Consider the following 144179-nt stretch of genomic DNA (forward strand, 5'->3'; position numbering starts at 1 on the left):
AAAATGCACGATTTTTGATGAAAGAGATAACCACCCCCCTTACGACATGCTTCAGAAACTAAAAAAACGGTCCGTTTTCAAATGTTGCCTCTTTGAACTACAATTCACATTTGTACGTGGAAAATCACTTTTATAGATAAAATGAGATGTTTAAAGTGATTTTCAAGCTTCCAGGGGCCCTAAAGACAAGATTTGAGAAATGGGTAAATGTGAATAAAAATGGCCAATTTATTCACTCTGAGGCCTTAAAAAGTTTTTCTGCTCCACGGGAAGTGAATAAAATACCATTTGTAGGCCTTTATTGTTCAATCAAAAACGCCAGTTTTTTGGTGAAAGAGATAACCACCCCCCCTTACGACATGCTTCAGAAACGAAAAAAATGGTCCATTTTCAAATGTTGCCTCTTTGAACTACAATTCACATTGTAAGTGGAAAATCACTTTTAGAGATAAAATGAGATGTTTAAAGTGATTTTCAAGCTTCCAGGGGCCCTAAACACAAGATTTGAGAAATGGGTAAACGTGAATGAAAATGGCCGATTTACTCACTCTGCGGCCTTAAAAAGTGTTTCTCCTCCACGGGAAGTGAATAAAATAACATTTGGAGGCCTTTATTGTTCAATCAAAAACGCCTGTTTTTTGGTGAAAGAGGTAACCACCCCCCCTTACGACATGCTTCAGAAACGAAAAAATTGTTCCATTTTCAAATGTTGCATCTTTGAACTACAATTCACATTTGTACGTGGATAATCACTTTTAGAGATAAAGTTAGATGTTTAAAGTGATTTTCAAGCTTCCAGGGGCCGTAAACACAAGATTTGAGGAATGGGTAAATGTGAATGAAAATGGCCAATTTATTCACTCTGAGGCCTTAAAAAGTTTTTCTCCACCCCAGCAAGTGAATAAAATAACATTTGGAGGCCTTTATTGTTCAATCAAAAACGCCTGTTTTTTGTTGAAAGAGATAACCACCCCCCCTTACGACATGCTTCAGAAATGAAAAAAATGGTCCATTTTCAAATGTTGCGTCTTTGAACGACAATTCACATTTGTACGTGGATAATCACTTTTAGAGATAAAATTAGATGTTTAAAGTGATTTTCAAGCTTCCAGGGGCCCTAAACCCAAGATGTGAGAAATGGGTAAAAGTGATTGAAAATGGCCAATTTACTCTCTCTGAGGCCTTAAAAAGTGTTTCTCCTCCACGGGAAGTGAATAAAATAAGATTTGGAGGCCTTTATTGTTCAATAAAAAAACGCCCGTTTTTTGGTGAAAGAGATAACCACCCCCCCTTACGACATGCTTCAGAAACGAAAAAAATGGTCCATTTTCAAATGTTGCCTCTTTGAACTACAATTAACATTGTACGTGGATAATCACTTTTAGAGATAAAATGAGATGTTTAAAGTGATTTTCAAGCTTACAGGGGCCCTAAACACAAGATTTGAGAAATGGGTAAACGTGAATGAAAATGGCCAATTTACTCACTCTGCGGCCTTAAAAAGTGTTTCTCCTCCACGGGAAGTGAATAAAATAACATTTGGAGGCCTTTATTTTTCAATCAAAAACGCCCGTTTTTTGGTGAAAGAGATAACCACCCCCTTACGACATTCTTCAGAAATGAAAAAAATGGTCCATTTTCAAATGTTGCGTCTTTGAACTACAATTCACATTTGTACGTGGATAATCACTTTTAGAGATAAAATTAGATGTTTAAAGTGATTTTCAAGCTTCCAGGGGCCCTAAATACAAGATTTGAGGAATGGGTAAATGTGAATGAAAATGGCGAATTTATTCACTCTGAGGCCTTAAAAAGTTTTTCTCCACCCCAGAAAGTGAATTAAATAACATTTGTAGGCCTTTATTGTTCAAGCAAAAACGCCCGATTTTTGACGAAAGAGATAACCACGCCCCCTTACGACATGCTTCAGAAACAAAAAAAATGGTCCGTTTTCAAATGTTGCGTCTTTGAACTACAATTCACATTTGTACGTGGAAAATCACTTTTAAAGATAAAATGAGATGTTTAAAGTGATTTTCATGCTTCCAGGGGCCTTAAACACGAGATTTGAGGACTGGGTAAAAGTGAATGAAAATGGCCAATTTACTCACTCTGCGGCCTTAAAAAGTGTTTCTCCTCCACGGGAAGTGAATAAAATACCATTTGGAGGCATTTATAGTTCAATCAAAAACGCCTGTATTTTGGTGAAAGAGATAACCACCCCCCCTTACGACATGCTTCAGAAACGAAAAAAATGGTCCATTTTCAAATGTTGCGCCTTTGAACTACAATTAACATTGTACGTGGATAATCACTTTTAGAGAGAAAATGAGATGTTTAAAGTGATTTTCAAGATTCAAGGGGCCCTAAACACAAGATTTGAGAAATGGGTAAACGTGAATGAAAATGGCCAATTTACTCACTCTGCGGCCTTAAAAAGTGTTTCTCCTCCCGGGAAGTGAATAAAATAACATTTGTAGGCCTTTATTGTTCAATCAAAAACACCAGTTTTTTGGTGAAAGAGATAACCACCCCCCCTTACGACATGCTTCAGAAACGAAAAAAATGATCCATTTTCAAATGTTGCGTCTTTGTACTACAATTAACATTGTACGTGGATTATCAATTTTAGAGATAAAATGAGATGTTTAACGTGATTTTCAAGCTTCCAGGGGCCCTAAACACAAGATTTGAGAAATGGGTAAACGTGAATGAAAATGGCCAATTTATTCACTCTGAGGCCTTTAAAAGTGTTTCTCCTCCACGGGAAGTGAATAAAATAAGATTTGGAGGCCTTTATTGTTCAATCAAAAACGCCCGTTTTTTGGTGAAAGAGATAACCACCCCCCCTTACGACATGCTTCAGAAACGAAAAAAATTGTCCATTTTCAAATGTTGCGTCTTTGAACTACAATTCACATTTGTACGTGGATAATCACTTTTAGAGATAAAATTAGATGTTTAAAGTGATTTTCAGCTTCCAGGGGCCCTAAATACAAGATTTGAGGAATGGGTAAATGTGAATGAAAATGGCCAATTTATTCACTCTGAGGCCTTAAAAAGTTTTTCTGCTCCACGGGAAGTGAATAAAATACCATTTGTAGGCCTTTATTGTTCAATCAAAAACGCCTGTTTTTTGGTGAAAGAGATAACCACCCCCCCTTACGACATGCTTCAGAAACGAAAAAAATGGTCCGTTTTCAAATGTTGCGTCTTTGAACTACAATTCACATTTGTACGTGGAAAATCACTTTTATAGATAAAATGAGATGTTTAAAGTGATTTTCAAGCTTCCAGGGGCCCTAAAGACAAGATTTGAGAAATGGGTAAATGTGAATAAAAATGGCCAATTTATTCACTCTGAGGCCTTAAATGTTTTTCTGCTCCACGGGAAGTGAATAAAATACCATTTGTAGGCCTTTATTGTTCAATCAAAAACGCCAGTTTTTTGGTGAAAGAGATAACCACCCCCCCTTACGACATGCTTCAGAAACTAAAAAAATTGTCCATTTTCAAATGTTGCCTCTTTGAACTACAATTCACATTGTAAGTGGAAAATCACTTTTAGAGATAAAATGAGATGTTTAAAGTGATTTTCAAGCTTCCAGGGGCCCTAAACACAAGATTTGAGAAATGGGTAAACGTGAATGAAAATGGCCAATTTACTCACTCTGCGGCCTTAAAAAGTTTTTCTCCTCCACGGGAAGTGAATAAAATAACATTTGGAGGCCTTTATTGTTCAATCAAAAACGCCTGTTTTTTGGTGAAAGAGATAACCACACCCCCTTACGACATGCTTCAGAAACGAAAAAAATGGTCCATTTTCAAATGTTGCATCTTTGAACTACAATTCACATTTGTACGTGGATAATCACTTTTAGAGATAAAGTTAGATGTTTAAAGTGATTTTCAAGCTTCCAGGGGCCGTAAACACAAGATTTGAGGAAGAGGTAAATGTGAATGAAAATGGCCAATTTATTCACTCTGAGGCCTTAAAAAGTTTTTCTCCACCCCAGCAAGTGAATTAAATAACATTTGTAGGCCTTTATTGTTCAATCAAAAACACCCGTTTTTTGGTGAAAGAGAACCCCACCCCCCCTTACGCCATGCTTCAGAAACGAAAAAAATGGTCCATTTTCAAATGTTGCGCCTTTGAATTACAATTAACATTGTACGTGGATAATCACTTTTAGAGATAAAATTAGATGTTTAAAGTGATTTTCAAGCTTCCAGGGGCCGTAAACACAAGATTTGAGGAATGGGTAAATGTGAATGAAAATGGCCAATTTATTCACTCTGAGGCCTTAAAAAGTTTTTCTCCACCCCAGCAAGTGAATAAAATAACATTTGGAGGCCTTTATTGTTCAATCAAAAACGCCTGTTTTTTGTTGAAAGAGATAACCACCCCCCCTTACGACATGCTTCAGAAATGAAAAAAATGGTCCATTTTCAAATGTTGCGTCTTTGAACGACAATTCACATTTGTACGTGGATAATCACTTTTAGAGATAAAATTAGATGTTTAAAGTGATTTTCAAGCTTCCAGGGGCCCTAAACCCAAGATTTGAGAAATGGGTAAAAGTGATTAAAAATGGCCAATTTACTCTCTCTGAGGCCTTAAAAAGTGTTTCTCCTCCACGGGAAGTGAATAAAATAAGATTTGGAGGCCTTTATTGTTCAATCAAAAACGCCCGTTTTTTGGTGAAAGAGATAACCACCCCCCCTTACGACATGCTTCAGAAACGAAAAAAATTGTCCATTTTCAAATGTTGCGTCTTTGAACTACAATTCACATTTGTACGTGGATAATCACTTTTAGAGATAAAATTAGATGTTTAAAGTGATTTTCAGCTTCCAGGGGCCCTAAATACAAGATTTGAGGAATGGGTAAATGTGAATGAAAATGGCCAATTTATTCACTCTGAGGCCTTAAAAAGTTTTTCTCCACCCCAGCAAGTGAATTAAATAACATTTGTAGGCCTTTATTGTTCATTCAAAAAACGCCTGTTTTTTGGTGAAAGAGATAACCACCCCCCCTTACGACATGCTTCAGAAACGAAACAAATGGTCCATTTTCAAATGTTGCCTCTTTGAACTACAATTCACATTTGTACGTGGAAAATCACTTTTAAAGATAAAATGAGATGTTTAAAGTGATTTTCATGCTTCCAGGGGCCTTAAACACGAGATTTGAGGACTGGGTAAAAGTGAATGAAAATGGCAAATTTACTCACTCTGCGGCCTTAAAAAGTGTTTCTCCTCCACGGGAAGTGAATAAAATACCATTTGGAGGCATTTATAGTTCAATCAAAAACGCCTGTATTTTGGTGAAAGAGATAACCACCCCCCCTTACGACATACTTCAGAAACAAAAAAAATGGTCCATTTTCAAATGTTGCGCCTTTGAACTACAATTAACATTGTACGTGGATAAACACTTTTAGAGATAAAATGAGATGTTTAAAGTGATTTTCAAGATTCCAGGGGCCCTAAACACAAGATTTGAGAAATGGGTAAACGTGAATGAAAATGGCCAATTTACTCACTCTGCGGCCTTAAAAAGTGTTTCTCCTCCCGGAAAGTGAATAAAATAACATTTGTAGGCCTTTATTGTTCAATCAAAAACGCCAGTTTTTTGGTGAAAGAGATAACCACCCCCCCTTACGACATGCTTCAGAAACGAAAAAAATGATCCATTTTCAAATGTTGCGTCTTTGTACTACAATTAACATTGTACGTGGATTATCAATTTTAGAGATAAAATGAGATGTTTAACGTGATTTTCAAGCTTCCAGGGGCCCTAAACACAAGATTTGAGAAATGGGTAAACGTGAATGAAAATGGCCAATTTATTCACTCTGAGGCCTTTAAAAGTGTTTCTCCTCCACGGGAAGTGAATTAAATTACATTTGTAGGCCTTTATTGTTCAATCAAAAATGCCCGATTTTTGATGAAAGAGATAACCACCCCCCTTACGACATGCTTCAGAAACTAAAAAAACGGTCCGTTTTCAAATGTTGCCTCTTTGAACTACAATTCACATTTGTACGTGGAAAATCACTTTTATAGATAAAATGAGATGTTTAAAGTGATTTTCAAGCTTCCAGGGGCCCTAAAGACAAGATTTGAGAAATGGGTAAATGTGAATAAAAATGGCCAATTTATTCACTCTGAGGCCTTAAAAAGTTTTTCTGCTCCACGGGAAGTGAATAAAATACCATTTGTAGGCCTTTATTGTTCAATCAAAAACGCCAGTTTTTTGGTGAAAGAGATAACCACCCCCCCTTACGACATGCTTCAGAAACTAAAAAAATGGTCCATTTTCAAATGTTGCCTCTTTGAACTACAATTCACATTGTAAGTGGAAAATCACTTTTAGAGATAAAATGAGATGTTTAAAGTGATTTTCAAGCTTCCAGGGGCCCTAAACACAAGATTTGAGAAATGGGTAAACGTGAATGAAAATGGCCAATTTACTCACTCTGCGGCCTTAAAAAGTTTTTCTCCTCCACGGGAAGTGAATAAAATAACATTTGGAGGCCTTTATTGTTCAATCAAAAACGCCTGTTTTTTGGTGAAAGAGATAACCACACCCCCTTACGACATGCTTCAGAAACGAAAAAAATGGTCCATTTTCAAATGTTGCATCTTTGAACTACAATTCACATTTGTACGTGGATAATCACTTTTAGAGATAAAGTTAGATGTTTAAAGTGATTTTCAAGCTTCCAGGGGCCGTAAACACAAGATTTGAGGAAGAGGTAAATGTGAATGAAAATGGCCAATTTATTCACTCTGAGGCCTTAAAAAGTTTTTCTCCACCCCAGCAAGTGAATTAAATAACATTTGTAGGCCTTTATTGTTCAATCAAAAACACCCGTTTTTTGGTGAAAGAGAACCCCACCCCCCCTTACGCCATGCTTCAGAAACGAAAAAAATGGTCCATTTTCAAATGTTGCGCCTTTGAATTACAATTAACATTGTACGTGGATAATCACTTTTAGAGATAAAATTAGATGTTTAAAGTGATTTTCAAGCTTCCAGGGGCCGTAAACACAAGATTTGAGGAATGGGTAAATGTGAATGAAAATGGCCAATTTATTCACTCTGAGGCCTTAAAAAGTTTTTCTCCACCCCAGCAAGTGAATAAAATAACATTTGGAGGCCTTTATTGTTCAATCAAAAACGCCTGTTTTTTGTTGAAAGAGATAACCACCCCCCCTTACGACATGCTTCAGAAATGAAAAAAATGGTCCATTTTCAAATGTTGCGTCTTTGAACGACAATTCACATTTGTACGTGGATAATCACTTTTAGAGATAAAATTAGATGTTTAAAGTGATTTTCAAGCTTCCAGGGGCCCTAAACCCAAGATTTGAGAAATGGGTAAAAGTGATTAAAAATGGCCAATTTACTCTCTCTGAGGCCTTAAAAAGTGTTTCTCCTCCACGGGAAGTGAATAAAATAAGATTTGGAGGCCTTTATTGTTCAATCAAAAACGCCCGTTTTTTGGTGAAAGAGATAACCACCCCCCCTTACGACATGCTTCAGAAACGAAAAAAATTGTCCATTTTCAAATGTTGCGTCTTTGAACTACAATTCACATTTGTACGTGGATAATCACTTTTAGAGATAAAATTAGATGTTTAAAGTGATTTTCAGCTTCCAGGGGCCCTAAATACAAGATTTGAGGAATGGGTAAATGTGAATGAAAATGGCCAATTTATTCACTCTGAGGCCTTAAAAAGTTTTTCTCCACCCCAGCAAGTGAATTAAATAACATTTGTAGGCCTTTATTGTTCATTCAAAAAACGCCTGTTTTTTGGTGAAAGAGATAACCACCCCCCCTTACGACATGCTTCAGAAACGAAACAAATGGTCCATTTTCAAATGTTGCCTCTTTGAACTACAATTCACATTTGTACGTGGAAAATCACTTTTAAAGATAAAATGAGATGTTTAAAGTGATTTTCATGCTTCCAGGGGCCTTAAACACGAGATTTGAGGACTGGGTAAAAGTGAATGAAAATGGCAAATTTACTCACTCTGCGGCCTTAAAAAGTGTTTCTCCTCCACGGGAAGTGAATAAAATACCATTTGGAGGCATTTATAGTTCAATCAAAAACGCCTGTATTTTGGTGAAAGAGATAACCACCCCCCCTTACGACATACTTCAGAAACAAAAAAAATGGTCCATTTTCAAATGTTGCGCCTTTGAACTACAATTAACATTGTACGTGGATAAACACTTTTAGAGATAAAATGAGATGTTTAAAGTGATTTTCAAGATTCCAGTGGCCCTAAACACAAGATTTGAGAAATGGGTAAACGTGAATGAAAATGGCCAATTTACTCACTCTGCGGCCTTAAAAAGTGTTTCTCCTCCCGGAAAGTGAATAAAATAACATTTGTAGGCCTTTATTGTTCAATCAAAAACGCCAGTTTTTTGGTGAAAGAGATAACCACCCCCCCTTACGACATGCTTCAGAAACGAAAAAAATGATCCATTTTCAAATGTTGCGTCTTTGTACTACAATTAACATTGTACGTGGATTATCAATTTTAGAGATAAAATGAGATGTTTAACGTGATTTTCAAGCTTCCAGGGGCCCTAAACACAAGATTTGAGAAATGGGTAAACGTGAATGAAAATGGCCAATTTATTCACTCTGAGGCCTTTAAAAGTGTTTCTCCTCCACGGGAAGTGAATTAAATTACATTTGTAGGCCTTTATTGTTCAATCAAAAATGCCCGATTTTTGATGAAAGAGATAACCACCCCCCTTACGACATGCTTCAGAAACTAAAAAAACGGTCCGTTTTCAAATGTTGCCTCTTTGAACTACAATTCACATTTGTACGTGGAAAATCACTTTTATAGATAAAATGAGATGTTTAAAGTGATTTTCAAGCTTCCAGGGGCCCTAAAGACAAGATTTGAGAAATGGGTAAATGTGAATAAAAATGGCCAATTTATTCACTCTGAGGCCTTAAAAAGTTTTTCTGCTCCACGGGAAGTGAATAAAATACCATTTGTAGGCCTTTATTGTTCAATCAAAAACGCCAGTTTTTTGGTGAAACAGATAACCACCCCCCCTTACGACATGCTTCAGAAACGAAAAAAATGGTCCATTTTCAAATGTTGCCTCTTTGAACTACAATTCACATTGTAAGTGGAAAATCACTTTTAGAGATAAAATGAGATGTTTAAAGTGATTTTCAAGCTTCCAGGGGCCCTAAACACAAGATTTGAGAAATGGGTAAACGTGAATGAAAATGGCCAATTTACTCACTCTGCGGCCTTAAAAAGTGTTTCTCCTCCACGGGAAGTGAATAAAATAACATTTGGAGGCCTTTATTGTTCAATCAAAAACGCCTGTTTTTTGGTGAAAGAGGTAACCACCCCCCCTTACGACATGCTTCAGAAACGAAAAAAATGGTCCATTTTCAAATGTTGCATCTTTGAACTACAATTCACATTTGTACGTGGATAATCACTTTTAGAGATAAAGTTAGATGTTTAAAGTGATTTTCAAGCTTCCAGGGGCCGTAAACACAAGATTTGAGGAATGGGTAAATGTGAATGAAAATGGCCAATTTATTCACTCTGAGGCCTTAAAAAGTTTTTCTCCACCCCAGCAAGTGAATTAAATAACATTTGTAGGCCTTTATTGTTCAATCAAAAACGCCCGTTTTTTGGTGAAAGAGAACCCCACCCCCCCTTACGACATGCTTCAGAAACGAAAAAAATGGTCCATTTTCAAATGTTGCGCCTTTGAATTACAATTAACATTGTACGTGGATAATCACTTTTAGAGATAAAATGAGATATTTAAAGTGATTTTCAAGCTTCCAGGGGCCGTAAACACAAGATTTGAGGAATGGGTAAATGTGAATGAAAATGGCCAATTTATTCACTCTGAGGCCTTAAAAAGTTTTTCTCCACCCCAGCAAGTGAATAAAATAACATTTGGAGGCCTTTATTGTTCAATCAAAAACGCCTGTTTTTTGTTGAAAGAGATAACCACCCCCCCCTTACGACATGCTTCAGAAATGAAAAAAATGGTCCATTTTCAAATGTTGCGTCTTTGAACGACAATTCACATTTGTACGTGGATAATCACTTTTAGAGATAAAATTAGATGTTTAAAGTGATTTTCAAGCTTCCAGGGGCCCTAAACCCAAGATGTGAGAAATGGGTAAAAGTGATTGAAAATGGCCAATTTACTCTCTCTGAGGCCTTAAAAAGTGTTTCTCCTCCACGGGAAGTGAATAAAATAAGATTTGGAGGCCTTTATTGTTCAATAAAAAAACGCCCGTTTTTTGGTGAAAGAGATAACCACCCCCCCTTACGACATGCTTCAGAAACGAAAAAAATGGTCCATTTTCAAATGTTGCCTCTTTGAACTACAATTAACATTGTACGTGGATAATCACTTTTAGAGATAAAATGAGATGTTTAAAGTGATTTTCAAGCTTCCAGGGACCCTAAATACATGATTTGAGGAATGGGTAAATGTGAATGAAAATGGCGAATTTATTCACTCTGAGGCCTTAAAAAGTTTTTCTCCACCCCAGAAAGTGAATTAAATAACATTTGTAGGCCTTTATTGTTCAAGCAAAAACGCCCGATTTTTGACGAAAGAGATAACCACGCCCCCTTACGACATGCTTCAGAAACAAAAAAAATGGTCCGTTTTCAAATGTTGCGTCTTTGAACTACAATTCACATTTGTACGTGGAAAATCACTTTTAAAGATAAAATGAGATGTTTAAAGTGATTTTCATGCTTCCAGGGGCCTTAAACACGAGATTTGAGGACTGGGTAAAAGTGAATGAAAATGGCCAATTTACTCACTCTGCGGCCTTAAAAAGTGTTTCTCCTCCACGGGAAGTGAATAAAATACCATTTGGAGGCATTTATAGGTCAATCAAAAACGCCTGTTTTTTGGTGAAAGACATAACCACCCCCCCTTACGACATGCTTCAGAAACGAAAAAAATGGTCCATTTTCAAATGTTGCGCCTTTGAACTACAATTAACATTGTACGTGGATAATCACTTTTAGAGATAAAATGAGATGTTTAAAGTGATTTTCAAGATTCAAGGGGCCCTAAACACAAGATTTGAGAAATGGGTAAACGTGAATGAAAATGGCCAATTTACTCACTCTGCGGCCTTAAAAAGTGTTTCTCCTCCCGGGAAGTGAATAAAATAACATTTGTAGGCCTTTATTGTTCAATCAAAAACACCAGTTTTTTGGTGAAAGAGATAACCACCCCCCCTTACAACATGCTTCAGAAACGAAAAAAATGATCCATTTTCAAATGTTGCGTCTTTGTACTACAATTAACATTGTACGTGGATTATCAATTTTAGAGATAAAATGAGATGTTTAACGTGATTTTCAAGCTTCCAGGGGCCCTAAACACAAGATTTGAGAAATGGGTAAACGTGAATGAAAATGGCCAATTTATTCACTCTGAGGCCTTTAAAAGTGTTTCTCCTCCACGGGAAGTGAATAAAATACCATTTGGAGGCATTTATTGTTCAATCAAAAACGCCAGTTTTTTGGTGAAAGAGAACCCCACCCCCCCTTACGACATGCTTCAGAAACGAAAAAAATGGTCCATTTTCAAATGTTGCGCCTTTGAATTACAATTAACATTGTACGTGGATAATCACTTTTAGAGATAAAATGAGATGTTTAAAGTGATTTTCAAGCTTCCAGGGGCCCTAAACCCAAGATTTGAGAAATGGGTAAAAGTGATTGAAAATGGCCAATTTACTCTCTCTGAGGCCTTAAAAAGTGTTTCTCCTCCACGGGAAGTGAATAAAATAAGATTTGGAGGCCTTTATTGTTCAATCAAAAACACCCGTTTTTTGGTGAAAGAGATAACCACCCCCCCTTACGACATGCTTCAGAAACGAAAAAAATTGTCCATTTTCAAATGTTGCGTCTTTGAACTACAATTCACATTTGTACGTGGATAATCACTTTTAGAGATAAAATTAGATGTTTAAAGTGATTTTCAGCTTCCAGGGGCCCTAAATACAAGATTTGAGGACTGGGTAAAAGTGAATGAAAATGGCCAATTTACTCACTCTGCGGCCTTAAAAAGTGTTTCTCCTCCCGGAAAGTGAATAAAATAACATTTGTAGGCCTTTATTGTTCAATCAAAAATGCCAGTTTTTTGGTGAAAGAGATACCCACCCCCCCTTACGACATGCTTCAGAAACGAAAAAAATGATCCATTTTCAAATGTTGCGTCTTTGTACTACAATTAACATTGTACGTGGATTATCAATTTTAGAGATAAAATGAGATGTTTAACGTGATTTTCAAGCTTCCAGGGGCCCTAAACACAAGATTTGAGAAATGGGTAAACGTGAATGAAAATGGCCAATTTATTCACTCTGAGGCCTTTAAAAGTGTTTCTCCTCCACGGGAAGTGAATTAAATTACATTTGTAGGCCTTTATTGTTCAATCAAAAATGCCCGATTTTTGATGAAAGAGATAACCACCCCCCTTACGACATGCTTCAGAAACTAAAAAAACGGTCCGTTTTCAAATGTTGCCTCTTTGAACTACAATTCACATTTGTACGTGGAAAATCACTTTTATAGATAAAATGAGATGTTTAAAGTGATTTTCAAGCTTCCATGGGCCCTAAAGACAAGATTTGAGAAATGGGTAAATGTGAATAAAAATGGCCAATTTATTCACTCTGAGGCCTTAAAAAGTTTTTCTGCTCCACGGGAAGTGAATAAAATACCATTTGTAGGCCTTTATTGTTCAATCAAAAACGCCAGTTTTTTGGTGAAAGAGATAACCACCCCCCCTTACGACATGCTTCAGAAACGAAAAAAATGGTCCATTTTCAAATGTTGCCTCTTTGAACTACAATTCACATTGTAAGTGGAAAATCACTTTTAGAGATAAAGTTAGATGTTTAAAGTGATTTTCAAGCTTCCAGGGGCCGTAAACACAAGATTTGAGGAATGGGTAAATGTGAATGAAAATGGCCAATTTATTCACTCTGAGGCCTTAAAAAGTTTTTCTCCACCCCAGCAAGTGAATTAAATAACATTTGTAGGCCTTTATTGTTCAATCAAAAACGCCCGTTTTTTGGTGAAAGAGAACCCCACCCCCCCTTACGACATGCTTCAGAAACGAAAAAAATGGTCCATTTTCAAATGTTGCGCCTTTGAATTACAATTAACATTGTACGTGGATAATCACTTTTAGAGATAAAATGAGATATTTAAAGTGATTTTCAAGCTTCCAGGGGCCGTAAACACAAGATTTGAGGAATGGGTAAATGTGAATGAAAATGGCGAATTTATTCACTCTGAGGCCTTAAAAAGTTTTTCTCCACCCCAGAAAGTGAATTAAATAACATTTGTAGGCCTTTATTGTTCAAGCAAAAACGCCTGATTTTTGACGAAAGAGATAACCACGCCCCCTTACGACATGCTTCAGAAACAAAAAAAATGGTCCGTTTTCAAATGTTGCGTCTTTGAACTACAATTCACATTTGTACGTGGAAAATCACTTTTAAAGATAAAATGAGATGTTTAAAGTGATTTTCATGCTTCCAGGGGCCTTAAACACGAGATTTGAGGACTGGGTAAAAGTGAATGAAAATGGCCAATTTACTCACTCTGCGGCCTTAAAAAGTGTTTCTCCTCCACGGGAAGTGAATAAAATACCATTTGGAGGCATTTATAGTTCAATCAAAAACGCCTGTATTTTGGTGAAAGAGATAACCACCCCCCCTTACGACATGCTTCAGAAACGAAAAAAATGGTCCATTTTCAAATGTTGCGCCTTTGAACTACAATTAACATTGTACGTGGATAATCACTTTTAGAGATAAAATGAGATGTTTAAAGTGATTTTCAAGATTCAAGGGGCCCTAAACACAAGATTTGAGAAATGGGTAAACGTGAATGAAAATGGCCAATTTACTCACTCTGCGGCCTTAAAAAGTGTTTCTCCTCCCGGGAAGTGAATAAAATAACATTTGTAGGCCTTTATTGTTCAATCAAAAACACCAGTTTTTTGGTGAAAGAGATAACCACCCCCCCTTACGACATGCTTCAGAAAAGAAAAAAATGATCCATTTTCAAATGTTGCGTCTTTGTACTACAATTAACATTGTACGTGGAGTATCAATTTTAGAGATAAAATGAGATGTTTAACGTGATTTTCAAGCTTCCAGGGGCCCTAAACACAAGATTTGAGAAATGGGTAAACGTGAATGAAAATGGCCAATTTATTCACTCTGAGGCCTTTAAAAGTGTTTCTCCTCCACGGGAAGTGAATTAAATTACATTTGTAGGCCTTTATTGTTCAATCAAAAATGCCCGATTTTTGATGAAAGAGATAACCACCCCCCCTTACGACATGCTTCAGAAACTAAAAAAACGGTCCGTTTTCAAATGTTGCCTCTTTGAACTACAATTCACATTTGTACGTGGAAAATCATTTTTATAGATAAAATGAGATGTTTAAAGTGATTTTCAAGCTTCCAGGGGCCCTAAAGACAAGATTTGAGAAATGGGTAAATGTGAATGAAAATGGCCAATTTACTCACTCTGCGGCCTTAAAAAGTGTTTCTCCTCCCGGAAAGTGAATAAAATAACATTTGTAGGCCTTTATTGTTCAATCAAAAACGCCAGTTTTTTGGTGAAAGAGATAACCACCCCCCCTTACGACATGCTTCAGAAACGAAAAAAATGATCCATTTTCAAATGTTGCGTCTTTGTACTACAATTAACATTGTACGTGGATTATCAATTTTAGAGATAAAATGAGATGTTTAACGTGATTTTCAAGCTTCCAGGGGCCCTAAACACAAGATTTGAGAAATGGGTAAACGTGAATGAAAATGGCCAATTTATTCACTCTGAGGCCTTTAAAAGTGTTTCTCCTCCACGGGAAGTGAATTAAATTACATTTGTAGGCCTTTATTGTTCAATCAAAAATGCCCTATTTTTGATGAAAGAGATAACCACCCCCCTTACGACATGCTTCAGAAACTAAAAAAACGGTCCGTTTTCAAATGTTGCCTCTTTGAACTACAATTCACATTTGTACGTGGAAAATCACTTTTATAGATAAAATGAGATGTTTAAAGTGATTTTCAAGCTTCCAGGGGCCCTAAAGACAAGATTTGAGAAATGGGTAAATGTGAATGAAAATGGCCAATTTACTCACTCTGCGGCCTTAAAAAGTGTTTCTCCTCCCGGAAAGTGAATAAAATAACATTTGTAGGCCTTTATTGTTCAATCAAAAACGCCAGTTTTTTGGTGAAAGAGATAACCACCCCCCCTTACGACATGCTTCAGAAACGAAAAAAATGATCCATTTTCAAATGTTGCGTCTTTGTACTACAATTAACATTGTACGTGGATTATCAATTTTAGAGATAAAATGAGATGTTTAACGTGATTTTCAAGCTTCCAGGGGCCCTAAACACAAGATTTGAGAAATGGGTAAACGTGAATGAAAATGGCCAATTTATTCACTCTGAGGCCTTTAAAAGTGTTTCTCCTCCACGGGAAGTGAATTAAATTACATTTGTAGGCCTTTATTGTTCAATCAAAAATGCCCGATTTTTGATGAAAGAGATAACCACCCCCCTTACGACATGCTTCAGAAACTAAAAAAACGGTCCGTTTTCAAATGTTGCCTCTTTGAACTACAATTCACATTTGTACGTGGAAAATCACTTTTATAGATAAAATGAGATGTTTAAAGTGATTTTCAAGCTTCCAGGGGCCCTAAAGACAAGATTTGAGAAATGGGTAAATGTGAATAAAAATGGCCAATTTATTCACTCTGAGGCCTTAAAAAGTTTTTCTGCTCCACGGGAAGTGAATAAAATACCATTTGTAGGCCTTTATTGTTCAATCAAAAACGCCAGTTTTTTGGTGAAAGAGATAACCACCCCCCCTTACGACATGCTTCAGAAACGAAAAAAATGGTCCATTTTCAAATGTTGCCTCTTTGAACTACAATTCACATTGTAAGTGGAAAATCACTTTTAGAGATAAAATGAGATGTTTAAAGTGATTTTCAAGCTTCCAGGGGCCCTAAACACAAGATTTGAGAAATGGGTAAACGTGAATGAAAATGGCCGATTTACTCCCTCTGCGGCCTTAAAAAGTGTTTCTCCTCCACGGGAAGTGAATAAAATAACATTTGGAGGCCTTCATTGTTCAATCAAAAACGCCTGTTTTTTGGTGAAATAGGTAACCACCCCCCCTTACGACATGCTTCAGAAACGAAAAAAATGGTCCATTTTCAAATGTTGCATCTTTGAACTACAATTCACATTTGTACGTGGATAATCACTTTTAGAGATAAAGTTAGATGTTTAAAGTGATTTTCAAGCTTCCAGGGGCCGTAAACACAAGATTTGAGGAATGGGTAAATGTGAATGAAAATGGCCAATTTATTCACTCTGAGGCCTTAAAAAGTTTTTCTCCACCCCAGCAAGTGAATTAAATAACATTTGTAGGCCTTTATTGTTCAATCAAAAACGCTCGTTTTTTGGTCAAAGAGAACCCCACCCCCCCTTACGACATGCTTCAGAAACGAAAAAAATGGTCCATTTTCAAATGTTGCGCCTTTGAATTACAATTAACATTGTACGTGGATAATCACTTTTAGAGATAAAATGAGATATTTAAAGTGATTTTCAAGCTTCCAGGGGCCGTAAACACAAGATTTGAGGAATGGGTAAATGTGAATGAAAATGGCCAATTTATTCACTCTGAGGCCTTAAAAAGTTTTTCTCCACCCCAGCAAGTGAATAAAATAACATTTGGAGGCCTTTATTGTTCAATCAAAAACGCCTGTTTTTTGTTGAGAGAGATAACCACCCCCCCTTACGACATGCTTCAGAAATGAAAAAAATGGTCCATTTTCAAATGTTGCGTCTTTGAACGACAATTCACATTTGTACGTGGATAATCACTTTTAGAGATAAAATTAGATGTTTAAAGTGATTTTCAAGCTTCCAGGGGCCCTAAACCCAAGATGTGAGAAATGGGTAAAAGTGATTGAAAATGGCCAATGTACTCTCTCTGAGGCCTTAAAAAGTGTTTCTCCTCCACGGGAAGTGAATAAAATAAGATTTGGAGGCCTTTATTGTTCAATAAAAAAACGCCCGTTTTTTGGTGAAAGAGATACCCACCCCCCCTTACGACATGCTTCAGAAACGAAAAAAATGGTCCATTTTCAAATGTTGCCTCTTTGAACTACAATTAACATTGTACGTGGATAATCACTTTTAGAGATAAAATGAGATGTTTAACGTGATTTTCAAGCTTCCAGGGGCCCTAAACACAAGATTTGAGAAATGGGTAAACGTGAATGAAAATGGCCAATTTATTCACTCTGAGGCCTTTAAAAGTGTTTCTCCTCCACGGGAAGTGAATTAAATTACATTTGTAGGCCTTTATTGTTCAATCAAAAATGCCCGATTTTTGATGAAAGAGATAACCACCCCCCTTACGACATGCTTCAGAAACTAAAAAAACGGTCCGTTTTCAAATGTTGCCTCTTTGAACTACAATTCACATTTGTACGTGGAAAATCACTTTTATAGATAAAATGAGATGTTTAAAGTGATTTTCAAGCTTCCATGGGCCCTAAAGACAAGATTTGAGAAATGGGTAAATGTGAATAAAAATGGCCAATTTATTCACTCTGAGGCCTTAAAAAGTTTTTCTGCTCCACGGGAAGTGAATAAAATACCATTTGTAGGCCTTTATTGTTCAATCAAAAACGCCAGTTTTTTGGTGAAAGAGATAACCACCCCCCCTTACGACATGCTTCAGAAACGAAAAAAATGGTCCATTTTCAAATGTTGCCTCTTTGAACTACAATTCACATTGTAAGTGGAAAATCACTTTTAGAGATAAAGTTAGATGTTTAAAGTGATTTTCAAGCTTCCAGGGGCCGTAAACACAAGATTTGAGGAATGGGTAAATGTGAATGAAAATGGCCAATTTATTCACTCTGAGGCCTTAAAAAGTTTTTCTCCACCCCAGCAAGTGAATTAAATAACATTTGTAGGCCTTTATTGTTCAATCAAAAACGCCCGTTTTTTGGTGAAAGAGAACCCCACCCCCCCTTACGACATGCTTCAGAAACGAAAAAAATGGTCCATTTTCAAATGTTGCGCCTTTGAATTACAATTAACATTGTACGTGGATAATCACTTTTAGAGATAAAATGAGATATTTAAAGTGATTTTCAAGCTTCCAGGGGCCGTAAACACAAGATTTGAGGAATGGGTAAATGTGAATGAAAATGGCGAATTTATTCACTCTGAGGCCTTAAAAAGTTTTTCTCCACCCCAGAAAGTGAATTAAATAACATTTGTAGGCCTTTATTGTTCAAGCAAAAACGCCTGATTTTTGACGAAAGAGATAACCACGCCCCCTTACGACATGCTTCAGAAACAAAAAAAATGGTCCGTTTTCAAATGTTGCGTCTTTGAACTACAATTCACATTTGTACGTGGAAAATCACTTTTAAAGATAAAATGAGATGTTTAAAGTGATTTTCATGCTTCCAGGGGCCTTAAACACGAGATTTGAGGACTGGGTAAAAGTGAATGAAAATGGCCAATTTACTCACTCTGCGGCCTTAAAAAGTGTTTCTCCTCCACGGGAAGTGAATAAAATACCATTTGGAGGCATTTATAGTTCAATCAAAAACGCCTGTATTTTGGTGAAAGAGATAACCACCCCCCCTTACGACATGCTTCAGAAACGAAAAAAATGGTCCATTTTCAAATGTTGCGCCTTTGAACTACAATTAACATTGTACGTGGATAATCACTTTTAGAGATAAAATGAGATGTTTAAAGTGATTTTCAAGATTCAAGGGGCCCTAAACACAAGATTTGAGAAATGGGTAAACGTGAATGAAAATGGCCAATTTACTCACTCTGCGGCCTTAAAAAGTGTTTCTCCTCCCGGGAAGTGAATAAAATAACATTTGTAGGCCTTTATTGTTCAATCAAAAACACCAGTTTTTTGGTGAAAGAGATAACCACCCCCCCTTACGACATGCTTCAGAAAAGAAAAAAATGATCCATTTTCAAATGTTGCGTCTTTGTACTACAATTAACATTGTACGTGGAGTATCAATTTTAGAGATAAAATGAGATGTTTAACGTGATTTTCAAGCTTCCAGGGGCCCTAAACACAAGATTTGAGAAATGGGTAAACGTGAATGAAAATGGCCAATTTATTCACTCTGAGGCCTTTAAAAGTGTTTCTCCTCCACGGGAAGTGAATTAAATTACATTTGTAGGCCTTTATTGTTCAATCAAAAATGCCCGATTTTTGATGAAAGAGATAACCACCCCCCCTTACGACATGCTTCAGAAACTAAAAAAACGGTCCGTTTTCAAATGTTGCCTCTTTGAACTACAATTCACATTTGTACGTGGAAAATCATTTTTATAGATAAAATGAGATGTTTAAAGTGATTTTCAAGCTTCCAGGGGCCCTAAAGACAAGATTTGAGAAATGGGTAAATGTGAATGAAAATGGCCAATTTACTCACTCTGCGGCCTTAAAAAGTGTTTCTCCTCCCGGAAAGTGAATAAAATAACATTTGTAGGCCTTTATTGTTCAATCAAAAACGCCAGTTTTTTGGTGAAAGAGATAACCACCCCCCCTTACGACATGCTTCAGAAACGAAAAAAATGATCCATTTTCAAATGTTGCGTCTTTGTACTACAATTAACATTGTACGTGGATTATCAATTTTAGAGATAAAATGAGATGTTTAACGTGATTTTCAAGCTTCCAGGGGCCCTAAACACAAGATTTGAGAAATGGGTAAACGTGAATGAAAATGGCCAATTTATTCACTCTGAGGCCTTTAAAAGTGTTTCTCCTCCACGGGAAGTGAATTAAATTACATTTGTAGGCCTTTATTGTTCAATCAAAAATGCCCTATTTTTGATGAAAGAGATAACCACCCCCCTTACGACATGCTTCAGAAACTAAAAAAACGGTCCGTTTTCAAATGTTGCCTCTTTGAACTACAATTCACATTTGTACGTGGAAAATCACTTTTATAGATAAAATGAGATGTTTAAAGTGATTTTCAAGCTTCCAGGGGCCCTAAAGACAAGATTTGAGAAATGGGTAAATGTGAATGAAAATGGCCAATTTACTCACTCTGCGGCCTTAAAAAGTGTTTCTCCTCCCGGAAAGTGAATAAAATAACATTTGTAGGCCTTTATTGTTCAATCAAAAACGCCAGTTTTTTGGTGAAAGAGATAACCACCCCCCCTTACGACATGCTTCAGAAACGAAAAAAATGATCCATTTTCAAATGTTGCGTCTTTGTACTACAATTAACATTGTACGTGGATTATCAATTTTAGAGATAAAATGAGATGTTTAACGTGATTTTCAAGCTTCCAGGGGCCCTAAACACAAGATTTGAGAAATGGGTAAACGTGAATGAAAATGGCCAATTTATTCACTCTGAGGCCTTTAAAAGTGTTTCTCCTCCACGGGAAGTGAATTAAATTACATTTGTAGGCCTTTATTGTTCAATCAAAAATGCCCGATTTTTGATGAAAGAGATAACCACCCCCCTTACGACATGCTTCAGAAACTAAAAAAACGGTCCGTTTTCAAATGTTGCCTCTTTGAACTACAATTCACATTTGTACGTGGAAAATCACTTTTATAGATAAAATGAGATGTTTAAAGTGATTTTCAAGCTTCCAGGGGCCCTAAAGACAAGATTTGAGAAATGGGTAAATGTGAATAAAAATGGCCAATTTATTCACTCTGAGGCCTTAAAAAGTTTTTCTGCTCCACGGGAAGTGAATAAAATACCATTTGTAGGCCTTTATTGTTCAATCAAAAACGCCAGTTTTTTGGTGAAAGAGATAACCACCCCCCCTTACGACATGCTTCAGAAACGAAAAAAATGGTCCATTTTCAAATGTTGCCTCTTTGAACTACAATTCACATTGTAAGTGGAAAATCACTTTTAGAGATAAAATGAGATGTTTAAAGTGATTTTCAAGCTTCCAGGGGCCCTAAACACAAGATTTGAGAAATGGGTAAACGTGAATGAAAATGGCCGATTTACTCACTCTGCGGCCTTAAAAAGTGTTTCTCCTCCACGGGAAGTGAATAAAATAACATTTGGAGGCCTTCATTGTTCAATCAAAAACGCCTGTTTTTTGGTGAAATAGGTAACCACCCCCCCTTACGACATGCTTCAGAAACGAAAAAAATGGTCCATTTTCAAATGTTGCATCTTTGAACTACAATTCACATTTGTACGTGGATAATCACTTTTAGAGATAAAGTTAGATGTTTAAAGTGATTTTCAAGCTTCCAGGGGCCGTAAACACAAGATTTGAGGAATGGGTAAATGTGAATGAAAATGGCCAATTTATTCACTCTGAGGCCTTAAAAAGTTTTTCTCCACCCCAGCAAGTGAATTAAATAACATTTGTAGGCCTTTATTGTTCAATCAAAAACGCTCGTTTTTTGGTCAAAGAGAACCCCACCCCCCCTTACGACATGCTTCAGAAACGAAAAAAATGGTCCATTTTCAAATGTTGCGCCTTTGAATTACAATTAACATTGTACGTGGATAATCACTTTTAGAGATAAAATGAGATATTTAAAGTGATTTTCAAGCTTCCAGGGGCCGTAAACACAAGATTTGAGGAATGGGTAAATGTGAATGAAAATGGCCAATTTATTCACTCTGAGGCCTTAAAAAGTTTTTCTCCACCCCAGCAAGTGAATAAAATAACATTTGGAGGCCTTTATTGTTCAATCAAAAACGCCTGTTTTTTGTTGAGAGAGATAACCACCCCCCCTTACGACATGCTTCAGAAATGAAAAAAATGGTCCATTTTCAAATGTTGCGTCTTTGAACGACAATTCACATTTGTACGTGGATAATCACTTTTAGAGATAAAATTAGATGTTTAAAGTGATTTTCAAGCTTCCAGGGGCCCTAAACCCAAGATGTGAGAAATGGGTAAAAGTGATTGAAAATGGCCAATGTACTCTCTCTGAGGCCTTAAAAAGTGTTTCTCCTCCACGGGAAGTGAATAAAATAAGATTTGGAGGCCTTTATTGTTCAATAAAAAAACGCCCGTTTTTTGGTGAAAGAGATAACCACCCCCCCTTACGACATGCTTCAGAAACGAAAAAAATGGTCCATTTTCAAATGTTGCCTCTTTGAACTACAATTAACATTGTACGTGGATAATCACTTTTAGAGATAAAATGAGATGTTTAAAGTGATTTTCAAGCTTACAGGGGCCCTAAACACAAGATTTGAGAAATGGGTAAACGTGAATGAAAATGGCCAATTTACTCACTCTGCGGCCTTAAAAAGTGTTTCTCCTCCACGGGAAGTGAATAAAATAACATTTGGAGGCCTTTATTGTTCAATCAAAAACGCCCGTTTTTTGGTGAAAGAGATAACCACCCCCTTACGACATTCTTCAGAAATGAAAAAAATGGTCCATTTTCAAATGTTGCGTCTTTGAACTACAATTCACATTTGTACGTGGATAATCACTTTTAGAGATAAAATTAGATGTTTAAAGTGATTTTCAAGCTTCCAGGGGCCCTAAATACAAGATTTGAGGAAATGGTAAATGTGAATGAAAATGGCGAATTTATTCACTCTGAGGCCTTAAAAAGTTTTTCTCCACCCCAGAAAGTGAATTAAATAACATTTGTAGGCCTTTATTGTTCAAGCAAAAACGCCCGATTTTTGACAAAAGAGATAACCACGCCCCCTTACGACATGCTTCAGAAACAAAAAAAATGGTCCGTTTTCAAATGTTGCGTCTTTGAACTACAATTCACATTTGTACGTGGAAAATCACTTTTAAAGATAAAATGAGATGTTTAAAGTGATTTTCATGCTTCCAGGGGCCTTAAACACGAGATTTGAGGACTGGGTAAAAGTGAATGAAAATGGCCAATTTACTCACTCTGCGGCCTTAAAAAGTGTTTCTCCTCCACGGGAAGTGAATAAAATACCATTTGGAGGCATTTATAGTTCAATCAAAAACGCCTGTATTTTGGTGAAAAAGATAACCACCCCCCCTTACGACATGCTTCAGAAACGAAAAAAATGGTCCATTTTCAAATGTTGCGCCTTTGAACTACAATTAACATTGTACGTGGATAATCACTTTTAGAGATAAAATGAGATGTTTAAAGTGATTTTCAAGATTCAAGGGGCCCTAAACACAAGATTTGAGAAATGGGTAAACGTGAATGAAAATGGCCAATTTACTCACTCTGCGGCCTTAAAAAGTGTTTCTCCTCCCGGGAAGTGAATAAAATAACATTTGTAGGCCTTTATTGTTCAATCAAAAACACCAGTTTTTTGGTGAAAGAGATAACCACCCCCCCTTACGACATGCTTCAGAAACGAAAAAAATGGTCCATTTTCAAATGTTGCCTCTTTGAACTACAATTAACATTGTACGTGGATAATCACTTTTAGAGATAAAATGAGATGTTTAAAGTGATTTTCAAGCTTACAGGGGCCCTAAACACAAGATTTGAGAAATGGGTAAACGTGAATGAAAATGGCCAATTTACTCACTCTGCGGCCTTAAAAAGTGTTTCTCCTCCACGGGAAGTGAATAAAATAACATTTGGAGGCCTTTATTGTTCAATCAAAAACGCCCGTTTTTTGGTGAAAGAGATAACCACCCCCTTACGACATTCTTCAGAAATGAAAAAAATGGTCCATTTTCAAATGTTGCGTCTTTGAACTACAATTCACATTTGTACGTGGATAATCACTTTTAGAGATAAAATTAGATGTTTAAAGTGATTTTCAAGCTTCCAGGGGCCCTAAATACAAGATTTGAGGAAATGGTAAATGTGAATGAAAATGGCGAATTTATTCACTCTGAGGCCTTAAAAAGTTTTTCTCCACCCCAGAAAGTGAATTAAATAACATTTGTAGGCCTTTATTGTTCAAGCAAAAACGCCCGATTTTTGACAAAAGAGATAACCACGCCCCCTTACGACATGCTTCAGAAACAAAAAAAATGGTCCGTTTTCAAATGTTGCGTCTTTGAACTACAATTCACATTTGTACGTGGAAAATCACTTTTAAAGATAAAATGAGATGTTTAAAGTGATTTTCATGCTTCCAGGGGCCTTAAACACGAGATTTGAGGACTGGGTAAAAGTGAATGAAAATGGCCAATTTACTCACTCTGCGGCCTTAAAAAGTGTTTCTCCTCCACGGGAAGTGAATAAAATACCATTTGGAGGCATTTATAGTTCAATCAAAAACGCCTGTATTTTGGTGAAAAAGATAACCACCCCCCCTTACGACATGCTTCAGAAACGAAAAAAATGGTCCATTTTCAAATGTTGCGCCTTTGAACTACAATTAACATTGTACGTGGATAATCACTTTTAGAGATAAAATGAGATGTTTAAAGTGATTTTCAAGATTCAAGGGGCCCTAAACACAAGATTTGAGAAATGGGTAAACGTGAATGAAAATGGCCAATTTACTCACTCTGCGGCCTTAAAAAGTGTTTCTCCTCCCGGGAAGTGAATAAAATAACATTTGTAGGCCTTTATTGTTCAATCAAAAACACCAGTTTTTTGGTGAAAGAGATAACCACCCCCCCTTACGACATGCTTCAGAAACGAAAAAAATGATCCATTTTCAAATGTTGCGTCTTTGTACTACAATTAACATTGTACGTGGATTATCAATTTTAGAGATAAAATTAGATGTTTAACGTGATTTTCAAGCTTCCAGGGGCCCTAAACACAAGATTTGAGAAATGGGTAAACGTGAATGAAAATGGCCAATTTATTCACTCTGAGGCCTTTAAAAGTGTTTCTCCTCCACGGGAAGTGAATTAAATTACATTTGTAGGCCTTTATTGTTCAATCAAAAATGCCCGATTTTTGATGAAAGAGATAACCACCCCCCCTTACGACATGCTTCAGAAACTAAAAAAACGGTCCGTTTTCAAATGTTGCCTCTTTGAACTACAATTCACATTTGTACGTGGAAAATCACTTTTATAGATAAAATGAGATGTTTAAAGTGATTTTCAAGCTTCCAGGGGCCCTAAAGACAAGATTTGAGAAATGGGTAAATGTGAATAAAAATGGCCAATTTATTCACTCTGAGGCCTTAAAAAGTTTTTCTGCTCCATGGGAAGTGAATAAAATACCATTTGTAGGCCTTTATTGTTCAATCAAAAACGCCAGTTTTTTGGTGAAAGAGATAACCACCCCCCCTTACGACATGCTTCAGAAACGAAAAAAATGGTCCATTTTCAAATGTTGCCTCTTTGAACTACAATTCACATTGTAAGTGGAAAATCACTTTTAGAGATAAAATGAGATGTTTAAAGTGATTTTCAAGCTTCCAGGGGCCCTAAACACAAGATTTGAGAAATGGGTAAACGTGAATGAAAATGGCCAATTTACTCACTCTGCGGCCTTAAAAAGTGTTTCTCCTCCACGGGAAGTGAATAAAATAACATTTGGAGGCCTTTATTGTTCAATCAAAAACGCCTGTTTTTTGGTGAAAGAGATAACCACCCCCCCTTACGACATGCTTCAGAAACGAAAAAAATGGTCCATTTTCAAATGTTGCATCTTTGAACTACAATTCACATTGGTACGTGGATAATCACTTTTAGAGATAAAGTTAGATGTTTAAAGTGATTTTCAAGCTTCCAGGGGCCGTAAACACAAGATTTGAGGAAGAGGTAAATGTGAATGAAAATGGCCAATTTATTCACTCTGAGGCCTTAAAAAGTTTTTCTCCACCCCAGCAAGTGAATTAAATAACATTTGTAGGCCTTTATTGTTCAATCAAAAATGCCCGTTTTTTGGTGAAAGAGAACCCCACCCCCCCTTACGACATGCTTCAGAAACGAAAAAAATGGTCCATTTTCAAATGTTGCGCCTTTGAATTACAATTAACATTGTACGTGGATAATCACTTTTAGAGATAAAATTAGATGTTTAAAGTGATTTTCAAGCTTCCAGGGGCCGTAAACACAAGATTTGAGGAATGGGTAAATGTGAATGAAAATGGCCAATTTATTCACTCTGAGGCCTTAAAAAGTTTTTCTCCACCCCAGCAAGTGAATAAAATAACATTTGGAGGCCTTTATTGTTCAATCAAAAACGCCTGTTTTTTGTTGAAAGAGATAACCACCCCCCCTTACGACATGCTTCAGAAATGAAAAAAATGGTCCATTTTCAAATGTTGCGTCTTTGAACGACAATTCACATTTGTACGTGGATAATCACTTTTAGAGATAAAATTAGATGTTTAAAGTGATTTTCAAGCTTCCAGGGGCCCTAAACCCAAGATTTGAGAAATGGGTAAAAGTGATTGAAAATGGCCAATTTACTCTCTCTGAGGCCTTAAAAAGTGTTTCTCCTCCACGGGAAGTGAATAAAATAGGATTTGGAGGCCTTTATTGTTCAATCAAAAACGCCCGTTTTTTGGTGAAAGAGATAACCACCCCCCCTTACGACATGCTTCAGAAACAAAAAAAATTATCCATTTTCAAATGTTGCGTCTTTGAACTACAATTCACATTTGTACGTGGATGATCACTTTTAGAGATAAAATTAGATGTTTAAAGTGATTTTCAGCTTCCAGGGGCCCTAAATACAAGATTTGAGGAATGGGTAAATGTGAATCAAAATGGCCAATTTATTCACTCTGAGGCCTTAAAAAGTTTTTCTGCTCCACGGGAAGTGAATAAAATACCATTTGTAGGCCTTTATTGTTCAATCAAAAACGCCTGTTTTTTGGTGAAAGAGATAACCACCCCCCCTTACGACATGCTTCAGAAACGAAAAAAATGGTCCATTTTCAAATGTTGCCTCTTTGAACTACAATTCACATTGTACGTGGAAAATCACTTTTAGAGATAAAATGAGATGTTTAAAGTGATTTTCATGCTTCCAGGGGCCTTAAACACAAGATTTGAGAAATGGGTAAAAGTGAATGAAAATGGCCAATTTACTCATTTTGAGGCCTTAAAAAGTGTTTCTCCTCCACGGGAAGTGAATTTTGTAGGCCTTTATTGCTCAAGAAAAAAGGCCCGATTTTTGACGAAAGAGATAACCACCCCCCTTACGACATGCTTCAGAAACGAAAAAAATGGTCCATTTTCAAATGTTGCGTCTTTGTACTACAATTAACATTGTACGTGGATTATCAATTTTAGAGATAAAATGAGATGTTTAAAGTGATTTTCAAGCTTCCAGGGGCCCTAAACACAAGATTTGAGAAATGGGTAAACGTGAATGAAAATAGCCAATCTATTCACTCTGAGGCCTTTAAAAGTGTTTCTCCTCCACGGGAAGTGAATAAAATAACATTTGGAGGCCTTTATTGTTCAATCAAAAACGCCTGTTTTTTGGTGAAAGAGATAACCACCCCCCCTTACGACATGCTTCAGAAACGAAAAAAATGGTCCATTTTCAAATGTTGCATCTTTGAACTACAATTCACATTTGTACGTGGATAATCACTTTTAGAGATAAAGTTAGATGTTTAAAGTGATTTTCAAGCTTCCAGGGGCCGTAAACACAAGATTTGAGGAATGGGTAAATGTGAATGAAAATGGCCAATTTATTCACTCTGAGGCCTTAAAAAGTTTTTCTCCACCCCAGCAAGTGAATTAAATAACATTTGTAGGCCTTTATTGTTCAATCAAAAACGCCCGTTTTTTGGTCAAAGAGAACCCCACCCCCCCTTACGACATGCTTCAGAAACGAAAAAAATGGTCCATTTTCAAATGTTGCGCCTTTGAATTACAATTAACATTGTACGTGGATAATCACTTTTAGAGATAAAATGAGATATTTAAAGTGATTTTCAAGCTTCCAGGGGCCGTAAACACAAGATTTGAGGAATGGGTAAATGTGAATGAAAATGGCCAATTTATTCACTCTGAGGCCTTAAAAAGTTTTTCTCCACCCCAGCAAGTGAATAAAATAACATTTGGAGGCCTTTATTGTTCAATCAAAAACGCCTGTTTTTTGTTGAGAGAGATAACCACCCCCCCTTACGACATGCTTCAGAAACGAAAAAAATGGTCCATTTTCAAATGTTGCCTCTTTGAACTACAATTCACATTGTACGTGGAAAATCACTTTTAGAGATAAAATGAGATGTTTAAAGTGATTTTCATGCTTCCAGGGGCCTTAAACACAAGATTTGAGAAATGGGTAAAAGTGAATGAAAATGGCCAATTTACTCATTTTGAGGCCTTAAAAAGTGTTTCTCCTCCACGGGAAGTGAATTTTGTAGGCCTTTATTGCTCAAGAAAAAAGGCCCGATTTTTGACGAAAGAGATAACCACCCCCCTTACGACATGCTTCAGAAACGAAAAAAATGGTCCATTTTCAAATGTTGCGTCTTTGTACTACAATTAACATTGTACGTGGATTATCAATTTTAGAGATAAAATGAGATGTTTAAAGTGATTTTCAAGCTTCCAGGGGCCCTAAGCACAAGATTTGAGAAATGGGTAAACGTGAATGAAAATAGCCAATCTATTCACTCTGAGGCCTTTAAAAGTGTTTCTCCTCCACGGGAAGTGAATAAAATAACATTTGGAGGCCTTTATTGTTCAATCAAAAACGCCTGTTTTTTGGTGAAAGAGATAACCACCCCCCCTTACGACATGCTTCAGAAACGAAACAAATGGTCCGTTTTCAAATGTTGCGTCTTTGAACTACAATTCACATTTGTACGTGGAAAATCACTTTTATAGATAAAATGAGATGTTTAAAGTGATTTTCAAGCTTCCAGGGGCCCTAAAGACAAGATTTGAGAAATGGGTAAATGTGAATAAAAATGGCCAATTTATTCACTCTGAGGCCTTAAAAAGTTTTTCTGCTCCACGGGAAGTGAATAAAATACCATTTGTAGGCCTTTATTGTTCAATCAAAAACGCCAGTTTTTTGGTGAAAGAGATAACCACCCCCCCTTACGACATGCTTCAGAAACGAAAAAAATGGTCCATTTTCAAATGTTGCCTCTTTGAACTACAATTCACATTGTAAGTGGAAAATCACTTTTAGAGATAAAATGAGATGTTTAAAGTGATTTTCAAGCTTCCAGGGGCCCTAAACACAAGATTTGAGAAATGGGTAAACGTGAATGAAAATGGCCAATTTACTCACTCTGCGGCCTTAAAAAGTGTTTCTCCTCCACGGGAAGTGAATAAAATAACATTTGGAGGCCTTTATTGTTCAATCAAAAACGCCTGTTTTTTGGTGAAAGAGATAACCACCCCCCCTTACGACATGCTTCAGAAACGAAAAAAATGGTCCATTTTCAAATGTTGCATCTTTGAACTACAATTCACATTTGTACGTGGATAACCACTTTTAGAGATAAAGTTAGATGTTTAAAGTGATTTTCAAGCTTCCAGGGGCCGTAAACACAAGATTTGAGGAAGAGGTACATGTGAATGAAAATGGCCAATTTATTCACTCTGAGGCCTTAAAAAGTTTTTCTCCACCCCAGCAAGTGAATTAAATAACATTTGTAGGCCTTTATTGTTCAATCAAAAACGCCCGTTTTTTGGTGAAAGAGAACCCCACCCCCCCTTACGACATGCTTCAGAAACGAAAAAAATGGTCCATTTTCAAATGTTGCGCCTTTGAATTACAATTAACATTGTACGTGGATAATCACTTTTAGAGATAAAATTAGATGTTTAAAGTGATTTTCAAGCTTCCAGGGGCCGTAAACACAAGATTTGAGGAATGGGTAAATGTGAATGAAAATGGCCAATTTATTCACTCTGAGGCCTTAAAAAGTTTTTCTCCACCCCAGCAAGTGAATAAAATAACATTTGGAGGCCTTTATTGTTCAATCAAAAACGCCTGTTTTTTGGTGAAAGAGATAACCACCCCCTTACGACATGCTTCAGAAATGAAAAAAATGGTCCATTTTCAAATGTTGCGTCTTTGAACGACAATTCACATTTGTACGTGGATAATCACTTTTAGAGATAAAATTAGATGTTTAAAGTGATTTTCAAGCTTCCAGGGGCCCTAAACCCAAGATTTGAGAAATGGGTAAAAGTGATTGAAAATGGCCAATTTACTCTCTCTGAGGCCTTAAAAAGTGTTTCTCCTCCACGGGAAGTGAATAAAATAGGATTTGGAGGCCTTTATTGTTCAATCAAAAACGCCCGTTTTTTGGTGAAAGAGATAACCACCCCCCCTTACGACATGCTTCAGAAACAAAAAAAATTATCCATTTTCAAATGTTGCGTCTTTGAACTACAATTCACATTTGTACGTGGATAATCACTTTTAGAGATAAAATTAGATGTTTAAAGTGATTTTCAGCTTCCAGGGGCCCTAAATACAAGATTTGAGGAATGGGTAAATGTGAATCAAAATGGCCAATTTATTCACTCTGAGGCCTTAAAAAGTTTTTCTGCTCCACGGGAAGTGAATAAAATACCATTTGTAGGCCTTTATTGTTCAATCAAAAACGCCTGTTTTTTTGGTGAAAGAGATAACCACCCCCCCTTACGACATGCTTCAGAAACGAAAAAAATGGTCCATTTTCAAATGTTGCCTCTTTGAACTACAATTCACATTGTACGTGGAAAATCACTTTTAGAGATAAAATGAGATGTTTAAAGTGATTTTCATGCTTCCAGGGGCCTTAAACACAAGATTTGAGAAATGGGTAAAAGTGAATGAAAATGGCCAGTTTACTCATTTTGAGGCCTTAAAAAGTGTTTCTCCTCCACGGGAAGTGAATTTTGTAGGCCTTTATTGCTCAAGAAAAAAGGCCCAATTTTTGACGAAAGAGATAACCACCCCCCTTACGACATGCTTCAGAAACGAAAAAAATGGTCCATTTTCAAATGTTGCGTCTTTGTACTACAATTAACATTGTACGTGGATTATCAATTTTAGAGATAAAATGAGATGTTTAAAGTGATTTTCAAGCTTCCAGGGGCCCTAAACACAAGATTTGAGAAATGGGTAAACGTGAATGAAAATAGCCAATCTATTCACTCTGAGGCCTTTAAAAGTGTTTCTCCTCCACGGGAAGTGAATAAAATAACATTTGGAGGCCTTTATTGTTCAATCAAAAACGCCTGTTTTTTGGTGAAAGAGATAACCACCCCCCCTTACGACATGCTTCAGAAACGAAACAAATGGTCCATTTTCAAATGTTGCGTCTTTGAACTACAATTAACATTGTACGTGGATAATCACTTTTAGAGATAAAATGAGATGTTTAAAGTGATTTTCAAGCTTACAGGGGCCCTAAACACAAGATTTGAGAAATGGGTAAACGTGAATGAAAATGGCCAATTTACTCACTCTGCGGCCTTAAAAAGTGTTTCTCCTCCACGGGAAGTGAATAAAATAACATTTGGAGGCCTTTATTGTTCAATCAAAAATGCCCGATTTTTGATGAAAGAGATAACCACCCCCTCTTACGACATGCTTCAGAAACTAAAAAAACGGTCCGTTTTCAAATGTTGCGTCTTTGAACTACAATTCACATTTGTACGTGGAAAATCACTTTTATGGATAAAATGAGATGTTTAAAGTGATTTTCAAGCTTCCAGGGGCCCTAAAGACAAGATTTGAGAAATGGGTAAATGTGACTAAAAATGGCCAATTTATTCACTCTGAGGCCTTAAAAAGTTTTTCTGCTCCACGGGAAGTGAATAAAATACCATTTGTAGGCCTTTATTGTTCAATCAAAAACGCCAGTTTTTTGGTGAAAGAGATAACCACCCCCCCTTACGACATGCTTCAGAAACGAAAAAAATGGTCCATTTTCAAATGTTGCATCTTTGAACTACAATTCACATTTGTACGTGGATAATCACTTTTAGAGATAAAGTTAGATGTTTAAAGTGATTTTCAAGCTTCCAGGGGCCGTAAACACAAGATTTGAGGAAGAGGTAAATGTGAATGAAAATGGCCAATTTATTCACTCTGAGGCCTTAAAAAGTTTTTCTCCACCCCAGCAAGTGAATTAAATAACATTTGTAGGCCTTTATTGTTCAATCAAAAACGCCCGTTTTTTGGTGAAAGAGAACCCCACCCCCCCTTACGACATGCTTCAGAAACGAAAAAAATGGTCCATTTTCAAATGTTGCGCCTTTGAATTACAATTAACATTGTACGTGGATAATCACTTTTAGAGATAAAATTAGATGTTTAAAGTGATTTTCAAGCTTCCAGGGGCCGTAAACACAAGATTTGAGGAATGGGTAAATGTGAATGAAAATGGCCAATTTATTCACTCTGAGGCCTTAAAAAGTTTTTCTCCACCCCAGCAAGTGAATAAAATAACATTTGGAGGCCTTTATTGTTCAATCAAAAACGCCTGTTTTTTGTTGAAAGAGATAACCACCCCCCCTTACGACATGCTTCAGAAATGAAAAAAATGGTCCATTTTCAAATGTTGCGTCTTTGAACAACAATTCACATTTGTACGTGGATAATCACTTTTAGAGATAAAATTAGATGTTTAAAGTGATTTTCAAGCTTCCAGGGGCCCTAAACCCAAGATTTGAGAAATGGGTAAAAGTGATTGAAAATGGCCAATTTACTCTCTCTGAGGCCTTAAAAAGTGTTTCTCCTCCACGGGAAGTGAATAAAATAAGATTAGGAGGCCTTTATTGTTCAATCAAAAACGCCAGTTTTTTGGTGAAAGAGATAACCACCCCCCCTTACGACATGCTTCAGAAACGAAAAAAATTGTCCATTTTCAAATGTTGCGTCTTTGAACTACAATTCACATTTGTACGTGGATAATCACTTTTAGAGATAAAATTAGATGTTTAAAGTGATTTTCAGCTTCCAGGGGCCCTAAATACAAGATTTGAGGAATGGGAAAATGTGAATGAAAATGGCCAATTTATTCACTCTGAGGACTTAAAAAGTTTTTCTGCTCCACGGGAAGTGAATAAAATACCATTTGTAGGCCTTTATTGTTCAATCAAAAATGCCTGTTTTTTGGTGAAAGAGATAACCACCCCCCCTTACGACATGCTTCAGAAACGAAAAAAATGGTCCATTTTCAAATGTTACCTCTTTGAACTACAATTCACATTGTACGTGGAAAATCACTTTTAGAGATAAAATGAGATGTTTAAAGTGATTTTCATGCTTCCAGGGGCCTTAAACACGAGATTTGAGGAATGGGTAAATGTGAATGAAAATGGCCAATTTTTTCACTCTGAGGCCTTAAAAAGTTTTTCTCCACCCCAGCAAGTGAATTAAATAACATTTGTAGGCCTTTATTGTTCAATCAAAAACGCCCGTTTTTTGGTGAAAGAGATAACCACCCCCCCTTACGACATGCTTCAGAAACTAAAAAAATGGTCCGTTTTCAAATGTTGCCTCTTTGAACTACAATTCACATTTGTACGTGGAAAATCACTTTTATAGATAAAATGAGATGTTTAAAGTGATTTTCATGCTTCCAGGGGCCTTAAACACAAGATTTGAGGAATGGGTAAAAGTGAATGAAAATGGCCAATTTATTCACTCTGAGGCCTTAAAAAGTTTTTATCCACCCCAGAAAGTGAATTAAATAACATTTGTAGGCCTTTATTGTTCAATCAAAAACGCCCGAGTTTTTGATGAAAGAGATAACCACCCCCCCTTACGACATGCTTCAGAAACGAAAAAAATGGTCCGTTTTCAAATGTTGCCTCTTTGAACTACAATTCACATTTGTACGTGGAAAATCACTTTTAAACATAAAATGAGATGTTTAAAGTGATTTTCATGCTTCCAGGGGCCTTAAACATGAGATTTGAGGACTGGGTAAAAGTGAATGAAAATGGCCAATTTACTCACTCTGCGGCCTTAAAAAGTGTTTCTCCTCCACGGGAAGTGAATTAAATAACATTTGTAGGCCTTTATTGTTCAATCAAAAACGCCTGTTTTTTGGTGAAAGAGATAACCACCCCCCCCCTTACGACATGCTTCAGAAACGAAAAAAATGGTCCATTTTCAAATGTTGCGTCTTTGAACTACAATTCACATTTGTACGTGGATAATCACTTTTAGAGATAAAATTAGATGTTTAAAGTGATTTTCAAGCTTCCAGGGGCCCTAAATACAAGATTTGAGGAATGGGTAAATGTGAATGAAAATGGCGAATTTATTCACTCTGAGGCCTTAAAAAGTTTTTCTTCACCCCAGAAAGTGAATTAAATAAAATTTGTAGGCCTTTATTGTTCAATCAAAAACGCCTGTTTTTTGGTGAAAGAGATAACCACCCCCCCTTACGACATGCTTCAGAAACGATAAAAAATGGTCCATTTTCAAATATTGCGCCTTTGAACTACAATTAACATTGTACGTGGATAATCACTTTTAGAGATAAAATGAAATGTTTAAAGTGATTTTCAAGATTCCAGGGGCCCTAAACACAAGATTTGAGAAATGGGTAAATGTGAATGAAAATGGCCAATTTACTCACTCTGCGGCCTTAAAAAGTGTTTCTCCTCCACGGGAAGTGAATAAAATAAGATTTGGAGGCCTTTATTGTTCAATCAAAAACGCCTGTTTTGTGGTGAAAGAGATAACCACCCCACCTTACGACATGCTTCAGAAACGAAAAAAATGGTCCATTTTCAAATGTTGCATCTTTGAACTACAATTCACATTTGTACGTGGATAATCACTTTTAGAGATAAAGTTAGATGTTTAAAGTGATTTTCAAGCTTCCAGGGGCCGTAAACACAAGATTTGAGGAAGAGGTAAATGTGAATGAAAATGGCCAATTTATTCACTCTAAGGCCTTAAAAAGTTTTTCTCCCCCCCAGCAAGTGAATTAAATAACATTTGTAGGCCTTTATTGTTCAATCAAAAACGCCCGTTTTTTGGTGAAAGAGAACCCCACCCCCCCTTACGACATGCTTCAGAAACGAAAAAAATGGTCCATTTTCAAATGTTGCGCCTTTGAATTACAATTAACATTGTACGTGGATAATCACTTTTAGAGATAAAATTAGATGTTTAAAGTGATTTTCAAGCTTCCAGGGGCCGTAAACACAAGATTTGAGGAATGGGTAAATGTGAATGAAAATGGCCAATTTATTCACTCTGAGGCCTTAAAAAGTTTTTCTCCACCCCAGCAAGTGAATAAAATAACATTTGGAGGCCTTTATTGTTCAATCAAAAACGCCTGTTTTTTGTTGAAAGAGATAACCACCCCCCCTTACGACATGCTTCAGAAATGAAAAAAAGGGTCCATTTTCAAATGTTGCGTCTTTGAACGACAATTCACATTTGTACGTGGATAATTACTTTTAGAGATAAAATTAGATGTTTAAAGTGATTTTCAAGCTTCCAGGGGCCCTAAACCCAAGATTTGAGAAATGGGTAAAAGTGATTGAAAAGGGCCAATTTACTCTCTCTGAGGCCTTAAAAAGTGTTTCTCCTCCACGGGAAGTGAATAAAATAAGATTTGGAGGCCTTTATTGTTCAATCAAAAACGCCCGTTTTTTGGTGAAAGAGATAACCACCCCCCCTTACGACATGCTTCAGAAACAAAAAAAATTATCCATTTTCAAATGTTGCGTCTTTGAACTACAATTCACATTTGTACGTGGATAATCACTTTTAGAGATAAAATTAGATGTTTAAAGTGATTTTCAGCTTCCAGGGGCCCTAAATACAAGATTTGAGGAATGGGTAAATGTGAATGAAAATGGCCAATTTATTCACTCTGAGGCCTTAAAAAGTTTTTCTGCTCCACGGGAAGTGAATAAAATACCATTTGTAGGCCTTTATTGTTCAATCAAAAACGCCTGTTTTTTGGTGAAAGAGATAACCACCCCCCTTACGACATGCTTCAGAAACGAAAAAAATGGTCCATTTTCAAATGTTGCCTCTTTGAACTACAATTCACATTGTACGTGGAAAATCACTTTTAGAGATAAAATGAGATGTTTAAAGTGATTTTCATGCTTCCAGGGGCCTTAAACACAAGATTTGAGAAATGGGTAAAAGTGAATGAAAATGGCCAATTTACTCATTTTGAGGCCTTAAAAAGTGTTTCTCCTCCACGGGAAGTGAATTTTGTAGGCCTTTATGGTTCAAGAAAAAAGGCCCGATTTTTGACGAAAGAGATAACCACCCCCCTTACGACATGCTTCAGAAACGAAAAAAATGGTCCATTTTCAAATGTTGCGTCTTTGTACTACAATTAACATTGTACGTGGATTATCAATTTTAGAGATAAAATGAGATGTTTAAAGTGATTTTCAAGCTTCCAGGGGCCCTAAACACAAGATTTGAGAAATGGGTAAACGTGAATGAAAATGGCCAATTTATTAACTCTGAGTCCTTTAAAAGTGTTTCTCCTCCACGGGAAGTGAATAAAATAACATTTGGAGGCCTTTATTGTTCAATCAAAAACGCCTGTTTTTTGGTGAAAGAGATAACCACCCCCCCTTACGACATGCTTCAGAAACAAAACAAATGGTCCATTTTCAAATGTTGCGTCTTTGAACTACAATTAACATTGTACGTGGATAATCACTTTTAGAGATAAAATGAGATGTTTAAAGTGATTTTTAAGCTTCCAGGGGCCCTAAACACAAGATTTGAGAAATGGGTAAACGTGAATGAAAATGGCCAATTTACTCACTCTGCGGCCTTAAAAAGTGTTTCTCCTCCACGGGAAGTGAATAAAATAACATTTGGAGGCCTTTATTGTTCAATCAAAAATGCCCGATTTTTGATGAAAGAGATAACCACCCCCCCTTACGACATGCTTCAGAAACTAAAAAAACGGTCCGTTTTCAAATGTTGCGTCTTTGAACTACAATTCACATTTGTACGTGGAAAATCACTTTTAAAGATAAAATGAGATGTTTAAAGTGATTTTCATGCTTCCAGGGGCCTTAAACACGAGATTTGAGGACTGGGTAAAAGTGAATGAAAATGGCCAATTTACTCACTCTGCGGCCTTAAAAAGTGTTTCTCCTCCACTGGAAGTGAATAAAATACCATTTGGAGGCATTTATAGTTCAATCAAAAACGCCTGTATTTTGGTGAAAGAGATAACCACCCCCCCTTACGACATGCTTCAGAAACAAAAAAAATGGTCCATTTTCAAATGTTGCGCCTTTGAACTACAATTAACATTGTACGTGGATAATCACTTTTAGAGATAAAATGAGATGTTTAAAGTGATTTTCAAGATTCCAGGGGCCCTAAACACAAGATTTGAGAAATGGGTAAACGTGAATGAAAATGGCCAATTTACTCACTCTGCGGCCTTAAAAAGTGTTTCTCCTCCCGGGAAGTGAATAAAATAACATTTGTAGGCCTTTATTGTTCAATCAAAAATGCCAGTTTTTTGGTGAAAGAGATAACCACCCCCCCTTACGACATGCTTCAGAAACGAAAAAAATGATCCATTTTCAAATGTTGCGTCTTTGTACTACAATTAACATTGTACGTGGATTATCAATTTTAGAGATAAAATGAGATGTTTAACGTGATTTTCAAGCTTCCAGGGGCCCTAAAGACAAGATTTGAGAAATGGGTAAATGTGAATAAAAATGGCCAATTTATTCACTCTGAGGCCTTAAAAAGTTTTTCTGCTCCACGGGAAGTGAATAAAATACCATTTGTAGGCCTTTATTGTTCAATCAAAAACGCCAGTTTTTTGGTGAAAGAGATAACCACCCCCCCTTACGACATGCATCAGAAACGAAAAAAATGGTCCATTTTCAAATGTTGCCTCTTTGAACTACAATTCACATTGTAAGTGGAAAATCACTTTTAGAGATAAAATGAGATGTTTAAAGTGATTTTCAAGCTTCCAGGGGCCCTAAACACAAGATTTGAGAAATGGGTAAACGTGAATGAAAATGGCCAATTTACTCACTCTGCGGCCTTAAAAAGTTTTTCTCCACCCCAGAAAGTGAATTAAATAACATTTGTAGGCCTTTATTGTTCAATTAAAAACGCCCGAGTTTTTGATGAAAGAGATAACCACCCCCCCTTACGACATGCTTCAGAAACTAAAAAAATGGTCCGTTTTCAAATGTTGCCTCTTTGAACTACAATTCACATTTGTACGTGGAAAATCACTTTTAAAGATAAAATGAGATGTTTAAAGTGATTTTCATGCTTCCAGGGGCCTTAAACACGAGATTTGAGGACTGGGTAAAAGTGAATGAAAATGGCCAATTTACCCACTCTGCGGCCTTAAAAAGTGTTTCTCCTCCACGGGAAGTGAATTAAATAACATTTGTAGGCCTTTATTGTTCAATCAAAAACGCCTGTTTTTTGGTGAAAGAGATAACGACCCCCCCCCCTTATGACATGCTTCAGAAACGAAAAAAATGGTCCATTTTCAAATGTTGCGTCTTTGAACTACAATTCACATTTGTACGTGGATAATCACTTTTAGAGATAAAATTAGCTGTTTAAAGTGATTTTCAAGCTTCCAGGGGCACTAAATACAAGATTTGAGGAATGGGTAAATGTGAATGAAAATGGCGAATTTATTCACTCTGAGGCCTTAAAAAGTTTTTCTTCACCCCAGAAAGTGAATTAAATAAAATTTGTAGGCCTTTATTGTTCAATCAAAAACGCCCGAGTTTTTGATGAAAGAGATAACCACCCCCCCTTACGACATGCTTCAGAAACGAAAAAAATGGTCCGTTTTCAAATGTTGCCTCTTTGAACTACAATTCACATTTGTACGTGGAAAATCACTTTTAAAGATAAAATGAGATGTTTAAAGTGATTTTCATGCTTCCAGGGGCCTTAAACACAAGATTTGAGGAATGGGTAAAAGTGAATGAAAATGGCCAATTTACTCATTCTGAGGCCTTAAAAAGTGTTTCTCCTCCACGGGAAGTGAATTAAGTAATATTTGTAGGCCTTTATTGTTCAAGCAAAAACGCCCAATTTTTGACGAAAGAGATAACCACCCCCCCTTACGACATGCTTCAGAAACTAAAAAAATGATCCGTTTTCAAATGTTGCCTCTTTGAACTACAATTCACATTTGTACGTGGAAAATCACTTTTAAAGATACAATGAGATGTTTAAAGTGATTTTCAAGCTTCCAGGGGCCCTAAACACAAGATTTGAGAAATGGGTAAACGTGAATGAAAATGGCCAATTTATTCACTCTGAGGCCTTTAAAAGTGTTTCTCCTCCACGGGAAGTGAATAAAATAACATTTGGAGGCCTTTATTGTTCAATCAAAAACGCCTGTTTTTTGGTGAAAGAGATAACCACCCCCCCTTACGACATGCTTCAGAAACAAAACAAATGGTCCATTTTCAAATGTTGCGTCTTTGAACTACAATTAACATTGTACGTGGATAATCACTTTTAGAGATAAAATGAGATGTTTAAAGTGATTTTCAAGCTTCCAGGGGCCCTAAACACAAGATTTGAGAAATGGGTAAACGTGAATGAAAATGGCCAATTTACTCACTCTGCGGCCTTAAAAAGTGTTTCTCCTCCACGGGAAGTGAATAAAATAACATTTGGAGGCCTTTATTGTTCAATCAAAAATGCCCGATTTTTGATGAAAGAGATAACCACCCCCCCTTACGACATGCTTCAGAAACTAAAAAAACGGTCCGTTTTCAAATGTTGCGTCTTTGAACTACAATTCACATTTGTACGTGGAAAATCACTTTTAAAGATAAAATGAGATGTTTAAAGTGATTTTCATGCTTCCAGGGGCCTTAAACACGAGATTTGAGGACTGGGTAAAAGTGAATGAAAATGGCCAATTTACTCACTCTGCGGCCTTAAAAAGTGTTTCTCCTCCACTGGAAGTGAATAAAATACCATTTGAAGGCATTTATAGTTCAATCAAAAACGCCTGTATTTTGGTGAAAGAGATAACCACCCCCCCTTACGACATGCTTCAGAAACAAAAAAAATGGTCCATTTTCAAATGTTGCGCCTTTGAACTACAATTAACATTGTACGTGGATAATCACTTTTAGAGATAAAATGAGATGTTTAAAGTGATTTTCAAGATTCCAGGGGCCCTAAACACAAGATTTGAGAAATGGGTAAACGTGAATGAAAATGGCCAATTTACTCACTCTGCGGCCTTAAAAAGTGTTTCTCCTCCCGGGAAGTGAATAAAATAACATTTGTAGGCCTTTATTGTTCAATCAAAAATGCCAGTTTTTTGGTGAAAGAGATAACCACCCCCCCTTACGACATGCTTCAGAAACGAAAAAAATGATCCATTTTCAAATGTTGCGTCTTTGTACTACAATTAACATTGTACGTGGATTATCAATTTTAGAGATAAAATGAGATGTTTAACGTGATTTTCAAGCTTCCAGGGGCCCTAAAGACAAGATTTGAGAAATGGGTAAATGTGAATAAAAATGGCCAATTTATTCACTCTGAGGCCTTAAAAAGTTTTTCTGCTCCACGGGAAGTGAATAAAATACCATTTGTAGGCCTTTATTGTTCAATCAAAAACGCCAGTTTTTTGGTGAAAGAGATAACCACCCCCCCTTACGACATGCATCAGAAACGAAAAAAATGGTCCATTTTCAAATGTTGCCTCTTTGAACTACAATTCACATTGTAAGTGGAAAATCACTTTTAGAGATAAAATGAGATGTTTAAAGTGATTTTCAAGCTTCCAGGGGCCCTAAACACAAGATTTGAGAAATGGGTAAACGTGAATGAAAATGGCCAATTTACTCACTCTGCGGCCTTAAAAAGTTTTTCTCCACCCCAGAAAGTGAATTAAATAACATTTGTAGGCCTTTATTGTTCAATTAAAAACGCCCGAGTTTTTGATGAAAGAGATAACCACCCCCCCTTACGACATGCTTCAGAAACTAAAAAAATGGTCCGTTTTCAAATGTTGCCTCTTTGAACTACAATTCACATTTGTACGTGGAAAATCACTTTTAAAGATAAAATGAGATGTTTAAAGTGATTTTCATGCTTCCAGGGGCCTTAAACACGAGATTTGAGGACTGGGTAAAAGTGAATGAAAATGGCCAATTTACCCACTCTGCGGCCTTAAAAAGTGTTTCTCCTCCACGGGAAGTGAATTAAATAACATTTGTAGGCCTTTATTGTTCAATCAAAAACGCCTGTTTTTTGGTGAAAGAGATAACGACCCCCCCCCCTTATGACATGCTTCAGAAACGAAAAAAATGGTCCATTTTCAAATGTTGCGTCTTTGAACTACAATTCACATTTGTACGTGGATAATCACTTTTAGAGATAAAATTAGCTGTTTAAAGTGATTTTCAAGCTTCCAGGGGCACTAAATACAAGATTTGAGGAATGGGTAAATGTGAATGAAAATGGCGAATTTATTCACTCTGAGGCCTTAAAAAGTTTTTCTTCACCCCAGAAAGTGAATTAAATAAAATTTGTAGGCCTTTATTGTTCAATCAAAAACGCCCGAGTTTTTGATGAAAGAGATAACCACCCCCCCTTACGACATGCTTCAGAAACGAAAAAAATGGTCCGTTTTCAAATGTTGCCTCTTTGAACTACAATTCACATTTGTACGTGGAAAATCACTTTTAAAGATAAAATGAGATGTTTAAAGTGATTTTCATGCTTCCAGGGGCCTTAAACACAAGATTTGAGGAATGGGTAAAAGTGAATGAAAATGGCCAATTTACTCATTCTGAGGCCTTAAAAAGTGTTTCTCCTCCACGGGAAGTGAATTAAGTAATATTTGTAGGCCTTTATTGTTCAAGCAAAAACGCCCAATTTTTGACGAAAGAGATAACCACCCCCCCTTACGACATGCTTCAGAAACTAAAAAAATGATCCGTTTTCAAATGTTGCCTCTTTGAACTACAATTCACATTTGTACGTGGAAAATCACTTTTAAAGATACAATGAGATGTTTAAAGTGATTTTCAAGCTTCCAGGGGCCCTAAACACAAGATTTGAGAAATGGGTAAACGTGAATGAAAATGGCCAATTTATTCACTCTGAGGCCTTTAAAAGTGTTTCTCCTCCACGGGAAGTGAATAAAATAACATTTGGAGGCCTTTATTGTTCAATCAAAAACGCCTGTTTTTTGGTGAAAGAGATAACCACCCCCCCTTACGACATGCTTCAGAAACAAAACAAATGGTCCATTTTCAAATGTTGCGTCTTTGAACTACAATTAACATTGTACGTGGATAATCACTTTTAGAGATAAAATGAGATGTTTAAAGTGATTTTCAAGCTTCCAGGGGCCCTAAACACAAGATTTGAGAAATGGGTAAACGTGAATGAAAATGGCCAATTTACTCACTCTGCGGCCTTAAAAAGTGTTTCTCCTCCACGGGAAGTGAATAAAATAACATTTGGAGGCCTTTATTGTTCAATCAAAAATGCCCGATTTTTGATGAAAGAGATAACCACCCCCCCTTACGACATGCTTCAGAAACTAAAAAAACGGTCCGTTTTCAAATGTTGCGTCTTTGAACTACAATTCACATTTGTACGTGGAAAATCACTTTTAAAGATAAAATGAGATGTTTAAAGTGATTTTCATGCTTCCAGGGGCCTTAAACACGAGATTTGAGGACTGGGTAAAAGTGAATGAAAATGGCCAATTTACTCACTCTGCGGCCTTAAAAAGTGTTTCTCCTCCACTGGAAGTGAATAAAATACCATTTGAAGGCATTTATAGTTCAATCAAAAACGCCTGTATTTTGGTGAAAGAGATAACCACCCCCCCTTACGACATGCTTCAGAAACAAAAAAAATGGTCCATTTTCAAATGTTGCGCCTTTGAACTACAATTAACATTGTACGTGGATAATCACTTTTAGAGATAAAATGAGATGTTTAAAGTGATTTTCAAGATTCCAGGGGCCCTAAACACAAGATTTGAGAAATGGGTAAACGTGAATGAAAATGGCCAATTTACTCACTCTGCGGCCTTAAAAAGTGTTTCTCCTCCCGGGAAGTGAATAAAATAACATTTGTAGGCCTTTATTGTTCAATCAAAAATGCCCGATTTTTGATGAAAGAGATAACCACCCCCCCTTACGACATGCTTCAGAAACTAAAAAAATGGTCCGTTTTCAAATGTTGCGTCTTTGAACTACAATTCACATTTGTACGTGGAAAATCACTTTTAAACATAAAATGAGATGTTTAAAGTGATTTTCATGCTTCCAGGGGCCTTAAACATGAGATTTGAGGACTGGGTAAAAGTGAATGAAAATGGCCAATTTACTCACTCTGCGGCCTTAAAAAGTGTTTCTCCTCCACGGGAAGTGAATTAAATAACATTTGTAGGCCTTTATTGTTCAATCAAAAACGCCTGTTTTTTGGTGAAAGAGATAACCACCCCCCCCCCCTTACGACATGCTTCAGAAACGAAAAAAATGGTCCATTTTCAAATGTTGCGTCTTTGAACTACAATTCACATTTGTACGTGGATAATCACTTTTAGAGATAAAATTAGATGTTTAAAGTGATTTTCAAGCTTCCAGGGGCCCTAAATACAAGATTTGAGGAATGGGTAAATGTGAATGAAAATGGCGAATTTATTCACTCTTAGGCCTTAAAAAGTTTTTCTTCACCCCAGAAAGTGAATTAAATAAAATTTGTAGGCCTTTATTGTTCAATCAAAAACGCCCGAGTTTTTGATGAAAGAGATAACCACCCCCCCTTACGACATGCTTCAGAAACTAAAAAAACGGTCCGTTTTCAAATGTTGCCTCTTTGAACTACAATTCACATTTGTACGTGGATAATCACTATTAGAGATAAAATTAGATGTTTAAAGTGATTTTCAAGCTTCCAGGGGCCCTAAATACAAGATTTGAGGAATGGGTAAAAGTGAATGAAAATGGCTAATTTACTCACTCTGCGGCCTTAAAAAGTGTTTCTCCTCCACGGGAAGTGAATAAAATACCATTTGGAGGCATTTATAGTTCAATCAAAAATGCCTGTTTTTTGGTGAAAGAGATAACCACCCCCCCTTACGACATGCTTCAGAAACGATAAAAAATGGTCCATTTTCAAATATTGCGCCTTTGAACTACAATTAACATTGTACGTGGATAATCACTTTTAGAGATAAAATGAAATGTTTAAAGTGATTTTCAAGATTCCAGGGGCCCTAAACACAAGATTTGAGAAATGGGTAAATGTGAATGAAAATGGCCAATTTACTCACTCTGCGGCCTTAAAAAGTGTTTCTCCTCCACGGGAAGTGAATAAAATAAGATTTGGAGGCCTTTATTGTTCAATCAAAAACGCCTGTTTTGTGGTGAAAGAGATAACCACCCCCCCTTACGACATGCTTCAGAAACGAAAAAAATGGTCCATTTTCAAATGTTGCATCTTTGAACTACAATTCACATTTGTACGTGGATAATCACTTTTAGAGATAAAGTTAGATGTTTAAAGTGATTTTCAAGCTTCCAGGGGCCGTAAACACAAGATTTGAGGAAGAGGTAAATGTGAATGAAAATGGCCAATTTATTCACTCTAAGGCCTTAAAAAGTTTTTCTCCCCCCCAGCAAGTGAATTAAATAACATTTGTAGGCCTTTATTGTTCAATCAAAAACGCCCGTTTTTTGGTGAAAGAGAACCCCACCCCCCCTTACGACATGCTTCAGAACGAAAAAAATGGTCCATTTTCAAATGTTGCGCCTTTGAATTACAATTAACATTGTACGTGGATAATCACTTTTAGAGATAAAATTAGATGTTTAAAGTGATTTTCAAGCTTCCAGGGGCCGTAAACACAAGATTTGAGGAATGGGTAAATGTGAATGAAAATGGCCAATTTATTCACTCTGAGGCCTTAAAAAGTTTTTCTCCACCCCAGCAAGTGAATAAAATAACATTTGGAGGCCTTTATTGTTCAATCAAAAACGCCTGTTTTTTGTTGAAAGAGATAACCACCCCCCCTTACGACATGCTTCAGAAATGAAAAAAATGGTCCATTTTCAAATGTTGCGTCTTTGAACGACAATTCACATTGGTACGTGGATAATTACTTTTAGAGATAAAATTAGATGTTTAAAGTGATTTTCAAGCTTCCAGGGGCCCTAAACCCAAGATTTGAGAAATGGGTAAAAGTGATTGAAAATGGCCAATTTACTCTCTCTTGAGGCCTTAAAAAGTGTTTCTCCTCCACGGGAAGTGAATAAAATAAGATTTGGAGGCCTTTATTGTTCAATCAAAAACGCCCGTTTTTTGGTGAAAGAGATAACCACCCCCCCTTACGACATGCTTCAGAAACAAAAAAAATTATCCATTTTCAAATGTTGCGTCTTTGAACTACAATTCACATTTGTACGTGGATAATCACTTTTAGAGATAAAATTAGATGTTTAAAGTGATTTTCAGCTTCCAGGGGCCCTAAATACAAGATTTGAGGAATGGGTAAATGTGAATGAAAATGGCCAATTTATTCACTCTGAGGCCTTAAAAAGTTTTTCTGCTCCACAGGAAGTGAATAAAATACCATTTGTAGGCCTTTATTGTTCAATCAAAAACGCCTGTTTTTTGGTGAAAGAGATAACCACCCCCCTTACGACATGCTTCAGAAACGAAAAAAATGGTCCATTTTCAAATGTTGCCTCTTTGAACTACAATTCACATTTGTACGTGGAAAATCACTTTTAAAGATAAAATGAGATGTTTAAAGTGATTTTCATGCTTCCAGGGGCCTTAAACACGAGATTTGAGGACTGGGTAAAAGTGAATGAAAATGGCCAATTTACCCACTCTGCGGCCTTAAAAAGTGTTTCTCCTCCACGGGAAGTGAATTAAATAACATTTGTAGGCCTTTATTGTTCAATCAAAAACGCCTGTTTTTTGGTGAAAGAGATAACGACCCCCCCCCCTTATGACATGCTTCAGAAACGAAAAAAATGGTCCATTTTCAAATGTTGCGTCTTTGAACTACAATTCACATTTGTACGTGGATAATCACTTTTAGAGATAAAATTAGCTGTTTAAAGTGATTTTCAAGCTTCCAGGGGCACTAAATACAAGATTTGAGGAATGGGTAAATGTGAATGAAAATGGCGAATTTATTCACTCTGAGGCCTTAAAAAGTTTTTCTTCACCCCAGAAAGTGAATTAAATAAAATTTGTAGGCCTTTATTGTTCAATCAAAAACGCCCGAGTTTTTGATGAAAGAGATAACCACCCCCCCTTACGACATGCTTCAGAAACGAAAAAAATGGTCCGTTTTCAAATGTTGCCTCTTTGAACTACAATTCACATTTGTACGTGGAAAATCACTTTTAAAGATAAAATGAGATGTTTAAAGTGATTTTCATGCTTCCAGGGGCCTTAAACACAAGATTTGAGGAATGGGTAAAAGTGAATGAAAATGGCCAATTTACTCATTCTGAGGCCTTAAAAAGTGTTTCTCCTCCACGGGAAGTGAATTAAGTAATATTTGTAGGCCTTTATTGTTCAAGCAAAAACGCCCAATTTTTGACGAAAGAGATAACCACCCCCCCTTACGACATGCTTCAGAAACTAAAAAAATGATCCGTTTTCAAATGTTGCCTCTTTGAACTACAATTCACATTTGTACGTGGAAAATCACTTTTAAAGATACAATGAGATGTTTAAAGTGATTTTCAAGCTTCCAGGGGCCCTAAACACAAGATTTGAGAAATGGGTAAACGTGAATGAAAATGGCCAATTTATTCACTCTGAGGCCTTTAAAAGTGTTTCTCCTCCACGGGAAGTGAATAAAATAACATTTGGAGGCCTTTATTGTTCAATCAAAAACGCCTGTTTTTTGGTGAAAGAGATAACCACCCCCCCTTACGACATGCTTCAGAAACAAAACAAATGGTCCATTTTCAAATGTTGCGTCTTTGAACTACAATTAACATTGTACGTGGATAATCACTTTTAGAGATAAAATGAGATGTTTAAAGTGATTTTCAAGCTTCCAGGGGCCCTAAACACAAGATTTGAGAAATGGGTAAACGTGAATGAAAATGGCCAATTTACTCACTCTGCGGCCTTAAAAAGTGTTTCTCCTCCACGGGAAGTGAATAAAATAACATTTGGAGGCCTTTATTGTTCAATCAAAAATGCCCGATTTTTGATGAAAGAGATAACCACCCCCCCTTACGACATGCTTCAGAAACTAAAAAAACGGTCCGTTTTCAAATGTTGCGTCTTTGAACTACAATTCACATTTGTACGTGGAAAATCACTTTTAAAGATAAAATGAGATGTTTAAAGTGATTTTCATGCTTCCAGGGGCCTTAAACACGAGATTTGAGGACTGGGTAAAAGTGAATGAAAATGGCCAATTTACTCACTCTGCGGCCTTAAAAAGTGTTTCTCCTCCACTGGAAGTGAATAAAATACCATTTGAAGGCATTTATAGTTCAATCAAAAACGCCTGTATTTTGGTGAAAGAGATAACCACCCCCCCTTACGACATGCTTCAGAAACAAAAAAAATGGTCAATTTTCAAATGTTGCGCCTTTGAACTACAATTAACATTGTACGTGGATAATCACTTTTAGAGATAAAATGAGATGTTTAAAGTGATTTTCAAGATTCCAGGGGCCCTAAACACAAGATTTGAGAAATGGGTAAACGTGAATGAAAATGGCCAATTTACTCACTCTGCGGCCTTAAAAAGTGTTTCTCCTCCCGGGAAGTGAATAAAATAACATTTGTAGGCCTTTATTGTTCAATCAAAAATGCCCGATTTTTGATGAAAGAGATAACCACCCCCCCTTACGACATGCTTCAGAAACTAAAAAAACGGTCCGTTTTCAAATGTTGCGTCTTTGAACTACAATTCACATTTGTACGTGGAAAATCACTTTTAAACATAAAATGAGATGTTTAAAGTGATTTTCATGCTTCCAGGGGCCTTAAACATGAGATTTGAGGACTGGGTAAAAGTGAATGAAAATGGCCAATTTACTCACTCTGCGGCCTTAAAAAGTGTTTCTCCTCCACGGGAAGTGAATTAAATAACATTTGTAGGCCTTTATTGTTCAATCAAAAACGCCTGTTTTTTGGTGAAAGAGATAACCACCCCCCCCCTTACGACATGCTTCAGAAACGAAAAAAATGGTCCATTTTCAAATGTTGCGTCTTTGAACTACAATTCACATTTGTACGTGGATAATCACTTTTAGAGATAAAATTAGATGTTTAAAGTGATTTTCAAGCTTCCAGGGGCCCTAAATACAAGATTTGAGGAATGGGTAAATGTGAATGAAAATGGCGAATTTATTCACTCTTAGGCCTTAAAAAGTTTTTCTTCACCCCAGAAAGTGAATTAAATAAAATTTGTAGGCCTTTATTGTTCAATCAAAAACGCCCGAGTTTTTGATGAAAGAGATAACCACCCCCCTTACGACATGCTTCAGAAACTAAAAAAACGGTCCGTTTTCAAATGTTGCCTCTTTGAACTACAATTCACATTTGTACGTGGATAATCACTATTAGAGATAAAATTAGATGTTTAAAGTGATTTTCAAGCTTCCAGGGGCCCTAAATACAAGATTTGAGGAATGGGTAAAAGTGAATGAAAATGGCTAATTTACTCACTCTGCGGCCTTAAAAAGTGTTTCTCCTCCACGGGAAGTGAATAAAATACCATTTGGAGGCATTTATAGTTCAATCAAAAATGCCTGTTTTTTGGTGAAAGAGATAACCACCCCCCCTTACGACATGCTTCAGAAACGATAAAAAATGGTCCATTTTCAAATATTGCGCCTTTGAACTACAATTAACATTGTACGTGGATAATCACTTTTAGAGATAAAATGAAATGTTTAAAGTGATTTTCAAGATTCCAGGGGCCCTAAACACAAGATTTGAGAAATGGGTAAATGTGAATGAAAATGGCCAATTTACTCACTCTGCGGCCTTAAAAAGTGTTTCTCCTCCACGGGAAGTGAATAAAATAAGATTTGGAGGCCTTTATTGTTCAATCAAAAACGCCTGTTTTGTGGTGAAAGAGATAACCACCCCCCCTTACGACATGCTTCAGAAACGAAAAAAATGGTCCATTTTCAAATGTTGCATCTTTGAACTACAATTCACATTTGTACGTGGATAATCACTTTTAGAGATAAAGTTAGATGTTTAAAGTGATTTTCAAGCTTCCAGGGGCCGTAAACACAAGATTTGAGGAAGAGGTAAATGTGAATGAAAATGGCCAATTTATTCACTCTAAGGCCTTAAAAAGTTTTTCTCCCCCCCAGCAAGTGAATTAAATAACATTTGTAGGCCTTTATTGTTCAATCAAAAACGCCCGTTTTTTGGTGAAAGAGAACCCCACCCCCCCTTACGACATGCTTCAGAACGAAAAAAATGGTCCATTTTCAAATGTTGCGCCTTTGAATTACAATTAACATTGTACGTGGATAATCACTTTTAGAGATAAAATTAGATGTTTAAAGTGATTTTCAAGCTTCCAGGGGCCGTAAACACAAGATTTGAGGAATGGGTAAATGTGAATGAAAATGGCCAATTTATTCACTCTGAGGCCTTAAAAAGTTTTTCTCCACCCCAGCAAGTGAATAAAATAACATTTGGAGGCCTTTATTGTTCAATCAAAAACGCCTGTTTTTTGTTGAAAGAGATAACCACCCCCCCTTACGACATGCTTCAGAAATGAAAAAAATGGTCCATTTTCAAATGTTGCGTCTTTGAACGACAATTCACATTTGTACGTGGATAATTACTTTTAGAGATAAAATTAGATGTTTAAAGTGATTTTCAAGCTTCCAGGGGCCCTAAACCCAAGATTTGAGAAATGGGTAAAAGTGATTGAAAATGGCCAATTTACTCTCTCTTGAGGCCTTAAAAAGTGTTTCTCCTCCACGGGAAGTGAATAAAATAAGATTTGGAGGCCTTTATTGTTCAATCAAAAACGCCCGTTTTTTGGTGAAAGAGATAACCACCCCCCCTTACGACATGCTTCAGAAACAAAAAAAATTATCCATTTTCAAATGTTGCGTCTTTGAACTACAATTCACATTTGTACGTGGATAATCACTTTTAGAGATAAAATTAGATGTTTAAAGTGATTTTCAGCTTCCAGGGGCCCTAAATACAAGATTTGAGGAATGGGTAAATGTGAATGAAAATGGCCAATTTATTCACTCTGAGGCCTTAAAAAGTTTTTCTGCTCCACAGGAAGTGAATAAAATACCATTTGTAGGCCTTTATTGTTCAATCAAAAACGCCTGTTTTTTGGTGAAAGAGATAACCACCCCCATTACGACATGCTTCAGAAACGAAAAAAATGGTCCATTTTCAAATGTTGCCTCTTTGAACTACAATTCACATTGTACGTGGAAAATCACTTTTAGAGATAAAATGAGATGTTTAAAGTGATTTTCATGCTTCCAGGGGCCTTAAACACAAGATTTGAGAAATGGGTAAAAGTGAATGAAAATGGCCAATTTACTCATTTTGAGGCCTTAAAAAGTGTTTCTCCTCCACGGGAAGTGAATTTTGTAGGCCTCTATTGTTCAAGAAAAAAGGCCCGATTTTTGACGAAAGAGATAACCACCCCCCTTACGACATGCTTCAGAAACGAAAAAAATGGTCCATTTTCAAATGTTGCATCTTTGTACTACAATTAACATTGTACGTGGATTATCAATTTTAGAGATAAAATGAGATGTTTAAAGTGATTTTCAAGCTTCCAGGGGCCCTAAACACAAGATTTGAGAAATGGGTAAACGTGAATGAAAATGGCCAATTTATTCACTCTGAGGCCTTTAAAAGTGTTTCTCCTCCACGGGAAGTGAATAAAATAACATTTGGAGGCCTTTATTGTTCAATCAAAAACGCCTGTTTTTTGGTGAAAGAGATAACCACCCCCCCTTACGACATGCTTCAGAAACAAAACAAATGGTCCATTTTCAAATGTTGCGTCTTTGAACTACAATTAACATTGTACGTGGATAATCACTTTTAGAGATAAAATGAGATGTTTAAAGTGATTTTCAAGCTTCCAGGGGCCCTAAACACAAGATTTGAGAAATGGGTAAACGTGAATGAAAATGGCCAATTTACTCACTCTGCGGCCTTAAAAAGTGTTTCTCCTCCACGGGAAGTGAATAAAATAACATTTGGAGGCCTTTATTGTTCAATCAAAAATGCCCGATTTTTGATGAAAGAGATAACCACCCCCCCTTACGACATGCTTCAGAAACTAAAAAAACGGTCCGTTTTCAAATGTTGCGTCTTTGAACTACAATTCACATTTGTACGTGGAAAATCACTTTTAAAGATAAAATGAGATGTTTAAAGTGATTTTCATGCTTCCAGGGGCCTTAAACACGAGATTTGAGGACTGGGTAAAAGTGAATGAAAATGGCCAATTTACTCACTCTGCGGCCTTAAAAAGTGTTTCTCCTCCACTGGAAGTGAATAAAATACCATTTGGAGGCATTTATAGTTCAATCAAAAACGCCTGTATTTTGGTGAAAGAGATAACCACCCCCCCTTACGACATGCTTCAGAAACAAAAAAAATGGTCCATTTTCAAATGTTGCGCCTTTGAACTACAATTAACATTGTACGTGGATAATCACTTTTAGAGATAAAATGAGATGTTTAAAGTGATTTTCAAGATTCCAGGGGCCCTAAACACAAGATTTGAGAAATGGGTAAACGTGAATGAAAATGGCCAATTTACTCACTCTGCGGCCTTAAAAAGTGTTTCTCCTCCCGGGAAGTGAATAAAATAACATTTGTAGGCCTTTATTGTTCAATCAAAAACGCCAGTTTTTTGGTGAAAGAGATAACCACCCCCCCTTACGACATGCTTCAGAAACGAAAAAAATGATCCATTTTCAAATGTTGCGTCTTTGTACCACAATTAACATTGTACGTGGATTATCAATTTTAGAGATAAAATGAGATGTTTAACGTGATTTTCAAGCTTCCAGGGGCCCTAAAGACAAGATTTGAGAAATGGGTAAATGTGAATAAAAATGGCCAATTTATTCACTCTGAGGCCTTAAAAAGTTTTTCTAGTCCACGGGAAGTGAATAAAATACCATTTGTAGGCCTTTATTGTTCAATCAAAAACGCCAGTTTTTTGGTGAAAGAGGTAACCACCCCCCCTTACGACATGCATCAGAAACGAAAAAAATGGTCCATTTTCAAATGTTGCCTCTTTGAACTACAATTCACATTGTAAGTGGAAAATCACTTTTAGAGATAAAATGAGATGTTTAAAGTGATTTTCAAGCTTCCAGGGGCCCTAAACACAAGATTTGAGAAATGGGTAAACGTGAATGAAAATGGCCAATTTACTCACTCTGCGGCCTTAAAAAGTTTTTCTCCACCCCAGAAAGTGAATTAAATAACATTTGTAGGCCTTTATTGTTCAATCAAAAACGCCCGAGTTTTTGATGAAAGAGATAACCACCCCCCCTTACGACATGCTTCAGAAACTAAAAAAATGGTCCGTTTTCAAATGTTGCCTCTTTGAACTACAATTCACATTTGTAAGTGGAAAATCACTTTTAAAGATAAAATGAGATGTTTAAAGTGATTTTCATGCTTCCAGGGGCCTTAAACACGAGATTTGAGGACTGGGTAAAAGTGAATGAAAATGGCCAATTTACCCACTCTGCGGCCTTAAAAAGTGTTTCTCCTCCACGGGAAGTGAATTAAATAACATTTGTAGGCCTTTATTGTTCAATCAAAAACGCCTGTTTTTTGGTGAAAGAGATTACCACCCCCCCCCTTATGACATGCTTCAGAAACGAAAAAAATGGTCCATTTTCAAATGTTGCGTCTTTGAACTACAATTCACATTTGTACGTGGATAATCACTTTTAGAGATAAAATTAGCTGTTTAAAGTGATTTTCAAGCTTCCAGGGGCCCTAAATACAAGATTTGAGGAATGGGTAAATGTGAATGAAAATGGCGAATTTATTCACTCTGAGGCCTTAAAAAGTTTTTCTTCACCCCAGAAAGTGAATTAAATAAAATTTGTAGGCCTTTATTGTTCAATCAAAAACGCCCGAGTTTTTGATGAAAGAGATAACCACCCCCCCTTACGACATGCTTCAGAAACGAAAAAAATGGTCCGTTTTCAAATGTTGCCTCTTTGAACTACAATTCACATTTGTACGTGGAAAATCACTTTTAAAGATAAAATGAGATGTTTAAAGTGATTTTCATGCTTCCAGGGGCCTTAAACACAAGATTTGAGGAATGGGTAAAAGTGAATGAAAATGGCCAATTTACTCATTCTGAGGCCTTAAAAAGTGTTTCTCCTCCACGGGAAGTGAATTAAGTAATATTTGTAGGCCTTTATTGTTCAAGCAAAAACGCCCAATTTTTGACGAAAGAGATAACCACCCCCCCTTACGACATGCTTCAGAAACTAAAAAAATGATCCGTTTTCAAATGTTGCCTCTTTGAACTACAATTCACATTTGTACGTGGAAAATCACTTTTAAAGATACAATGAGATGTTTAAAGTGATTTTCAAGCTTCCAGGGGCCATAAACACAAGATTTGAGAAATGGGTAAAAGTGAATGCAAATGGCCAATTTACTCACTCTGAGGCCTTAAAAAGTGTTTCTCCTCCACGGGAAGTGAATTAAATAACATTTGGAGGCCTTTATTGTTCAACCAAAAACGCCCGATTTTTGACGAAAGAGATAACCACCCCCCCTTACGACAAGCTTCAGAAACTAAAAAAATGGTCCGTTTTCAAATGTTGCCTCTTTGAACTACAATTCACATTTGTACGTGGATAATCACTTTTAGAGATAAAATTAGATGTTTAAAGTGATTTTCAAGCTTCCAGGGGCCCTAAATACAAGATTTGAGGAATGGGTAAATGTGAATGAAAATGGCGAATTTATTCACTCTGAGGCCTTAAAAAGTTTTTCTCCACCCCAGAAAGTGAATTAAATAACATTTGTAGGCCTTTATTGTTCAATCAAAAACGCGCGAGTTTTTGATGAAAGAGATAACCACCCCCCCTTACGACATGCTTCAGAAACTAAAAAAACGGTCCGTTTTCAAATGTTGCCTCTTTGAACTACAATTCACATTTGTACGTGGATAATCACTATTAGAGATAAAATTAGATGTTTACAGTGATTTTCAAGCTTCCAGGGGCCCTAAATACAAGATTTGAGGAATGGGTAAAAGTGAATGAAAATGGCTAATTTACTCACTCTGCGGCCTTAAAAAGTTTTTCTCCGCCACGGGAAGTGAATTAAATAACATTTAGAGGCCTGTATTGTTCATGCAAAAACGCCCGATTTTTGACGAAAGAGATAACCACCCCCCTTAACGACATGCTTCAGAAACAAAAAAAATGGTCAGTTTTCAAATGTTGCCTCTTTGAACTACAATTTACATTTGTACGTGGAAAATCACTTTTAAAGATAAAATGAGATGTTTAAAGTGATTTTCATGCTTCCAGGGGCCTTAAACACGAGATTTGAGGACTGGGTAAAAGTGAATGAAAATGGCCAATTTACTCACTCTGCGGCCTTAAAAAGTGTTTCTCCTCCACGGGAAGTGAATAAAATACCATTTGGAGGCATTTATAGGTCAATCAAAAACGCCTGTTTTTTGGTGAAAGACATAACCACCCCCCCTTACGACATGCTTCAGAAACGATAAAAAATGGTCCATTTTCAAATATTGCGCCTTTGAACTACAATTCACATTTGTACGTGGATAATCACTTTTAGAGATAAAATTAGATGTTTAAAGTGATTTTCAGCTTCCAGGGGCCCTAAATACAAGATTTGAGGAATGGGTAAATGTGAATGAAAATGGCCAATTTATTCACTCTGAGGCCTTAAAAAGTTTTTCTGCTCCACGGGAAGTGAATAAAATACCATTTGTAGGCCTTTATTGTTCAATCAAAAACGCCTGTTTTTTGGTGAAAGAGATAACCACCCCCCTTACGACATGCTTCAGAAACGAAAAAAATGGTCCATTTTCAAATGTTGCCTCTTTGAACTACAATTCACATTGTACGTGGAAAATCACTTTTAGAGATAAAATGAGATGTTTAAAGTGATTTTCATGCTTCCAGGGGCCTTAAACACAAGATTTGAGAAATGGGTAAAAGTGAATGAAAATGGCCAATTTACTCATTTTGAGGCCTTAAAAAGTGTTTCTCCTCCACGGGAAGTGAATTTTGTAGGCCTTTATTGTTCAAGAAAAAAGGCCCGATTTTTGACGAAAGAGATAACCACCCCCCTTACGACATGCTTCAGAAACGAAAAAAATGGTCCATTTTCAAATGTTGCGTCTTTGTACTACAATTAACATTGTACGTGGATTATCAATTTTAGAGATAAAATGAGATGTTTAAAGTGATTTTCAAGCTTCCAGGGGCCCTAAACACAAGATTTGAGAAATGGGTAAACGTGAATGAAAATGGCCAATTTATTCACTCTGAGGCCTTTAAAAGTGTTTCTCCTCCACGGGAAGTGAATAAAATAACATTTGGAGGCCTTTATTGTTCAATCAAAAACGCCTGTTTTTTGGTGAAAGAGATAACCACCCCCCCTTACGACATGCTTCAGAAACAAAACAAATGGTCCATTTTCAAATGTTGCGTCTTTGAACTACAATTAACATTGTACGTGGATAATCACTTTTAGAGATAAAATGAGATGTTTAAAGTGATTTTCAAGATTCCAGGGGCCCTAAACACAAGATTTGAGAAATGGGTAAACGTGAATGAAAATGGCCAATTTACTCACTCTGCGGCCTTAAAAAGTGTTTCTCCTCCCGGGAAGTGAATAAAATAACATTTGTAGGCCTTTATTGTTCAATCAAAAACGCCAGTTTTTTGGTGAAAGAGATAACCACCCCCCCTTACGACATGCTTCAGAAACGAAAAAAATGATCCATTTTCAAATGTTGCGTCTTTGTACTACAATTAACATTGTACGTGGATTATCAATTTTAGAGATAAAATGAGATGTTTAACGTGATTTTCAAGCTTCCAGGGGCCCTAAAGACAAGATTTGAGAAATGGGTAAATGTGAATAAAAATGGCCAATTTATTCACTCTGAGGCCTTAAAAAGTTTTTCTGCTCCACGGGAAGTGAATAAAATACCATTTGTAGGCCTTTATTGTTCAATCAAAAACGCCAGTTTTTTGGTGAAAGAGATAACCACCCCCCCTTACGACATGCATCAGAAACGAAAAAAATGGTCCATTTTCAAATGTTGCCTCTTTGAACTACAATTCACATTGTAAGTGGAAAATCACTTTTAGAGATAAAATGAGATGTTTAAAGTGATTTTCAAGCTTCCAGGGGCCCTAAACACAAGATTTGAGAAATGGGTAAACGTGAATGAAAATGGCCAATTTACTCACTCTGCGGCCTTAAAAAGTTTTTCTCCACCCCAGAAAGTGAATTAAATAACATTTGTAGGCCTTTATTGTTCAATCAAAAACGCCCGAGTTTTTGATGAAAGAGATAACCACCCCCCCTTACGACATGCTTCAGAAACTAAAAAAATGGTCCGTTTTCAAATGTTGCCTCTTTGAACTACAATTCACATTTGTACGTGGAAAATCACTTTTAAAGATAAAATGAGATGTTTAAAGTGATTTTCATGCTTCCAGGGGCCTTAAACACGAGATTTGAGGACTGGGTAAAAGTGAATGAAAATGGCCAATTTACCCACTCTGCGGCCTTAAAAAGTGTTTCTCCTCCACGGGAAGTGAATTAAATAACATTTGTAGGCCTTTATTGTTCAATCAAAAACGCCTGTTTTTTGGTGAAAGAGATAACCACCCCCCCCCCTTATGACATGCTTCAGAAACGAAAAAAATGGTCCATTTTCAAATGTTGCGTCTTTGAACTACAATTCACATTTGTACGTGGATAATCACTTTTAGAGATAAAATTAGCTGTTTAAAGTGATTTTCAAGCTTCCAGGGGCCCTAAATACAAGATTTGAGGAATGGGTAAATGTGAATGAAAATGGCGAATTTATTCACTCTGAGGCCTTAAAAAGTTTTTCTTCACCCCAGAAAGTGAATTAAATAAAATTTGTAGGCCTTTATTGTTCAATCAAAAACGCCCGAGTTTTTGATGAAAGAGATAACCACCCCCCCTTACGACATGATTCAGAAACGAAAAAAATGGTCCGTTTTCAAATGTTGCCTCTTTGAACTACAATTCACATTTGTACGTGGAAAATCACTTTTAAAGATAAAATGAGATGTTTAAAGTGATTTTCATGCTTCCAGGGGCCTTAAACACAAGAGTTGAGGAATGGGTAAAAGTGAATGAAAATGGCCAATTTACTCATTCTGAGGCCTTAAAAAGTGTTTCTCCTCCACGGGAAGTGAATTAAGTAATATTTGTAGGCCTTTATTGTTCAAGCAAAAACGCCCAATTTTTGACGAAAGAGATAACCACCCCCCCTTACGACAAGCTTCAGAAACTAAAAAAATGGTCCGTTTTCAAATGTTGCCTCTTTGAACTACAATTCACATTTGTACGTGGATAATCACTTTTAGAGATAAAATCAGATGTTTAAAGTGATTTTCAAGCTTCCAGGGGCCCAAATACAAGATTTGAGGAATGGGTAAATGTGAATGAAAATGGCGAATTTATTCACTCTGAGGCCTTAAAAAGTTTTTCTCCACCCCAGAAAGTGAATTAAATAACATTTGTAGGCCTTTATTGTTCAATCAAAAACGCCCGAGTTTTTGATGAAAGAGATAACCACCCCCCCTTACGACATGCTTCAGAAACTAAAAAAACGGTCCGTTTTCAAATGTTGCCTCTTTGAACTACAATTCACATTTGTACGTGGATAATCACTATTAGAGATAAAATTAGATGTTTAAAGTGATTTTCAAGCTTCCAGGGGCCCTAAATACAAGATTTGAGGAATGGGTAAAAGTGAATGAAAATGGCTAATTTACTCACTCTGCGGCCTTAAAAAGTTTTTCTCCGCCACGGGAAGTGAATTAAATAACATTTAGAGGCCTGTATTGTTCATGCAAAAACGCCCGATTTTTGACGAAAGAGATAACCACCCCCCTTAACGACATGCTTCAGAAACAAAAAAAATGGTCAGTTTTCAAATGTTGCCTCTTTGAACTACAATTTACATTTGTACGTGGAAAATCACTTTTAAAGATAAAATGAGATGTTTAAAGTGATTTTCATGCTTCCAGGGGCCTTAAACACGAGATTTGAGGACTGGGTAAAAGTGAATGAAAATGGCCAATTTACTCACTCTGCGGCCTTAAAAAGTGTTTCTCCGCCACGGGAAGTGAATAAAATACCATTTGGAGGCATTTATAGGTCAATCAAAAACGCCCGATTTTTGACGAAAGAGATAACCACCCCCCTTAACGACATGCTTCAGAAACAAAAAAAATGGTCAGTTTTCAAATGTTGCCTCTTTGAACTACAATTTACATTTGTACGTGGAAAATCACTTTTAAAGATAAAATGAGATGTTTAAAGTGATTTTCATGCTTCCAGGGGCCTTAAACACGAGATTTGAGGACTGGGTAAAAGTGAATGAAAATGGCCAATTTACTCACTCTGCGGCCTTAAAAAGTGTTTCTCCTCCACGGGAAGTGAATAAAATACCATTTGGAGGCATTTATAGGTCAATCAAAAACGCCTGTTTTTTGGTGAAAGACATAACCACCCCCCCTTACGACATGCTTCAGAAACGATAAAAAATGGTCCATTTTCAAATATTGCGCCTTTGAACTACAATTAACATTGTACGTGGATAATCACTTTTAGAGATAAAATGAGATGTTTAAAGTGATTTTCAAGATTCCAGGGGCCCTAAACACAAGATTTGAGAAATGGGTAAATGTGAATGAAAATGGCCAATTTACTCACTCTGCGGCCTTAAAAAGTGTTTCTCCTCCACGGGAAGTGAATAAAATAACATTTGTAGGCCTTTATTGTTCAATCAAAAACGCCAGTTTTTTGGTGAAAGAGATAACCACCCCCCCTTACGACATGCTTCAGAAATGAAAAAAATGGTCCATTTTCAAATGTTGCGTCTTTGTACTACAATTAACATTGTACGTGGATTATCAATTTTAGAGATAAAATGAGATGTTTAAAGTGATTTTCAAGCTTCCAGGGGCCCTAAACACAAGATTTGAGAAATGGGTAAACGTGAATGAAAATGGCCAATTTATTCACTCTGAGGCCTTTAAAAGTGTTTCTCCTCCACGGGAAGTGAATTAAATTACATTTGTAGGCCTTTATTGTTCAATCAAAAACGCCCGATTTTTGATGAAAGAGATAACCACCCCCTCTTACGACATGCTTCAGAAACTAAAAAAACGGTCCGTTTTCAAATGTTGCCTCTTTGAACTACAACTCACATTTGTACGTGGATAATCACTATTAGAGATAAAGTTAGATGTTTAAAGTGATTTTCATGCTTACAGGGGCCCTAAACACAAGATTTGAGAAATGGGTAAACGTGAATGAAAATGGCCAATTTACTCACTCTGCGTCCTTAAAAAGTGTTTCTCCTCCACGGGAAGTGAATAAAATAAGATTTGGAGGCCTTTATTGTTCAATCAAAAACGCCAGTTTTTTGGTGAAAGAGATAACCACCCCCCCTTACGACATGCTTCAGAAATGAAAAAAATGGTCCATTTTCAAATGTTGCATCTTTGAACTACAATTCACATTTGTACGTGGATAATCACTTTTAGAGATAAAGTTAGATGTTTAAAGTGATTTTCAAGCTTCCAGGGGCCGTAAACACAAGATTTGAGGAAGAGGTAAATGTGAATGAAAATGGCCAATTTATTCACTCTAAGGCCTTAAAAAGTTTTTCTCCACCCCAGCAAGTGAATTAAATAACATTTGTAGGCCTTTATTGTTCAATCAAAAACGCCCGTTTTTTGGTGAAAGAGAACCCCACCCCCCCTTACGACATGCTTCAGAAACGAAAAAAATGGTCCATTTTCAAATGTTGCGCCTTTGAATTACGATTAACATTGTACGTGGACACTCACTTTTAGAGATAAAATTAGATGTTTAAAGTGATTTTCAAGCTTCCAGGGGCCGTAAACACAAGATTTGAGGAATGGGTAAATGTGAATGAAAATGGCCAATTTATTCACTCTGGGGCCTTAAAAAGTTTTTCTCCACCCCAGCAAGTGAATAAAATAACATTTGGAGGCCTTTATTGTTCAATCAAAAACGCCTGTTTTTTGTTGAAAGAGATAACCACCCCCCCTTACGACATGCTTCAGAAATGAAAAAAAATGGTCCATTTTCAAATGTTGCGTCTTTGAACGACAATTCACATTTGTACGTGGATAATCACTTTTAGAGATAAAATTAGATGTTTAAAGTCATTTTCAAGCTTCCAGGGGCCCTAAACCCAAGATTTGAGAAATGGGTAAAAGTGATTGAAAATGGCCAATTTACTCTCTCTGAGGCCTTAAAAAGTGTTTCTCCTCCACGGGAAGTGAATAAAATAAGATTTGGAGGCCTTTATTGTTCAATCAAAAACGCCCGTTTTTTGATGAAAGAGATAACCACCCCCCCTTACGACATGCTTCAGAAACAAAAAAAATTATCCATTTTCAAATGTTGCGTCTTTGAACTACAATTCACATTTGTACGTGGATAATCACTTTTAGAGATAAAATTAGATGTTTAAAGTGATTTTCAGCTTCCAGGGGCCCTAAATACAAGATTTGAGGAATGGGTAAATGTGAATGAAAATGGCCAATTTATTCACTCTGAGGCCTTAAAAAGTTTTTCTGCTCCACGGGAAGTGAATAAAATACCATTTGTAGGCCTTTATTGTTCAATCAAAAATGCCTGTTTTTTGGTGAAAGAGATAACCACCCCCCCTTACGACATGCTTCAGAAACGAAAAAAATGGTCCATTTTCAAATGTTGCCTCTTTGAACTACAATTCACATTGTACGTGGAAAATCACTTTTAGAGATAAAATGAGATGTTTAAAGTGATTTTCATGCTTCCAGGGGCCTTAAACACAAGATTTGAGAAATGGGTAAACGTGAATGAAAATGGCCAATTTATTCACTCTGAGGCCTTTAAAAGTGTTTCTCCTCCACGGGAAGTGAATAAAATAACATTTGGAGGCCTTTATTGTTCAATCAAAAACGCCTGTTTTTTGGTGAAAGAGATAACCACCCCCCCTTACGACATGCTTGAGAAACGAAACAAATGGTCCATTTTCAAATGTTGCGTCTTTGAACTACAATTAACATTGTACGTGGATAATCACTTTTAGAGATAAAATGAGATGTTTAAAGTGATTTTCAAGATTCCAGGGGCCCTAAACACAAGATTTGAGAAATGGGTAAACGTGAATGAAAATGGCCAATTTACTCACTCTGCGGCCTTAAAAAGTGTTTCTCCTCCCGGGAAGTGAATAAAATAACATTTGTAGGCCTTTATTGTTCAATCAAAAACGCCAGTTTTTTGGTGAAAGAGATAACCACCCCCCCTTACGACATGCTTCAGAAACGAAAAAAATGATCCATTTTCAAATGTTGCGTCTTTGTACCACAATTAACATTGTACGTGGATTATCAATTTTAGAGATAAAATGAGATGTTTAACGTGATTTTCAAGCTTCCAGGGGCCCTAAAGACAAGATTTGAGAAATGGGTAAATGTGAATAAAAATGGCCAATTTATTCACTCTGAGGCCTTAAAAAGTTTTTCTGCTCCACGGGAAGTGAATAAAATACCATTTGTAGGCCTTTATTGTTCAATCAAAAACGCCTGTTTTTTGGTGAAAGAGATAACCACCCCCCCCCCTTATGACATGCTTCAGAAACTAAAAAAATGGTCCATTTTCAAATGTTGCGTCTTTGAACTACAATTCACATTTGTACGTGGATAATCACTTTTAGAGATAAAATTAGCTGTTTAAAGTGATTTTCAAGCTTCCAGGGGCCCTAAATACAAGATTTGAGGAATGGGTAAATGTGAATGAAAATGGCGAATTTATTCACTCTGAGGCCTTAAAAAGTTTTTCTTCACCCCAGAAAGTGAATTAAATAAAATTTGTAGGCCTTTATTGTTCAATCAAAAACGCCCGAGTTTTTGATGAAAGAGATAACCACCCCCCCTTACGACATGCTTCAGAAACGAAAAAAATGGTCCGTTTTCAAATGTTGCCTCTTTGAACTACAATTCACATTTGTACGTGGAAAATCACTTTTAAAGATAAAATGAGATGTTTAAAGTGATTTTCATGCTTCCAGGGGCCTTAAACACAAGATTTGAGGAATGGGTAAAAGTGAATGAAAATGGCCAATTTACTCATTCTGAGGCCTTAAAAAGTGTTTCTCCTCCACGGGAAGTGAATTAAGTAATATTTGTAGGCCTTTATTGTTCAATCAAAAACGCCCAATTTTTGACGAAAGAGATAACCACCCCCCCTTACGACATGCTTCAGAAACTAAAAAAATGATCCGTTTTCAAATGTTGCCTCTTTGAACTACAATTCACGTTTGTACGTGGAAAATCACTTTTAAAGATACAATGAGATGTTTAAAGTGATTTTCAAGCTTCCAGGGGCCCTAAATACAAGATTTGAGGAATGGGTAAATGTGAATGAAAATGGCGAATTTATTCACTCTGAGGCCTTAAAAAGTTTTTCTCCACCCCAGAACGTGAATTAAATAACATTTGTAGGCCTTTATTGTTCAATCAAAAACGCCCGAGTTTTTGATGAAAGAGATAACCACCCCCCCTTACGACATGCTTCAGAAACTAAAAAAACGGTCCGTTTTCAAATGTTGCCTCTTTGAACTACAATTCACATTTGTACGTGGATAATCACTATTAGAGATAAAATTAGATGTTTAAAGTGATTTTCAAGCTTCCAGGGGCCCTAAATACAAGATTTGAGGAATGGGTAAAAGTGAATGAAAATGGCTAATTTACTCACTCTGCGGCCTTAAAAAGTTTTTCTCCGCCACGGGAAGTGAATTAAATAACATTTAGAGGCCTGTATTGTTCATGCAAAAACGCCCGATTTTTGACGAAAGAGATAACCACCCCCCTTAACGACATGCTTCAGAAACAAAAAAAATGGTCAGTTTTCAAATGTTGCCTCTTTGAACTACAATTTACATTTGTACGTGGAAAATCACTTTTAAAGATAAAATGAGATGTTTAAAGTGATTTTCATGCTTCCAGGGGCCTTAAACACGAGATTTGAGGACTGGGTAAAAGTGAATGAAAATGGCCAATTTACTCACTCTGCGGCCTTAAAAAGTGTTTCTCCTCCACGGGAAGTGAATAAAATACCATTTGGAGGCATTTATAGGTCAATCAAAAACGCCTGTTTTTTGGTGAAAGACATAACCACCCCCCCTTACGACATGCTTCAGAAACGATAAAAAATGGTCCTTTTTCAAATATTGCGCCTTTGAACTACAATTCACATTTGTACGTGGATAATCACTTTTAGAGATAAAATTAGATGTTTAAAGTGATTTTCAGCTTCCAGGGGCCCTAAATACAAGATTTGAGGAATGGGTAAATGTGAATGAAAATGGCCAATTTATTCACTCTGAGGCCTTAAAAAGTTTTTCTGCTCCACGGGAAGTGAATAAAATACCATTTGTAGGCCTTTATTGTTCAATCAAAAACGCCTGTTTTTTGGTGAAAGAGATAACCACCCCCCTTACGACATGCTTCAGAAACGAAAAAAATGGTCCATTTTCAAATGTTGCCTCTTTGAACTACAATTCACATTGTACGTGGAAAATCACTTTTAGAGATAAAATGAGATGTTTAAAGTGATTTTCATGCTTCCAGGGGCCTTAAACACAAGATTTGAGAAATGGGTAAAAGTGAATGAAAATGGCCAATTTACTCATTTTGAGGCCTTAAAAAGTGTTTCTCCTCCACGGGAAGTGAATTTTGTAGGCCTTTATTGTTCAAGAAAAAAGGCCCGATTTTTGACGAAAGAGATAACCACCCCCCTTACGACATGCTTCAGAAACGAAAAAAATGGTCCATTTTCAAATGTTGCGTCTTTGTACTACAATTAACATTGTACGTGGATTATCAATTTTAGAGATAAAATGAGATGTTTAAAGTGATTTTCAAGCTTCCAGGGGCCCTAAACACAAGATTTGAGAAATGGGTAAACGTGAATGAAAATGGCCAATTTATTCACTCTGAGGCCTTTAAAAGTGTTTCTCCTCCACGGGAAGTGAATTAAATTACATTTGTAGGCCTTTATTGTTCAATCAAAAACGCCCGATTTTTGATGAAAGAGATAACCACCCCCTCTTACGACATGCTTCAGAAACTAAAAAAACGGTCCGTTTTCAAATGTTGCCTCTTTGAACTACAACTCACATTTGTACGTGGATAATCACTATTAGAGATAAAGTTAGATGTTTAAAGTGATTTTCATGCTTACAGGGGCCCTAAACACAAGATTTGAGAAATGGGTAAACGTGAATGAAAATGGCCAATTTACTCACTCTGCGTCCTTAAAAAGTGTTTCTCCTCCACGGGAAGTGAATAAAATAAGATTTGGAGGCCTTTATTGTTCAATCAAAAACGCCTGTTTTTTGGTGAAAGAGATAACCACCCCCCCTTACGACATGCTTCAGAAACGAAAAAAATGGTCCATTTTCAAATGTTGCATCTTTGAACTACAATTCACATTTGTACGTGGATAATCACTTTTAGAGATAAAGTTAGATGTTTAAAGTGATTTTCAAGCTTCCAGGGGCCGTAAACACAAGATTTGAGGAAGAGGTAAATGTGAATGAAAATGGCCAATTTATTCACTCTAAGGCCTTAAAAAGTTTTTCTCCACCCCAGCAAGTGAATTAAATAACATTTGTAGGCCTTCATTGTTCAATCAAAAACGCCCGTTTTTTGGTGAAAGAGAACCCCACCCCCCCTTACGACATGCTTCAGAAACAAAAAAATGGTCCATTTTCAAATGTTGCGCCTTTGAATTACAATTAACATTGTACGTGGATAATCACTTTTAGAGATAAAATTAGATGTTTAAAGTGATTTTCAAGCTTCCAGGGGCCGTAAACACAAGATTTGAGGAATGGGTAAATGTGAATGAAAATGGCCAATTTATTCACTCTGGGGCCTTAAAAAGTTTTTCTCCACCCCAGCAAGTGAATAAAATAACATTTGGAGGCCTTTATTGTTCAATCAAAAACGCCTGTTTTTTGTTGAAAGAGATAACCACCCCCCCTTACGACATGCTTCAGAAATGAAAAAAATGGTCCATTTTCAAATGTTGCGTCTTTGAATGACAATTCACATTTGTACGTGGATAATCACTTTTAGAGATAAAATTAGATGTTTAAAGTGATTTTCAAGCTTCCAGGGGCCCTAAACCCAAGATTTGAGAAATGGGTAAAAGTGATTGAAAATGGCCAATTTACTCTCTCTGAGGCCTTAAAAAGTGTTTCTCCTCCACGGGAAGTGAATAAAATAAGATTTGGAGGCCTTTATTGTTCAATCAAAAACGCCCGTTTTTTGGTGAAAGAGATAACCACCCCCCCTTACGACATGCTTCAGAAACAAAAAAAATTATCCATTTTCAAATGTTGCGTCTTTGAACTACAATTCACATTTGTACGTGGATAATCACTTTTAGAGATAAAATTAGATGTTTAAAGTGATTTTCAGCTTCCAGGGGCCCTAAATACAAGATTTGAGGAATGGGTAAATGTGAATGAAAATGGCCAATTTATTCACTCTGAGGCCTTAAAAAGTTTTTCTGCTCCACGGGAAGTGAATAAAATACCATTTGTAGGCCTTTATTGTTCAATCAAAAACGCCTGTTTTTTGGTGAAAGAGATAACCACCCCCCCTTACGACATGCTTCAGAAACGAAAAAAATGGTCCATTTTCAAATGTTGCCTCTTTGAACTACAATTCACATTGTACGTGGAAAATCACTTTTAGAGATAAAATGAGATGTTTAAAGTGATTTTCATGCTTCCAGGGGCCTTAAACACAAGATTTGAGAAATGGGTAAAAGTGAATGAAAATGGCCAATTTACTCATTTTGAGGCCTTAAAAAGTGTTTCTCCTCCACGGGAAGTGAATTTTGTAGGCCTTTATTGTTCAAGAAAAAAGGCCCGATTTTTGACGAAAGAGATAACCACCCCCCTTACGACATGCTTCAGAAACGAAAAAAATGGTCCATTTTCAAAGTTGCGTCTTTGTACTACAATTAACATTGTACGTGGATTATCAATTTTAGAGATAAAATGAGATGTTTAAAGTGATTTTCAAGCTTCCAGGGGCCCTAAACACAAGATTTGAGAAATGGGTAAACGTGAATGAAAATGGCCAATTTATTCACTCTGAGGCCTTTAAAAGTGTTTCTCCTCCACGGGAAGTGAATAAAATAACATTTGGAGGCCTTTATTGTTCAATCAAAAACGCCTGTTTTTTGGTGAAAGAGATAACCACCCCCCCTTACGACATGCTTGAGAAACGAAACAAATGGTCCATTTTCAAATGTTGCGTCTTTGAACTACAATTAACATTGTACGTGGATAATCACTTTTAGAGATAAAATGAGATGTTTAAAGTGATTTTCAAGCTTACAGGGGCCCTAAACACAAGATTTGAGAAATGGGTAAACGTGAATGAAAATGGCCAATTTACTCACTCTGCGGCCTTAAAAAGTGTTTCTCCTCCACGGGAAGTGAATAAAATAACATTTGGAGGCCTTTATTGTTCAATCAAAAATGCCCGATTTTTGATGAAAGAGATAACCACCCCCCCTTACGACATGCTTCAGAAACTAAAAAAACGGTCCGTTTTCAAATGTTGCGTCTTTGAACTACAATTCACATTTGTACGTGGAAAATCACTTTTAAAGATAAAATGAGATGTTTAAAGTGATTTTCATGCTTCCAGGGGCCTTAAACACGAGATTTGAGGACTGGGTAAAAGTGAATGAAAATGGCCAATTTACTCACTCTGCGGCCTTAAAAAGTGTTTCTCCTCCACTGGAAGTGAATAAAATACCATTTGGAGGCATTTATAGTTCAATCAAAAACGCCTGTATTTTGGTGAAAGAGATAACCACCCCCCCTTACGACATGCTTCAGAAACAAAAAAAATGGTCCATTTTCAAATGTTGCGCCTTTGAACTACAATTAACATTGTACGTGGATAATCACTTTTAGAGATAAAATGAGATGTTTAAAGTGATTTTCAAGATTCCAGGGGCCCTAAACACAAGATTTGAGAAATGGGTAAACGTGAATGAAAATGGCCAATTTACTCACTCTGCGGCCTTAAAAAGTGTTTCTCCTCCCGGGAAGTGAATAAAATAACATTTGTAGGCCTTTATTGTTCAATCAAAAGCGCCAGTTTTTTGGTGAAAGAGATAACCACCCCCCCTTACGACATGCTTCAGAAACGAAAAAAATGATCCATTTTCAAATGTTGCGTCTTTGTACTACAATTAACATTGTACGTGGATTATCAATTTTAGAGATAAAATGAGATGTTTAACGTGATTTTCAAGCTTCCAGGGGCCCTAAAGACAAGATTTGAGAAATGGGTAAATGTGAATAAAAATGGCCAATTTATTCACTCTGAGGCCTTAAAAAGTTTTTCTGCTCCACGGGAAGTGAATAAAATACCATTTGTAGGCCTTTATTGTTCAATCAAAAACGCCAGTTTTTTGGTGAAAGACATAACCACCCCCCCTTACGACATGCATCAGAAACGAAAAAAATGGTCCATTTTCAAATGTTGCCTCTTTGAACTACAATTCACATTGTAAGTGGAAAATCACTTTTAGAGATAACATGAGATGTTTAAAGTGATTTTCAAGCTTCCAGGGGCCCTAAACACAAGATTTGAGAAATGGGTAAACGTGAATGAAAATGGCCAATTTACTCACTCTGCGGCCTTAAAAAGTTTTTCTCCACCCCAGAAAGTGAATTAAATAACATTTGTAGGCCTTTATTGTTCAATCAAAAACGCCCGAGTTTTTGATGAAAGAGATAACCACCCCCCCTTACGACATGCTTCAGAAACTAAAAAAATGGTCCGTTTTCAAATGTTGCCTCTTTGAACTACAATTCACATTTGTACGTGGAAAATCACTTTAAAAGATAAAATGAGATGTTTAAAGTGATTTTCATGCTTCCAGGGGCCTTAAACACGAGATTTGAGGACTGGGTAAAAGTGAATGAAAATGGCAAATTTACTCACTTTGCGGCCTTAAAAAGTGTTTCTCCTCCACGGGAAGTGAATTAAATAACATTTGTAGGCCTTTATTGTTCAATCAAAAACGCCTGTTTTTTGGTGAAAGAGATAACCACCCCCCCCCTTATGACATGCTTCAGAAACGAAAAAAATGGTCCATTTTCAAATGTTGCGTCTTTGAACTACAATTCACATTTGTACGTGGATAATCACTTTTAGAGATAAAATTAGCTGTTTAAAGTGATTTTCAAGCTTCCAGGGGCCCTAAATACAAGATTTGAGGAATGGGTAAATGTGAATGAAAATGGCGAATTTATTCACTCTGAGGCCTTAAAAAGTTTTTCTTCACCCCAGAAACTGAATTAAATAAAATTTGTAGGCCTTTATTGTTCAATCAAAAACGCCCGAGTTTTTGATGAAAGAGATAACCACCCCCCCTTACGACATGCTTCAGAAACGATAAAAAATGGTCCATTTTCAAATATTGCGCCTTTGAACTACAATTAACATTGTACGTGGATAATCACTTTTAGAGATAAAATGAGATGTTTAAAGTGATTTTCAAGATTCCAGGGGCCCTAAACACAAGATTTGAGAAATGGGTAAATGTGAATGAAAATGGCCAATTTACTCACTCTGCGGCCTTAAAAAGTGTTTCTCCTCCACGGGAAGTGAATAAAATAAGATTTGGAGGCCTTTATTGTTCAATCAAAAACGCCCGTTTTTTGGTGAAAGAGATAACCACCCCCCCTTACGACATGCTTCAGAAACGAAAAAAATTGTCCATTTTCAAATGTTGCGTCTTTGAACTACAATTCACATTTGTACGTGGATAATCACTTTTAGAGATAAAATTAGATGTTTAAAGTGATTTTCAGCTTCCAGGGGCCCTAAATACAAGATTTGAGGAATGGGAAAATGTGAATGAAAATGGCCAATTTATTCACTCTGAGGCCTTAAAAAGTTTTTCTGCTCCACGGGAAGTGAATAAAATACCATTTGTAGGCCTTTATAGTTCAATCAAAAACGCCTGTTTTTTGGTGAAAGAGATAACCACCCCCCCTTACGACATGCTTCAGAAACGAAAAAAATGGTCCATTTTCAAATGTTGCCTCTTTGAACTACAATTCACATTGTACGTGGAAAATCACTTTTAGAGATAAAATGAGATGTTTAAAGTGATTTTCATGCTTCCACGGCCTTAAACACGAGATTTGAGGAATGGTAAAATGTAAATGAAAATGGCCAATTTATTCACTCTGAGGCCTTAAAAAGTTTTTCTCCACCCCAGCAAGTGAATTAAATAACATTTGTAGGCCTTTATTGTTCAATCAAAAACGCCCGTTTTTTGGTGAAAGAGATAACCACCCCCCCCTTACGACATGCTTCAGAAACGAAAAAAATGGTCCATTTTCAAATGTTGCCTCTTTGAACTACAATTCACATTTGTACGTGGAAAATCACTTTTAAAGATAAAATGAGATGTTTAAAGTGATTTTCATGCTTCCAGGGGCCTTAAACACAAGATTTGAGGAATGGGTAAAAGTGAATGAAAATGGCCAATTTATTCACTCTGAGGCCTTAAAAAGTTTTTCTCCACCCCAGAAAGTGAATTAAATAACATTTGTAGGCCTTTATTGTTCAATCAAAAACGCCCGAGTTTTTGATGAAAGAGAAAACCACCCCCCCTTACGACATGCTTCAGAAACTAAAAAATGGTCCGTTTTCAAATATTGCCTCTTTGAACTACAATTCACATTTGTACGTGGAAAATCACTTTTAAAGATAAAATGAGATGTTTAAAGTGATTTTCATGCTTCCAGGGGCCTTAAACACGAGATTTGAGGACTGGGTAAAAGTGAATGAAAATGGCCAATTTACTCACTCTGCGGCCTTAAAAAGTGTTTCTCCTCCACGGGAAGTGAATTAAATAACATTTGTAGGCCTTTATTGTTCAATCAAAAACGCCTGTTTTTTGGTGAAAGAGATAACCACCCCCCCCCTTACGACATGCTTCAGAAACGAAAAAATGGTCCATTTTCAAATGTTGCGTCTTTGAACTACAATTCACATTTGTACGTGGATAATCACTTTTAGAGATAAAATTAGATGTTTAAAGTGATTTTAAAGCTTCCAGGGGCCCTAAACACAAGATTTGAGGAATGGGTAAATGTGAATGAAAATGGCGAATTTATTCACTCTGAGGCCTTAAAAAGTTTTTCTTCACCCCAGAAAGTGAATTAAATAAAATTTGTAGGCCTTTATTGTTCAATCAAAAACGCCCGAGTTTTTGATGAAAGAGATAACCACCCCCCCTTACGACATGCTTCAGAAACTAAAAAAATGGTCCGTTTTCAAATGTTGCCTCTTTGAACTACAATTCACATTTGTACGTGGAAAATCACTTTTAAAGATAAAATGAGATGTTTAAAGTGATTTTCATGCTTCCAGGGGCCTTAAACACAAGATTTGAGGAATGGGTAAAAGTGAATGAAAATGGCCAATTTACTCATTCTGAGCCCTTAAAAAGTGTTTCTCCTCCACGGGAAGTGAATTAAGTAATATTTGTAGGCCTTTATTGTTCAAGCAAAAACGCCCGATTTTTGACGAAAGAGATAACCACCCCCCCTTACGACATGCTTCAGAAACTAAAAAAATGATCCGTTTTCAAATGTTGCCTCTTTGAACTACAATTCACATTTGTACGTGGAAAATCACTTTTAAAGATACAATGAGATGTTTAAAGTGATTTTCAAGCTTCCAGGGGCCATAAACACAAGATTTGAGAAATGGGTAAAAGTGAATGCAAATGGCCAATTTACTCACTCTGAGGCCTTAAAAAGTGTTTCTCCTCCACGGGAAGTGAATTAAATAACATTTGGAGGCCTTTATTGTTCAACCAAAAACGCCCGATTTTTGACGAAAGAGATAACCACCCCCCCTTACGACAAGCTTCAGAAACTAAAAAAATGGTCCGTTTTCAAATGTTGCCTCTTTGAACTACAATTCACATTTGTACGTGGATAATCACTTTTAGAGATAAAATTAGATGTTTAAAGTGATTTTCAAGCTTCCAGGGGCCCTAAATACAAGATTTGAGGAATGGGTAAAAGTGAATGAAAATGGCTAATTTACTCACTCTGCGGCCTTAAAAAGTTTTTCTCCGCCACGGGAAGTGAATTAAATAACATTTAGAGGCCTGTATTGTTCATGCAAAAACGCCCGATTTTTGACGAAAGAGATAACCACCCCCCTTAACGACATGCTTCAGAAACAAAAAAAATGGTCAGTTTTCAAATGTTGCCTCTTTGAACTACAATTTACATTTGTACGTGGAAAATCACTTTTAAAGATAAAATGAGATGTTTAAAGTGATTTTCATGCTTCCAGGGGCCTTAAACACGAGATTTGAGGACTGGGTAAAAGTGAATGAAAATGGCCAATTTACTCACTCTGCGGCCTTAAAAAGTGTTTCTCCTCCACGGGAAGTGAATAAAATACCATTTGTAGGCCTTTATTGTTCAATCAAAAACGCCTGTTTTTTGGTGAAAGAGATAACCACCCCCCCTTACGACATGCTTCAGAAACGAAAAAAATGGTCCATTTTCAAATGTTGCCTCTTTGAACTACAATTCACATTGTACGTGGAAAATCACTTTTAGAGATAAAATGAGATGTTTAAAGTGATTTTCATGCTTCCAGGGGCCTTAAACACAAGATTTGAGAAATGGGTAAAAGTGAATGAAAATGGCCAATTTACTCATTTTGAGGCCTTAAAAAGTGTTTCTCCTCCACGGGAAGTGAATAAAATAACATTTGGAGGCCTTTATTGTTCAATCAAAAATGCCCGATTTTTGATGAAAGAGATAACCACCCCCCTTACGACATGCTTCAGAAACTAAAAAAACGGTCCGTTTTCAAATGTTGCGTCTTTGAACTACAATTCACATTTGTACGTGGAAAATCACTTTTAAAGATAAAATGAGATGTTTAAAGTGATTTTCATGCTTCCAGGGGCCTTAAACACGAGATTTGAGGACTGGGTAAAAGTGAATGAAAATGGCCAATTTACTCACTCTGCGGCCTTAAAAAGTGTTTCTCCTCCACTGGAAGTGAATAAAATAACATTTGGAGGCCTTTATTGTTCAATCAAAAACGCCTGTTTTTTGATGAAAGAGATAACCACCCCCCCTTACGACATGCTTGAGAAACGAAACAAATGGTCCATTTTCAAATGTTGCGTCTTTGAACTACAATTAACATTGTACGTGGATAATCACTTTTAGAGATAAAATTAGATGTTTAAAGTGATTTTCAAGCTTACAGGGGCCCTAAACACAAGATTTGAGAAATGGGTAAACGTGAATGAAAATGGCCAATTTACTCACTCTGCGGCCTTAAAAAGTGTTTCTCCTCCACGGGAAGTGAATAAAATAACATTTGGAGGCCTTTATTGTTCAATCAAAAATGCCCGATTTTTGATGAAAGAGATAACCACCCCCCTTACGACATGCTTCAGAAACTAAAAAAACGGTCCGTTTTCAAATGTTGCGTCTTTGAACTACAATTCACATTTGTACGTGGAAAATCACTTTTAAAGATAAAATGAGATGTTTAAAGTGATTTTCATGCTTCCAGGGGCCTTAAACACGAGATTTGAGGACTGGGTAAAAGTGAATGAAAATGGCCAATTTACTCACTCTGCGGCCTTAAAAAGTGTTTCTCCTCCACTGGAAGTGAATAAAATACCATTTGGAGGCATTTATAGTTCAATCAAAAACGCCTGTATTTTGGTGAAAGAGATAACCACCCCCCCTTACGACATGCTTCAGAAACAAAAAAAATGGTCCATTTTCAAATGTTGCGCCTTTGAACTACAATTAACATTGTACGTGGATAATCACTTTTAGAGATAAAATGAGATGTTTAAAGTGATTTTCAAGATTCCAGGGGCCCTAAACACAAGATTTGAGAAATGGGTAAACGTGAATGAAAATGGCCAATTTACTCACTCTGCGGCCTTAAAAAGTGTTTCTCCTCCCGGGAAGTGAATAAAATAACATTTGTAGGCCTTTATTGTTCAATCAAAAATGCCCGATTTTTGATGAAAGAGATAACCACCCCCCCTTACGACATGCTTCAGAAACTAAAAAAACGGTCCGTTTTCAAATGTTGCCTCTTTGAACTACAATTCACATTTGTACGTGGAAAATCACTTTTATAGATAAAATGAGATGTTTAAAGTGATTTTCAAGCTTCCAGGGGCCCTAAAGACAAGATTTGAGAAATGGGTAAATGTGAATGAAAATGGCCAATTTACTCACTCTGCGGCCTTAAAAAGTGTTTCTCCTCCCGGAAAGTGAATAAAATAACATTTGTAGGCCTTTATTGTTCAATCAAAAACGCCAGTTTTTTGGTGAAAGAGATAACCACCCCCCCTTACGACATGCTTCAGAAACGAAAAAAATTATCCATTTTCAAATGTTGCGTCTTTGTACTACAATTAACATTGTACGTGGATTATCAATTTTAGAGATAAAATGAGATGTTTAACGTGATTTTCAAGCTTCCAGGGGCCCTAAACACAAGATTTGAGAAATGGGTAAACGTGAATGAAAATGGCCAATTTATTCACTCTGAGGCCTTTAAAAGTGTTTCTCCTCCACGGGAAGTGAATTAAATTACATTTGTAGGCCTTTATTGTTCAATCAAAAATGCCCGATTTTTGATGAAAGAGATAACCACCCCCCTTACGACATGCTTCAGAAACTAAAAAAACGGTCCGTTTTCAAATGTTGCCTCTTTGAACTACAATTCACATTTGTACGTGGAAAATCACTTTTATAGATAAAATGAGATGTTTAAAGTGATTTTCAAGCTTCCAGGGGCCCTAAAGACAAGATTTGAGAAATGGGTAAATGTGAATAAAAATGGCCAATTTATTCACTCTGAGGCCTTAAAAAGTTTTTCTGCTCCACGGGAAGTGAATAAAATACCATTTGTAGGCCTTTATTGTTCAATCAAAAACGCCAGTTTTTTGGTGAAAGAGATAACCACCCCCCCTTACGACATGCTTCAGAAACGAAAAAAATGGTCCATTTTCAAATGTTGCCTCTTTGAACTACAATTCACATTGTAAGTGGAAAATCACTTTTAGAGATAAAATGAGATGTTTAAAGTGATTTTCAAGCTTCCAGGGGCCCTAAACACAAGATTTGAGAAATGGGTAAACGTGAATGAAAATGGCCGATTTACTCACTCTGCGGCCTTAAAAAGTGTTTCTCCTCCACGGGAAGTGAATAAAATAACATTTGGAGGCCTTTATTGTTCAATCAAAAACGCCTGTTTTTTGGTGAAAGAGGTAACCACCCCCCCTTACGACATGCTTCAGAAACGAAAAAAATGGTCCATTTTCAAATGTTGCATCTTTGAACTACAATTCACATTTGTACGTGGATAATCACTTTTAGAGATAAAGTTAGATGTTTAAAGTGATTTTCAAGCTTCCAGGGGCCGTAAACACAAGATTTGAGGAATGGGTAAATGTGAATGAAAATGGCCAATTTATTCACTCTGAGGCCTTAAAAAGTTTTTCTCCACCCCAGCAAGTGAATTAAATAACATTTGTAGGCCTTTATTGTTCAATCAAAAACGCCCGTTTTTTGGTGAAAGAGAACCCCACCCCCCCTTACGACATGCTTCAGAAACGAAAAAAATGGTCCATTTTCAAATGTTGCGCCTTTGAATTACAATTAACATTGTACGTGGATAATCACTTTTAGAGATAAAATGAGATATTTAAAGTGATTTTCAAGCTTCCAGGGGCCGTAAACACAAGATTTGAGGAATGGGTAAATGTGAATGAAAATGGCCAATTTATTCACTCTGAGGCCTTAAAAAGTTTTTCTCCACCCCAGCAAGTGAATAAAATAACATTTGGAGGCCTTTATTGTTCAAACAAAAACGCCTGTTTTTTGTTGAGAGAGATAACCACCCCCCCTTACGACATGCTTCAGAAATGAAAAAAATGGTCCATTTTCAAATGTTGCGTCTTTGAACGACAATTCACATTTGTACGTGGATAATCACTTTTAGAGATAAAATTAGATGTTTAAAGTGATTTTCAAGCTTCCAGGGGCCCTAAACCCAAGATGTGAGAAATGGGTAAAAGTGATTGAAAATGGCCAATTTACTCTCTCTGAGGCCTTAAAAAGTGTTTCTCCTCCACGGGAAGTGAATAAAATAAGATTTGGAGGCCTTTATTGTTCAATAAAAAAACGCCCGTTTTTTGGTGAAAGAGATAACCACCCCCCCTTACGACATGCTTCAGAAACGAAAAAAATGGTCCATTTTCAAATGTTGCCTCTTTGAACTACAATTAACATTGTACGTGGATAATCACTTTTAGAGATAAAATGAGATGTTTAAAGTGATTTTCATGCTTCCAGGGGCCTTAAACACAAGATTTGAGAAATGAGTAAAAGTGAATGAAAATGGCCAATTTACTCATTTTGAGGCCTTAAAAAGTGTTTCTCCTCCACGGGAAGTGAATTTTGTAGGCCTTTATTGTTCAAGAAAAAAGGCCCGATTTTTGACGAAAGAGATAACCACCCCCCTTACGACATGCTTCAGAAACGAAAAAAATGGTCCATTTTTAAATGTTGCGTCTTTGTACTACAATTAACATTGTACGTGGATTATCAATTTTAGAGATAAAATGAGATGTTTAAAGTGATTTTCAAGCTTCCAGGGGCCCTAAACAAAAGATTTGAGAAATGGGTAAACGTGAATGAAAATGGCCAATTTATTCACTCTGAGGCCTTTAAAAGTGTTTCTCCTCCACGGGAAGTGAATAAAATAACATTTGGAGGCCTTTATTGTTCAATCAAAAACGCCTGTTTTTTGATGAAAGAGATAACCACCCCCCCTTACGACATGCTTGAGAAACGAAACAAATGGTCCATTTTCAAATGTTGCGTCTTTGAACTACAATTAACATTGTACGTGGATAATCACTTTTAGAGATAAAATGAGATGTTTAAAGTGATTTTCAAGCTTACAGGGGCCCTAAACACAAGATTTGAGAAATGGGTAAACGTGAATGAAAATGGCCAATTTACTCACTCTGCGGCCTTAAAAAGTGTTTCTCCTCCACGGGAAGTGAATAAAATAACATTTGGAGGCCTTTATTGTTCAATCAAAAATGCCCGATTTTTGATGAAAGAGATAACCACCCCCCTTACGACATGCTTCAGAAACTAAAAAAACGGTCCGTTTTCAAATGTTGCGTCTTTGAACTACAATTCACATTTGTACGTGGAAAATCACTTTTAAAGATAAAATGAGATGTTTAAAGTGATTTTCATGCTTCCAGGGGCCTTAAACACGAGATTTGAGGACTGGGTAAAAGTGAATGAAAATGGCCAATTTACTCACTCTGCGGCCTTAAAAAGTGTTTCTCCTCCACTGGAAGTGAATAAAATACCATTTGGAGGCATTTATAGTTCAATCAAAAACGCCTGTATTTTGGTGAAAGAGATAACCACCCCCCCTTACGACATGCTTCAGAAACAAAAAAAATGGTCCATTTTCAAATGTTGCGCCTTTGAACTACAATTAACATTGTACGTGGATAATCACTTTTAGAGATAAAATGAGATGTTTAAAGTGATTTTCAAGCTTCCAGGGGCCCTAAACACAAGATTTGAGAAATGGGTAAACGTGAATGAAAATGGCCGATTTACTCACTCTGCGGCCTTAAAAAGTGTTTCTCCTCCACGGGAAGTGAATAAAATAACATTTGGAGGCCTTTATTGTTCAATCAAAAACGCCTGTTTTTTGGTGAAAGAGGTAACCACCCCCCCTTACGACATGCTTCAGAAACGAAAAAAATGGTCCATTTTCAAATGTTGCATCTTTGAACTACAATTCACATTTGTACGTGGATAATCACTTTTAGAGATAAAGTTAGATGTTTAAAGTGATTTTCAAGCTTCCAGGGGCCGTAAACACAAGATTTGAGGAATGGGTAAATGTGAATGAAAATGGCCAATTTATTCACTCTGAGGCCTTAAAAAGTTTTTCTCCACCCCAGCAAGTGAATTAAATAACATTTGTAGGCCTTTATTGTTCAATCAAAAACGCCCGTTTTTTGGTGAAAGAGAACCCCACCCCCCCTTACGACATGCTTCAGAAACGAAAAAAATGGTCCATTTTCAAATGTTGCGCCTTTGAATTACAATTAACATTGTACGTGGATAATCACTTTTAGAGATAAAATGAGATATTTAAAGTGATTTTCAAGCTTCCAGGGGCCGTAAACACAAGATTTGAGGAATGGGTAAATGTGAATGAAAATGGCCAATTTATTCACTCTGAGGCCTTAAAAAGTGTTTCTCCTCCACGGGAAGTGAATAAAATAACATTTGGAGGCCTTTATTGTTCAATCAAAAACGCCTGTTTTTTGGTGAAAGAGGTAACCACCCCCCCTTACGACATGCTTCAGAAACGAAAAAAATGGTCCATTTTCAAATGTTGCATCTTTGAACTACAATTCACATTTGTACGTGGATAATCACTTTTAGAGATAAAGTTAGATGTTTAAAGTGATTTTCAAGCTTCCAGGGGCCGTAAACACAAGATTTGAGGAATGGGTAAATGTGAATGAAAATGGCCAATTTATTCACTCTGAGGCCTTAAAAAGTTTTTCTCCACCCCAGCAAGTGAATTAAATAACATTTGTAGGCCTTTATTGTTCAATCAAAAACGCCCGTTTTTTGGTGAAAGAGAACCCCACCCCCCCTTACGACATGCTTCAGAAACGAAAAAAATGGTCCATTTTCAAATGTTGCGCCTTTGAATTACAATTAACATTGTACGTGGATAATCACTTTTAGAGATAAAATGAGATATTTAAAGTGATTTTCAAGCTTCCAGGGGCCGTAAACACAAGATTTGAGGAATGGGTAAATGTGAATGAAAATGGCCAATTTATTCACTCTGAGGCCTTAAAAAGTTTTTCTCCACCCCAGCAAGTGAATAAAATAACATTTGGAGGCCTTTATTGTTCAAACAAAAACGCCTGTTTTTTGTTGAGAGAGATAACCACCCCCCCTTACGACATGCTTCAGAAATGAAAAAAATGGTCCATTTTCAAATGTTGCGTCTTTGAACGACAATTCACATTTGTACGTGGATAATCACTTTTAGAGATAAAATTAGATGTTTAAAGTGATTTTCAAGCTTCCAGGGGCCCTAAACCCAAGATGTGAGAAATGGGTAAAAGTGATTGAAAATGGCCAATTTACTCTCTCTGAGGCCTTAAAAAGTGTTTCTCCTCCACGGGAAGTGAATAAAATAAGATTTGGAGGCCTTTATTGTTCAATAAAAAAACGCCCGTTTTTTGGTGAAAGAGATAACCACCCCCCCTTACGACATGCTTCAGAAACGAAAAAAAAGGTCAATTTTCAAATGTTGCCTCTTTGAACTACAATTAACATTGTACGTGGATAATCACTTTTAGAGATAAAATGAGATGTTTAAAGTGATTTTCATGCTTCCAGGGGCCTTAAACACAAGATTTGAGAAATGGGTAAAAGTGAATGAAAATGGCCAATTTACTCATTTTGAGGCCTTAAAAAGTGTTTCTCCTCCACGGGAAGTGAATTTTGTAGGCCTTTATTGTTCAAGAAAAAAGGCCCGATTTTTGACGAAAGAGATAACCACCCCCCTTACGACATGCTTCAGAAACGAAAAAAATGGTCCATTTTTAAATGTTGCGTCTTTGTACTACAATTAACATTGTACGTGGATTATCAATTTTAGAGATAAAATGAGATGTTTAAAGTGATTTTCAAGCTTCCAGGGGCCCTAAACAAAAGATTTGAGAAATGGGTAAACGTGAATGAAAATGGCCAATTTATTCACTCTGAGGCCTTTAAAAGTGTTTCTCCTCCACGGGAAGTGAATAAAATAACATTTGGAGGCCTTTATTGTTCAATCAAAAACGCCTGTTTTTTGATGAAAGAGATAACCACCCCCCCTTACGACATGCTTGAGAAACGAAACAAATGGTCCATTTTCAAATGTTGCGTCTTTGAACTACAATTAACATTGTACGTGGATAATCACTTTTAGAGATAAAATGAGATGTTTAAAGTGATTTTCAAGCTTACAGGGGCCCTAAACACAAGATTTGAGAAATGGGTAAACGTGAATGAAAATGGCCAATTTACTCACTCTGCGGCCTTAAAAAGTGTTTCTCCTCCACGGGAAGTGAATAAAATAACATTTGGAGGCCTTTATTGTTCAATCAAAAATGCCCGATTTTTGATGAAAGAGATAACCACCCCCCTTACGACATGCTTCAGAAACTAAAAAAACGGTCCGTTTTCAAATGTTGCGTCTTTGAACTACAATTCACATTTGTACGTGGAAAATCACTTTTAAAGATAAAATGAGATGTTTAAAGTGATTTTCATGCTTCCAGGGGCCTTAAACACGAGATTTGAGGACTGGGTAAAAGTGAATGAAAATGGCCAATTTACTCACTCTGCGGCCTTAAAAAGTGTTTCTCCTCCACTGGAAGTGAATAAAATACCATTTGGAGGCATTTATAGTTCAATCAAAAACGCCTGTATTTTGGTGAAAGAGATAACCACCCCCCCTTACGACATGCTTCAGAAACAAAAAAAATGGTCCATTTTCAAATGTTGCGCCTTTGAACTACAATTAACATTGTACGTGGATAATCACTTTTAGAGATAAAATGAGATGTTTAAAGTGATTTTCAAGCTTCCAGGGGCCCTAAACACAAGATTTGAGAAATGGGTAAACGTGAATGAAAATGGCCGATTTACTCACTCTGCGGCCTTAAAAAGTGTTTCTCCTCCACGGGAAGTGAATAAAATAACATTTGGAGGCCTTTATTGTTCAATCAAAAACGCCTGTTTTTTGGTGAAAGAGGTAACCACCCCCCCTTACGACATGCTTCAGAAACGAAAAAAATGGTCCATTTTCAAATGTTGCATCTTTGAACTACAATTCACATTTGTACGTGGATAATCACTTTTAGAGATAAAGTTAGATGTTTAAAGTGATTTTCAAGCTTCCAGGGGCCGTAAACACAAGATTTGAGGAATGGGTAAATGTGAATGAAAATGGCCAATTTATTCACTCTGAGGCCTTAAAAAGTTTTTCTCCACCCCAGCAAGTGAATTAAATAACATTTGTAGGCCTTTATTGTTCAATCAAAAACGCCCGTTTTTTGGTGAAAGAGAACCCCACCCCCCCTTACGACATGCTTCAGAAACGAAAAAAATGGTCCATTTTCAAATGTTGCGCCTTTGAATTACAATTAACATTGTACGTGGATAATCACTTTTAGAGATAAAATGAGATATTTAAAGTGATTTTCAAGCTTCCAGGGGCCGTAAACACAAGATTTGAGGAATGGGTAAATGTGAATGAAAATGGCCAATTTATTCACTCTGAGGCCTTAAAAAGTTTTTCTCCACCCCAGCAAGTGAATAAAATAACATTTGGAGGCCTTTATTGTTCAAACAAAAACGCCTGTTTTTTGTTGAGAGAGATAACCACCCCCCCTTACGACATGCTTCAGAAATGAAAAAAATGGTCCATTTTCAAATGTTGCGTCTTTGAACGACAATTCACATTTGTACGTGGATAATCACTTTTAGAGATAAAATTAGATGTTTAAAGTGATTTTCAAGCTTCCAGGGGCCCTAAACCCAAGATGTGAGAAATGGGTAAAAGTGATTGAAAATGGCCAATTTACTCTCTCTGAGGCCTTAAAAAGTGTTTCTCCTCCACGGGAAGTGAATAAAATAAGATTTGGAGGCCTTTATTGTTCAATAAAAAAACGCCCGTTTTTTGGTGAAAGAGATAACCACCCCCCCTTACGACATGCTTCAGAAACGAAAAAAATGGTCCATTTTCAAATGTTGCCTCTTTGAACTACAATTAACATTGTACGTGGATAATCACTTTTAGAGATAAAATGAGATGTTTAAAGTGATTTTCATGCTTCCAGGGGCCTTAAACACAAGATTTGAGAAATGGGTAAAAGTGAATGAAAATGGCCAATTTACTCATTTTGAGGCCTTAAAAAGTGTTTCTCCTCCACGGGAAGTGAATTTTGTAGGCCTTTATTGTTCAAGAAAAAAGGCCCGATTTTTGACGAAAGAGATAACCACCCCCCTTACGACATGCTTCAGAAACGAAAAAAATGGTCCATTTTTAAATGTTGCGTCTTTGTACTACAATTAACATTGTACGTGGATTATCAATTTTAGAGATAAAATGAGATGTTTAAAGTGATTTTCAAGCTTCCAGGGGCCCTAAACAAAAGATTTGAGAAATGGGTAAACATGAATGAAAATGGCCAATTTATTCACTCTGAGGCCTTTAAAAGTGTTTCTCCTCCACGGGAAGTGAATAAAATAACATTTGGAGGCCTTTATTGTTCAATCAAAAACGCCTGTTTTTTGATGAAAGAGATAACCACCCCCCCTTACGACATGCTTGAGAAACGAAACAAATGGTCCATTTTCAAATGTTGCGTCTTTGAACTACAATTCACATTTGTACGTGGAAAATCACTTTTAGAGATAAAATGAGATGTTTAAAGTGATTTTCATGCTTCCAGGGGCCTTAAACACGAGATTTGAGGACTGGGTAAAAGTGAATGAAAATGGCCAATTTACTCACTCTGCGGCCTTAAAAAGTGTTTCTCCTCCACTGGAAGTGAATAAAATACCATTTGGAGGCATTTATAGTTCAATCAAAAACGCCTGTATTTTGGTGAAAGAGATAACCACCCCCCCTTACGACATGCTTCAGAAACAAAAAAAATGGTCCATTTTCAAATGTTGCGCCTTTGAACTACAATTAACATTGTACGTGGATAATCACTTTTAGAGATAAAATGAGATGTTTAAAGTGATTTTCAAGATTCCAGGGGCCCTAAACACAAGATTTGAGAAATGGGTAAACGTGAATGAAAATGGCCAATTTACTCACTCTGCGGCCTTAAAAAGTGTTTCTCCTCCCGGGAAGTGAATAAAATAACATTTGTAGGCCTTTATTGTTCAATCAAAAATGCCCGATTTTTGATGAAAGAGATAACCACCCCCCCTTACGACATGCTTCAGAAACTAAAAAAACGGTCCGTTTTCAAATGTTGCCTCTTTGAACTACAATTCACATTTGTACGTGGAAAATCACTTTTATAGATAAAATGAGATGTTTAAAGTGATTTTCAAGCTTCCAGGGGCCCTAAAGACAAGATTTGAGAAATGGGTAAATGTGAATGAAAATGGCCAATTTACTCACTCTGCGGCCTTAAAAAGTGTTTCTCCTCCCGGAAAGTGAATAAAATAACATTTGTAGGCCTTTATTGTTCAATCAAAAACGCCAGTTTTTTGGTGAAAGAGATAACCACCCCCCCTTACGACATGCTTCAGAAACGAAAAAAATTATCCATTTTCAAATGTTGCGTCTTTGTACTACAATTAACATTGTACGTGGATTATCAATTTTAGAGATAAAATGAGATGTTTAACGTGATTTTCAAGCTTCCAGGGGCCCTAAACACAAGATTTGAGAAATGGGTAAACGTGAATGAAAATGGCCAATTTATTCACTCTGAGGCCTTTAAAAGTGTTTCTCCTCCACGGGAAGTGAATTAAATTACATTTGTAGGCCTTTATTGTTCAACCAAAAATGCCCGATTTTTGATGAAAGAGATAACCACCCCCCTTACGACATGCTTCAGAAACTAAAAAAACGGTCCGTTTTCAAATGTTGCCTCTTTGAACTACAATTCACATTTGTACGTGGAAAATCACTTTTATAGATAAAATGAGATGTTTAAAGTGATTTTCAAGCTTCCAGGGGCCCTAAAGACAAGATTTGAGAAATGGGTAAATGTGAATAAAAATGGCCAATTTATTCACTCTGAGGCCTTAAAAAGTTTTTCTGCTCCACGGGAAGTGAATAAAATACCATTTGTAGGCCTTTATTGTTCAATCAAAAACGCCAGTTTTTTGGTGAAAGAGATAACCACCACCCCTTACGACATGCTTCAGAAACGAAAAAAATGGTCCATTTTCAAATGTTGCCTCTTTGAACTACAATTCACATTGTAAGTGGAAAATCACTTTTAGAGATAAAATGAGATGTTTAAAGTGATTTTCAAGCTTCCAGGGGCCCTAAACACAAGATTTGAGAAATGGGTAAACGTGAATGAAAATGGCCGATTTACTCACTCTGCGGCCTTAAAAAGTGTTTCTCCTCCACGGGAAGTGAATAAAATAACATTTGGAGGCCTTTATTGTTCAATCAAAAACGCCTGTTTTTTGGTGAAAGAGGTAACCACCCCCCCTTACGACATGCTTCAGAAACGAAAAAAATGGTCCATTTTCAAATGTTGCATCTTTGAACTACAATTCACATTTGTACGTGGATAATCACTTTTAGAGATAAAGTTAGATGTTTAAAGTGATTTTCAAGCTTCCAGGGGCCGTAAACACAAGATTTGAGGAATGGGTAAATGTGAATGAAAATGGCCAATTTATTCACTCTGAGGCCTTAAAAAGTTTTTCTCCACCCCAGCAAGTGAATTAAATAACATTTGTAGGCCTTTATTGTTCAATCAAAAACGCCCGTTTTTTGGTGAAAGAGAACCCCACCCCCCCTTACGACATGCTTCAGAAACGAAAAAAATGGTCCATTTTCAAATGTTGCGCCTTTGAATTACAATTAACATTGTACGTGGATAATCACTTTTAGAGATAAAATGAGATATTTAAAGTGATTTTCAAGCTTCCAGGGGCCGTAAACACAAGATTTGAGGAATGGGTAAATGTGAATGAAAATGGCCAATTTATTCACTCTGAGGCCTTAAAAAGTTTTTCTCCACCCCAGCAAGTGAATAAAATAACATTTGGAGGCCTTTATTGTTCAAACAAAAACGCCTGTTTTTTGTTGAGAGAGATAACCACCCCCCCTTACGACATGCTTCAGAAATGAAAAAAATGGTCCATTTTCAAATGTTGCGTCTTTGAACGACAATTCACATTTGTACGTGGATAATCACTTTTAGAGATAAAATTAGATGTTTAAAGTGATTTTCAAGCTTCCAGGGGCCCTAAACCCAAGATGTGAGAAATGGGTAAAAGTGATTGAAAATGGCCAATTTACTCTCTCTGAGGCCTTAAAAAGTGTTTCTCCTCCACGGGAAGTGAATAAAATAAGATTTGGAGGCCTTTATTGTTCAATAAAAAAACGCCCGTTTTTTGGTGAAAGAGATAACCACCCCCCCTTACGACATGCTTCAGAAACGAAAAAAATGGTCCATTTTCAAATGTTGCCTCTTTGAACTACAATTAACATTGTACGTGGATAATCACTTTTAGAGATAAAATGAGATGTTTAAAGTGATTTTCAAGCTTACAGGGGCCCTAAACACAAGATTTGAGAAATGGGTAAACGTGAATGAAAATGGCCAATTTACTCACTCTGCGGCCTTAAAAAGTGTTTCTCCTCCACGTGAAGTGAATAAAATAACATTTGGAGGCCTTTATTGTTCAATCAAAAACGCCCGTTTTTTGGTGAAAGAGATAACCACCCCCTTACGACATTCTTCAGAAATGAAAAAAATGGTCCATTTTCAAATGTTGCGTCTTTGAACTACAATTCACATTTGTACGTGGATAATCACTTTTAGAGATAAAATTAGATGTTTAAAGTGATTTTCAAGCTTCCAGGGGCCCTAAATACAAGATTTGAGGAATGGGTAAATGTGAATGAAAATGGCGAATTTATTCACTCTGAGGCCTTAAAAAGTTTTTCTCCACCCCAGAAAGTGAATTAAATAACATTTGTAGGCCTTTATTGTTCAAGCAAAAACGCCCGATTTTTGACGAAAGAGATAACCACGCCCCCTTACGACATGCTTCAGAAACAAAAAAAATGGTCCGTTTTCAAATGTTGCGTCTTTGAACTACAATTCACATTTGTACGTGGAAAATCACTTTTAAAGATAAAATGAGATGTTTAAAGTGATTTTCATGCTTCAAGGGGCCTTAAACACGAGATTTGAGGACTGGGTAAAAGTGAATGAAAATGGCCAATTTACTCACTCTGCGGCCTTAAAAAGTGTTTCTCCTCCACGGGAAGTGAATAAAATACCATTTGGAGGCATTTATAGTTCAATCAAAAACGCCTGTATTTTGGTGAAAGAGATAACCACCCCCCCTTACGACATGCTTCGGAAACGAAAAAAATGGTCCATTTTCAAATGTTGCGCCTTTGAACTACAATTAACATTGTACGTGGATAATCACTTTTAGAGATAAAATGAGATGTTTAAAGTGATTTTCAAGCTTCCAGGGGCCCTAAAGACAAGATTTGAGAAATGGGTAAATGTGAATGAAAATGGCCAATTTACTCACTCTGCGGCCTTAAAAAGTGTTTCTCCTCCCGGAAAGTGAATAAAATAACATTTGTAGGCCTTTATTGTTCAATCAAAAACGCCAGTTTTTTGGTGAAAGAGATAACCACGCCCCCTTACGACATGCTTCAGAAACAAAAAAAATGGTCCGTTTTCAAATGTTGCATCTTTGAACTACAATTCACATTTGTACGTGGAAAATCACTTTTAAAGATAAAATGAGATGTTTAAAGTGATTTTCATGCTTCAAGGGGCCTTAAACACGAAATTTGAGGACTGGGTAAAAGTGAATGAAAATGGCGAATTTATTCACTCTGAGGCCTTAAAAAGTTTTTCTCCACCCCAGAAAGTGAATTAAATAACATTTGTAGGCCTTTATTGTTCAAGCAAAAACGCCCGATTTTTGACGAAAGAGATAACCACGCCCCCTTACGACATGCTTCAGAAACAAAAAAAATGGTCCGTTTTCAAATGTTGCATCTTTGAACTACAATTCACATTTGTACGTGGAAAATCACTTTTAAAGATAAAATGAGATGTTTAAAGTGATTTTCATGCTTCAAGGGGCCTTAAACACGAGATTTGAGGACTGGGTAAAAGTGAATGAAAATGGCCAATTTACTCACTCTGCGGCCTTAAAAAGTGTTTCTCCTCCACGGGAAGTGAATAAAATACCATTTGGAGGCATTTATAGTTCAATCAAAAACGCCTGTATTTTGGTGAAAGAGATAACCACCCCCCCTTACGACATGCTTCAGAAACGAAAAAAATGGTCCATTTTCAAATGTTGCGCCTTTGAACTACAATTAACATTGTACGTGGATAATCACTTTTAGAGATAAAATGAGATGTTTAAAGTGATTTTCAAGATTCAAGGGGCCCTAAACACAAGATTTGAGAAATGGGTAAATGTGAATGAAAATGGCGAATTTATTCACTCTGAGGCCTTAAAAAGTTTTTCTTCACCCCAGAAAGTGAATTAAATAAAATTTGTAGGCCTTTATTGTTCAATCAAAAACGCCCGAGTTTTTGATGAAAGAGATAACCACCCCCCCTTACGACATGCTTCAGAAACTAAAAAAATGGTCCGTTTTCAAATGTTGCCTCTTTGAACTACAATTCACATTTGTACGTGGAAAATCACTTTTAAAGATAAAATGAGATGTTTAAAGTGATTTTCATGCTTCCAGGGGCCTTAAACACAAGATTTGAGGAATGGGTAAAAGTGAATGAAAATGGCCAATTTACTCATTCTGAGCCCTTAAAAAGTGTTTCTCCTCCACGGGAAGTGAATTTAAGTAATATTTGTAGGCCTTTATTGTTCAAGCAAAAACGCCCGATTTTTGACGAAAGAGATAACCACCCCCCCTTACGACATGCTTCAGAAACTAAAAAAATGATCCGTTTTCAAATGTTGCCTCTTTGAACTACAATTCACATTTGTACGTGGAAAATCACTTTTAAAGATACAATGAGATGTTTAAAGTGATTTTCAAGCATCCAGGGGCCATAAACACAAGATTTGAGAAATGGGTAAAAGTGAATGCAAATGGCCAATTTACTCACTCTGAGGCCTTAAAAAGTGTTTCTCCTCCACGGGAAGTGAATTAAATAACATTTGGAGGCCTTTATTGTTCAACCAAAAACGCCCGATTTTTGACGAAAGAGATAACCACCCCCCCTTACGACAAGCTTCAGAAACTAAAAAAATGGTCCGTTTTCAAATGTTGCCTCTTTGAACTACAATTCACATTTGTACGTGGATAATCACTTTTAGAGATAAAATTAGATGTTTAAAGTGATTTTCAAGCTTCCAGGGGCCCTAAATACAAGATTTGAGGAATGGGTAAATGTGAATGAAAATGGCGAATTTATTCACTCTGAGGCCTTAAAAAGTTTTTCTCCACCCCAGAAAGTGAATTAAATAACATTTGTAGGCCTTTATTGTTCAATCAAAAACGCCCGAGTTTTTGATGAAAGAGATAACCACCCCCCCTTACGACATGCTTCAGAAACTAAAAAAACGGTCCGTTTTCAAATGTTGCCTCTTTGAACTACAATTCACATTTGTACGTGGATAATCACTATTAGAGATAAAATTAGATGTTTAAAGTGATTTTCAAGCTTCCAGGGGCCCTAAATACAAGATTTGAGGAATGGGTAAAAGTGAATGAAAATGGCTAATTTACTCACTCTGCGGCCTTAAAAAGTTTTTCTCCGCCACGGGAAGTGAATTAAATAACATTTAGAGGCCTGTATTGTTCATGCAAAAACGCCCGATTTTTGACGAAAGAGATAACCACCCCCCTTAACGACATGCTTCAGAAACAAAAAAAATGGTCAGTTTTCAAATGTTGCCTCTTTGAACTACAATTTACATTTGTACGTGGAAAATCACTTTTAAAGATAAAATGAGATGTTTAAAGTGATTTTCATGCTTCCAGGGGCCTTAAACACGAGATTTGAGGACTGGGTAAAAGTGAATGAAAATGGCCAATTTACTCACTCTGCGGCCTTAAAAAGTGTTTCTCCTCCACGGGAAGTGAATAAAATACCATTTGGAGGCATTTATAGGTCAATCAAAAACGCCTGTTTTTTGGTGAAAGACATAACCACCCCCCCTTACGACATGCTTCAGAAACGATAAAAAATGGTCCATTTTCAAATATTGCGCCTTTGAACTACAATTAACATTGTACGTGGATAATCACTTTTAGAGATAAAATGAGATGTTTAAAGTGATTTTCAAGATTCCAGGGGCCCTAAACACAAGATTTGAGAAATGGGTAAATGTGAATGAAAATGGCCAATTTACTCACTCTGCGGCCTTAAAAAGTGTTTCTCCTCCACGGGAAGTGAATAAAATAACATTTGTAGGCCTTTATTGTTCAATCAAAAACGCCAGTTTTTTGGTGAAAGAGATAACCACCCCCCCTTACGACATGCTTCAGAAATGAAAAAAATGGTCCATTTTCAAATGTTGCGTCTTTGTACTACAATTAACATTGTACGTGGATTATCAATTTTAGAGATAAAATGAGATGTTTAAAGTGATTTTCAAGCTTCCAGGGGCCCTAAACACAAGATTTGAGAAATGGGTAAACGTGAATGAAAATGGCCAATTTATTCACTCTGAGGCCTTTAAAAGTGTTTCTCCTCCACGGGAAGTGAATTAAATTACATTTGTAGGCCTTTATTGTTCAATCAAAAACGCCCGATTTTTGATGAAAGAGATAACCACCCCCTCTTACGACATGCTTCAGAAACAAAAAAAATGGTCCGTTTTCAAATGTTGCATCTTTGAACTACAATTCACATTTGTACGTGGAAAATCACTTTTAAAGATAAAATGAGATGTTTAAAGTGATTTTCATGCTTCAAGGGGCCTTAAACACGAGATTTGAGGACTGGGTAAAAGTGAATGAAAATGGCCAATTTACTCACTCTGCGGCCTTAAAAAGTGTTTCTCCTCCACGGGAAGTGAATAAAATACCATTTGGAGGCATTTATAGTTCAATCAAAAACGCCTGTATTTTGGTGAAAGAGATAACCACCCCCCCTTACGACATGCTTCAGAAACGAAAAAAATGGTCCATTTTCAAATGTTGCGCCTTTGAACTACAATTAACATTGTACGTGGATAATCACTTTTAGAGATAAAATGAGATGTTTAAAGTGATTTTCAAGATTCAAGGGGCCCTAAACACAAGATTTGAGAAATGGGTAAATGTGAATGAAAATGGCGAATTTATTCACTCTGAGGCCTTAAAAAGTTTTTCTTCACCCCAGAAAGTGAATTAAATAAAATTTGTAGGCCTTTATTGTTCAATCAAAAACGCCCGAGTTTTTGATGAAAGAGATAACCACCCCCCCTTACGACATGCTTCAGAAACTAAAAAAATGGTCCGTTTTCAAATGTTGCCTCTTTGAACTACAATTCACATTTGTACGTGGAAAATCACTTTTAAAGATAAAATGAGATGTTTAAAGTGATTTTCATGCTTCCAGGGGCCTTAAACACAAGATTTGAGGAATGGGTAAAAGTGAATGAAAATGGCCAATTTACTCATTCTGAGCCCTTAAAAAGTGTTTCTCCTCCACGGGAAGTGAATTTAAGCAATATTTGTAGGCCTTTATTGTTCAAGCAAAAACGCCCGATTTTTGACGAAAGAGATAACCACCCCCCCTTACGACATGCTTCAGAAACTAAAAAAATGATCCGTTTTCAAATGTTGCCTCTTTGAACTACAATTCACATTTGTACGTGGAAAATCACTTTTAAAGATACAATGAGATGTTTAAAGTGATTTTCAAGCTTCCAGGGGCCATAAACACAAGATTTGAGAAATGGGTAAAAGTGAATGCAAATGGCCAATTTACTCACTCTGAGGCCTTAAAAAGTGTTTCTCCTCCACGGGAAGTGAATTAAATAACATTTGGAGGCCTTTATTGTTCAACCAAAAACGCCCGATTTTTGACGAAAGAGATAACCACCCCCCCTTACGACAAGCTTCAGAAACTAAAAAAATGGTCCGTTTTCAAATGTTGCCTCTTTGAACTACAATTCACATTTGTACGTGGATAATCACTTTTAGAGATAAAATTAGATGTTTAAAGTGATTTTCAAGCTTCCAGGGGCCCTAAATACAAGATTTGAGGAATGGGTAAATGTGAATGAAAATGGCGAATTTATTCACTCTGAGGCCTTAAAAAGTTTTTCTCCACCCCAGAAAGTGAATTAAATAACATTTGTAGGCCTTTATTGTTCAATCAAAAACGCCCGAGTTTTTGATGAAAGAGATAACCACCCCCCCTTACGACATGCTTCAGAAACTAAAAAAACGGTCCGTTTTCAAATGTTGCCTCTTTGAACTACAATTCACATTTGTACGTGGATAATCACTATTAGAGATAAAATTAGATGTTTAAAGTGATTTTCAAGCTTCCAGGGGCCCTAAATACAAGATTTGAGGAATGGGTAAAAGTGAATGAAAATGGCTAATTTACTCACTCTGCGGCCTTAAAAAGTTTTTCTCCGCCACGGGAAGTGAATTAAATACCATTTAGAGGCCTGTATTGTTCATGCAAAAACGCCCGATTTTTGACGAAAGAGATAACCACCCCCCTTAACGACATGCTTCAGAAACAAAAAAAATGGTCAGTTTTCAAATGTTGCCTCTTTGAACTACAATTTACATTTGTACGTGGAAAATCACTTTTAAAGATAAAATGAGATGTTTAAAGTGATTTTCATGCTTCCAGGGGCCTTAAACACGAGATTTGAGGACTGGGTAAAAGTGAATGAAAATGGCCAATTTACTCACTCTGCGGCCTTAAAAAGTGTTTCTCCTCCACGGGAAGTGAATAAAATACCATTTGGAGGCATTTATAGGTCAATCAAAAACGCCTGTTTTTTGGTGAAAGACATAACCACCCCCCTTACGACATGCTTCAGAAACGATAAAAAATGGTCCATTTTCAAATATTGCGCCTTTGAACTACAATTAACATTGTACGTGGATAATCACTTTTAGAGATAAAATGAGATGTTTAAAGTGATTTTCAAGATTCCAGGGGCCCTAAACACAAGATTTGAGAAATGGGTAAATGTGAATGAAAATGGCCAATTTACTCACTCTGCGGCCTTAAAAAGTGTTTCTCCTCCACGGGAAGTGAATAAAATAACATTTGTAGGCCTTTATTGTTCAATCAAAAACGCCAGTTTTTTGGTGAAAGAGATAACCACCCCCCCTTACGACATGCTTCAGAAATGAAAAAAATGGTCCATTTTCAAATGTTGCGTCTTTGTACTACAATTAACATTGTACGTGGATTATCAATTTTAGAGATAAAATGAGATGTTTAAAGTGATTTTCAAGCTTCCAGGGGCCCTAAACACAAGATTTGAGAAATGGGTAAACGTGAATGAAAATGGCCAATTTATTCACTCTGAGGCCTTTAAAAGTGTTTCTCCTCCACGGGAAGTGAATTAAATTACATTTGTAGGCCTTTATTGTTCAATCAAAAACGCCCGATTTTTGATGAAAGAGATAACCACCCCCTCTTACGACATGCTTCAGAAACTAAAAAAACGGTCCGTTTTCAAATGTTGCCTCTTTGAACTACAACTCACATTTGTACGTGGATAATCACTATTAGAGATAAAGTTAGATGTTTAAAGTGATTTTCATGCTTACAGGGGCCCTAAACACAAGATTTGAGAAATGGGTAAACGTGAATGAAAATGGCCAATTTACTCACTCTGCGGCCTTAAAAAGTGTTTCTCCTCCACGGGAAGTGAATAAAATAAGATTTGGAGGCCTTTATTGTTCAATCAAAAACGCCTGTTTTTTGGTGAAAGAGATAACCACCCCCCCCTTACGACATGCTTCAGAAACGAAAAAAATGGTCCATTTTCAAATGTTGCATCTTTGAACTACAATTCACATTTGTACGTGGATAATCACTTTTAGAGATAAAGTTAGATGTTAAAAGTGATTTTCAAGCTTCCAGGGGCCGTAAACACAAGATTTGAGGAAGAGGTAAATGTGAATGAAAATGGCCAATTTATTCACTCTAAGGCCTTAAAAAGTTTTTCTCCACCCCAGCAAGTGAATTAAATAACATTTGTAGGCCTTTATTGTTCAATCAAAAACGCCCGTTTTTTGGTGAAAGAGAACCCCACCCCCCCTTACGACATGCTTCAGAAACTAAAAAAATGGTCCGTTTTCAAATGTTGCGCCTTTGAATTACAATTAACATTGTACGTGGATAATCACTTTTAGAGATAAAATTAGATGTTTAAAGTGATTTTCAAGCTTCCAGGGGCCGTAAACACAAGATTTGAGGAATGGGTAAATGTGAATGAAAATGGCCAATTTATTCACTCTGAGGCCTTAAAAAGTTTTTCTCCACCCCAGCAAGTGAATAAAATAACATTTGGAGGCCTTTATTGTTCAATCAAAAACGCCTGTTTTTTGTTGAAAGAGATAACCACCCCCCCTTACGACATGCTTCAGAAATGAAAAAAATGGACCATTTTCAAATGTTGCGTCTTTGAACGACAATTCACATTTGTACGTGGATAATCACTTTTAGAGATAAAATTAGATGTTTAAAGTGATTTTCAAGCTTCCAGGGGCCCTAAACCCAAGATTTGAGAAATGGGTAAAAGTGATTGAAAATGGCCAATTTATTCTCTCTGAGGCCTTAAAAAGTGTTTCTCCTCCACGGGAAGTGAATAAAATAAGATTTGGAGGCCTTTATTGTTCAATCAAAAACGCCCGTTTTTTGGTGAAAGAGATAACCACCCCCCCTTACGACATGCTTCAGAAACAAAAAAAATTATCCATTTTCAAATGTTGCGTCTTTGAACTACAATTCACATTTGTACGTGGATAATCACTTTTAGAGATAAAATTAGATGTTTAAAGTGATTTTCAGCTTCCAGGGGCCCTAAATACAAGATTTGAGGAATGGGTAAATGAGAATGAAAATGGCCAATTTATTCACTCTGAGGCCTTAAAAAGTTTTTCTGCTCCACGGGAAGTGAATAAAATACCATTTGTAGGCCTTTATTGTTCAATCAAAAACGCCTGTTTTTTGGTGAAAGAGATAACCACCCCCCCTTACGACATGCTTCAGAAACGAAAAAAATGGTCCATTTTCAAATGTTGCCTCTTTGAACTACAATTCACATTGTACGTGGAAAATCACTTTTAGAGATAAAATGAGATGTTTAAAGTGATTTTCATGCTTCCAGGGGCCTTAAACACAAGATTTGAGAAATGGGTAAAAGTGAATGAAAATGGCCAATTTACTCATTTTGAGGCCTTAAAAAGTGTTTCTCCTCCACGGGAAGTGAATTTTGTAGGCCTTTATTGTTCAAGAAAAAAGGCCCGATTTTTGACGAAAGAGATAACCACCCCCCTTACGACATGCTTCAGAAACGAAAAAAATGGTCCATTTTCAAATGTTGCGTCTTTGTACTACAATTAACATTGTACGTGGATTATCAATTTTAGAGATAAAATGAGATGTTTAAAGTGATTTTCAAGCTTCCAGGGGCCCTAAACAAAAGATTTGAGAAATGGGTAAACGTGAATGAAAATGGCCAATTTATTCACTCTGAGGGCTTTAAAAGTGCTTCTCCTCCACGGGAAGTGAATAAAATAACATTTGGAGGCCTTTATTGTTCAATCAAAAACGCCTGTTTTTTGATGAAAGAGATAACCACCCCCCCTTACGACATGCTTGAGAAACGAAACAAATGGTCCATTTTCAAATGTTGCGTCTTTGAACTACAATTAACATTGTACGTGGATAATCACTTTTAGAGATAAAATGAGATGTTTAAAGTGATTTTCAAGCTTACAGGGGCCCTAAACACAAGATTTGAGAAATGGGTAAACGTGAATGAAAATGGCCAATTTACTCACTCTGCGGCCTTAAAAAGTGTTTCTCCTCCACGGGAAGTGAATAAAATAACATTTGGAGGCCTTTATTGTTCAATCAAAAATGCCCGATTTTTGATGAAAGAGATAACCACCCCCCTTACGACATGCTTCAGAAACTAAAAAAACGGTCCGTTTTCAAATGTTGCGTCTTTGAACTACAATTCACATTTGTACGTGGAAAATCACTTTTAAAGATAAAATGAGATGTTTAAAGTGATTTTCATGCTTCCAGGGGCCTTAAACACGAGATTTGAGGACTGGGTAAAAGTGAATGAAAATGGCCAATTTACTCACTCTGCGGCCTTAAAAAGTGTTTCTCCTCCACTGGAAGTGAATAAAATACCATTTGGAGGCATTTATAGTTCAATCAAAAACGCCTGTATTTTGGTGAAAGAGATAACCACCCCCCCTTACGACATGCTTCAGAAACAAAAAAAATGGTCCATTTTCAAATGTTGCGCCTTTGAACTACAATTAACATTGTACGTGGATAATCACTTTTAGAGATAAAATGAGATGTTTAAAGTGATTTTCAAGATTCCAGGGGCCCTAAACACAAGATTTGAGAAATGGGTAAACGTGAATGAAAATGGCCAATTTACTCACTCTGCGGCCTTAAAAAGTGTTTCTCCTCCCGGGAAGTGAATAAAATAACATTTGTAGGCCTTTATTGTTCAATCAAAAATGCCCGATTTTTGATGAAAGAGATAACCACCCCCCCTTACGACATGCTTCAGAAACTAAAAAAACGGTCCGTTTTCAAATGTTGCCTCTTTGAACTACAATTCACATTTGTACGTGGAAAATCACTTTTATAGATAAAATGAGATGTTTAAAGTGATTTTCAAGCTTCCAGGGGCCCTAAAGACAAGATTTGAGAAATGGGTAAATGTGAATGAAAATGGCCAATTTACTCACTCTGCGGCCTTAAAAAGTGTTTCTCCTCCCGGAAAGTGAATGAAATAACATTTGTAGGCCTTTATTGTTCAATCAAAAACGCCAGTTTTTTGGTGAAAGAGATAACCACCCCCCCTTACGACATGCTTCAGAAACGAAAAAAATTATCCATTTTCAAATGTTGCGTCTTTGTACTACAATTAACATTGTACGTGGATTATCAATTTTAGAGATAAAATGAGATGTTTAACGTGATTTTCAAGCTTCCAGGGGCGCTAAACACAAGATTTGAGAAATGGGTAAACGTGAATGAAAATGGCCAATTTATTCACTCTGAGGCCTTTAAAAGTGTTTCTCCTCCACGGGAAGTGAATTAAATTACATTTTTAGGCCTTTATTGTTCAATCAAAAATGCCCGATTTTTGATGAAAGAGATAACCACCCCCCTTACGACATGCTTCAGAAACTAAAAAAACGGTCCGTTTTCAAATGTTGCCTCTTTGAACTACAATTCACATTTGTACGTGGAAAATCACTTTTATAGATAAAATGAGATGTTTAAAGTGATTTTCAAGCTTCCAGGGGCCCTAAAGACAAGATTTGAGAAATGGGTAAATGTGAATAAAAATGGCCAATTTATTCACTCTGAGGCCTTAAAAAGTTTTTCTGCTCCACGGGAAGTGAATAAAATACCATTTGTAGGCCTTTATTGTTCAATCAAAAACGCCAGTTTTTTGGTGAAAGAGATAACCACCCCCCCTTACGACATGCTTCAGAAACGAAAAAAATGGTCCATTTTCAAATGTTGCCTCTTTGAACTACAATTCACATTGTAAGTGGAAAATCACTTTTAGAGATAAAATGAGATGTTTAAAGTGATTTTCAAGCTTCCAGGGGCCCTAAACACAAGATTTGAGAAATGGGTAAACGTGAATGAAAATGGCCGATTTACTCACTCTGCGGCCTTAAAAAGTGTTTCTCCTCCACGGGAAGTGAATAAAATAACATTTGGAGGCCTTTATTGTTCAATCAAAAACGCCTGTTTTTTGGTGAAAGAGGTAACCACCCCCCCTTACGACATGCTTCAGAAACGAAAAAAATGGTCCATTTTCAAATGTTGCATCTTTGAACTACAATTCACATTTGTACGTGGATAATCACTTTTAGAGATAAAGTTAGATGTTTAAAGTGATTTTCAAGCTTCCAGGGGCCGTAAACACAAGATTTGAGGAATGGGTAAATGTGAATGAAAATGGCCAATTTATTCACTCTGAGGCCTTAAAAAGTTTTTCTCCACCCCAGCAAGTGAATTAAATAACATTTGTAGGCCTTTATTGTTCAATCAAAAACGCCCGTTTTTTGGTGAAAGAGAACCCCACCCCCCCTTACGACATGCTTCAGAAACGAAAAAAATGGTCCATTTTCAAATGTTGCGCCTTTGAATTACAATTAACATTGTACGTGGATAATCACTTTTAGAGATAAAATGAGATATTTAAAGTGATTTTCAAGCTTCCAGGGGCCGTAAACACAAGATTTGAGGAATGGGTAAATGTGAATGAAAATGGCCAATTTATTCACTCTGAGGCCTTAAAAAGTTTTTCTCCACCCCAGCAAGTGAATAAAATAACATTTGGAGGCCTTTATTGTTCAAACAAAAACGCCTGTTTTTTGTTGAGAGAGATAACCACCCCCCCTTACGACATGCTTCAGAAATGAAAAAAATGGTCCATTTTCAAATGTTGCGTCTTTGAACGACAATTCACATTTGTACGTGGATAATCACTTTTAGAGATAAAATTAGATGTTTAAAGTGATTTTCAAGCTTCCAGGGGCCCTAAACCCAAGATGTGAGAAATGGGTAAAAGTGATTGAAAATGGCCAATTTACTCTCTCTGAGGCCTTAAAAAGTGTTTCTCCTCCACGGGAAGTGAATAAAATAAGATTTGGAGGCCTTTATTGTTCAATAAAAAAACGCCCGTTTTTTGGTGAAAGAGATAACCACCCCCCCTTACGACATGCTTCAGAAACGAAAAAAATGGTCCATTTTCAAATGTTGCCTCTTTGAACTACAATTAACATTGTACGTGGATAATCACTTTTAGAGATAAAATGAGATGTTTAAAGTGATTTTCAAGCTTACAGGGGCCCTAAACACAAGATTTGAGAAATGGGTAAACGTGAATGAAAATGGCCAATTTACTCACTCTGCGGCCTTAAAAAGTGTTTCTCCTCCACGGGAAGTGAATAAAATAACATTTGGAGGCCTTTATTGTTCAATCAAAAACGCCCGTTTTTTGGTGAAAGAGATAACCACCCCCTTACGACATTCTTCAGAAATGAAAAAAATGGTCCATTTTCAAATGTTGCGTCTTTGAACTACAATTCACATTTGTACGTGGATAATCACTTTTAGAGATAAAATTAGATGTTTAAAGTGATTTTCAAGCTTCCAGGGGCCCTAAATACAAGATTTGAGGAATGGGTAAATGTGAATGAAAATGGCGAATTTATTCACTCTGAGGCCTTAAAAAGTTTTTCTCCACCCCAGAAAGTGAATTAAATAACATTTGTAGGCCTTTATTGTTCAAGCAAAAACGCCCGATTTTTGACGAAAGAGATAACCACGCCCCCTTACGACATGCTTCAGAAACAAAAAAAATGGTCCGTTTTCAAATGTTGCGTCTTTGAACTACAATTCACATTTGTACGTGGAAAATCACTTTTAAAGATAAAATGAGATGTTTAAAGTGATTTTCATGCTTCAAGGGGCCTTAAACACGAGATTTGAGGACTGGGTAAAAGTGAATGAAAATGGCCAATTTACTCACTCTGCGGCCTTAAAAAGTGTTTCTCCTCCACGGGAAGTGAATAAAATACCATTTGGAGGCATTTATAGTTCAATCAAAAACGCCTGTATTTTGGTGAAAGAGATAACCACACCCCTTACGACATGCTTCAGAAACGAAAAAAATGGTCCATTTTCAAATGTTGCGCCTTTGAACTACAATTAACATTGTACGTGGATAATCACTTTTAGAGATAAAATGAGATGTTTAAAGTGATTTTCAAGCTTCCAGGGGCCCTAAAGACAAGATTTGAGAAATGGGTAAATGTGAATGAAAATGGCCAATTTACTCACTCTGCGGCCTTAAAAAGTGTTTCTCCTCCCGGAAAGTGAATAAAATAACATTTGTAGGCCTTTATTGTTCAATCAAAAACGCCAGTTTTTTGGTGAAAGAGATAACCACGCCCCCTTACGACATGCTTCAGAAACAAAAAAAATGGTCCGTTTTCAAATGTTGCATCTTTGAACTACAATTCACATTTGTACGTGGAAAATCACTTTTAAAGATAAAATGAGATGTTTAAAGTGATTTTCATGCTTCAAGGGGCCTTAAACACGAGATTTGAGGACTGGGTAAAAGTGAATGAAAATGGCGAATTTATTCACTCTGAGGCCTTAAAAAGTTTTTCTCCACCCCAGAAAGTGAATTAAATAACATTTGTAGGCCTTTATTGTTCAAGCAAAAACGCCCGATTTTTGACGAAAGAGATAACCACGCCCCCTTACGACATGCTTCAGAAACAAAAAAAATGGTCCGTTTTCAAATGTTGCGTCTTTGAACTACAATTCACATTTGTACGTGGAAAATCACTTTTAAAGATAAAATGAGATGTTTAAAGTGATTTTCATGCTTCAAGGGGCCTTAAACACGAGATTTGAGGACTGGGTAAAAGTGAATGAAAATGGCCAATTTACTCACTCTGCGGCCTTAAAAAGTGTTTCTCCTCCACGGGAAGTGAATAAAATACCATTTGGAGGCATTTATAGTTCAATCAAAAACGCCTGTATTTTGGTGAAAGAGATAACCACCCCCCCTTACGACATGCTTCAGAAACGAAAAAAATGGTCCATTTTCAAATGTTGCGCCTTTGAACTACAATTAACATTGTACGTGGATAATCACTTTTAGAGATAAAATGAGATGTTTAAAGTGATTTTCAAGATTCAAGGGGCCCTAAACACAAGATTTGAGAAATGGGTAAACGTGAATGAAAATGGCCAATTTACTCACTCTGCGGCCTTAAAAAGTGTTTCTCCTCCCGGAAAGTGAATAAAATAACATTTGTAGGCCTTTATTGTTCAATCAAAAACGCCAGTTTTTTGGTGAAAGAGATAACCAACCCCCTTACGACATGCTTCAGAAACGAAAAAAATTATCCATTTTCAAATGTTGCGTCTTTGTACTACAATTAACATTGTACGTGGATTATCAATTTTAGAGATAAAATGAGATGTTTAACGTGATTTTCAAGCTTCCAGGGGCCCTAAACACAAGATTTGAGAAATGGGTAAACGTGAATGAAAATGGCCAATTTATTCACTCTGAGGCCTTTAAAAGTGTATCTCCTCCACGGGAAGTGAATTAAATTACATTTGTAGGCCTTTATTGTTCAATCAAAAATGCCCGATTTTTGATGAAAGAGATAACCACCCCCCTTACGACATGCTTCAGAAACTAAAAAAACGGTCCGTTTTCAAATGTTGCCTCTTTGAACTACAATTCACATTTGTACGTGGAAAATCACTTTTATAGATAAAATGAGATGTTTAAAGTGATTTTCAAGCTTCCAGGGGCCCTAAAGACAAGATTTGAGAAATGGGTAAATGTGAATAAAAATGGCCAATTTATTCACTCTGAGGCCTTAAAAAGTTTTTCTGCTCCACGGGAAGTGAATAAAATACCATTTGTAGGCCTTTATTGTTCAATCAAAAACGCCAGTTTTTTGGTGAAAGAGATAACCACCCCCCCTTACGACATGCTTCAGAAAATAAAAAAATGGTCCATTTTCAAATGTTGCCTCTTTGAACTACAATTCACATTGTAAGTGGAAAATCACTTTTAGAGATAAAATGAGATGTTTAAAGTGATTTTCAAGCTTCCAGGGGCCCTAAACACAAGATTTGAGAAATGGGTAAACGTGAATGAAAATGGCCGATTTACTCACTCTGCGGCCTTAAAAAGTGTTTCTCCTCCACGGGAAGTGAATAAAATAACATTTGGAGGCCTTTATTGTTCAATCAAAAACGCCTGTTTTTTGGTGAAAGAGGTAACCACCCCCCCTTACGACATGCTTCAGAAACGAAAAAAATGGTCCATTTTCAAATGTTGCGCCTTTGAATTACAATTAACATTGTACGTGGATAATCACTTTTAGAGATAAAATGAGATATTTAAAGTGATTTTCAAGCTTCCAGGGGCCGTAAACACAAGATTTGAGGAATGGGTAAATGTGAATGAAAATGGCCAATTTATTCACTCTGAGGCCTTAAAAAGTTTTTCTCCACCCCAGCAAGTGAATAAAATAACATTTGGAGGCCTTTATTGTTCAATCAAAAACGCCTGTTTTTTGTTGAGAGAGATAACCACCCCCCCTTACGACATGCTTCAGAAATGAAAAAAATGGTCCATTTTCAAATGTTGCGTCTTTGAACGACAATTCACATTTGTACGTGGATAATCACTTTTAGAGATAAAATTAGATGTTTAAAGTGATTTTCAAGCTTCCAGGGGCCCTAAACCCAAGATGTGAGAAATGGGTAAAAGTGATTGAAAATGGCCAATTTACTCTCTCTGAGGCCTTAAAAAGTGTTTCTCCTCCACGGGAAGTGAATAAAATAAGATTTGGAGGCCTTTATTGTTCAATAAAAAAACGCCCGTTTTTTGGTGAAAGAGATAACCACCCCCCCTTACGACATGCTTCAGAAACGAAAAAAATGGTCCATTTTCAAATGTTGCCTCTTTGAACTACAATTAACATTGTACGTGGATAATCACTTTTAGAGATAAAATGAGATGTTTAAAGTGATTTTCAAGCTTACAGGGGCCCTAAACACAAGATTTGAGAAATGGGTAAACGTGAATGAAAATGGCCAATTTACTCACTCTGCGGCCTTAAAAAGTGTTTCTCCTCCACGGGAAGTGAATAAAATAACATTTGGAGGGCTTTATTGTTCAATCAAAAACGCCCGTTTTTTGGTGAAAGAGATAACCACCCCCTTACGACATTCTTCAGAAATGAAAAAAATGGCCCATTTTCAAATGTTGCGTCTTTGAACTACAATTCACATTTGTACGTGGATAATCACTTTTAGAGATAAAATTAGATGTTTAAAGTGATTTTCAAGCTTCCAGGGGCCCTAAATACAAGATTTGAGGAAATGGTAAATGTGAATGAAAATGGCGAATTTATTCACTCTGAGGCCTTAAAAAGTTTTTCTCCACCCCAGAAAGTGAATTAAATAACATTTGTAGGCCTTTATTGTTCAAGCAAAAACGCCCGATTTTTGACGAAAGAGATAACCACGCCCCCTTACGACATGCTTCAGAAACAAAAAAAATGGTCCGTTTTCAAATGTTGCGTCTTTGAACTACAATTCACATTTGTACGTTGAAAATCACTTTTAAAGATAAAATGAGATGTTTAAAGTGATTTTCATGCTTCCAGGGGCCTTAAACACGAGATTTGAGGACTGGGTAAAAGTGAATGAAAATGGCCAATTTACTCACTCTGCGGCCTTAAAAAGTGTTTCTCCTCCCGGGAAGTGAATAAAATAACATTTGTAGGCCTTTATTGTTCAATCAAAAACACCAGTTTTTTGGTGAAAGAGATAACCACCCCCCCTTACGACATGCTTCAGAAACGAAAAAAATGATCCATTTTCAAATGTTGCGTCTTTGTACTACAATTAACATTGTACGTGGATTATCAATTTTAGAGATAAAATGAGATGTTTAACGTGATTTTCAAGCTTCCAGGGGCCCTAAACACAAGATTTGAGAAATGGGTAAACGTGAATGAAAATGGCCAATTTATTCACTCTGAGGCCTTTAAAAGTGTTTCTCCTCCACGGGAAGTGAATTAAATTACATTTGTAGGCCTTTATTGTTCAATCAAAAACGCCTGTTTTTTGGTGAAAGAGATAACCACCCCCCCTTACGACATGCTTCAGAAACAAAACAAATGGTCCATTTTCAAATGTTGCGTCTTTGAACTACAATTAACATTGTACGTGGATAATCACTTTTAGAGATAAAATGAGATGTTTAAAGTGATTTTCAAGCTTACAGGGGCCCTAAACACAAGATTTGAGAAATGGGTAAACGTGAATGAAAATGGCCAATTTACTCACTCTGCGGCCTTAAAAAGTGTTTCTCCTCCACGGGAAGAAAATAAAATAACATTTGGAGGCCTTTATTGTTCAATCAAAAATGCCCGATTTTTGATGAAAGAGATAACCACCCCCCCTTACGACATGCTTCAGAAACTAAAAAAACGGTCCGTTTTCAAATGTTGCGTCTTTGAACTACAATTCACATTTGTACGTGGAAAATCACTTTTAAAGATAAAATGAGATGTTTAAAGTGATTTTCATGCTTCCAGGGGCCTTAAACACGAGATTTGAGGACTGGGTAAAAGTGAATGAAAATGGCCAATTTACTCACTCTGCGGCCTTAAAAAGTGTTTCTCCTCCACTGGAAGTGAATAAAATACCATTTGTAGGCCTTTATTTTTCAATCAAAAACGCCTGTATTTTGGTGAAAGAGATAACCACCCCCCCCCTTACGACATGCTTCAGAAACGAAAAAAATGGTCCATTTTCAAATGTTGCGTCTTTGAACTACAATTCACATTTGTACGTGGATAATCACTTTTAGAGATAAAATGAGATGTTTAAAGTGATTTTCAAGATTCCAGGGGCCGTAAACACAAGATTTGAGGAAGAGGTAAATGTGAATGAAAATGGCCAATTTATTCACTCTAAGGCCTTAAAAAGTTTTTCTCCACCCCAGCAAGTGAATTAAATAACATTTGTAGGCCTTTATTGTTCAATCAAAAACGCCCGTTTTTTGGTGAAAGAGAACCCCACCCCCCCTTACGACATGCTTCAGAAACGAAAAAAATGGTCCATTTTCAAATGTTGCGCCTTTGAATTACAATTAACATTGTACGTGGATAATCACTTTTAGAGATAAAATTAGATGTTTAAAGTGATTTTCAAGCTTCCAGGGGCCGTAAACACAAGATTTGAGGAATGGGTAAATGTGAATAAAAATGGCCAATTTACTCACTCTGCGGCCCTAAAAAGTGTTTCTCCTCCACTGGAAGTGAATAAAATACCATTTGGAGGCATTTATAGTTCAATCAAAAACGCCTGTATTTTGGTGAAAGAGATAACCACCCCCCCTTACGACATGCTTCAGAAACAAAAAAAATGGTCCATTTTCAAATGTTGCGCCTTTGAACTACAATTAACATTGTACGTGGATAATCACTTTTAGAGATAAAATGAGATGTTTAAAGTGATTTTCAAGATTCCAGGGGCCCTAAACACAAGATTTGAGAAATGGGTAAACGTGAATGAAAATGGCCAATTTACTCACTCTGCGGCCTTAAAAAGTGTTTCTCCTCCCGGGAAGTGAATAAAATAACATTTGTAGGCCTTTATTGTTCAATCAAAAACGCCAGTTTTTTGGTGAAAGAGATAACCACCCCCCCTTACGACATGCTTCAGAAACGAAAAAAATGATCCATGTTCAAATGTTGCGTCTTTGTACTACAATTAACATTGTACGTGGATTATCAATTTTAGAGATAAAATGAGATGTTTAACGTGATTTTCAAGCTTCCAGGGGCCCTAAACACAAGATTTGAGAAATGGGTAAACGTGAATGAAAATGGCCAATTTATTCACTCTGAGGCCTTTAAAAGTGTTTCTCCTCCACGGGAAGTGAATTAAATTACATTTGTAGGCCTTTATTGTTCAATCAAAAATGCCCGATTTTTGATGAAAGAGATAACCACCCCCCCTTACGACATGCTTCAGAAACTAAAAAAACGGTCCGTTTTCAAATGTTGCCTCTTTGAACTACAATTCACATTTGTACGTGGAAAATCACTTTTATAGATAAAATGAGATGTTTAAAGTGATTTTCAAGCTTCCAGGGGCCCTAAAGACATGATTTGAGAAATGGGTAAATGTGAATAAAAATGGCCAATTTATTCACTCTGAGGCCTTAAAAAGTTTTTCTGCTCCACGGGAAGTGAATAAAATACCATTTGTAGGCCTTTATTGTTCAATCAAAAACGCCAGTTTTTTGGTGAAAGAGATAACCACCCCCCCTTACGACATGCATCAGAAACGAAAAAAATGGTCCATTTTCAAATGTTGCCTCTTTGAACTACAATTCACATTGTAAGTGGAAAATCACTTTTAGAGATAAAATGAGATGTTTAAAGTGATTTTCAAGCTTCCAGGGGCCCTAAACACAAGATTTGAGAAATGGGTAAACGTGAATGAAAATGGCCAATTTACTCACTCTGCGGCCTTAAAAAGTTTTTCTCCACCCCAGAAAGTGAATTAAATAACATTTGTAGGCCTTTATTGTTCAATCAAAAACGCCCGAGTTTTTGATGAAAGAGATAACCACCCCCCCTTACGACATGCTTCAGAAACTAAAAAAATGGTCCGTTTTCAAATGTTGCCTCTTTGAACTACAATTCACATTTGTACGTGGAAAATCACTTTTAAAGATAAAATGAGATGTTTAAAGTGATTTTCATGCTTCCAGGGGCCTTAAACACGAGATTTGAGGACTGGGTAAAAGTGAATGAAAATGGCCAATTTACTCACTCTGCAGCCTTAAAAAGTGTTTCTCCTCCACGGGAAGTGAATTAAATAACATTTGTAGGCCTTTATTGTTCAAACAAAAACGCCTGTTTTTTGGTGAAAGAGATAACCACCCCCCCCTTACGACATGCTTCAGAAACGAAAAAAATGGTCCATTTTCAAATGTTGCGTCTTTGAACTACAATTCACATTTGTACGTGGATAATCACTTTTAGAGATAAAATTAGATGTTTAAAGTGATTTTCAAGCTTCCAGGGGCCCTAAATACAAGATTTGAGGAATGGGTAAATGTGAATGAAAATGGCGAATTTATTCACTCTGAGGCCTTAAAAAGTTTTTCTTCACCCCAGAAAGTGAATTAAATAAAATTTGTAGGCCTTTATTGTTCAATCAAAAACGCCCGAGTTTTTGATGAAAGAGATAACCACCCCCCCTTACGACATGCTTCAGAAACTAAAAAAATGGTCCGTTTTCAAATGTTGCCTCTTTGAACTACAATTCACATTTGTACGTGGAAAATCACTTTTAAAGATAAAATGAGATGTTTAAAGTGATTTTCATGCTTCCAATGCCTTAAACACAAGATTTGAGGAATGGGTAAAAGTGAATGAAAATGGCCAATTTACTCATTCTGAGGCCTTAAAAAGTGTTTCTCCTCCACGGGAAGTGAATTAAGTAATATTTGTAGGCCTTTATTGTTCAAGCAAAAACGCCCAATTTTTGACGAAAGAGATAACCACCCCCCCTTACGACATGCTTCAGAAACGAAAAAAAATGATCCGTTTTCAAATGTTGCCTCTTTGAACTACAATTCACATTTGTACGTGGAAAATCACTTTTAAAGATACAATGAGATGTTTAAAGTGATTTTCAAGCTTCCAGGGGCCATAAACACAAGATTTGAGAAATGGGTAAAAGTGAATGCAAATGGCCAATTTACTCACTCTGAGGCCTTAAAAAGTGTTTCTCCTCCACGGGAAGTGAATTAAATAACATTTGGAGGCCTTTATTGTTCAACCAAAAACGCCCGATTTTTGACGAAAGAGATAACCACCCCCCCTTACGACAAGCTTCAGAAACTAAAAAAATGGTCCGTTTTCAAATGTTGCCTCTTTGAACTACAATTCACATTTGTACGTGGATAATCACTTTTAGAGATAAAATTAGATGTTTAAAGTGATTTTCAAGCTTCCAGGGGCCCTAAATACAAGATTTGAGGAATGGGTAAATGTGAATGAAAATGGCGAATTTATTCACTCTGAGGCCTTAAAAAGTTTTTCTCCACCCCAGAAAGTGAATTAAATAACATTTGTAGGCCTTTATTGTTCAATCAAAAACGCCCGAGTTTTTGATGAAAGAGATAACCACCCCCCCTTACGACATGCTTCAGAAACTAAAAAACCGGTCCGTTTTCAAATGTTGCCTCTTTGAACTACAATTCACATTTGTACGTGGATAATCACTATTAGAGATAAAATTAGATGTTTAAAGTGATTTTCAAGCTTCCAGGGGCCCTAAATACAAGATTTGAGGAATGGGTAAAAGTGAATGAAAATGGCTAATTTACTCACTCTGCGGCCTTAAAAAGTTTTTCTCCGCCACGGGAAGTGAATTAAATAACATTTAGAGGCCTGTATTGTTCATGCAAAAACGCCCGATTTTTGACGAAAGAGATAACCACCCCCCTTTACGACATGCTTCAGAAACAAAAAAAATGGTCAGTTTTCAAATGTTGCCTCTTTGAACTACAATTTACATTTGTACGTGGAAAATCACTTTTAAAGATAAAATAAGATGTTTAAAGTGATTTTCATGCTTCCAGGGGCCTTAAACACGAGATTTGAGGACTGGGTAAAAGTGAATGAAAATGGCCAATTTACTCACTCTGCGGCCTTAAAAAGTGTTTCTCCTCCACGGGAATTGAATAAAATACCATTTGGAGGCATTTATAGTTCAATCAAAAACGCCTGTTTTTTGGTGAAAGAGATAACCACCCCCCCTTACGACATGCTTCAGAAACGATAAAAAATGGTCCATTTTCAAATATTGCGCCTTTGAACTACAATTAACATTGTACGTGGATAATCACTTTTAGAGATAAAATGAGATGTTTAAAGTGATTTTCAAGATTCCAGGGGCCCTAAACACAAGATTTGAGAAATGGGTAAATGTGAATGAAAATGGCCAATTTACTCACTCTGCGGCCTTAAAAAGTGTTTCTCCTCCACGGGAAGTGAATAAAATAAGATTTGGAGGCCTTTATTGTTCAATCAAAAACGCCCGTTTTTTGGTGAAAGAGATAACCACCCCCCCTTACGACATGCTTCAGAAACGAAAAAAATTGTCCATTTTCAAATGTTGCGTCTTTGAACTACAATTCACATTTGTACGTGGATAATCACTTTTAGAGATAAAATTAGATGTTTAAAGTGATTTTCAGCTTCCAGGGGCCCTAAATACAAGATTTGAGGAATGGGAAAATGTGAATGAAAATGGCCAATTTATTCACTCTGAGGCCTTAAAAAGTTTTTCTGCTCCACGGGAAGTGAATAAAATACCATTTGTAGGCCTTTATTGTTCAATCAAAAACGCCTGTTTTTTGGTGAAAGAGATAACCACCCCCCCTTACGACATGCTTCAGAAACGAAAAAAATGGTCCATTTTCAAATGTTGCCTCTTTGAACTACAATTCACATTGTACATGGAAAATCACTTTTAGAGATAAAATGAGATGTTTAAAGTGATTTTCATGCTTCCACGGGCCTTAAACACGAGATTTGAGGAATGGTTAAATGTAAATGAAAATGGCCAATTTATTCACTCTGAGGCCTTAAAAAGTTTTTCTCCACCCCAGCAAGTGAATTAAATACCATTTGTAGGCCTTTTATTGTTCAATCAAAAACGCCCGAGTTTTTGATGAAAGAGAAAACCACCCCCCCTTACGACATGCTTCAGAAACTAAAAAAATGGTCCGTTTTCAAATGTTGCCTCTTTGAACTACAATTCACATTTGTACGTGGAAAATCACTTTTAAAGATAAAATGAGATGTTTAAAGTGATTTTCATGCTTCCAGGGGCCTTAAACACGAGATTTGAGGACTGGGTAAAAGTGAATGAAAATGGCCAATTTACTCACTCTGCGGCCTTAAAAAGTGTTTCTCCTCCACGGGAAGTGAATTAAATAACATTTGTAGGCCTTTATTGTTCAATCAAAAACGCCTGTTTTTTGGTGAAAGAGATAACCACCCCCCCCCCTTACGACATGCTTCAGAAACGAAAAAAATGGTCCATTTTCAAATGTTGCGTCTTTGAACTACAATTCACATTTGTACGTGGATAATCACTTTTAGAGATAAAATTAGATGTTTAAAGTGATTTTCAAGCTTCCAGGGGCCCTAAATACAAGATTTGAGGAATGGGTAAATGTGAATGAAAATGGCGAATTTATTCACTCTGAGGCCTTAAAAAGTTTTTCTTCACCCCAGAAAGTGAATTAAATAAAATTTGTAGGCCTTTATTGTTCAATCAAAAACTCCCGAGTTTTTGATGAAAGAGATAACAACCCCCCCTTACGACATGCTTCAGAAACTAAAAAAATGGTCCGTTTTCAAATGTTGCCTCTTTGAACTACAATTCACATTTGTACGTGGAAAATCACTTTTAAAGATAAAATGAGATGTTTAAAGTGATTTTCATGCTTCCAGGGGCCTTAAACACAAGATTTGAGGAATGGGTAAAAGTGAATGAAAATGGCCAATTTACTCATTCTGAGGCCTTAAAAAGTGTTTCTCCTCCACGGGAAGTGAATTAAGTAATATTTGTAGGCCTTTATTGTTCAAGCAAAAACGCCCGATTTTTGACGAAAGAGATAACCACCCCCCCTTACGACAAGCTTCAGAAACTAAAAAAATGGTCCGTTTTCAAATGTTGCCTCTTTGAACTACAATTCACATTTGTACGTGGATAATCACTTTTAGAGATAAAATTAGATGTTTAAAGTGATTTTCAAGCTTCCAGGGGCCCTAAATACAAGATTTGAGGAATGGGTAAAAGTGAATGAAAATGGCTAATTTACTCACTCTGCGGCCTTAAAAAGTTTTTCTCCGCCACGGGAAGTGAATTAAATAACATTTAGAGGCCTGTATTGTTCATGCAAAAACGCCCGATTTTTGACGAAAGAGATAACCACCCCCCTTTACGACATGCTTCAGAAACAAAAAAAATGGTCAGTTTTCAAATGTTGCCTCTTTGAACTACAATTTACATTTGTACGTGGAAAATCACTTTTAAAGATAAAATGAGATGTTTAAAGTGATTTTCATGCTTCCAGGGGCCTTAAACACGAGATTTGAGGACTGGGTAAAAGTGAATGAAAATGGCCAATTTACTCACTCTGCGGCCTTAAAAAGTGTTTCTCCTCCACGGGAAGTGAATAAAATACCATTTGGAGGCATTTATAGGTCAATCAAAAACGCCTGTTTTTTGGTGAAAGAGATAACCACCCCCCCTTACGACATGCTTCAGAAACGAAAAAAATGGTCCATTTTCAAATGTTGCGTCTTTGTACTACAATTAACATTGTACGTGGATTATCAATTTTAGAGATAAAATGAGATGTTTAAAGTGATTTTCAAGCTTCCAGGGGCCCTAAACACAAGATTTGAGAAATGGGTAAACGTGAATGAAAATGGCCAATTTATTCACTCTGAGGCCTTTAAAAGTGTTTCTCCTCCACGGGAAGTGAATTAAATTACATTTGTAGGCCTTTATTGTTCAATCAAAAACGCCTGATTTTTGATGAAAGAGATAACCACCCCCCCTTACGACATGCTTCAGAAACTAAAAAAACGGTCCGTTTTCAAATGTTGCCTCTTTGAACTAAAACTCACATTTGTGCGTGGATAATCACTATTAGAGATAAAGTTAGATGTTTAAAGTGATTTTCATGCTTCCAGGGGCCTTAAACACAAGATTTGAGAAATGTGTAAAAGTGAATGAAAATGGCTTATTTACTCTCTCTGCGGCCTTAAAAAGTTTTTCTCCACCACGGGAAGTGAATTAAATAACATTTGGAGGCCTTTATTGTTCAAGCGAAAATGCCTGATTTTTGATGAAAGAGATAACCACCCCCCCTTACAACATGCTTCAGAAACTAAAAAAATGGTCCGTTTTCAAATGTTGCCTCTTTGAACTACAATTCACATTTGTACGTGGAAAATCACTTTTAAAGATAAAATGAGATGTTTAAAGTGATTTTCATGCTTCCAGGGGCCTTAAACACAAGATTTGAGGAATGGGTAAAAGTGAATGAAAATGGCCAATTTACTCATTCTGAGGCCTTAAAAAGTGTTTCTCCTCCACGGGAAGTGAATTAAGTAATATTTGTAGGCCTTTATTGTTCAAGCAAAAACGCCCGATTTTTGACGAAAGAGATAACCACCCCCCCTTACGACATGCTTCAGAAACTGAAAAAATGATCCGTTTTCAAATGTTGCCTCTTTGAACTACAATTCACATTTGTACGTGGAAAATCACTTTTAAAGATACAATGAGATGTTTAAAGTGATTTTCAAGCTTCCAGGGGCCATAAACACAAGATTTGAGAAATGGGTAAAAGTGAATGCAAATGGCCAATTTACTCACTCTGAGGCCTTAAAAAGTGTTTCTCCTCCACGGGAAGTGAATTAAATAACATTTGGAGGCCTTTATTGTTCAACCAAAAACACCCGAGTTTTTGATGAAAGAGATAACCACCCCCCCTTACGACATGCTTCAGAAACTAAAAAAACGGTCCGTTTTCAAATGTTGCCTCTTTGAACTACAATTCACATTTGTACATGGATAATCACTATTAGAGATAAAATGAGATGTTTAAAGTGATTTTCATGCTTCCAGGGACCTTAAACACGAGATTTGAGGACTGGGTAAATGTGAATGAAAATGGCGAATTTATTCACTCTGAGGCCTTAAAAAGTTTTTCTCCACCCCAGAAAGTGAATTAAATAACATTTGTAGGCCTTTATTGTTCAATCAAAAACGCCCGAGTTTTTGATGAAAGAGATAACCACCCCCCCTTACGACAAGCTTCATAAACTAAAAAAACGGTCCGTTTTCAAATGTTGCCTCTTTGAACTACAATTCACATTTGTACATGGATAATCACTATTAGAGATAAAATTAGATGTTTAAAGTGATTTTCAAGATTCCAGGGGCCCTAAATACAAGATTTGAGGAATGGGTAAAAGTGAATGAAAATGGCTAATTTACTCACTCTGCGGCCTTAAAAAGTTTTTCTCCGCCACGGGAAGTGAATTAAATAACATTTAGAGGCCTGTATTGTTCATGCAAAAACGCCCGATTTTTGACGAAAGAGATAACCACCCCCCTTTACGACATGCTTCAGAAACAAAAAAAATGGTCAGTTTTCAAATGTTGCCTCTTTGAACTACAATTTACATTTGTACGTGGAAAATCACTTTTAAAGATAAAATGAGATGTTTAAAGTGATTTTCATGCTTCCAGGGGCCTTAAACACGAGATTTGAGGACTGGGTAAAAGTGAATGAAAATGGCCAATTTACTCACTCTGCGGCCTTAAAAAGTGTTTCTCCTCCACGGGAAGTGAATAAAATACCATTTGGAGGCATTTATAGGTCAATCAAAAACGCCTGTTTTTTGGTGAAAGAGATAACCATCCCCCTTACGACATGCTTCAGAAACGAAAAAAATGGTCCATTTTCAAATGTTGCGTCTTTGTACTACAATTAACATTGTACGTGGATTATCAATTTTAGAGATAAAATGAGATGTTTAAAGTGATTTTCAAGCTTCCAGGGGCCCTAAACACAAGATTTGAGAAATGGGTAAACGTGAATGAAAATGGCCAATTTATTCACTCTGAGGCCTTTAAAAGTGTTTCTCCTCCACGGGAAGTGAATAAAATAACATTTGTAGGCCTTTATTGTTCAATCAAAAACGCCAGTTTTTTGGTGAAAGAGATAACCACCCCCCCTTATGACATGCTTCAGAAACGAAAAAAATGGTCCATTTTCAAATGTTGCGTCTTTGTACTACAATTAACATTGTACGTGGATTATCAATTTTAGAGATAAAATGAGATGTTTAAAGTGATTTTCAAGCTTCCAGGGGCCCTAAACACAAGGTTTGAGAAATGGGTAAACGTGAATGAAAATGGCCAATTTCTTCACTCTGAGGCCTTTAAAAGTGTTTCTCCTCCACGGGAAGTGAATAAAATAAGATTTGGAGGCCTTTATTGTTCAATCAAAAACGCCTGTTTTTTGGTGAAAGAGATAACCACCCCCCCTTACGACATGCTTCAGAAACGAAAAAAATGGTCCATTTTCAAATGTTGCATCTTTGAACTACAATTCACATTTGTACGTGGATAATCACTTTTAGAGATAAAGTTAGATGTTTAAAGTGATTTTCAAGCTTCCAGGGGCCGTAAACACAAGATTTGAGGAAGAGGTAAATGTGAATGAAAATGGCCAATTTATTCACTCTAAGGCCTTAAAAAGTTTTTCTCCACCCCAGCAAGTGAATTAAATAACATTTCTAGGCCTTTATTGTTCAATCAAAAACGCCCGTTTTTTGGTGAAAGAGAACCCCACACCCCCTTACGACATGCTTCAGAAACGAAAAAAATGGTCCATTTTCAAATGTTGCGCCTTTGAATTACAATTAACATTGTACGTGGATAATCACTTTTAGAGATAAAATTAGATGTTTAAAGTGATTTTCAAGCTTCCAGGGGCCGTAAACACAAGATTTGAGGAATGGGTAAATGTGAATGAAAATGGCCAATATATTCACTCTGAGGCCTTAAAAAGTTTTTCTCCACCCCAGCAAGTGAATAAAATAACATTTGGAGGCCTTTATTGTTCAATCAAAAACGCCTGTTTTTTGTTGAAAGAGATAACCACCCCCCCCTTACGACATGCTTCAGAAATGAAAAAAATGGTCCATTTTCAAATGTTGCGTCTTTGAACGACAATTCACATTTGTACGTGGATAATCACTTTTAGAGATAAAATTAGATGTTTAAAGTGATTTTCAAGCTTCCAGGGGCCCTAAACCCAAGATTTGAGAAATGGGTAAAAGTGATTGAAAATGGCCAATTTACTCTCTCTGAGGCCTTAAAAAGTGTTTCTCCTCCACGGGAAGTGAATAAAATAAGATTTGGAGGCCTTTATTGTTCAATCAAAAACGCCCGTTTTTTGGTGAAAGAGATAACCACCCCCCCTTACGACATGCTTCAGAAACAAAAAAAATTATCCATTTTCAAATGTTGCCTCTTTGAACTACAATTCACATTGTACGTGGAAAATCACTTTTAGAGATAAAATGAGATGTTTAAAGTGATTTTCATGCTTCCAGGGGCCTTAAACACAAGATTTGAGAAATGGGTAAAAGTGAATGAAAATGGCCAATTTACTCATTTTGAGGCCTTAAAAAGTGTTTCTCCTCCACGGGAAGTGAATTTTGTGGGCCTTTATTGTTCAAGAAAAAAGGCCCGATTTTTGACGAAAGAGATAACCACCCCCCTTACGACATGCTTCAGAAACGAAAAAAATGGTCCATTTTCAAATGTTGCGTCTTTGTACTACAATTAACATTGTACGTGGATTATCAATTTTAGAGATAAAATGAGATGTTTAAAGTGATTTTCAAGCTTCCAGGGGCCCTAAACACAAGATTTGAGAAATGGGTAAACGTGAATGAAAATGGCCAATTTATTCACTCTGAGGCCTTTAAAAGTGTTTCTCCTCCACGGGAAGTGAATAAAATAACATTTGGAGGCCTTTATTGTTCAATCAAAAACGCCTGTTTTTTGGTGAAAGAGATAACCACCCCCCCTTACGACATGCTTGAGAAACGAAACAAATGGTCCATTTTCAAATGTTGCGTCTTTGAACTACAATTAACATTGTACGTGGATAATCACTTTTAGAGATAAAATGAGATGTTTAAAGTGATTTTCAAGATTCCAGGGGCCCTAAACACAAGATTTGAGAAATGGGTAAACGTGAATGAAAATGGCCAATTTATTCACTCTGAGGCCTTTAAAAGTGTTTCTCCTCCACGGGAAGTGAATTAAATTACATTTGTAGGCCTTTATTGTTCAATCAAAAATGCCCGATTTTTGATGAAAGAGATAACCACCCCCCCTTACGACATGCTTCAGAAACTAAAAAAACGGTCCGTTTTCAAATGTTGCGTCTTTGAACTACAATTTACATTTGTACGCGGAAAATCACTTTTAAAGATAAAATGAGATGTTTAAAGTGATTTTCATGCTTCCAGGGGCCTTAAACACGAGATTTGAGGACTGGGTAAAAGTGAATGAAAATGGCCAATTTACTCACTCTGCGGCCTTAAAAAGTGTTTCTCCTCCACTGGAAGTGAATAAAATACCATTTGGAGGCATTTATAGTTCAATCAAAAACGCCTGTATTTTGGTGAAAGAGATAACCACCCCCCCTTACGACATGCTTCAGAAACAAAAAAAATGGTCCATTTTCAAATGTTGCGCCTTTGAACTACAATTAACATTGTACGTGGATAATCACTTTTAGAGATAAAATGAGATGTTTAAAGTGATTTTCAAGATTCCAGGGGCCCTAAACACAAGATTTGAGAAATGGGTAAACGTGAATGAAAATGGCCAATTTATTCACTCTGAGGCCTTTAAAAGTGTTTCTCCTCCACGGGAAGTGAATTAAATTACATTTGTAGGCCTTTATTGTTCAATCAAAAATGCCCGATTTTTGATGAAAGAGATAACCACCCCCCCTTACGACATGCTTCAGAAACTAAAAAAACGGTCCGTTTTCAAATGTTGCCTCTTTGAACTACAATTCACATTTGTACGTGGAAAATCACTTTTATAGATAAAATGAGATGTTTAAAGTGATTTTCAAGCTTCCAGGGGCCCTAAAGACAAGATTTGAGAAATGGGTAAATGTGAATAAAAATGGCCAATTTATTCACTCTGAGGCCTTAAAAAGTTTTTCTGCTCCACGGGAAGTGAATAAAATACCATTTGTAGGCCTTTATTGTTCAATCAAAAACGCCAGTTTTTTGGTGAAAGAGATAACCACCCCCCCTTACGACATGCATCAGAAACGAAAAAAATGGTCCATTTTCAAATGTTGCCTCTTTGAACTACAATTCACATTGTAAGTGGAAAATCACTTTTAGAGATAAAATGAGATGTTTAAAGTGATTTTCAAGCTTCCAGGGGCCCTAAACACAAGATTTGAGAAATGGGTAAACGTGAATGAAAATGGCCAATTTACTCACTCTGCGGCCTTAAAAAGTTTTTCTCCACCCCAGAAAGTGAATTAAATAACATTTGTAGGCCTTTATTGTTCAATCAAAAACGCCCGAGTTTTTGATGAAAGAGATAACCACCCCCCCCTTACGACATGCATCAGAAACTAAAAAAATGGTCCGTTTTCAAATGTTGCCTCTTTGAACTACAATTCACATTTGTACGTGGAAAATCACTTTTAAAGATAAAATGAGATGTTTAAAGTGATTTTCATGCTTCCAGGGGCCTTAAACACGAGATTTGAGGACTGGGTAAAAGTGAATGAAAATGGCCAATTTACTCACTCTGCGGCCTTAAAAAGTGTTTCTCCTCCACGGGAAGTGAATTAAATAACATTTGTAGGCCTTTATTGTTCAATCAAAAACGCCTGTTTTTTGGTGAAAGAGATAACCACCCCCCCCTTACGACATGCTTCAGAAACGAAAAAAATGGTCCATTTTCAAATGTTGCGTCTTTGAACTACAATTCACATTTGTACGTGGATAATCACTTTTAGAGATAAAATTAGATGTTTAAAGTGATTTTCAAGCTTCCAGGGGCCCTAAATACAAGATTTGAGGAATGGGTAAATGTGAATGAAAATGGCGAATTTATTCACTCTGAGGCCTTAAAAAGTTTTTCTTCACCCCAGAAAGTGAATTAAATAAAATTTGTAGGCCTTTATTGTTCAATCAAAAACGCCCGAGTTTTTGATGAAAGAGATAACCACCCCCCCTTACGACATGCTTCAGAAACTAAAAAAATGGTCCGTTTTCAAATGTTGCCTCTTTGAACTACAATTCACATTTGTACGTGGAAAATCACTTTTAAAGATAAAATGAGATGTTTAAAGTGATTTTCATGCTTCCAGGGGCCTTAAACACAAGATTTGAGGAATGGGTAAAAGTGAATGAAAATGGCCAATTTACTCATTCTGAGGCCTTAAAAAGTGTTTCTCCTCCACGGGAAGTGAATTAAGTAATATTTGTAGGCCTTTATTGTTCAAGCAAAAACGCCCAATTTTTGACGAAAGAGATAACCACCCCCCCTTACGACATGCTTCAGAAACTAAAAAAATGATCCGTTTTCAAATGTTGCCTCTTTGAACTACAATTCACATTTGTACGTGGAAAATCACTTTTAAAGATACAATGAGATGTTTAAAGTGATTTTCAAGCTTCCAGGGGCCATAAACACAAGATTTGAGAAATGGGTAAAAGTGAATGCAAATGGCCAATTTACTCACTCTGAGGCCTTAAAAAGTGTTTCTCCTCCACGGGAAGTGAATTAAATAACATTTGGAGGCCTTTATTGTTCAACCAAAAACGCCCGATTTTTGACGAAAGAGATAACCACCCCCCCTTACGACAAGCTTCAGAAACTAAAAAAATGGTCCGTTTTCAAATGTTGCCTCTTTGAACTACAATTCACATTTGTACGTGGATAATCACTTTTAGAGATAAAATTAGATGTTTAAAGTGATTTTCAAGCTTCCAGGGGCCCTAAATACAAGATTTGAGGAATGGGTAAATGTGAATGAAAATGGCGAATTTATTCACTCTGAGGCCTTAAAAAGTTTTTCTCCACCCCAGAAAGTGAATTAAATAACATTTGTAGGCCTTTATTGTTCAATCAAAAACGCCCGAGTTTTTGATGAAAGAGATAACCACCCCCCCTTACGACATGCTTCAGAAACTAAAAAAACGGTCCGTTTTCAAATGTTGCCTCTTTGAACTACAATTCACATTTGTACGTGGATAATCACTATTAGAGATAAAATTAGATGTTTAAAGTGATTTTCAAGCTTCCAGGGGCCCTAAATACAAGATTTGAGGAATGGGTAAAAGTGAATGAAAATGGCTAATTTACTCACTCTGCGGCCTTAAAAAGTTTTTCTCCGCCACGGGAAGTGAATTAAATAACATTTAGAGGCCTGTATTGTTCATGCAAAAACGCCCGATTTTTGACGAAAGAGATAACCACCCCCCTTTACGACATGCTTCAGAAACAAAAAAAATGGTCAGTTTTCAAATGTTGCCTCTTTGAACTACAATTTACATTTGTACGTGGAAAATCACTTTTAAAGATAAAATAAGATGTTTAAAGTGATTTTCATGCTTCCAGGGGCCTTAAACACGAGATTTAAGGACTGGGTAAAAGTGAATGAAAATGGCCAATTTACTCACTCTGCGGCCTTAAAAAGTGTTTCTCCTCCACGGGAATTGAATAAAATACCATTTGGAGGCATTTATAGTTCAATCAAAAACGCCTGTTTTTTGGTGAAAGAGATAACCACCCCCCCTTACGACATGCTTCAGAAACGATAAAAAATGGTCCATTTTCAAATATTGCGCCTTTGAACTACAATTAACATTGTACGTGGATAATCACTTTTAGAGATAAAATGAGATGTTTAAAGTGATTTTCAAGATTCCAGGAGCCCTAAACACAAGATTTGAGAAATGGGCAAATGTGAATGAAAATGGCCAATTTACTCACTCTGCGGCCTTAAAAAGTGTTTCTCCTCCACGGGAAGTGAATAAAATAAGATTTGGAGGCCTTTATTGTTCAATCAAAAACGCCCGTTTTTTGGTGAAAGAGATAACCACCCCCCCTTACGACATGCTTCAGAAACGAAAAAAATTGTCCATTTTCAAATGTTGCGTCTTTGAACTACAATTCACATTTGTACGTGGATAATCACTTTTAGAGATAAAATTAGATGTTTAAAGTGATTTTCAGCTTCCAGGGGCCCTAAATACAAGATTTGAGGAATGGGAAAATGTGAATGAAAATGGCCAATTTATTCACTCTGAGGCCTTAAAAAGTTTTTCTGCTCCACGGGAAGTGAATAAAATACCATTTGTAGGCCTTTATTGTTCAATCAAAAACACCTGTTTTTTGGTGAAAGAGATAACCACCCCCCCTTACGACATGCTTCAGAAACGAAAAAAATGGTCCATTTTCAAATGTTGCCTCTTTGAACTACAATTCACATTGTAAGTGGAAAATCACTTTTAGAGATAAAATGAGATGTTTAAAGTGATTTTCAAGCTTCCAGGGGCCCTAAACACAAGATTTGAGAAATGGGTAAACGTGAATGAAAATGGCCAATTTACTCACTCTGCGGCCTTAAAAAGTGTTTCTCCTCCACGGGAAGTGAATAAAATAACATTTGGAGGCCTTTATTGTTCAATCAAAAACGCCTGTTTTTTGGTGAAAGAGATAACCACCCCCCCTTACGACATGCTTCAGAAACGAAAAAAATGGTCCATTTTCAAATGTTGCATCTTTGAACTACAATTCACATTTGTACGTGGATAACCACTTTTAGAGATAAAGTTAGATGTTTAAAGTGATTTTCAAGCTTCCAGGGGCCGTAAACACAAGATTTGAGGAAGAGGTAAATGTGAATGAAAATGGCCAATTTATTCACTCTGAGGCCTTAAAAAGTTTTTCTCCACCCCAGCAAGTGAATTAAATAACATTTGTAGGCCTTTATTGTTCAATCAAAAACGCCCGTTTTTTGGTGAAAGAGAACCCCACCCCCCCTTACGACATGCTTCAGAAACGAAAAAAATGGTCCATTTTCAAATGTTGCGCCTTTGAATTACAATTAACATTGTACGTGGATAATCACTTTTAGAGATAAAATTAGATGTTTAAAGTGATTTTCAAGCTTCCAGGGGCCGTAAACACAAGATTTGAGGAATGGGTAAATGTGAATGAAAATGGCCAATTTATTCACTCTGAGGCCTTAAAAAGTTTTTCTCCACCCCAGCAAGTGAATAAAATAACATTTGGAGGCCTTTATTGTTCAATCAAAAACGCCTGTTTTTTGTTGAAAGAGATAACCACCCCCCCTTACGACATGCTTCAGAAATGAAAAAAATGGTCCATTTTCAAATGTTGCGTCTTTGAACGACAATTCACATTTGTACGTGGATAATCACTTTTAGAGATAAAATTAGATGTTTAAAGTGATTTTCAAGCTTCCAGGGGCCCTAAACCCAAGATTTGAGAAATGGGTAAAAGTGATTGAAAATGGCCAATTTACTCTCTCTGAGGCCTTAAAAAGTGTTTCTCCTCCACGGGAAGTGAATAAAATAAGATTTGGAGGCCTTTATTGTTCAATCAAAAACGCCTGTTTTTTGGTGAAAGAGATAACCACCCCCCCTTACAACATGCTTGAGAAACGAAACAAATGGTCCATTTTCAAATGTTGCGTCTTTGAACTACAATTAACATTGTACGTGGATAATCACTTTTAGAGATAAAATGAGATGTTTAAAGTGATTTTCAAGCTTACAGGGGCCCTAAACACAAGATTTGAGAAATGGGTAAACGTGAATGAAAATGGCCAATTTACTCACTCTGCGGCCTTAAAAAGTGTTTCTCCTCCACGGGAAGTGAATAAAATAACATTTGGAGGCCTTTATTGTTCAATCAAAAACGCCTGTTTTTTGGTGAAAGAGATAACCACCCCCCCTTACGACATGCTTCAGAAACGAAACAAATGGTCCATTTTCAAATGTTGCGTCTTTGAACTACAATTAACATTGTACGTGGATAATCACTTTTAGAGATAAAATGAGATGTTTAAAGTGATTTTCAAGCTTACAGGGGCCCTAAACACAAGATTTGAGAAATGGGTAAACGTGAATGAAAATGGCCAATTTACTCACTCTGCGGCCTTAAAAAGTGTTTCTCCTCCACGGGAAGTGAATAAAATAACATTTGGAGGCCTTTATTGTTCAATCAAAAATGCCCGATTTTTGATGAAAGAGATAACCACCCCCCCTTACGACATGCTTCAGAAACTAAAAAAAACGGTCCGTTTTCAAATGTTGCGTCTTTGAACTACAATTCACATTTGTACGTGGAAAATCACTTTTATAGATAAAATGAGATGTTTAAAGTGATTTTCAAGCTTCCAGGGGCCCTAAAGACAAGATTTGAGAAATGGGTAAATGTGAATAAAAATGGCCAATTTATTCACTCTGAGGCCTTAAAAAGTTTTTCTGCTCCACGGGAAGTGAATAAAATACCATTTGTAGGCCTTTATTGTTCAATCAAAAACGCCAGTTTTTTGGTGAAAGAGATAACCACCCCCCCTTACGACATGCTTCAGAAACGAAAAAAATGGTCCATTTTCAAATGTTGCCTCTTTGAACTACAATTCACATTGTGAGTGGAAAATCACTTTTAGAGATAAAATGAGATGTTTAAAGTGATTTTCAAGCTTCCAGGGGCCCTAAACACAAGATTTGAGAAATGGGTAAACGTGAATGAAAATGGCCAATTTACTCACTCTGTGGCCTTAAAAAGTGTTTCTCCTCCACGGGAAGTGAATAAAATAACATTTGGAGGCCTTTATTGTTCAATCAAAAACGCCTGTTTTTTGGTGAAAGAGATAACCACCCCCCCTTACGACATGCTTCAGAAACGAAAAAAATGGTCCATTTTCAAATGTTGCATCTTTGAACTACAATTCACATTTGTACGTGGATAATCACTTTTAGAGATAAAGTTAGATGTTTAAAGTGATTTTCAAGCTTCCAGGGGCCGTAAACACAAGATTTGAGGAAGAGGTAAATGTGAATGAAAATGGCCAATTTATTCACTCTGAGGCCTTAAAAAGTTTTTCTCCACCCCAGCAAGTGAATTAAATAACATTTGTAGGCCTTTATTGTTCAATCAAAAACGCCCGTTTTTTGGTGAAAGAGAACCCCACCCCCCCTTACGACATGCTTCAGAAACGAAAAAAATGGTCCATTTTCAAATGTTGCGCCTTTGAATTACAATTAACATTGTACGTGGATAATCACTTTTAGAGATAAAATTAGATGTTTAAAGTGATTTTCAAGCTTCCAGGGGCAGTAAACACAAGATTTGAGGAATGGGTAAATGTGAATGAAAATGGCCAATTTATTCACTCTGAGGCCTTAAAAAGTTTTTCTCCACCCCAGCAAGTGAATAAAATAACATTTGGAGGCCTTTATTGTTCAATCAAAAACGCCTGTTTTTTGTTGAAAGAGATAACCACCCCCCCTTACGACATGCTTCAGAAATGAAAAAAATGGTCCATTTTCAAATGTTGCGTCTTTGAACGACAATTCACATTTGTACGTGGATAATCACTTTTAGAGATAAAATTAGATGTTTAAAGTGATTTTCAAGCTTCCAGGGGCCCTAAACCCAAGATTTGAGAAATGGGTAAAAGTGATTGAAAATGGCCAATTTACTCTCTCTGAGGCCTTAAAAAGTGTTTCTCCTCCACGGGAAGTGAATAAAATAGGATTTGGAGGCCTTTATTGTTCAATCAAAAACGCCCGTTTTTTGGTGAAAGAGATAACCACCCCCCCTTACGACATGCTTCAGAAACTACAAAAATTATCCATTTTCAAATGTTGCGTCTTTGAACTACAATTCACATTTGTACGTGGATAATCACTTTTAGAGATAAAATTAGATGTTTAAAGTGATTTTCAGCTTCCAGGGGCCCTAAATACAAGATTTGAGGAATGGGTAAATGTGAATCAAAATGGCCAATTTATTCACTCTGAGGCCTTAAAAAGTTTTTCTGCTCCACGGGAAGTGAATAAAATACCATTTGTAGGCCTTTATTGTTCAATCAAAAACGCCTGTTTTTTGGTGAAAGAGATAACCACCCCCCCTTACGACATGCTTCAGAAACGAAAAAAATGGTCCATTTTCAAATGTTGCCTCTTTGAACTACAATTCACATTGTACGTGGAAAATCACTTTTAGAGATAAAATGAGATGTTTAAAGTGATTTTCATGCTTCCAGGGGCCTTAAACACAAGATTTGAGAAATGGGTAAAAGTGAATGAAAATGGCCAATTTACTCATTTTGAGGCCTTAAAAAGTGTTTCTCCTCCACGGGAAGTGAATTTTGTAGGCCTTTATTGCTCAAGAAAAAAGGCCCGATTTTTGACGAAAGAGATAACCACCCCCCTTACGACATGCTTCAGAAACGAAAAAAATGGTCCATTTTCAAATGTTGCGTCTTTGTACTACAATTAACATTGTACGTGGATTATCAATTTTAGAGATAAAATGAGATGTTTAAAGTGATTTTCAAGCTTCCAGGGGCCCTAAACACAAGATTTGAGAAATGGGTAAACGTGAATGAAAATAGCCAATCTATTCACTCTGAGGCCTTTAAAAGTGTTTCTCCTCCACGGGAAGTGAATAAAATAACATTTGGAGGCCTTTATTGTTCAATCAAAAACGCCTGTTTTTTGGTGAAAGAGATAACCACCCCCCCTTACGACATGCTTCAGAAACGAAACAAATGGTCCATTTTCAAATGTTGCGTCTTTGAACTACAATTAACATTGTACGTGGATAATCACTTTTAGAGATAAAATGAGATGTTTAAAGTGATTTTCAAGCTTACAGGGGCCCTAAACACAAGATTTGAGAAATGGGTAAACGTGAATGAAAATGGCCAATTTACTCACTCTGCGGCCTTAAAAAGTGTTTCTCCTCCACGGGAAGTGAATAAAATAACATTTGGAGGCCTTTATTGTTCAATCAAAAACGCCTGTTTTTTGGTGAAAGAGATAACCACCCCCCCTTACGACATGCTTCAGAAACAAAAAAAATTATCCATTTTCAAATGTTGCGTCTTTGAACTACAATTCACATTTGTACGTGGATAATCACTTTTAGAGATAAAATTAGATGTTTAAAGTGATTTTCAGCTTCCAGGGGCCCTAAATACAAGATTTGAGGAATGGGTAAATGTGAATCAAAATGGCCAATTTATTCACTCTGAGGCCTTAAAAAGTTTTTCTGCTCCACGGGAAGTGAATAAAATACCATTTGTAGGCCTTTATTGTTCAATCAAAAACGCCTGTTTTTTGGTGAAAGAGATAACCACCCCCCCTTACGACATGCTTCAGAAACGAAAAAAATGGTCCATTTTCAAATGTTGCCTCTTTGAACTACAATTCACATTGTACGTGGAAAATCACTTTTAGAGATAAAATGAGATGTTTAAAGTGATTTTCATGCTTCCAGGGGCCTTAAACACAAGATTTGAGAAATGGGTAAAAGTGAATGAAAATGGCCAATTTACTCATTTTGAGGCCTTAAAAAGTGTTTCTCCTCCACGGGAAGTGAATTTTGTAGGCCTTTATTGCTCAAGAAAAAAGGCCCGATTTTTGACGAAAGAGATAACCACCCCCCTTACGACATGCTTCAGAAACGAAAAAAATGGTCCATTTTCAAATGTTGCGTCTTTGTACTACAATTAACATTGTACCTGGATTATCAATTTTAGAGATAAAATGAGATGTTTAAAGTGATTTTCAAGCTTCCAGGGGCCCTAAACACAAGATTTGAGAAATGGGTAAACGTGAATGAAAATAGCCAATCTATTCACTCTGAGGCCTTTAAAAGTGTTTCTCCTCCACGGGAAGTGAATAAAATAACATTTGGAGGCCTTTATTGTTCAATCAAAAACGCCTGTTTTTTGGTGAAAGAGATAACCACCCCCCCTTACGACATGCTTCAGAAACGAAACAAATGGTCCATTTTCAAATGTTGCGTCTTTGAACTACAATTAACATTGTACGTGGATAATCACTTTTAGAGATAAAATGAGATGTTTAAAGTGATTTTCAAGCTTACAGGGGCCCTAAACACAAGATTTGAGAAATGGGTAAACGTGAATGAAAATGGCCAATTTACTCACTCTGCGGCCTTAAAAAGTGTTTCTCCTCCACGGGAAGTGAATAAAATAACATTTGGAGGCCTTTATTGTTCAATCAAAAACGCCTGTTTTTTGGTGAAAGAGATAACCACCCCCCCTTACGACATGCTTCAGAAACAAAAAAAATTATCCATTTTCAAATGTTGCGTCTTTGAACTACAATTCACATTTGTACGTGGATAATCACTTTTAGAGATAAAATTAGATGTTTAAAGTGATTTTCAGCTTCCAGGGGCCCTAAATACAAGATTTGAGGAATGGGTAAATGTGAATCAAAATGGCCAATTTATTCACTCTGAGGCCTTAAAAAGTTTTTCTGCTCCACGGGAAGTGAATAAAATACCATTTGTAGGCCTTTATTGTTCAATCAAAAACGCCTGTTTTTTGGTGAAAGAGATAACCACCCCCCCTTACGACATGCTTCAGAAACGAAAAAAATGGTCCATTTTCAAATGTTGCCTCTTTGAACTACAATTCACATTGTACGTGGAAAATCACTTTTAGAGATAAAATGAGATGTTTAAAGTGATTTTCATGCTTCCAAGGGCCTTAAACACAAGATTTGAGAAATGGGTAAAAGTGAATGAAAATGGCCAATTTACTCATTTTGAGGCCTTAAAAAGTGTTTCTCCTCCACGGGAAGTGAATTTTGTAGGCCTTTATTGCTCAAGAAAAAAGGCCCGATTTTTGACGAAAGAGATAACCACCCCCCTTACGACATGCTTCAGAAACGAAAAAAATGGTCCATTTTCAAATGTTGCGTCTTTGTACTACAATTAACATTGTACGTGGATTATCAATTTTAGAGATAAAATGAGATGTTTAAAGTGATTTTCAAGCTTCCAGGGGCCCTAAACACAAGATTTGAGAAATGGGTAAACGTGAATGAAAATAGCCAATCTATTCACTCTGAGGCCTTTAAAAGTGTTTCTCCTCCACGGGAAGTGAATAAAATAACATTTGGAGGCCTTTATTGTTCAATCAAAAACGCCTGTTTTTTGGTGAAAGAGATAACCACCCCCCCTTACGACATGCTTCAGAAACGAAAAAAATGGTCCATTTTCAAATGTTGCGCCTTTGAACTACAATTAACATTGTACGTGGATAATCACTTTTAGAGATAAAATGAGATGTTTAAAGTGATTTTCAAGATTCAAGGGGCCCTAAACACAAGATTTGAGAAATGGGTAAACGTGAATGAAAATGGCCAATTTACTCACTCTGCGGCCTTAAAAAGTGTTTCTCCTCCCGGAAAGTGAATAAAATAACATTTGTAGGCCTTTATTGTTCAATCAAAAACGCCAGTTTTTTGGTGAAAGAGATAACCAACCCCCTTACGACATGCTTCAGAAACGAAAAAAATTATCCATTTTCAAATGTTGCGTCTTTGTACTACAATTAACATTGTACGTGGATTATCAATTTTAGAGATAAAATGAGATGTTTAACGTGATTTTCAAGCTTCCAGGGGCCCTAAACACAAGATTTGAGAAATGGGTAAACGTGAATGAAAATGGCCAATTTATTCACTCTGAGGCCTTTAAAAGTGTATCTCCTCCACGGGAAGTGAATTAAATTACATTTGTAGGCCTTTATTGTTCAATCAAAAATGCCCGATTTTTGATGAAAGAGATAACCACCCCCCTTACGACATGCTTCAGAAACTAAAAAAACGGTCCGTTTTCAAATGTTGCCTCTTTGAACTACAATTCACATTTGTACGTGGAAAATCACTTTTATAGATAAAATGAGATGTTTAAAGTGATTTTCAAGCTTCCAGGGGCCCTAAAGACAAGATTTGAGAAATGGGTAAATGTGAATAAAAATGGCCAATTTATTCACTCTGAGGCCTTAAAAAGTTTTTCTGCTCCACGGGAAGTGAATAAAATACCATTTGTAGGCCTTTATTGTTCAATCAAAAACGCCAGTTTTTTGGTGAAAGAGATAACCACCCCCCCTTACGACATGCTTCAGAAACGAAAAAAATGGTCCATTTTCAAATGTTGCCTCTTTGAACTACAATTCACATTGTAAGTGGAAAATCACTTTTAGAGATAAAATGAGATGTTTAAAGTGATTTTCAAGCTTCCAGGGGCCCTAAACACAAGATTTGAGAAATGGGTAAACGTGAATGAAAATGGCCGATTTACTCACTCTGCGGCCTTAAAAAGTGTTTCTCCTCCACGGGAAGTGAATAAAATAACATTTGGAGGCCTTTATTGTTCAATCAAAAACGCCTGTTTTTTGGTGAAAGAGGTAACCACCCCCCCTTACGACATGCTTCAGAAACGAAAAAAATGGTCCATTTTCAAATGTTGCGCCTTTGAATTACAATTAACATTGTACGTGGATAATCACTTTTAGAGATAAAATGAGATATTTAAAGTGATTTTCAAGCTTCCAGGGGCCGTAAACACAAGATTTGAGGAATGGGTAAATGTGAATGAAAATGGCCAATTTATTCACTCTGAGGCCTTAAAAAGTTTTTCTCCACCCCAGCAAGTGAATAAAATAACATTTGGAGGCCTTTATTGTTCAATCAAAAACGCCTGTTTTTTGTTGAGAGAGATAACCACCCCCCCTTACGACATGCTTCAGAAATGAAAAAAATGGTCCATTTTCAAATGTTGCGTCTTTGAACGACAATTCACATTTGTACGTGGATAATCACTTTTAGAGATAAAATTAGATGTTTAAAGTGATTTTCAAGCTTCCAGGGGCCCTAAACCCAAGATGTGAGAAATGGGTAAAAGTGATTGAAAATGGCCAATTTACTCTCTCTGAGGCCTTAAAAAGTGTTTCTCCTCCACGGGAAGTGAATAAAATAAGATTTGGAGGCCTTTATTGTTCAATCAAAAACGCCTGTTTTTTGGTGAAAGAGATAACCACCCCCCCTTATGACATGCTTCAGAAACGATAAAAAATGGTCCATTTTCAAATATTGCGCCTTTGAACTACAATTAACATTGTACGTGGATAATCACTTTTAGAGATAAAATGAGATGTTTAAAGTGATTTTCAAGCTTACAGGGGCCCTAAACACAAGATTTGAGAAATGGGTAAACGTGAATGAAAATGGCCAATTTACTCACTCTGCGGCCTTAAAAAGTGTTTCTCCTCCACGGGAAGTGAATAAAATAACATTTCGAGGGCTTTATTGTTCAATCAAAAACGCCCGTTTTTTGGTGAAAGAGATAACCACCCCCTTACGACATTCTTCAGAAATGAAAAAAATGGCCCATTTTCAAATGTTGCGTCTTTGAACTACAATTCACATTTGTACGTGGATAATCACTTTTAGAGATAAAATTAGATGTTTAAAGTGATTTTCAAGCTTCCAGGGGCCCTAAATACAAGATTTGAGGAAATGGTAAATGTGAATGAAAATGGCGAATTTATTCACTCTGAGGCCTTAAAAAGTTTTTCTCTACCCCAGAAAGTGAATTAAATAACATTTGTAGGCCTTTATTGTTCAAGCAAAAACGCCCGATTTTTGACGAAAGAGATAACCACGCCCCCTTACGACATGCTTCAGAAACAAAAAAAATGGTCCGTTTTCAAATGTTGCGTCTTTGAACTACAATTCACATTTGTACGTTGAAAATCACTTTTAAAGATAAAATGAGATGTTTAAAGTGATTTTCATGCTTCCAGGGGCCTTAAACACGAGATTTGAGGACTGGGTAAAAGTGAATGAAAATGGCCAATTTACTCACTCTGCGGCCTTAAAAAGTGTTTCTCCTCCCGGGAAGTGAATAAAATAACATTTGTAGGCCTTTATTGTTCAATCAAAAACACCAGTTTTTTGGTGAAAGAGATAACCACCCCCCCTTACGACATGCTTCAGAAACGAAAAAAATGATCCATTTTCAAATGTTGCGTCTTTGTACTACAATTAACATTGTACGTGGATTATCAATTTTAGAGATAAAATGAGATGTTTAACGTGATTTTCAAGCTTCCAGGGGCCCTAAACACAAGATTTGAGAAATGGGTAAACGTGAATGAAAATGGCCAATTTATTCACTCTGAGGCCTTTAAAAGTGTTTCTCCTCCACGGGAAGTGAATTAAATTACATTTGTAGGCCTTTATTGTTCAATCAAAAACGCCTGTTTTTTGGTGAAAGAGATAACCACCCCCCCTTACGACATGCTTCAGAAACAAAACAAATGGTCCATTTTCAAATGTTGCGTCTTTGAACTACAATTAACATTGTACGTGGATAATCACTTTTAGAGATAAAATGAGATGTTTAAAGTGATTTTCAAGCTTACAGGGGCCCTAAACACAAGATTTGAGAAATGGGTAAACGTGAATGAAAATGGCCAATTTACTCACTCTGCGGCCTTAAAAAGTGTTTCTCCTCCACGGGAAGAAAATAAAATAACATTTGGAGGCCTTTATTGTTCAATCAAAAATGCCCGATTTTTGATGAAAGAGATAACCACCCCCCCTTACGACATGCTTCAGAAACTAAAAAAACGGTCCGTTTTCAAATGTTGCGTCTTTGAACTACAATTCACATTTGTACGTGGAAAATCACTTTTAAAGATAAAATGAGATGTTTAAAGTGATTTTCATGCTTCCAGGGGCCTTAAACACGAGATTTGAGGACTGGGTAAAAGTGAATGAAAATGGCCAATTTACTCACTCTGCGGCCTTAAAAAGTGTTTCTCCTCCACTGGAAGTGAATAAAATACCATTTGTAGGCCTTTATTGTTCAATCAAAAACGCCTGTATTTTGGTGAAAGAGATAACCACCCCCCCCCTTACGACATGCTTCAGAAACGAAAAAAATGGTCCATTTTCAAATGTTGCGTCTTTGAACTACAATTCACATTTGTACGTGGATAATCACTTTTAGAGATAAAATGAGATGTTTAAAGTGATTTTCAAGATTCCAGGGGCCCTAAACACAAGATTTGAGAAATGGGTAAATGTGAATGAAAATGGCCAATTTACTCACTCTGCGGCCTTAAAAAGTGTTTCTCCTCCACGGGAAGTGAATAAAATAAGATTTGGAGGCCTTTATTGTTCAATCAAAAACGCCTGTTTTTTGGTGAAAGAGATAACCACCCCCCCTTACGACATGCTTCAGAAACGAAAAAAATGGTCCATTTTCAAATGTTGCGCCTTTGAATTACAATTAACATTGTACGTGGATAATCACTTTTAGAGATAAAATTAGATGTTTAAAGTGATTTTCAAGCTTCCAGGGGCCGTAAACACAAGATTTGAGGAATGGGTAAATGTGAATAAAAATGGCCAATTTACTCACTCTGCGGCCCTAAAAAGTGTTTCTCCTCCACTGGAAGTGAATAAAATACCATTTGGAGGCATTTATAGTTCAATCAAAAACGCCTGTATTTTGGTGAAAGAGATAACCACCCCCCCTTACGACATGCTTCAGAAACAAAAAAAATGGTCCATTTTCAAATGTTGCGCCTTTGAACTACAATTAACATTGTACGTGGATAATCACTTTTAGAGATAAAATGAGATGTTTAAAGTGATTTTCAAGATTCCAGGGGCCCTAAACACAAGATTTGAGAAATGGGTAAACGTGAATGAAAATGGCCAATTTACTCACTCTGCGGCCTTAAAAAGTGTTTCTCCTCCCGGGAAGTGAATAAAATAACATTTGTAGGCCTTTATTGTTCAATCAAAAACGCCAGTTTTTTGGTGAAAGAGATAACCACCCCCCCTTACGACATGCTTCAGAAACGAAAAAAATGATCCATGTTCAAATGTTGCGTCTTTGTACTACAATTAACATTGTACGTGGATTATCAATTTTAGAGATAAAATGAGATGTTTAACGTGATTTTCAAGCTTCCAGGGGCCCTAAACACAAGATTTGAGAAATGGGTAAACGTGAATGAAAATGGCCAATTTATTCACTCTGAGGCCTTTAAAAGTGTTTCTCCTCCACGGGAAGTGAATTAAATTACATTTGTAGGCCTTTATTGTTCAATCAAAAATGCCCGATTTTTGATGAAAGAGATAACCACCCCCCCTTACGACATGCTTCAGAAACTAAAAAAACGGTCCGTTTTCAAATGTTGCCTCTTTGAACTACAATTCACATTTGTACGTGGAAAATCACTTTTATAGATAAAATGAGATGTTTAAAGTGATTTTCAAGCTTCCAGGGGCCCTAAAGACATGATTTGAGAAATGGGTAAATGTGAATAAAAATGGCCAATTTATTCACTCTGAGGCCTTAAAAAGTTTTTCTGCTCCACGGGAAGTGAATAAAATACCATTTGTAGGCCTTTATTGTTCAATCAAAAACGCCAGTTTTTTGGTGAAAGAGATAACCACCCCCCCTTACGACATGCATCAGAAACGAAAAAAATGGTCCATTTTCAAATGTTGCCTCTTTGAACTACAATTCACATTGTAAGTGGAAAATCACTTTTAGAGATAAAATGAGATGTTTAAAGTGATTTTCAAGCTTCCAGGGGCCCTAAACACAAGATTTGAGAAATGGGTAAACGTGAATGAAAATGGCCAATTTACTCACTCTGCGGCCTTAAAAAGTTTTTCTCCACCCCAGAAAGTGAATTAAATAACATTTGTAGGCCTTTATTGTTCAATCAAAAACGCCCGAGTTTTTGATGAAAGAGATAACCACCCCCCCTTACGACATGCTTCAGAAACTAAAAAAATGGTCCGTTTTCAAATGTTGCCTCTTTGAACTACAATTCACATTTGTACGTGGAAAATCACTTTTAAAGATAAAATGAGATGTTTAAAGTGATTTTCATGCTTCCAGGGGCCTTAAACACGAGATTTGAGGACTGGGTAAAAGTGAATGAAAATGGCCAATTTACTCACTCTGCAGCCTTAAAAAGTGTTTCTCCTCCACGGGAAGTGAATTAAATAACATTTGTAGGCCTTTATTGTTCAAACAAAAACGCCTGTTTTTTGGTGAAAGAGATAACCACCCCCCCCTTACGACATGCTTCAGAAACGAAAAAAATGGTCCATTTTCAAATGTTGCGTCTTTGAACTACAATTCACATTTGTACGTGGATAATCACTTTTAGAGATAAAATTAGATGTTTAAAGTGATTTTCAAGCTTCCAGGGGCCCTAAATACAAGATTTGAGGAATGGGTAAATGTGAATGAAAATGGCGAATTTATTCACTCTGAGGCCTTAAAAAGTTTTTCTTCACCCCAGAAAGTGAATTAAATAAAATTTGTAGGCCTTTATTGTTCAATCAAAAACGCCCGAGTTTTTGATGAAAGAGATAACCACCCCCCCTTACGACATGCTTCAGAAACTAAAAAAATGGTCCGTTTTCAAATGTTGCCTCTTTGAACTACAATTCACATTTGTACGTGGAAAATCACTTTTAAAGATAAAATGAGATGTTTAAAGTGATTTTCATGCTTCCAATGCCTTAAACACAAGATTTGAGGAATGGGTAAAAGTGAATGAAAATGGCCAATTTACTCATTCTGAGGCCTTAAAAAGTGTTTCTCCTCCACGGGAAGTGAATTAAGTAATATTTGTAGGCCTTTATTGTTCAAGCAAAAACGCCCAATTTTTGACGAAAGAGATAACCACCCCCCCTTACGACATGCTTCAGAAACTAAAAAAATGATCCGTTTTCAAATGTTGCCTCTTTGAACTACAATTCACATTTGTACGTGGAAAATCACTTTTAAAGATACAATGAGATGTTTAAAGTGATTTTCAAGCTTCCAGGGGCCATAAACACAAGATTTGAGAAATGGGTAAAAGTGAATGCAAATGGCCAATTTACTCACTCTGAGGCCTTAAAAAGTGTTTCTCCTCCACGGGAAGTGAATTAAATAACATTTGGAGGCCTTTATTGTTCAACCAAAAACGCCCGATTTTTGACGAAAGAGATAACCACCCCCCCTTACGACAAGCTTCAGAAACTAAAAAAATGGTCCGTTTTCAAATGTTGCCTCTTTGAACTACAATTCACATTTGTACGTGGATAATCACTTTTAGAGATAAAATTAGATGTTTAAAGTGATTTTCAAGCTTCCAGGGGCCCTAAATACAAGATTTGAGGAATGGGTAAATGTGAATGAAAATGGCGAATTTATTCACTCTGAGGCCTTAAAAAGTTTTTCTCCACCCCAGAAAGTGAATTAAATAACATTTGTAGGCCTTTATTGTTCAATCAAAAACGCCCGAGTTTTTGATGAAAGAGATAACCACCCCCCCTTACGACATGCTTCAGAAACTAAAAAAACGGTCCGTTTTCAAATGTTGCCTCTTTGAACTACAATTCACATTTGTACGTGGATAATCACTATTAGAGATAAAATTAGATGTTTAAAGTGATTTTCAAGCTTCCAGGGGCCCTAAATACAAGATTTGAGGAATGGGTAAAAGTGAATGAAAATGGCTAATTTACTCACTCTGCGGCCTTAAAAAGTTTTTCTCCGCCACGGGAAGTGAATTAAATAACATTTAGAGGCCTGTATTGTTCATGCAAAAACGCCCGATTTTTGACGAAAGAGATAACCACCCCCCTTTACGACATGCTTCAGAAACAAAAAAAATGGTCAGTTTTCAAATGTTGCCTCTTTGAACTACAATTTACATTTGTACGTGGAAAATCACTTTTAAAGATAAAATAAGATGTTTAAAGTGATTTTCATGCTTCCAGGGGCCTTAAACACGAGATTTGAGGACTGGGTAAAAGTGAATGAAAATGGCCAATTTACTCACTCTGCGGCCTTAAAAAGTGTTTCTCCTCCACGGGAATTGAATAAAATACCATTTGGAGGCATTTATAGTTCAATCAAAAACGCCTGTTTTTTGGTGAAAGAGATAACCACCCCCCCTTACGACATGCTTCAGAAACGATAAAAAATGGTCCATTTTCAAATATTGCGCCTTTGAACTACAATTAACATTGTACGTGGATAATCACTTTTAGAGATAAAATGAGATGTTTAAAGTGATTTTCAAGATTCCAGGGGCCCTAAACACAAGATTTGAGAAATGGGTAAATGTGAATGAAAATGGCCAATTTACTCACTCTGCGGCCTTAAAAAGTGTTTCTCCTCCACGGGAAGTGAATAAAATAAGATTTGGAGGCCTTTATTGTTCAATCAAAAACGCCCGTTTTTTGGTGAAAGAGATAACCACCCCCCCTTACGACATGCTTCAGAAACAAAAAAAATTGTCCATTTTCAAATGTTGCGTCTTTGAACTACAATTCACATTTGTACGTGGATATTCACTTTTAGAGATAAAATTAGATGTTTAAAGTGATTTTCAGCTTCCAGGGGCCCTAAATACAAGATTTGAGGAATGGGAAAATGTGAATGAAAATGGCCAATTTATTCACTCTGAGGCCTTAAAAAGTTTTTCTGCTCCACGGGAAGTGAATAAAATACCATTTGTAGGCCTTTATTGTTCAATCAAAAACGCCTGTTTTTTGGTGAAAGAGATAACCACCCCCCCTTACGACATGCTTCAGAAACGAAAAAAATGGTCCATTTTCAAATGTTGCCTCTTTGAACTACAATTCACATTGTACATGGAAAATCACTTTTAGAGATAAAATGAGATGTTTAAAGTGATTTTCATGCTTCCACGGGCCTTAAACACGAGATTTGAGGAATGGTTAAATGTAAATGAAAATGGCCAATTTATTCACTCTGAGGCCTTAAAAAGTTTTTCTCCACCCCAGCAAGTGAATTAAATACCATTTGTAGGCCTTTTATTGTTCAATCAAAAACGCCCGAGTTTTTGATGAAAGAGAAAACCACCCCCCCTTACGACATGCTTCAGAAACTAAAAAAATGGTCCGTTTTCAAATGTTGCCTCTTTGAACTACAATTCACATTTGTACGTGGAAAATCACTTTTAAAGATAAAATGAGATGTTTAAAGTGATTTTCATGCTTCCAGGGGCCTTAAACACGAGATTTGAGGACTGGGTAAAAGTGAATGAAAATGGCCAATTTACTCACTCTGCGGCCTTAAAAAGTGTTTCTCCTCCACGGGAAGTGAATTAAATAACATTTGTAGGCCTTTATTGTTCAATCAAAAACGCCTGTTTTTTGGTGAAAGAGATAACCACCCCCCCCCCTTACGACATGCTTCAGAAACGAAAAAAATGGTCCATTTTCAAATGTTGCGTCTTTGAACTACAATTCACATTTGTACGTGGATAATCACTTTTAGAGATAAAATTAGATGTTTAAAGTGATTTTCAAGCTTCCAGGGGCCCTAAATACAAGATTTGAGGAATGGGTAAAAGTGAATGAAAATGGCTAATTTACTCACTCTGCGGCCTTAAAAAGTTTTTCTCCGCCACGGGAAGTGAATTAAATAACATTTAGAGGCCTGTATTGTTCATGCAAAAACGCCCGATTTTTGACGAAAGAGATAACCACCCCCCTTTACGACATGCTTCAGAAACAAAAAAAATGGTCAGTTTTCAAATGTTGCCTCTTTGAACTACAATTTACATTTGTACGTGGAAAATCACTTTTAAAGATAAAATGAGATGTTTAAAGTGATTTTCATGCTTCCAGGGGCCTTAAACACGAGATTTGAGGACTGGGTAAAAGTGAATGAAAATGGCCAATTTACTCACTCTGCGGCCTTAAAAAGTGTTTCTCCTCCACGGGAAGTGAATAAAATACCATTTGGAGGCATTTATAGGTCAATCAAAAACGCCTGTTTTTTGGTGAAAGAGATAACCACCCCCCCTTACGACATGCTTCAGAAACGAAAAAAATGGTCCATTTTCAAATGTTGCGTCTTTGTACTACAATTAACATTGTACGTGGATTATCAATTTTAGAGATAAAATGAGATGTTTAAAGTGATTTTCAAGCTTCCAGGGGCCCTAAACACAAGATTTGAGAAATGGGTAAACGTGAATGAAAATGGCCAATTTATTCACTCTGAGGCCTTTAAAAGTGTTTCTCCTCCACGGGAAGTGAATTAAATTACATTTGTAGGCCTTTATTGTTCAATCAAAAACGCCTGATTTTTGATGAAAGAGATAACCACCCCCCCTTACGACATGCTTCAGAAACTAAAAAAACGGTCCGTTTTCAAATGTTGCCTCTTTGAACTAAAACTCACATTTGTGCGTGGATAATCACTATTAGAGATAAAGTTAGATGTTTAAAGTGATTTTCATGCTTCCAGGGGCCTTAAACACAAGATTTGAGAAATGTGTAAAAGTGAATGAAAATGGCTTATTTACTCTCTCTGCGGCCTTAAAAAGTTTTTCTCCACCACGGGAAGTGAATTAAATAACATTTGGAGGCCTTTATTGTTCAAGCGAAAATGCCTGATTTTTGATGAAAGAGATAACCACCCCCCCTTACAACATGCTTCAGAAACTAAAAAAATGGTCCGTTTTCAAATGTTGCCTCTTTGAACTACAATTCACATTTGTACGTGGAAAATCACTTTTAAAGATAAAATGAGATGTTTAAAGTGATTTTCATGCTTCCAGGGGCCTTAAACACAAGATTTGAGGAATGGGTAAAAGTGAATGAAAATGGCCAATTTACTCATTCTGAGGCCTTAAAAAGTGTTTCTCCTCCACGGGAAGTGAATTAAGTAATATTTGTAGGCCTTTATTGTTCAAGCAAAAACGCCCGATTTTTGACGAAAGAGATAACCACCCCCCCTTACGACATGCTTCAGAAACTAAAAAAATGATCCGTTTTCAAATGTTGCCTCTTTGAACTACAATTCACATTTGTACGTGGAAAATCACTTTTAAAGATACAATGAGATGTTTAAAGTGATTTTCAAGCTTCCAGGGGCCATAAACACAAGATTTGAGAAATGGGTAAAAGTGAATGCAAATGGCCAATTTACTCACTCTGCGGCCTTAAAAAGTTTTTCTCCGCCACGGGAAGTGAATTAAATAACATTTAGAGGCCTGTATTGTTCATGCAAAAACGCCCGATTTTTGACGAAAGAGATAATCACCCCCCTTTACGACATGCTTCAGAAACAAAAAAAATGGTCAGTTTTCAAATGTTGCCTCTGTGAACTACAATTTACATTTGTACGTGGAAAATCACTTTTAAAGATAAAATGAGATGTTTAAAGTGATTTTCATGCTTCCAGGGGCCTTAAACACGAGATTTGAGGACTGGGTAAAAGTGAATGAAAATGGCCAATTTACTCACTCTGCGGCCTTAAAAAGTGTTTCTCCTCCACGGGAAGTGAATAAAATACCATTTGGAGGCATTTATAGGTCAATCAAAAACGCCTGTTTTTTGGTGAAAGAGATAACCATCCCCCTTACGACATGCTTCAGAAACGAAAAAAATGGTCCATTTTCAAATGTTGCGTCTTTGTACTACAATTAACATTGTACGTGGATTATCAATTTTAGAGATAAAATGAGATGTTTAAAGTGATTTTCAAGCTTCCAGGGGCCCTAAACACAAGATTTGAGAAATGGGTAAACGTGAATGAAAATGGCCAATTTATTCACTCTGAGGCCTTTAAAAGTGTTTCTCCTCCACGGGAAGTGAATAAAATAACATTTGTAGGCCTTTATTGTTCAATCAAAAACGCCAGTTTTTTGGTGAAAGAGATAACCACCCCCCCTTACGACATGCTTCAGAAACGAAAAAAATGGTCCATTTTCAAATGTTGCGTCTTTGTACTACAATTAACATTGTACGTGGATTATCAATTTTAGAGATAAAATGAGATGTTTAAAGTGATTTTCAAGCTTCCAGGGGCCCTAAACACAAGATTTGAGAAATGGGTAAACGTGAATGAAAATGGCCAATTTATTCACTCTGAGGCCTTTAAAAGTGTTTCTCCTCCACGGGAAGTGAATAAAATAAGATTTGGAGGCCTTTATTGTTCAATCAAAAACGCCTGTTTTTTGGTGAAAGAGATAACCACCCCCCCTTACGACATGCTTCAGAAACGAAAAAAATGGTCCATTTTCAAATGTTGCAACTTTGAACTACAATTCACATTTGTACGTGGATAATCACTTTTAGAGATAAAGTTAGATGTTTAAAGTGATTTTCAAGCTTCCAGGGGCCGTAAACACAAGATTTGAGGAAGAGGTAAATGTGAATGAAAATGGCCAATTTATTCACTCTAAGGCCTTAAAAAGTTTTTCTCCACCCCAGCAAGTGAATTAAATAACATTTCTAGGCCTTTATTGTTCAATCAAAAACGCCCGTTTTTTGGTGAAAGAGAACCCCACACCCCCTTACGACATGCTTCAGAAACGAAAAAAATGGTCCATTTTCAAATGTTGCGCCTTTGAATTACAATTAACATTGTACGTGGATAATCACTTTTAGAGATAAAATTAGATGTTTAAAGTGATTTTCAAGCTTCCAGGGGCCGTAAACACAAGATTTGAGGAATGGGTAAATGTGAATGAAAATGGCCAATATATTCACTCTGAGGCCTTAAAAAGTTTTTCTCCACCCCAGCAAGTGAATAAAATAACATTTGGAGGCCTTTATTGTTCAATCAAAAACGCCTGTTTTTTGTTGAAAGAGATAACCACCCCCCCCTTACGACATGCTTCAGAAATGAAAAAAATGGTCCATTTTCAAATGTTGCGTCTTTGAACGACAATTCACATTTGTACGTGGATAATCACTTTTAGAGATAAAATTAGATGTTTAAAGTGATTTTCAAGCTTCCAGGGGCCCTAAACCCAAGATTTGAGAAATGGGTAAAAGTGATTGAAAATGGCCAATTTACTCTCTCTGAGGCCTTAAAAAGTGTTTCTCCTCCACGGGAAGTGAATAAAATAAGATTTGGAGGCCTTTATTGTTCAATCAAAAACGCCCGTTTTTTGGTGAAAGAGATAACCACCCCCCCTTACGACATGCTTCAGAAACAAAAAAAATTATCCATTTTCAAATGTTGCCTCTTTGAACTACAATTCACATTGTACGTGGAAAATCACTTTTAGAGATAAAATGAGATGTTTAAAGTGATTTTCATGCTTCCAGGGGCCTTAAACACAAGATTTGAGAAATGGGTAAAAGTGAATGAAAATGGCCAATTTACTCATTTTGAGGCCTTAAAAAGTGTTTCTCCTCCACGGGAAGTGAATTTTGTGGGCCTTTATTGTTCAAGAAAAAAGGCCCGATTTTTGACGAAAGAGATAACCACCCCCCTTACGACATGCTTCAGAAACGAAAAAAATGGTCCATTTTCAAATGTTGCGTCTTTGTACTACAATTAACATTGTACGTGGATTATCAATTTTAGAGATAAAATGAGATGTTTAAAGTGATTTTCAAGCTTCCAGGGGCCCTAAACACAAGATTTGAGAAATGGGTAAACGTGAATGAAAATGGCCAATTTATTCACTCTGAGGCCTTTAAAAGTGTTTCTCCTCCACGGGAAGTGAATAAAATAACATTTGGAGGCCTTTATTGTTCAATCAAAAACGCCTGTTTTTTGGTGAAAGAGATAACCACCCCCCCTTACGACATGCTTGAGAAACGAAACAAATGGTCCATTTTCAAATGTTGCGTCTTTGAACTACAATTAACATTGTACGTGGATAATCACTTTTAGAGATAAAATGAGATGTTTAAAGTGATTTTCAAGATTCCAGGGGCCCTAAACACAAGATTTGAGAAATGGGTAAACGTGAATGAAAATGGCCAATTTATTCACTCTGAGGCCTTTAAAAGTGTTTCTCCTCCACGGGAAGTGAATTAAATTACATTTGTAGGCCTTTATTGTTCAATCAAAAATGCCCGATTTTTGATGAAAGAGATAACCACCCCCCCTTACGACATGCTTCAGAAACTAAAAAAACGGTCCGTTTTCAAATGTTGCGTCTTTGAACTACAATTTACATTTGTACGCGGAAAATCACTTTTAAAGATAAAATGAGATGTTTAAAGTGATTTTCATGCTTCCAGGGGCCTTAAACACGAGATTTGAGGACTGGGTAAAAGTGAATGAAAATGGCCAATTTACTCACTCTGCGGCCTTAAAAAGTGTTTCTCCTCCACTGGAAGTGAATAAAATACCATTTGGAGGCATTTATAGTTCAATCAAAAATGCCTGTATTTTGGTGAAAGAGATAACCACCCCCCCTTACGACATGCTTCAGAAACAAAAAAAATGGTCCATTTTCAAATGTTGCGCCTTTGAACTACAATTAACATTGTACGTGGATAATCACTTTTAGAGATAAAATGAGATGTTTAAAGTGATTTTCAAGATTCCAGGGGCCCTAAACACAAGATTTGAGAAATGGGTAAACGTGAATGAAAATGGCCAATTTATTCACTCTGAGGCCTTTAAAAGTGTTTCTCCTCCACGGGAAGTGAATTAAATTACATTTGTAGGCCTTTATTGTTCAATCAAAAATGCCCGATTTTTGATGAAAGAGATAACCACCCCCCCTTACGACATGCTTCAGAAACTAAAAAAACGGTCCGTTTTCAAATGTTGCCTCTTTGAACTACAATTCACATTTGTACGTGGAAAATCACTTTTATAGATAAAATGAGATGTTTAAAGTGATTTTCAAGCTTCCAGGGGGCCTAAAGACAAGATTTGAGAAATGGGTAAATGTGAATAAAAATGGCCAATTTATTCACTCTGAGGCCTTAAAAAGTTTTTCTGCTCCACGGGAAGTGAATAAAATACCATTTGTAGGCCTTTATTGTTCAATCAAAAACGCCAGTTTTTTGGTGAAAGAGATAACCACCCCCCCTTACGACATGCATCAGAAATGAAAAAAATGGTCCATTTTCAAATGTTGCCTCTTTGAACTACAATTCACATTGTAAGTGGAAAATCACTTTTAGAGATAAAATGAGATGTTTAAAGTGATTTTCAAGCTTCCAGGGGCCCTAAACACAAGATTTGAGAAATGGGTAAACGTGAATGAAAATGGCCAATTTACTCACTCTGCGGCCTTAAAAAGTTTTTCTCCACCCCAGAAAGTGAATTAAATAACATTTGTAGGCCTTTATTGTTCAATCAAAAACGCCCGAGTTTTTGATGAAAGAGATAACCACCCCCCCCTTACGACATGCATCAGAAACTAAAAAAATGGTCCGTTTTCAAATGTTGCCTCTTTGAACTACAATTCACATTTGTACGTGGAAAATCACTTTTAAAGATAAAATGAGATGTTTAAAGTGATTTTCATGCTTCCAGGGGCCTTAAACACGAGATTTGAGGACTGGGTAAAAGTGAATGAAAATGGCCAATTTACTCACTCTGCGGCCTTAAAAAGTGTTTCTCCTCCACGGGAAGTGAATTAAATAACATTTGTAGGCCTTTATTGTTCAATCAAAAACGCCTGTTTTTTGGTGAAAGAGATAACCACCCCCCCCTTACGACATGCTTCAGAAACGAAAAAAATGGTCCATTTTCAAATGTTGCGTCTTTGAACTACAATTCACATTTGTACGTGGATAATCACTTTTAGAGATAAAATTAGATGTTTAAAGTGATTTTCAAGCTTCCAGGGGCCCTAAATACAAGATTTGAGGAATGGGTAAATGTGAATGAAAATGGCGAATGTATTCACTCTGAGGCCTTAAAAAGTTTTTCTTCACCCCAGAAAGTGAATTAAATAAAATTTGTAGGCCTTTATTGTTCAATCAAAAACGCCCGAGTTTTTGATGAAAGAGATAACCACCCCCCCTTACGACATGCTTCAGAAACTAAAAAAATGGTCCGTTTTCAAATGTTGCCTCTTTGAACTACAATTCACATTTGTACGTGGAAAATCACTTTTAAAGATAAAATGAGATGTTTAAAGTGATTTTCAAGCTTCCAGGGGCCATAAACACAAGATTTGAGAAATGGGTAAAAGTGAATGCAAATGGCCAATTTACTCACTCTGAGGCCTTAAAAAGTGTTTCTCCTCCACGGGAAGTGAATTAAATAACATTTGGAGGCCTTTATTGTTCAACCAAAAACGCCCGATTTTTGACGAAAGAGATAACCACCCCCCCTTACGACAAGCTTCAGAAACTAAAAAAATGGTCCGTTTTCAAATGTTGCCTCTTTGAACTACAATTCACATTTGTACGTGGATAATCACTTTTAGAGATAAAATTAGATGTTTAAAGTGATTTTCAAGCTTCCAGGGGCCCTAAATACAAGATTTGAGGAATGGGTAAATGTGAATGAAAATGGCGAATTTATTCACTCTGAGGCCTTAAAAAGTTTTTCTCCACCCCAGAAAGTGAATTAAATAACATTTGTAGGCCTTTATTGTTCAATCAAAAACGCCCGAGTTTTTGATGAAAGAGATAACCACCCCCCCTTACGACATGCTTCAGAAACTAAAAAAACGGTCCGTTTTCAAATGTTGCCTCTTTGAACTACAATTCACATTTGTACGTGGATAATCACTATTAGAGATAAAATTAGATGTTTAAAGTGATTTTCAAGCTTCCAGGGGCCCTAAATACAAGATTTGAGGAATGGGTAAAAGTGAATGAAAATGGCTAATTTACTCACTCTGCGGCCTTAAAAAGTTTTTCTCCGCCACGGGAAGTGAATTAAATAACATTTAGAGGCCTGTATTGTTCATGCAAAAACGCCCGATTTTTGACGAAAGAGATAACCACCCCCCTTTACGACATGCTTCAGAAACAAAAAAAATGGTCAGTTTTCAAATGTTGCCTCTTTGAACTACAATTTACATTTGTACGTGGAAAATCACTTTTAAAGATAAAATAAGATGTTTAAAGTGATTTTCATGCTTCCAGGGGCCTTAAACACGAGATTTAAGGACTGGGTAAAAGTGAATGAAAATGGCCAATTTACTCACTCTGCGGCCTTAAAAAGTGTTTCTCCTCCACGGGAATTGAATAAAATACCATTTGGAGGCATTTATAGTTCAATCAAAAACGCCTGTTTTTTGGTGAAAGAGATAACCACCCCCCCTTACGACATGCTTCAGAAACGATAAAAAATGGTCCATTTTCAAATATTGCGCCTTTGAACTACAATTAACATTGTACGTGGATAATCACTTTTAGAGATAAAATGAGATGTTTAAAGTGATTTTCAAGATTCCAGGGGCCCTAAACACAAGATTTGAGAAATGGGTAAATGTGAATGAAAATGGCCAATTTACTCACTCTGCGGCCTTAAAAAGTGTTTCTCCTCCACGGGAAGTGAATAAAATAAGATTTGGAGGCCTTTATTGTTCAATCAAAAACGCCCGTTTTTTGGTGAAAGAGATAACCACCCCCCCTTACGACATGCTTCAGAAACGAAAAAAATTGTCCATTTTCAAATGTTGCGTCTTTGAACTACAATTCACATTTGTACGTGGATAATCACTTTTAGAGATAAAATTAGATGTTTAAAGTGATTTTCAGCTTCCAGGGGCCCTAAATACAAGATTTGAGGAATGGGAAAATGTGAATGAAAATGGCCAATTTATTCACTCTGAGGCCTTAAAAAGTTTTTCTGCTCCACGGGAAGTGAATAAAATACCATTTGTAGGCCTTTATTGTTCAATCAAAAACGCCTGTTTTTTGGTGAAAGAGATAACCACCCCCCCTTACGACATGCTTCAGAAACGAAAAAAATGGTCCATTTTCAAATGTTGCCTCTTTGAACTACAATTCACATTGTAAGTGGAAAATCACTTTTAGAGATAAAATGAGATGTTTAAAGTGATTTTCAAGCTTCCAGGGGCCCTAAACACAAGATTTGAGAAATGGGTAAACGTGAATGAAAATGGCCAATTTACTCACTCTGCGGCCTTAAAAAGTGTTTCTCCTCCACGGGAAGTGAATAAAATAACATTTGGAGGCCTTTATTGTTCAATCAAAAACGCCTGTTTTTTGGTGAAAGAGATAACCACCCCCCCTTACGACATGCTTCAGAAACGAAAAAAATGGTCCATTTTCAAATGTTGCATCTTTGAACTACAATTCACATTTGTACGTGGATAACCACTTTTAGAGATAAAGTTAGATGTTTAAAGTGATTTTCAAGCTTCCAGGGGCCGTAAACACAAGATTTGAGGAAGAGGTAAATGTGAATGAAAATGGCCAATTTATTCACTCTGAGGCCTTAAAAAGTTTTTCTCCACCCCAGCAAGTGAATTAAATAACATTTGTAGGCCTTTATTGTTCAATCAAAAACGCCCGTTTTTTGGTGAAAGAGAACCCCACCCCCCCTTACGACATGCTTCAGAAACGAAAAAAATGGTCCATTTTCAAATGTTGCGCCTTTGAATTACAATTAACATTGTACGTGGATAATCACTTTTAGAGATAAAATTAGATGTTTAAAGTGATTTTCAAGCTTCCAGGGGCCGTAAACACAAGATTTGAGGAATGGGTAAATGTGAATGAAAATGGCCAATTTATTCACTCTGAGGCCTTAAAAAGTTTTTCTCCACCCCAGCAAGTGAATAAAATAACATTTGGAGGCCTTTATTGTTCAATCAAAAACGCCTGTTTTTTGTTGAAAGAGATAACCACCCCCCCTTACGACATGCTTCAGAAATGAAAAAAATGGTCCATTTTCAAATGTTGCGTCTTTGAACGACAATTCACATTTGTACGTGGATAATCACTTTTAGAGATAAAATTAGATGTTTAAAGTGATTTTCAAGCTTCCAGGGGCCCTAAACCCAAGATTTGAGAAATGGGTAAAAGTGATTGAAAATGGCCAATTTACTCTCTCTGAGGCCTTAAAAAGTGTTTCTCCTCCACGGGAAGTGAATAAAATAAGATTTGGAGGCCTTTATTGTTCAATCAAAAACGCCTGTTTTTTGGTGAAAGAGATAACCACCCCCCCTTACAACATGCTTGAGAAACGAAACAAATGGTCCATTTTCAAATGTTGCGTCTTTGAACTACAATTAACATTGTACGTGGATAATCACTTTTAGAGATAAAATGAGATGTTTAAAGTGATTTTCAAGCTTACAGGGGCCCTAAACACAAGATTTGAGAAATGGGTAAACGTGAATGAAAATGGCCAATTTACTCACTCTGCGGCCTTAAAAAGTGTTTCTCCTCCACGGGAAGTGAATAAAATAACATTTGGAGGCCTTTATTGTTCAATCAAAAACGCCTGTTTTTTGGTGAAAGAGATAACCACCCCCCCTTATGACATGCTTCAGAAACGAAAAAAATGGTCCATTTTCAAATGTTGCGTCTTTGTACTACAATTAACATTGTACGTGGATTATCAATTTTAGAGATAAAATGAGATGTTTAAAGTGATTTTCAAGCTTCCAGGGGCCCTAAACAAAAGATTTGAGAAATGGGTAAACGTGAATGAAAATGGCCAATTTATTCACTCTGAGGCCTTTAAAA

Source organism: Triturus cristatus, chromosome 9, assembly GCF_964204655.1.
Source record: "Triturus cristatus chromosome 9, aTriCri1.1, whole genome shotgun sequence".
Lineage (NCBI taxonomy): Eukaryota > Metazoa > Chordata > Amphibia > Caudata > Salamandridae > Triturus > Triturus cristatus.